We start from the raw sequence: 144,179 nt of genomic DNA, 5'->3' as shown, positions 1-144,179 counted from the left end.
GCGAGAGAGAAGTAATGACTATAAGGCAATCTATTCACTCTCCCAAGGTTTAATGAGCAGCAAAGAAATTCCAATGAAGCCAACATATTTATTTCACTTCTATATAAACTAAAACATTCCCTTTTTATGTTCAAGCAGTAGAATGATTGCTTGAAGACATGCTCAGACCTGTTTTTGCAATTTTGTTTTTAATACGCTATACATTTTTTTCCCCACCACACTTTTGTCTGTTGGGTATCTGCAGCATATTCTCTTAGTAATCCTGGAAATATTTTAATAGGATGTTGAGGACAATGGCATACTGAGGGTTTATACACAGAGGTAAGGGTTTGACTGAGAAGCATTGTTGCCCCTGTGAATCAATGTGGAAGGACAATATGCAAGCTGCCATGGCTAGATTTTACTGTTCACTTATTTCAAATGCCAAAATGGTGTTTAATAAAAATGTACTTGTTTTAAAGTACAGTTTAAAGGCAGGTAACTTAGTAAATATTAAACACTGAAAATAAAGTCCCTGGATTGCCTAGTTAAATAATGAAAACAGAAGGAAAGCATTTATAATGATGATTATTATAATTATGATTATTATTTTCATGTTAGCAACATGTCATACATCTTATTTTTCTTACCCTGTGCACACAAACTCACTGCAAACATGATATGCACATATGCTGTAGTTGCAGCAATTATTAGTTATACTAAAGTATACAAACACAAAAAGCTAAATGAATAAATAAAAATGGTATACCATTATTGCAACCAAAACATTACATTGTCTTTGTTTGCTCTGTTTACAAGTTGTTGTTTTTTAGGTTTTGTTTTTTAATTCAATATATTTTTTTTGCATTGTGAGAGTGCCTTTAGAATATAATTTTCCCTTTTATCTTCCTACACACGATGACACATGCACACTTGTCGTACATTAAAACTGAAGTGTTTTTGAAAACACCATTGAACTTGCAGCTCTATTTTGCATGTGCAAAAGAGAACCCCTCTCAATAAATACTGAAAAGCCCTTACCCAGATTGGTAGGACAAAAGCGGAGTGCTTGATTTGCACATTGATGTAAACCAGAATGAGGCAGACTTTTCAACAGCACCTCTCCACAGTTCCCAGGATGGCCCATGTTCCCAAACAAATATCATATTCACTTTTGATTTGAAAATGAGAATATGTCCTCAAATCCTCAAAATCTTTACAGACATGTTCTCTTAAAGCAAATATGGCTTCTATTATTTGATCAGAAGGATAGAATCTCTGCAGGGAATGTGAGTAAAAGTGACATTTAAATGCCCAAGGATCTAGGCTGTGGGGGATTTTCCATACAGTATGAAGTCAATAACCCTGTATAAGAAATACGCCAGCGATACAAATTAAATATCCAAGTTGAAAAATATAGACTAATACACAACTGCAGAACTTCTAGTACAGAAATGTTAGGCACTATCCAAATAATGTTTTTCATCTGGATGTACATTGGTTATGTTACATTAGATTCTAGTGTGCGTTTCTATGCCAGAGCACATACATATGTGAATGGAATTTACTTTTCAAATAACATGGTTTAGAAAAATGAGTGAAGTCCAAACCAATTGCAATAACAAATGACACAATTATCTTCTCTGAAATAATATATTTTCCAAAGATTCTCACCATTTTCTTTCTTTTCAAGAGAGAAGTTGACTATGCTTAAAAGTTTGTTAGCACCAGTTCCCAGAGAGAGACAGTTTTTGTTCACAGCTGCTCTCCTCCCATTGTTCCAATTCCTTTCTTGTTATTTCTGGAAATGTCTATTAAAGATTACCTTCCTCACAAATGATTTTTTAATTTAGAAATACATTGGCAGTTAATGGTCCATTGCAACTAATTTCCCTTGCAAACTCTGGGGTTCTAACAACTGTACAAGCACATAATACATCCAGTTATGAACAACCTCAATTCCAGATGTTTTTTTTTTAAGGTCTGTATATTTGACCCCGAGAAATATAATTTATATACTGTAACTTTAGGTATCAGGTATTAGCCCTAAACTTTTAATTGCACAGATTCAAATTATTTTATTCAGAAAAACAGTTTTAAAGTACTTCCATAGAATAAATTTAACACGTGGACAAATTGTGACAGCTACCAACTCTACCATTCTTTTATCAACTTTACAAATTGCATGTGCTGGAAGAGTCCAGAAATTATAATTCCTTTCTATATAACATGTCTCACGATTCCATGTGGCACTGTTCTGCATTTTCAAGGTAATGTGTCTAGGAATAGTGTTAACATGTCTGATCTGTTTAAGCTTCAGTGTCTGGAAAATATCCAAATTAGGGATTGCTTTGAAGCCTCTTCAAGAAAACTCTACTGCATTCTGTGCAACATAATTTTTTTTCTTGCTTTCTTAAAAGGATTATAACTGTTATGACTTAAGTGAGAAACCTGTATTTGTGGTACCCATGTCATACAATCTTTAATTGTATCATTGTACATTGTATAGCATTTGAGCTTCAGTCAGAGTTGTGTTCACACTGGTATCAACAAGAAGTGGAGTTCTTGCAAGTTCCCATATCGCAAAACATCTTGCAGAATCCTGTCAAAAGGAAAATAATAATAATAGTATTTTCAAAGACTATCCAAAAATAATGTAAAATAAACAATCTGCACTGTTTTCATATTGATTCACTCTATCAATTTAAGCTTACCTATATACTGCTTAAATTATCATTTGTAAAGTGTATCCTGAGAGTTGAATGCCTATAAAGTTTTTAAATAAAACAACATATCAAAAAATGTGAAAAGGTTTATGAAATTGAACAATTAAAGTTTAGAAAGACCAAATATGTAGGATAGTTAGTTATAGGATAAGATATTAAATGTATATAGCTAGGCTCTCTAGAGGAATAGTGCTGTATCATGTTGAGGATGAGAAGCATTTGGTTTGGTTTAGCTCTCCTCCAGAAGTCTAAAAATATGTCTACCTATTTATGTATACTATGCAGCCTGCTTTTCTAACTTATGTCAGACAAGCTTCCTTACATAACAGCTGAGATATAATACTCTCACTCCACAGTAATCAAAGCTTTTTGAAGGGTTGCTAAATCAACAACAAGAACAAAACTCAAATAAGTCACTTTTGTTAGTACATTATGAGCAGAGCATTATGAAAATAATGCAAAACACGTTCCTAATTATAATGGGTTAAGAGGTGATGAATTCAGTTTTAAAAAAAGCAATGATAGAATCCCAAGCCTCATGACTCTCAAGAAAAATGAAAATAATAAAAGTAATAAAACAACTTTAATTGCATGTTTGGGATTACTGTTGACTAGCATTTTTCAAACCTTTCTGTCAGTAAGTGAGTTACAATATAAGTTTGGCAATTAAGAACACCTGTCATTCCATTAATTGCTCAATTAGCTCAAATCAGCATTAAAGATCATTGGATTACATAAATCCAAGCTCATGTTTAAAATGTAACTCACGGGGCATAATAATTAACACAGGTGTTTGTACATTCTCTTTGCTTACTTATTCATGTCTCCACAACATTTAAGAAGTTATATATACATATATGTAAAATAAACAAACATTTAAAAAAAACATAAATCTGCCACTGAGTACAGATTTGTATGAATCCAGGTTGTTTAATCCCAGCTGTGAGCCTATATTGTTAATATGTGTATTTTTATGTTAGGGGGCAGAATGGACAACTGTGGGCCCTGATCGGAAAAATATAACAAATATGAATATTAATGAGATGTTTTGTTTGTAGTTTGCTTTTAGCGGGTGGGTCAACGTTTTGATTTAATATATCCCTAAATCAAGAGCAACTGTGACAGCATTTGCAGGTTGTCTTCTTGCAAGTATTTTTTTCATTTAATGCCCCGTTTCCACTGGCAGACACATCCAGGTTTTCTGGATGCTTAACAATCTGGTGCCAGACTTAGTCGTAAGTGTCTGGCACGCCCACTAAGGAAATATTTTGTCTTCAGAATGGCAAATGTGTGCTTGACTTGTAGACAGACAGGGAAGAGAAATGCATCAGATACACATCAGCTATATTATGTCGGAAGATAGAATCTCTAGTGCCGTGTGGGATCACAAATAAATTAAAGTTGTATTGTGAGTACAGTTCAAAAACAATTTTGCTTACAGTTAATATCTGAGTGTATTAAAAACTTGCTTAACACGGATTTAACAGGACCCCCATGCAGTGCCATGATAAGTTTTTTAAAAACTGAAGGACAATAATGGGATAACTAGCAGCCAATATTATTAATATTTTATGAACAACTGGATGGTGTTGTCCTGCGAATGGTGTGCAGGTCTGTTGTACAACAGCCCCTCAGAGACCATCAGTGTGAAGGTGAACACAATTTAGTTAACGTGTTCCCATTTACAATTTAAATGAATGAATAAATAAATACAGCAGATCTGGGTTTCCCTCTGAAACATTAAGGACTGGTTTAATAAATGCGTTAATTTTTTTCAACTCAAATTCCAAAAACGCTATGACTGAAAAGTGCACATTTTAGTTAAATTATAACCTGCTATATTGTAGGCCTAGTTGCTGTTACTGAATGATTAATCGTGAACCCGTGTGTATTTTGTTTCAACTGTAACTTGCCCTGGTTAAGGGCGTCTGCAAAGTAAATTTAAAATAATATGGTAAAAAGTGTCGTTTGCAGTTACGAATCTGTAGTAAGAGTAATAAGTTAAGGGAGTCAAGTTTTGCCGTTTAAAAGGTATATCTACTAGCACATATTGTGATGATGATTATAATAATAATAATAATAATAATAATAATAATAATAATAATAATAATAATAATGATAATAAATAGCAAATATTAATTTTTATTGTTGCACATGGAAAAGCTTTCTTACGGTAATGCTTGTCTGAATAAAATTTTATCTATACATGTTTAGCTCTTCCTAATATCTCTTAACAGAAACGTGTTATTATGCTGTCTCCAATCATGTAAAGCAGAAAGAATAAAATAGCTACAAAAGTTCTTTCCACGTCAGGCTCTATTGCTCGTAGTGTTGTTTTCGGTCTTGTTTATAAAACGTTTTACCAAATATTCTGGAAATGTGTCCAGCCCGGCACGGACACTTAAGCTAGTGGAAACAGGGCATAATACTGCTAGAACGTGACCACTCCCACAGAATTGTTGGGCGAGAATCTCATTTGGCACTGCAGATCTTTTTAGATTTGATACCATAAATATGTAGCAGCTCATGATCCAGTTGTAATTCATGGAAAATGTGAACTGTATAAGATAGCAGTGTAATCATACTTTTGTTTGAACATGCAGCAACATGAATCTAAGTTGAAATGTTGAGCTCTGTCTAATGATTTTACACTACTATTTGTGATCTGAATAAAATGCATAGGTACATTTTATAAGGTCAGGCCCAATGTCCTTTGTATGTGCACCAGCATGTAAGTCCAAACTTAATTATATATTAAATTAGTCATTTAGAACACAGAGCTAGATCAAAGATTAGAATTTTATCTCATTACAAAACCAACACACTTATTTTTTCACAACTGAAGCATTTTAAATAAAAATACTTATTTTAATAATAAAGGAAGTAGGAAGTATTCTCTTAGTTTCACTGATGCAAAGGATGTTTGTCTGCTCCCTGCTTTCAAAACGAATGATGTCATTGCGCCACAGTGTATGACAGAACTTGAGCCAGTCAAACATTTACAATGCCAGGATCAAATACTACCGATGCATGTAATCTGGATCTGTACCATCTCCCTGAGAGCTACATTTGATCCGATCGCTGAGTGTTTACCCTGCCATTTCTGAACAGGATCAAATGCTACCAATGCAATTGATCAGTGAAGATTCCAAATAATTGAGAGAGATGCATGGTCAATCAAATGGAATTTATTACGAGCAGCTGCACGGAAGAGTTGTTTGAGAGGCAATCTCAAGAACAGCCATAGAGAAATTACAAAGTACAGGCACTTTTATGCAGACCAGACAGGAGAGAAAGATAACAGGCCCACATGTCTGTCCCATGATGAGTGGAAGCTCGGTGTCTGCCTGACAACTGCTCAGGAAGACCAATAGACGGTTAACCTGGGGAAAAATTAAGGCATACGTAATGTTTATTATAGGGGGGGTTTGTACGATGTATCAAGCCCAAATTGCTGGTGAAAACTGGTTCTTATCAGACCCTGTTCTTCTAGGTATTTAGGTACTATAGCACAGTACTGAGCACAGTAAGACCGTGAAACAGTGACCTTGTTTACACAGACATACAGGGCAACACATGCAGTTCTTCAATCAGGATCAGAAATAACAGTGTAAATGTGCCCTTTTGTTACCTCATTAACATCAGTTCAAAACTGATCAACAGTCCTCATCAATATGCAGTGTAAAACTTAATTTACCTGACATTTTAAAATTCCATACGACAATAATAGTGCTGTAATAATAAGTGTTATCATACTTTGTTCTTGCAATTTCTTTCTAATTCAAACAGATTGGAAGCTTGACATATGTTATTAATTTCTGCCTCAGCAATTTCACTTGATGTTTCAACATGCTTTAAATGCTGGATGATAAGGTATTTTTTTTACAGAGAGCAAATGTAGTATTAGTAATAAAACGTGCCCTAAAGGTGAGGAGGCCTACAAGTGTGTATGTTCTTCTAGATTTTAGAGGTCATGATGTTCTTCTGTAAAATCAGCTTAGAGAAGGAGACCTATCTGGAAGTCACAGCCTTAAGTTGTGTGTGTGTGATTTGCTTTGGTATCTAAAAATGGGGCTTACATTAAAAGCATTTCAACAGGTTTTCAAAACCTGCTTCCGGAGCAGCACAGACGTATGCCTCTGGCAGTCAGAAAAACTAAATAAAAAATAAAATCTGCAACTGAGCAACAGTAAGAGTTGGTGCAAAGCAGTTTAAGTGAATAAAATATAACATGTTTGGATGAATGTAGGCTAGTTTTAAAGATTTAGTTCTTTGCATTTTTGTCTGTCTAGAGAGAAAATGCTTATGTTTGTATTTTAGTTCCTTCCTTACGGAAGTGTATTGCTGCCATACGAAAAAATAAAAATAAAAAAATACCAGTTTTCCACAGTTTTTTTGGTGCGTGTTGTTGCCACGAAAGGTAGTCCAAGACCATTTGTAATTCTTATGGGTAATCTCGTGATACAACAGAACTGGATAGGAAGGATAGAAACTTAATAAACTAACATATTACTTTTGTGAGACATTCTGACACACTCCTTCAGGATCCAGTATGTGAAGAAGGCGTTTGGTGGCTTGAGTTTCCACAAAGCCTCAAAGTGCCTCATTTTATACCCATGTAGCTTCCCATGTTTACCTATTTATGCCATCACAAACAATGCTACTTCAAGTAAAGCGGACATATTTTTCTATTAAAACCCTTTTGAATGTTCTCATACTGAGCACAGTTCCATTTACATGACTCAAACATTGTAATATATCTTTATGCTTAAGACCAAGGTTAAAGTAAAAGTGGACAATGTCTGACACACTTGCAATTCCTATTTAGCTAGTGAAGCAGGGCTCATATGGTATATGAGCACGTTACAAGTGACTTAACCACTCATCAAAAAAGTCAGTACAGTACACTCTACTGTGCTGGAGTGGCGTACTGCAGTTCTTGTGATGTGCGGGATACACTCGAATCCCAAGCAGGGAATTCTGGCTACACTTCCTATTAGCATTTTGTCTGGTACATTAGTATATTTTGTGGCAACATTTTGTTTTTGTTTCATGACACAACACAATGAAATATATCAGTTATTTTAACTAAAGAGATGCATTTTTAGAACAATTCGCAGGAGCAATATAGTTGTATTGTGAGGTTACCCATAAGAACTACAAATGGCCTTGGACAGCCCCCCACAAAAATAAATAAATAAATAAATCAATAAATCAATAAATAATGACTTGGCAGCAACACTTCCAAAAATACTTTTTTTTTGGGTTGCAAAATAATACACTTCTGTACTAATACCAATATTAACTTAAATGCTTTATTTGTGCTCTTTGAACCAACATTAATTTAGATGCTGGACATCACATTGCAATAGTATCATTTTCTTTTTCAGTGCACAGAGACCATATGCTGGTTAATTGTGTATATTTATGTGTATATGTATGTATGTATGGGTATACAAAACAGCATCAATTCTTCTAGGTACACTTGCACACAGTTTTTGAAGGAACTCGGCAGGTAGGTTGACCCAAACATCTTGGAGAACTAACCACAGTTCTTCTGTGGATTTAGGCAGCCTCAATTGCTTCTCTCTCTTCATGTAATCCCAGACAGACGCAATGATTTTGAGATCAGGGCTCTGTGGGGGCCATACCATCACTTCCAGGACTCCTTGTTCTTCTTTACGCGGAAGATAGTTCTTAATGACTTTTGCTGTATGTTTGGGGTCGTTGTCATGCTGCAGAATAAATGTGGGGCCAATCAGATGCCTCCCTGATGGTATTGCATGATGGAAAAGTATCTGCCTGTACGTCTCAGCATTGAGGAGACCATTAATTCTGACCAAATCCCCAACTCCATTTGCAGAAATGCAGCCCCAAACTTGCAAGGATCCTCCACCATGCTTCACTGTTGCCTGCAGACACTCATTCGTGTACCGCTCTCCAGCCCTTCGGCAAACAAATTGCATTCTGCTAAATACAGCCAAATATTTCAAATTTTGACTCATCAGTCCTGAGCACCTGCTGCCATTTTTCTGCTCCCCAGTTCCTGTGTTTTCATGCATAGTTGAGTCGCTTGGCCTTGTTTCCATGTCGGAGGTATGGCTTTTTGGCCGCAAGTCTTCCATGAAGGCCACTACTGACCAAACTTCTCCGGACAGTAGATGGGTGTACCAGGGTCCGACTGTTTTCTACCAGTTCTGAGCTGATGGCACTGATGGACATCTTCCGATTCTGAAGGGAAGTAAACATGATGTGTCTTTCATTTGCTGCAGTAAGTTTCCTTGGCCAACCACTGTGTCTATGGTCTTCAACGTTGCCCGTTTCTTTGTGCTTCTTCAAAAGAGCGTGGACAGCAAATCTGGAAACGCCTGTCTGCCTTGACATTTCTGCCTGGTAGAGACCTTGCTGATGCAGTGTAACTACCTTGTGTCTTGTTGCTGTACTCAGTCTTGCCATGGTGTATGACTTTTGACAGTAAACTGTCTTCAGCAACCTTACCTTGTTAGCTGAGTTTGGCTGTTCCTCACCCAGTTTTATTCCTCATACACAGCTGTTTCTGTTTCAGTTAATGATTGTGTTTCAACCTACATATTGAATTGATGATCATTAGCACCTGTTTGCTGTAATTGTTTAATCATACACCTGATTATATGCCTACAAAATCCCTGACTTTGTGCAAGTGTACCTAGAAAAATTGATGCTGTTTTGAAGGCAAAGGGTGGTCACACCAAATATGGATTTGATGTAGATGTTTCTTCTGTTCACTCATTTTGCATTTAGTTAATTGATAAATATAATCTATTAACATGTCTATTTTTGAAAGCATTCTTACTTAAAATCATTTTTTCACACCTGCCTAAAACTATATATATACACACACAGTTAGGTCCATACATATTTGGACAAGGACACAATTTTCATCATTTTGGCTCTGTACGCCACCACAATGGATTTGAAAGGAAACAATCAAGCTGTGCTTTAAGTGTAGACTTTCATCTTTGATTTGAGGGTAGTTACATCCAAATTAGGTGAACGGTGTAAGAATTAAATCAATTTTTAATGTCCCCCCAACACCCCCCGCCAATTTTAGGGGCTCAAAAGTACTTGGACAAACTAACATAATCATGAATTACATTGTGAGTTTCCTTTGCAGTCAATGACTTCCTGAAGTCTGGAACCCATAGACATCACTAGATGCTGGGTTTCTTCCCTGGTGATGCTCTGTGAGGCCTGTACTGCAGCTGTCTTTAGTTCCTGCTTGTTCTTGGGGCAATTCAGGTGACTGACTTAGCCATTGCAGAACATTCCACTTCTTCACCTTAAAAAGTCATGGGTTGCTTTTGCAGTATGCTTCGGGTCATTGTCCATCTGCACTGTGAAGCGCCGTCCAATGAGTTTTGAAGCATTTGGCATCTGAGCAGATAATATAGCCCTAAACAGTTCAGAATTCATCCTGCTGCTTTTGTCAGCAGTCACATCATCAGTAAATACAAGGGAACCAGTTCCCTTGGCAGCCATACATGCCATACATACAGCCTTTACTTCATTACACAGATAGCTTAACTGACATACTTTGTTCACAATTTCTTCTACCCAACACTCTCTCCAGTCACTTTATATTTCTCCCATGCAGCTCTGACCTGTTACAACCCCCTTCCCTCATGACTCCCAGCCCCCAATCACCACTCTCTGGTTGTACCACACCCAGGGAAAGAATCATAGAGAACTCTAATTAACCCTTAAAATATTCCCCACAACAATGCCAACCCAGTCTCAACACACAATAGAACCACACACATTACACTAAAGTCGCCAACTGGCCTGCCCACCTTCCATACACACTCTTAACACCACCCCCCATGTTGCCCTAATGCGTGTACACACACAATTATGTACAGGTTCTGCCTGGCAACACAGCAGTCCAATAGAAAAGCTAGGATCACTAATATATATATATATATATATATATATATATATATATATATATATATATATATATATATACACTCACCTAAAGGATTATTAGGAACACCTGTTCAATTTCTCATTAATGCAATTATCTAACCAACCAATCACATGGCAGTTGCTTCAATGCATTTAGGGGTGTGGTCCTGGTCAAGAAAATCTCCTGAACTCCAAACTGAATGTCTGAATGGGAAAGAAAGGTGATTTAAGCAATTTTGAGCTTGGCATGGTTGTTGGTGCCAGACGGGCCGGTCTGAGTATTTCACAATCTGCTCAGTTACTGGGATTTTCACGCACAACCATTTCTATGGTTTACAAAGAATGGTGTGAAAAGGGAAAAACATCCAGTATGCGGCAGTCCTGTGGGCGAAAATGCCTTGTTGATGCTAGAGGTCAGAGGAGAATGGGCCGACTGATTCAAGCTGATAGAAGAGCAACTTTGACTGAAATAACCACTCGTTACAACTGAGGTATGCAGCAAAGAATTTGTGAAGCCACAACACATACAACCTTGAGGCGGATGGGCTACAACAGCAGAAGACCCCACCGGGTACCACTCATCTCCTCTACAAATGGGAAAAAGAGGCTACAATTTGCACAAGCTCAGCAAAATTGGACAGTTGAAGACTGGAAAAATGTTGCCTGGTCTGATGAGTCTCGATTTCTGTTGAGACATTCAGATGGTAGAGTCAGAATTTGGCGTAAACAGAATGAGAACATGGATCCATCATGCCTTGTTACCACTGTGCAGGCTGGTGGTGGTGGTGTAATGGTGTGGGGGATGTTTTCTTGGCACACTTTAGGCCCCTTAGTGCCAATTGGGCATCGTTTAAATGCCACGGCCTACCTGAGCATTGTTTCTGACCATGTCCATCCCTTTATGACCACCATGTACCCATCCTCTGATGGCTAATTCCAGCAGGATAATGCACCATGTCACAAAGGTCGAATCATTTCAAATTGGTTTCTTGAACATGACAATGAGTTCACTGTACTAAACTGGCCCCCACAGTCACCAGATCTCAACCCAATAGAGCATCTTTGGGATGTGGTGGAACGGGAGCTTCGTGCCCTGGATGTGCATCCCACAAATCTCCATCAGCTGCAAGATGCTATCCTATCAATATGGGCCAACATTTCTAAAGAATGCTTTCAGCACCTTGTTGAATCAATGCCACGTAGAATTAAGGCAGTTCTGAAGGCAAAAGGGGGTCAAACACAGTATTAGTATGGTGTTCCTAATAATCCTTTAGGTGAGTGTATATATATATATATATATATATATATATATATATATATATATATATATATATATATATATATATTCTATTTCTATTAAAAAGAGAAGCTAACATATATAAAATGGCAAAATAATATGTGTAGGGTATTGTTGTCATGCTTATCAACTCAGTAAGCTCCTAATCATGTTATTTCAAATACACCCTATATCTTGACAGCCTAGTGGTTGAAAAACCACCCCTGGGACTATACAATACTTTTGATTTCTCCCACCATGAACTTGATTATATTCTGTAATTCTGTCTAAACTCTACTTACAATCTCCACACTCTCTACTGTCTATCTCCTCAAATCAATAAGACTGGCTTATTAGATCACATTACTATATTATGGAGGCTGGCTCCTGATAAAACTTGCAATCAAAAGTGTCTGTGCCAACTGTCTAGAAAGCATATCAATACTAGACTTTGATTACAACATGCAAAATTAAGCATCACTATGAAGTCTGTCTGTGCTCTCCCTGTTGCTGAGCTATTTAGACATGTACTGCTGTGCAAGAATGATTATTATCTGATGTTTGCAATTTCAAATGGATCTTGGTAATATGTACAGATTTATATGTTTGTGAAAGATGTTGGATATTCATATAAAATGCGTGCATTATTTTATGTATTTATTTTCCCAAGTAAAATAAGAGCATCATAAGAAGGGGCATTTAGTCAGATCAGACACGACTCCTTATCATCCTTTGTGTATTTCATTTTGCACATTTCATAACTCAGCTGTGAAAGTCCTTGTCTTTGGCAAAACAAATCTTTGAGCTGTATGATCTGCAATTCTCCAATATGCTTTTTGTCTAGCCAGATGGTGGCTCCTTCTTATTATTTCATCAGATACCCCTTCATTATAATACATAAGGGATAATTAACTGTAAAATTGCATTATATCCGCATGCAATGTTCTAAATGCACTAAAAGATTAGTCATGAATACTTATTCAATGGTTCAGAGAACATAAAGAAAATAAAATGAAGGATTTCAACTGGAAAATAACAACAAACTAACTCCTTAGTTTTGTGCAGGTTTCCTCTTGTTTGAAATATAGTTGCTTAGTTGATTCTGTGCTGTTTAAGTGTTCAAATTTAAACGTGTTCCATCTGCATGAGCAACCAACAGCTCAGACAGACATGCACTAATAGATAAAAGTATCAATCTAGACGCAGTGATAAATGGTATGAACGTTGTTTAAAACAGCTGTTTGATAGAGTCAGAGTACCGAATGACTACATGGACACAGTGAATGCCCTCTATTAAGGAGTGATGCAGTTTTACACAGTACAGTCAAATTTAGTATAAGTAACAGGATTCAAGCTGTTCCTGTTAGAATTCAAGTTTAACTAACACTTTTTTGGGGTGTTCAGCTGCTGCACTTTCTATTACATTAATGAAATGCAAGTAATAATAAGATAACATTACAGTACAATAAAAAAACAGCTTATACAGAACATACAATTATTTTAAGAATAGTTTTACTAATTTTGCAAATACTGTGCCTGATAGTATCTATGTGTTAAGAGAGCTGTCATATTTTATGCAGTGCCATACATTCTCACAAATTTCTTTACTTTAGTAATCAAGATCAAACTGTGCTGTACTTAATCATAATCCATACTCAGGCATCGTTATATTGTCAAAATAAAGATATATTATTTAATTATTTTAAATAAATATTGCTGTTCTTAAGATTCATGTACATGTGCAGAAAAGCACACATTTTCAGATCATCTTACCATCCTTCAGCAATAACTGAAATAACTGTTGGTGATCATGATGCAATACTTTTAACTCATTCCATGCCTAATTCTTCTTCTTCCTCACCTTCTTCCATAACATATATTACTTTTTTAATTTACCTGAGCAGGGAATAGGTAACCTATTGTTGGCATACTGTTAAATATCAATATGAAATCTGAACTCAATCAAGGTGACTTGACTGAATAATAACACGGCTCCAGTTATTTCAGGAGATATCAGAGTGGTTCACAGAAAGCATGTGGCATTTACCCTCTTCTCAACCTCAGCTGAGGGGCTTATAGTATATCTGCATCTTAAACACATGTGTCCCTCACCTTTCATCCAAAGCACTTGAGAGAAATCTTTAATGATTTAAGTTTTGATCATTTTGCCTAGCGTATCTCTCTGTGCCTTTCATCGGATTCAGAATATATCTCTAGAATATAGGATATAACTTTAACTAACATAGATAGTATTGTATAATTTAATCTCAAAAGAGGCCTCAATTAGTTTCCTTTGATAAAATATATCACTACTGGGAGGGGTACAACATTTAAATAATGAAATATTTTGACTGACTTAACCTATCCTCAGACGAATAGCTGGATCTAAGAAACTGGCACAAGGAATTAAGAAGCATTAATGACCAATGTCAGGCATCCTCTACCTATTACATCTGATTTGAGACAAATACAAATAACACTCAGAAGTGTGAAAATTCTCACTGGCATAGTTTTTAATATCCCCACCTACTGCCTGTATAACATTAGCACATGCAACATTTTCGCATTGCAACACCCACTAATTGGCAGACACCAATAGCTGCCCACTCCTAAAATTGCATTCATCTTAATTTTTGTATCCATTGTAACAAAATAGTCACAGATACAGACTTGACATTTCATCTGAGTTAGAGATTTTTAAATGTGGGAACAAAACACAATTTTCAATTAACTATAACTGAAAGGAGCCGGCCCGTTATATATCTGGTAAATAATTGAAAACCAACAACACAGATACAATTCAAGTTTTTATTTCATAGGAAATAAAAGTCTTTCTTCTGCTTTGAATTCAAATTTCCCTACGCCTCCTTACCCATAAGAAACCATAATTACATGCTCAGGTAATTGCAGATGTTTAAAAAGCAATGATTTTATGGCTCCACCAAGTGTCTAATAAAGGGAAGATCTGGACAGAATTCAGCAAAGTCTGTATCAGGAGATGCACCAGCTTAAGAAAAATAAATTCAAATCTAGCAAGAAATATTTTAAATATAATTATACACTTATTTGTCAGTCTATTGCATTTAGACAGTATTTATTACTTTGAAAAGTATGGGTACAAATTCAATTGTCTTATGTACTCTCTTTTGTATTGTGATCAGTGATCTACATGGCCAGCAGTTGTGAAGCCCCTCTTACAGTGCTGTGCTGCCTGGAGGCTGATGTAGTGCCTTCTTATTTGTGTAACTTTTTTTTAGATTTCATTGACATCATTTCAAGATGTGATAAATCTTCACATCTAAACATAAAAAGATGCAGACCTCTTATGTGTTAATACTTTCTGCGTCAAATAGCAGTTATGCTCATGTAAGTCTCCCTGGATGATAATATAATAATAATAATGATGTTGATGATGATTTGCAGTTAGACATATTTAAATATTCTAATACATAAATGATCTTGAATTGCTTTAAAATGACTTTTGTAGGTCTTCTAAATAATACACTATAGATATACTGTAGAGCACTCATAACAGAAAGGTGTTTCATACAATAACTGCATTGTTAAGCTCAAGGTTGCCTGGTACTCTTTTAAGAGAAAACATGAGGACAACCCACAGATAAGGTATTATTACACTCTCACCTATTTAGATGCAGCAAAAGTGGAAGGCTTTTAGCCAAGGCAGTCCATCAATAAAGGTCCGTGGGATACGTGGTTTATTGAGTTCTGTTCCAGTTATTTTTCGTATTTTTCTATCTGCTGCAAAAGCCAGGCCTTTTGTAACAGCTAGGCTTCCCTACTGATTTTGAAATCCATTCAGGCTTTTACATTTTGTGTTTAAGAACTTTCACACTGTCTGGGATCTTTTCATCCAGAACTGTAGTTCACTGTCAAAATCTAGTATATTAAAGATTAAAAGCAGCTATAAAATAAGAAAACACATGCAAGAAAAATCTAATTGCAACATTTTTGTAAGAGCCTTTCCAGTTCCCTTGGTAGGAGAATTGCTCTACCTTTACCACTATAGTAAATGTTTTGTGAATATTTCCAACAGACACCACATGCAGTCTGCAAACTTGTATTAAACTGATATCTGCAGCACATATCATCCAATTGCATGCATACCTCTTCCAAAACTAGATAATGACTGTATTAAACATTGTGTGTGTGCGTGTAAGTATATAATATAGTCTTAGATCAAAGGTTCAGAATCTAGTTTTTTTCAAATGGCATTTTGTTTCACACATCTTGAAAGTGATCTAATAGGATGTAAAGGCTGTTGTAAATCACAATTCAGGAAGTGTTTCATGTCATACACATTTCAAGGTGTGTATGACATCCTTGAGTTTTTCCCTGTTTTATTTTATTCCATAAGAGAAATCAAGTTGTAAAGAAATTCTTAAACAGAGCTTTAGGGGAAAAGATGTTCTGAATATTAGAAGAAATAGCATCACATTGTCAAAACTGGTCTTTCCAAAACAGCAGAAAATGTGTCATCTTAATGTGACCTGGATTGACACTATAGACTGACAATAAAGCTAAATTAGTTATGATGACTAGTATTACCTACCGAGTGCGAAGTCTTCTGGAGAAAAAGTCTTCCAACATGATCATTGAGCCCCTGGTAATTGCAATTTGGAGTCTGAAGAAATCCAGTACATACCATTTATTAACTAGACAGCTTGAAATAATTTAAATGAAACCTACATGATGTGAGTGTGCAAATGTCATAGTGTATGTATTAAGTCAACCATAGCTTGTATCAACTGATATAACTTACATATTAGTTATGTATTTATGTTTATTTATATTTGATGTTATTGCAGAGACAAGGGCAGACAATTATTCTTATTCTTTTCACCTCCAAAGCCCAACTGAAAAAGTAAAATATGTGTATTTTATGTGAAATCATTGTTAGCTGGGTAGCTGTAATGATATTGTACAGTCCCCCAAATATGCTGGAAACAATGAAAAAAGCTATAGATTTTTAAAAATATATATGATAAAGTAAATAGTTATGTGTTATGTGGCAATCCCAAGGCCAAACACATTTCAAGTATTTTGATGACTAAAGATCTCATCACAGATAGTTCTTTCAAAGAATTGCTTTCTCCCATCAATCCAAAGGAATCCAAGTAACCAGGAAGGTTGACTCTCACTTACAGTCGTTTGCAGGAAACAGTATTTAAATGGTACAATAACATACCTTTTTTTTCCCTCCATAATACATTTTTTTGGTCTTTAGAATAAGGTATCGTGATTCCTCATGAATGAATATATGAATACCACAGGATAAACACATGAATATGTCATGCACTTCATCTGAGTTCTTATGTTAATCACATGTATAACGGGGTTAGGGTAATTCTGGGTTCATGTGCTCAACATCAGATGATGTTCATGATGTATTGATGTTTAAATCCTATGGTATTCATATATTAATTAAAGAGGAATCACAGTAACTTATTGTAAAGTGTTAAAAAAAAAAATCTGGAACCTTGCACTTTATAATTGATTGACTTAGTAAAACATCTTAGTAATCCTGTTAAACATAAGAGATAATCTTTCCTTCACTGCTCATCTATTGTACAGGATGCCAGGTGTTGCAGAAAAGGGGAGTTATGCAGTGCACTGTGCACCGATTACATATTTTGGACAATATCTTACTTTGTGTATTAATGGATTTTTATGGTACTGGCAAAATGATGATGCACCATTTAATACAGCAAACAATTTAACAGCACATCACGGGCACTAACAAAGGAAAATAGTTTTGACTGGTTCAATGTCCTGATCACAATTCAGAGATTAACTATACAGCCGGAACAGCAGAGACTGACTCCTTTTGCTGCACTAGAAACTGTTCTGCAGTACAGTTGTACTCTTTCCATCTATCAAAGGGAATGCAATGATCATTAAGACCAAGCGTGGGCCTCCAGTCTATTACATACAGTGTGAAGACTGTCTTTTGTATATTTTGAGTCGTCCCATTATAGTAGTACAGTATAGTGTAATAGCAATCTCTCTTTCTCTCTCCTATAATAGATATAATTTGGTCAATTCCAACTTTTGTAAAAGTAGTATAAACTACATTTGGCTGGTTTGAAGACTACAGCTTGGAATCATTTGTTGCAAACAAATGCCTTCCACTCTCATTTCAACAGCTTTCACATTCTGGCATAATGCAGTGCCATGCAAAATACATGAATAAAAAATGCAAATGTATTAAACCAATATCATTTTTTTTTAAGTTAACAATATTTAGTCACTGCATGTTACAAAAAATACATAATGCCTTTACTGTTAACAAACCTATAGGCTCTAAAACCATTTAATAATTAAGTATTTTCAAGTAATTGTTTACTTAAATTCAGCAATTTATAACCCCATGTTTGCTTTTTTTCCCATTCTTTTTTTAAGACCCGCCGGCTGAAAAATATAAGAAATAGGAACTTATTTGTAATGTGCTATGCAAATTTCTGAAGGCTGTTCTTGGAGAATATACTTTAAATGCTAAACAAAAGCTGCTGATAAGTAAGTAAACAAACAAAAATCTATGAACAATAGTGAGTTGTGCTCATTTTATTTATTTATTTATTTTGCTTCCTTTACATATGATTTAAAATACTGTTGAAAAATGAAATCCTAATTGCTGTGGGATGTGTATATTTGAGTACTATATTAAAATATATTTTAAAAGGAGACACAATTACACAATTTGCTACTCTCTCTCCTTCCACTTTCATACTCTCATGTAATACAAATGGAAATACCACCCCATTACTCACATCATAATATTTATAATTCACTCACTCCAATACCACCAAACCCTCACCCACCCCATATGTCAACATCTATTAGGCTGTGTCTCTAAGACAGCTATGTAACAAACTACTATTTCACTGCTGTTTAGAGGAAAAATTATGGTTATAACTTCAGTTTGGTTCTTTTCCCACACCAGTAATAAATCATAGTAGATAATTACCAAAAACTTTGTTTTTAGAAAAAACTCAAAAGAACATCCATAGTTCAATATTGTTGAACAAGAGCATAGAGATCCAAGAAAAGCAAGCATCCAAAATGGCGGAACAGAATTATATGAGGGCTTCCACTTGATTTATGGAAATGCTGTACCATGTACCACAAGAAAGACGTTCACTTTCAGAGCAGCAGGGGGCAATGTGAATAATTTTGTAGTAGACTCAGTACATTACCTGAGGGAAGATGAGAACTGTCATCCAGGGATTGAGAGCTTACTCAGGTTGGGAGATATTAAGTTATCTTTAAGCAGATTCGTCACACATCCTGCTTTCATGAACTACCTTTCATTTCATTACATTATATTTTTCATGACAGTATCAATGGCTAGGTCTGTATTACATTTCTCCCTCCATGGACAGAAGCTGTGAAAGGATTTTAAAAGAATACTGTGTCTGTAGGTCAACCTGTATTTCGTAGCGTATGCATTACTTTTAATTTATATGTGTCAATTCACCCTATACCCTTATCCTTACCCTCCTTTAAATATTTTTCACCGGAATATTTAAATTAAGAGTACAAGTTCCTCATCAGTTAAATTTTCTACCACTGCACAGCATAGTGTGCTAGTGCAATTCAATTGTACAATGTATTTCAGAAATATAACACAGGGGCACTGTATACACTGTACACTCTTAAAGAGAGGGTCTTTTTCTTTTCATTTCCAGTCCATAAACCGGCTTTCTGTATAAAAGAATAAGTAATTTAATTATCTCGGCAGCTAACTACCAGCAGTGAGTTAGGTGTTTGAAGCCAATTTGTGTGGCATTATATATCCATGCATGTAGTGTATGAAAGCTAACCGGGATTGGAGATTCTGAGGGGACAAAAGAGCAAAGGCAGAGTCGAAGGGCCCAATTTTTAGTCGTAATTATGTCCGCACCGCAGCACAATGAGCCTGTGGATTTAGTGCTCTTTCTTTTAAATCGCGCTCCATGCCCACTCAGACAATAAATTAATGTCCTACTTTCAGGTTGCTTTAATAATATTGGCTAATATGTTTAAAGGAAAGATCTTGAAATTCAAATAAGATGAAGATGGAATGAAAGCGTCAGTGGCCCATGGAGAGTTTATCATGCTTCTATGGCACAGACAGCAGAGCAAGTGTATAGATTTGATAAGCATTCAGGTTTAGATCTTAGCAGGGAGCTTCAGGTAGGTTTAAAGAATACTGTTTATTAGCTGCCAGTAATGCCCTTTTCTTCCTTTGTGGTTTACTGATCATGATCAAAAGTAGGAGATGAAACAAGGATGTGGGCCATCAAATAAATAAATAAATACATTAACAAAGCTTTTTTTATGTTTAAAAGAAAACACTCAGATGCCTCAGATTTACAAATAGACAATCTGTAAATCTTCAGCCCCGTGAAGTACTATATTTATGTATGTTTCCTGGAAACCAGCAATAAAAAAATATATTACCCCACTTGCACTATGATAATATATAAAATATAATATCACATCACTGTAACAGTGATATAATATTATATTTTGAATTGCTATGTTTAATGAAAATTGAATTTGTAATGTTTGATGCCTTAATACTGTATAACTGTATTTTTGCACTTTGTTTTGCACTTATGTTGTATATCGCCCTGGATAAGGGCATCTGCCAAGAAATAATAATAATAATAATAATAATAATAATAATAATAATAATAATAATAATAAATATGACCAGCCTTGTTTATTCCAGAAACATAATATGAGTTGTCTACAGAAGGCATATAGGTGCTTACCCATTCGTATTTGTTTGTTTGTTTTATGTAGGATGGAACCCAGGTTCCCAGGTGACCCTGGTCACACTGTTGGAGCAATTCAAAGAATGGCCTCTCACGATGAGTCCCACTTATCACATGATTTCTACAGAAGTGTCCCATAACTCCCTGCTGCTCATCTGTGCTGTGAAGCTACAATCCCACACACCGTAGTACCTCACTTTATCTACACAACCCTATAGCTGCGTTGCATAAGAAGAGTCTATTAACCTATACACATATTGTACTTATAGCAGATACCAGTCCAGAGTACACAACTGTATCTCTTACTTACGCCTGCTCTTTGTTTCAGGCTTTTGAATAAAAACACTTGTTTTCCTCAGGTCTGCACAAATGCTCAACTTCATAATTTTTCTTGTAAATAATTGAAAATAGGTGTCAGCTTTCTGTTCGACATTGAAATTATGTATAATATAAAAAAGCTGAATTGCTGAATTCGAACAGAGCACACAGGTAGTAAATTTGCAGCTGACAAGCTCCTTCTGTTTCACTTTGTTCTGCCAAGTGGGTGAGGGCCACAACACTAGCTATTATATCTTTTGTTAGACGGAAGGGCAGCAGCCTTGCTATTTCTCTCCAGTGTCTTTTTTAATGCCAGGGTCACAGAAAGTCATCTGTAATCTCCTGTAGTTATGGAGGAGGCATGTATGTGGCTGGTTAAAAAAAATGGACTAGGACTCTGGGGACCAGGCAGTAGAAAAAAGTAGCTGCAAGACAATAATTGCTGCCAGACTAGTAGGTGAAAGGGAAAATGACAATCTGAAATGGCAAATTGATTTTTGCTCTGCATGAAGCCTGGCTCATGCAGGCTGAGAAAAAAAAATACTGATTAAAACTGTAGAAAGCGATTTGGTGTTAAGTCGAGCAGGGTGGCATAAGTAATGGTAAATGACTGTTCAAATTGATAGTATGCATTCCAGTGCTCTCTGAAGAAAATATTGCAGAAGAATTTGCTGAAAACATGTAAAATCAAAAGCACATCAAGCAAACAAGCAAACTGTATATGTATATACAGTGGCTATAGAAAGTCTATACCCCCTTGAATAGTTTTTTTTCACATTTTGCCGTGTCAGTGCCTAATTTCAATGAGGATTTGTTTTTTCTAGTTATCTGTACACCAGACTCCATACTGTTAAGGGGGAAACATATTTTTATTGTGAAAATAAAAATATATAATATATAATTGTTAATACTTGGTGGAAGCACCTTTGGCAGCAATTACAGCTTTGATTCTGTTGGGATCTCTACCAACTTTGAACATCTAGATTTGGCAATATTTGACCATTATTCGTTAGGAAACTGTTCAAGCTCTGTCAAGTCCCTTGGCAGGCATTGATGAACAGCAATATTCAAATCACGCCACACATTTTCGATTGGATTTAGATCAGGGCTCTGACAGGGCCACTCAAGGACATTTACTTTTTTCCCTTAACCACTCCAGTGTAGTTTTGGCTGTGTGCTTCAGGTCATTGTCATGCTGAAATTTGAACTTCTATCCAAGTAGCAGGTTTTCCTCAAGGACTTTTCTATAATTTTCTCTATTCATTTTCACTTCTGTCCTGACAGTGCCCAAGTCCCTTTTGATGAGAGACTTCCCCATAACATGATGTTGCTACCACCATGCTTCACAGTAGAGATTTTGCTCTTTGGGTTTGTGGAGTGCTTGTTGTCCCATGCACACTTTGACCAGTCTTGGCCATACAAGCCGGTAGCTTTAGTAGAGTTGCCATTGATAGTCTCTCTGATCAGTCTCCTTGCTCAGTAATTTAGTTTGGAGTGGTGGCTTGATCTAGGCAGGGTCTTCCACTTCTTAATAATAATGTTGACCGTACTCCAAGGGATATTAATATTTTTGTATCCCCAGCCCCTGATTTGTGCATTTCAACAACTCTGTCCCTACAATTTAACACAGGTGGAGGCCACATAACTTGCTGTATGATTTTTAAGATGATTGCTTACACCTGAGCTAGTTCCGAAATGCAATTACAAGGAGGGTGGACACTTATCCATCCAAGTAATTTTAGTTTTTATTTTTAATACAATTTCTCCACATTTCTAGAATTTTTTTTTTTTCACTTGGAAGGGGGTGTAGATTTTCTCTAACTACTGTATATATACATACAGTTTCTTTCAAAAGCATTCAGACCCTTTCACATGTTGTTGCTTTAAAGCTTGCAGTCAAGACAAGTCACGTCTAAAACTGTGTGAGGTCCCAGGTGATGGAAAATTGACTTGTTACTAAAAATGTAATAACAGTCCAGACCTGTTCACTCAGGTATCTTAGAGAGCAGCCATGAAGTATGTAGAAAGATAACAGACAGCAGAGTTCAGTTGCAAACAAAATGTCTTTACTGCATTTGCAGTTGCCAAAGTTCTCAAGTTCAAGACAGCATTCTTGACAAAAATAGGCATTCCACAATTCATGGCAATGAAATAAAAAAATAAATATAAAAAATACAAACAACAAAAACTATCAGTAGAGAGGAGAACTGAACAGTTAAAACTGTATACAGCAATATGAAGTGGCTACACAAACTGTCAGCAGTCCTTTGACAAGTTCAAAGGCAGTCTTGCAGTGTGCAGAGCTTTTATCCTCTGTCCACAGAAATGGACACTTCCATCCCCCCTGCACGGGTAAAAAAATATTTAAAGAAAAACATTAAAGCAGACATTTAATAGACAATTATACTCAAGCAATTATAGTAAAACCATTTATTCATACTGATTTGGTTACGTGTTTATTAAAACATTTTCTTGAATAACGCTATTCCCCCTTCTCATGCAATGCGCTTGCGCCATTCACAACAGGAAACTGTGCGGCGGACTTGTCTATATTGTAGTAATAACTCCTCCTCAAGCCTATGGAGTGGACTGAACATAATTTACAAAGAAACAAAATCTCTGATCGGAGTCCAGTGGCAAACGCCAATCTGAAACAAAGACAATGTAAATATGTGTATTTACCCAGACACTTAATCCCTTTTATATGTGTGAAGCTTATAAAGAAATGTCAATTTACAAAGTGATGATGTTTGTAAAATTGAAAATACATAAGCTATCTGTATAGGTGATAAAATGGATAATGGGCGCTAAATGTTAAATATGAAGGATCTTGAGTTTTTATACAAGGGTTGGCGGCTCAAGTCCATTTATCACAAACTGTTGTATTGTAATCTCATAAGCGTTGCACAGGGCAAAGTCATATTTGTCATAAATACTTTAAAAAAGGTGAAGCTTATGTTGAGAACACTTATGCCCACTGTGAAATATGGCTGGGGATCTATTTTCGTTTGGTGTACATTTGCATCTACATGTCCTGGAGCCCTTTTAAGATAGAGGGAATCATGTATCAAGACATTTTGGCCAAATACCTGGTTCCCTGTACCATAATATGATAGAATATTTGTGGTTCGAACTCAAGAAGGCAGTTCACAAATGGAAGTGCCAGAACCTCATAGAACACTGCAGAAGTGTCTTGTGAATGTAATTCATGCCAGAGGGGGATTTACAAAGATGTGAATAAATGTGACCCTAGAATATATATTTAAAAACATAACTCAAATTTAAAGTATTAGAAATATGTTAAGAAGTTCATCATTCTGGCACAATGGTATACATAGGATGTGGGATTGTGGAGCACAAAGTGTCAAATCTGTTGACACAAATAAACGAGGGAAGATGTCCCAGAGGTGAATCCCAAGAGTTTAATAGTTTCATAACAGCATGTTTAATGTCACCATTATCTCACCAGCAACCAATTGCTTTACATTGTAAAATTTATCACTGCAGAATTATATTGTACTTTGTCATCTGGGGACACCGTAACACTATATTACACCCCTGTTTAATGTAAATTTTTACTAAAGGATTTACAAGGTAGCATTCTGCAGAAAAGATTAAAATACAGTCTGTCTGCCATAGAAATTCATTTTAAAGGCTTAGAAAGTAAGATGCAAACTTATTTGCCTTGCCTAATGTGTCAGGTACCATTTGCATTGTTGGATCATTCTGAAACACCATGCTATTCAAAGCCGTGCTTACAAATAAAGAAACATGTTAATGTTTAATTTTGTATAGGCTTTCAAGTCAGAATTCACTAACCTTGATCACTAAGTCACATAATTGCTCTTTCTGATTTTAACAGGGAATTGAACATAATATCAACTTAATATGCAATGTCTTGAACACATTTTTTTATGCATTCTTTTCTAATGATGATAATACCTGTAATTAGAAAGATTATGCTCTAATTGCAGGTGTCTTAATTGCCATATAGTGTGTGTGTGTGTGTATATATATATATATATGTATTCAAACACACAGATAAAAAAAGCCATACAAATACACCTGTTTAAAGATTAAAAAGACAGCTCACTTCCATTGATTTTAAAAGTTTACTTTCAATTTTTTTTTTTACTTTTTAGCTGATCTTTTCATTTTGGAAAATAAGTTAAAGACTAGGTTTTCATAGGTTATCTTTTTCACCACTGATTTTGAAAGGAAATGCAGGAAGGTGTAAGGAGCAATAAAGTAAGTATGCTGAATGTGAGCCTCTTGCATTCGTCTTGTCTTTTAGCTGTTTTATCAAGACTGATTCGTTTTTTAGGGATTGTAATTCAGATGTAGCATTTTTACCTCGCAGACTTCATAGATTTTAAATATCTATATATTTTTATGATGACATTTAAGTTTTAGACAAATACGACAATCTTTAAAACATTTCACATTTTAGCGGGATGTTTCATTTTCTGATGGCAGCCCCATTTCTCTTTTTTTTATTGCATTTAACTGACTTGTCAAATTGCAGATTAACGTCAGAAATATATTTAGAAGAAAAACAGTGGGAGACATTTGCTAATGAGCTAATTAATATTTATGACAGGATTAGAATTTTACAATTAACATTTTAAACATTTAACAGTTTATTTTATTCCCGCTTTCACACTTGAATAGTTTATGATCTGTCTCCTTCTGGGTCTTGGTTGCATAGGTTTATAGTCCTGACAATAAGGGCAAAGCCTTAGAGAGCGAACAGGGAGCTACAATTGAAATTAGTTACGTTCCAGGCAGAATTGATTTACAGTCCCATGACACTTAGTAACATTGTAACAGTTGAATAATCTGAAAAAATGTCTAATCACCTTAGAATCTTCAGGCAAATCCTAATTGCAATTCTTGTTTATAATATAGCTATCTTGATTAAAGCTACCCTTTGTAATTAAAAATGCAATTGAATAATTGGTAATCTATTCAAAATGGTATGCAGAAGAAACATAGATAGATATACAGATAGATAGATTTGTATTTATTTATTTTTTAGTTTAATTGTGGTCTGTGGTTTTACTGTTTCCCCATAAATATCTCTTGTTACACAAAGGTGTTTGCAATAAAAGGTTTTAGCAATTAGCTGTGAGTTTGTCACAGTCTACGAACTTGGATTAATGACAAATGCTAATATGCACTTTATATAACATTTTTATTTGGATCACTGTACGGTTATATTGATTTCATTTATTTTTAATACAAGACACAATTAAGTAGGAGACCACTGTTTTCTCTTGCTGATCCAGTTTAGCTTCCCATTTATCCAGCTGTACCTACAAAAAATAATAATAATAATCTAACAGTACAATATGACAGTCCCATACCTTGTTTGAGTGGTTTGCCCCAGCCTCTCCTTTTAAAATAAAACAAAACAACATCTGCAATAAGCAAATGCATTCTGTGCTCAGTCCTTTGAATGTGTACTGTGCCTTTCCATTTCCAGGGAGTTTAATTATGTGCCAAATGTAATTTATCTGACAGACAATTTCTTTGACTTTTTTTTTGTAGAAACCGCAGCTTCTCGAATGTCATACACTGCAGAAGAAATTGCTGTGTCTTAAGGTGACGAACCTTCAACTCCCAAAAGGAAGAGCGAGGTGAAATGATTTCTTTTTTAATATCAGAGATTATGTCTCAAAATTCTTCAGTGATCTTACCTAGGCCTGTAGGGCTTTTTTTACTATTACTACTTAAGTCTCCTCTTCCAGAGATGCCAGTTACTGTATTTGTTGATGCTTCGTTTAAAGCCCACAGTGATTTCCAGTGAGTTTTTAGCCCTGGAGAACGGCAAGTGATGACAGCGCTGCTGGCATTATAGTGACGAGGTGCATTAAAAAGATATACCTCTGCCTCATGACCTACTGCACCATGTGGCAATGGTTGATCCCAATAGGACACTTTAACTAGAAATAAGAATGAATCCTGTACACACTGGTTAAGGATTTTACTCCTTCTCTGAGAACTGGACCACTTTTTAACAAAATTCCTTTTGTTTCTTCAAGATATTCTCAACAGTATGATTAATAAAATACTGTATAAACAAGATTAGTGAACGTAGGTTTGTCCTGAAAAATATGTATGTCCCTACTTTGAGAGCATTGCCATAGCATTATTATTATTATTATTATTATTATTAGTAGTAGTAGTAGTAGTAGTAGTATTATTATTATTATTATTATTATTATTATTATTATTATTATTATTATTATTATTATTAGTATTATTACATGGTGCAGGAAACCACTAGCCACTAGAAATTGTAAGTAATTAGATCATAACATTTCCATTCAGTACAATGTTTAAATAGTACTAGACAACCACAAAGCCTGGATGTCTTCAAGGTAGAGCACAGAAGAAAAGATTTAAATGCATGCCTTGAACAGCACTGCCCTGAACCCAGCATGTGACCTTTACCTTTCTGAAGCACTCTCGCTTCCATCAGCTTCCCATTCACACTTTTCAATCTTCTTTATAGTTTAGCTTCTCTGAGATCAAACTATAGAAACAGAGCACTACATTGGTTTTCTGTCAGTTGCTTCTTTGGTTGGCTTTTAGGATTACAGTTAAGTTGTGAAAGCCTGTACTTGCTCATTGAAAACCAGTGGACAAAGGATGGGCCTGGAGTGCAATGTGGGGCCAGCCACTCACTTCTGAAAAGGATTCAAAGCCATGAGTCATAATCGCCTATGAGCACTGGCACGGAGATGCTTTTCCTTATGAATAGGCATTTCTGTTCATTTGGCTAATGGCTGCATTACAATTGTTATATAGGTATGTGTTAATAGAACAAGACAGTAAATAGGGGGAACATACTTCACAGCATTAAGAGGAATAACAGTGGTGCAAAAAATAGTATGGGTAGCAATAAAAGATAAAGAATATGGTGGCTTGCAGTACATTGAATTTAGATTTTTAATTATGCAGTTAAACAAAGAGTCAAGTAGTGTAGTGCTGGTGGTACATGTGTATATTTCTCAAAGCAGGGAAAAAGATGTCAGAATATACAGGTGTGGTATGACCAGGGTCCAGCTTGAGCCAGTGCTTGATGGAAGGTTTCCATTAATTCAAGGGCAAATAGAAACCCACCATGAAGAATCAGTTTTGTAATTCGCAACCAGGATTCAGAATTTAGATTTCATTCTGGCCAACACAAGTTTGAAGAGTGTGGATTTAATGCCCAAATTAATTGTCGGTCATCTTTACTCAAATTGTGAGAAGGAGATTGCATATGTTTGACCTGTCCAAAATTAGCACTTTCCCAGAGCAACACTTCCACAGCCTTTTTGCTTTCTGCATTTCATAGTGCCCATCTTTCAACATCGCTTGCCTCATTATTCCTCATTCGTAGCAACAGGATGAAGAAATAAAAAGAGATCTGAAAATAGTCAGAAGAATGAGCTTCACACTTAATCCGAAAGCAATTTAATGTTTAGCAGGCATATAAACTAATGAGTCATCGGACTCTATGCATAATTGCACATAAATCTCACTGGAAAGATAAGTACAGAAGCCTTTGCATCACAGTGTGACCCTCCATTTGAATGTCTTGTTTAGACAAAGGATAATCATATTTAACAGCACCATATTGACAACTTGATACTATATTCAATCTACATATAATCAGTTTCATAGTCTAAAGCAAAATAAATGCTTTAAAGTTTGCGAGGGATTACTAATGAGCTTCATGGTACGTAAGTGAAGGATATCAGTAATTTCCCTACTTAAAATAATGTTTGTGCACCATACCAGCCCCTCCTGCCTGCACACCCCATTATATGTAAAACACAACTTACAGTGGGAAACCTGACATTATCCTTGTATGCATAGTTTTTTGTTTTTTGTTTTTTTATTTAATGTTATTTTGCTCATGTTTGTCTTTTCCACAAGTTCATGGCACACCTGAAATGAGAGTTTTACAATGGTAAGTTTTAATTAGGGCCACTTAAAATACTTAACAAGGGATTTGGATGATGGTAGGAAAGATCATATTCATACATGTAGATTGATTAATTTTTAATAATGTAGTAAAATATTGCCTTAATTAAGGATTACAATTATACTTATATTGTGGCCCTGGCTAGGGTTAGGGTTAGAGTCCCCAGTAAACTTTTTCATTAGGGTTTAGGGTTGGTTTCCTACTGACTTAACTAAATTGGGTGTAAAGGTAGACTTATCTTGTACTTTTGGTGTTGGCAATGTTGAAGTTCAGACTCTTGTTTGGTCTTAAAATGAGGCAGGGAACCAGCTGATGCAATACAATGGGTAATAGTGAAATAATTTCAGGTCTCATTGTGTAATATATATATATATATATATATATATATTAGGGCTGGGAATCGATTAAAAATATTAACTAATTAATCGCACAATTTACTGTGATTAATCGCAATTAATCACATTTTTTCACCAAGCTTGTAATCATCAAAATTTAAACGTAGAATCACCTAATTAAAATAATCAACACAAAGGAAGTCTATTTCAAATAATATTTTTAATGACATCTTGTGAACGGTAAACAGACTCTCCTCAGAACTACAGAGTAGTCATTCCCATCAAATATATTGAATGCAGCAACATTATAAACAAAGTGTTTAACTGCAAATTGAATATTAAAACCAACAAGGTTATCAAAAAGACTGGATTAGCTTAGAATGTAAGCCAATATGCCAAAATAAAAACTTTCTTTATAAGCACCAACAATATCCAACACAACAAAATGTTAAAGTGCCAGTTGAATTTCAAAAAGGTACATAAGTCTTTGCAATATGAATAACAAAAGGAGAATGTTGAAGGTTTTTTTTCACCCCAAGATTTTATCTACTCTTTTACATTAAGCCAGCAACTGAGACAGGCCAGTCGGTTTACAATATCAGGGGACAAAGCAGCTCTCTTTTTCTGGACATTGTGTCATTAAAGTCATTAAAACAGGCAAAAAGAGTGCTGTGTCAATTGCGTAATTTTTTGGTAATGCGTTAAACATTTCAAATTAATCGCAAAGATTAATGCTTTAATTCCCCCAGCCCTAATATATACATACATATATATATATATATATATATATATATATATATATATATATACAGTGAGGGAAAAAAGTATTTGATCCCCTGCTGATTTTGTACGTTTGCCCACTGACAAGGAAATGATCAGTCTATAATTTTAATGGTAGGTGTATTTTAACAGTGAGAGACAGAATAACAACAAACAAATCCAGAAAAACGCATTTCAAAAAAGTTATAAATTGATTTGCATGTTAATGAGGGAAATAAGTATTTGACCCCTTCGACTTAGTACTTGGTGGCAAAACCCTTGTTGGCAATCACAGAGGTCAGACGTTTCTTGTAGTTGGCCACCAGGTTTGCACACATCTCAGGAGGGATTTTGTCCCACTCCTCTTTGCAGATCCTCTCCAAGTCATTAAGGTTTCGAGGCTGACATTTGGCAACTCGAACCTTCAGCTCCCTCCACAGATTTTCTATGGGATTAAGGTCTGGAGACTGGCTAGGACACTCCAGGACCTTAATGTGCTTCTTCTTGAGCCACTCCTTTGTTGCCTTGGCTGTGTGTTTTGGGTCATTGTCATGCTGGAATACCCATCCACGACCCATTTTCAATGCCCTGCTGAGGGAAGGAGGTTCTCACCCAAGATTTGATGGTACATGGCCCCGTCCATCGTCCCTTTGATGCGGTGCAGTTGTCCTGTCCCCTTAGCAGAAAAACACCCCCAAAGCATAATGTTTCCACCTCCATGTTTGACGGTGGGGGATGGTGTTCTTGGGGTCATTCCTCCTCCTCCAAACACGGCGAGTTGAGTTGATGCCAAAGAGCTCGATCTTGGTCTCATCTGACCACAACACTTTCACCCAGTTCTCCTCTGAATCATTCAGATGTTCATTGGCAAACTTCAGACAGGCCTGCACATGTGCTTTCTTGAGCAGGGGGACCTTGCGGGCGCTGCAGGATTTCAGTCCTTCACGGCATAGTGTGTTACCAATTGTTTTCTTGGTGACTATGGTCCCAGCTGCCTTGAGATCATTAACAAGATCCTCCCGTGTAGTTCTGGGCTGATTCCTTACCGTTCTCATGATCATTGAATCTCCACGAGGTGAGATCTTGCATGGAGCCCCAGACCGAGGGAGACTAACAGTTATTTTGTGTTTTTTCCATTTGTGAATAATCGCACCAACTGTTGTCACCTTCTCACCAAGCTGCTTGGCCATGGTCTTGTAGCCTACAATCTTGTCCCTGACATCCTTGGACAGCTCTTTGGCCTTGGCCATGGTGGAGATTTTGGAATCTGATTGATTGATTGCTTCTGTGGACAGGTGTCTTTTATACAGGTAATGAGCTGAGATTAGGAGCACTCCCTTTAAGAGAGTGATCCTAATCTCAGTTTGTTACCTGTATAAAAGACACCTGGGAGCCAGAAATGTTGCTGATTGATAGGGGATCAAATACTTATTTCCCTCATTAACATGCAAATCAATTTATAACTTTTTTGAAATGCGTTTTTCTGGATTGGTATGTTGTTATTCTGTCTCTCACTGTTAAAATACACCTACCATTAAAATTATACACTGATCATTTCTTTGTCAGTGGGCAAACGTACAAAATCAGCAGGGGATCAAATACTTTTTTCCCTCACTGTATATATATATATATATATATATATATATATATATATTTAATTCCATGGCTCCCTTGTTGTGAAACAGTCCTCTAAAGGATGGTCAGATATTTTGTTTGTTACAACTAGAGTAAAGTAATGCTTAATATATTTTGCATTCTTTCCCTGTTTTCTGTTCAGTGTCTGAAAGTACTGACACTCTCATAATTCCCTTAATTGATATTAATAACTGTTTTCTGGAAAAGTAGAGGTGGCCATTTATAATAACTCCAAAGATGGTAATTACACAGTTTCTCAAAGCAACACAAAACACAAATCCAAGAAAGCTTTTTGTTGTTTTAACAGGAAGGAGACTGAAAGAATCACTTCCTTTGTTCCTCACACAGTGTAGCATCATTGCAGGTTTCTCAATAAGAAACATAAAGGAGGCTTTTTATGAGGGTCTGCAAAGGAGGGAAGGATGCTAAAACATAAAATTAAAAATGGTGTAGATGGAGATGATACTATTGCAGGATAAATACTGTTAATATTACGGGCTTTTTATAAGGGTAAATATGACAAGGTGAGCTCTGGTCATAAACGCGGTGTCTTTTCGATTATCTTCTTGGAGCATCGTCTTAGGTCTGTGTGTGCTAGGATTCAGAGACTGGAATTAGAGAACTACAGAACGGAAGCGGAAAGGCAAATTGCCTGTTTCTCAAGCCACAGTTATAGTAAAGGCAGCAAATCCCCACATGTAATGGTTGTATGAAGCCAAAAAAATAATGTTAAGGGAAAGGGTAATGAACATAAGATGGAAAGTCTTTAGATGTGGCAAGAAGAGGTCACAAGGCAGTCTCACTTGAAATTGAACAATCATCTGGGACTTTCCTGTGTGGAAACAGGTTCAGCACTATTAACTGTTTAGAATTATCCACAACATCAGAAGCACAGTTGAGTACTTTTTTCCCTCTTATTATTCACTCTGAATATCCACAGCAGCCACAGCTGTGAAGTATACAATCCGTATATTTCAATTTTAAAGTGTGTCAATTGCTGAGCCAGTGGCTTATAGAACAGTATTTGGTTTACCATTTTGGTTTCCTCACAAAATCTGTATTTTCAGTTCCACACAAAAAATGTTTTTGTTTTGTTTTGTCACAGATTGCATAAAAATGGCAGCAGAAGACATTTCTGTTTTTTCTTTTTTTGTTGTTGTTTATTTGTCCCAGGGGCAAGGTCAACTGAGGGATGGCACAATATATTTTTATTCATTAAGTCCATATATTTCTAGCTTTCAGGACAAGCAGAATGGAAGTAACTTGCTATCAGTTGTTTACTTCAACTTCATCTTCACTTAACCATCTTGACATGGTGTTATACATTATCCAAGACCTTTCAATAATGTAAACTGACATCTGTAGGTTCCTCAACTCAATACAATTTTGTTTTGTCAGTCAGTAGTATATACTCTTTTATTAGTCTTTTCCCTGCTTACCAAGTCTGCAGCTTCGAACTGTCACTGGCACTTAAGATTCAACCCTAGATCCACAGCAGTGCACTGCTTTTCTGTGGTTGTTCTGAACTGGAAGCTCCAATAAGTGTTACACATTTTGATTCTGTATCTTCGTTTACAAAATAGTTAGCATTACTCTTGCAAAAGGCTCCTCGTTGAGACACATGTTCATAATTCTGTCAGTGATGCCCTTTGTACTTCAAACCTGCAGAAGCTTTGGGGTAAATTTTTAAACTGATTACAGTAAGGCTTTTTGCAAAGTTCCTAGGAAAATTTCCCCAAGATCATTATACTGCATAGGAATGTTTTCTTTTAATAGTTTACCTACAAGGGGTTCTTATTATTACAATTATTTCTGTATTCACTGCAGGCTATGCCAGAAGTGATTTTTCTTTAAACAGCATGTTTTTTTTATAATTAAGAAGGTACCCTGGAGCTGTTGTTGACCTATTCCTACAAGTTCTGAGCCTGGATTTCTAGAATCAAAGAGAAGATTTCCCACCTAAGATTTTAATAATGCCCTCTCCCCCTCTGGTGAGTGTTACTGCTGGTAATGCCTGGAAAAGTTTAGAACTGTTTTCTTTGTAGATTTTGTTTTGTTTGATGAGCACAAGTGGAAGGAGGAAGGGAGTGGAATTCAATTTAAATTAACTCAGTTGAGCCTTGAGCCACAACCAGGAAGAAAAAAAATAAAAAACGATGCTTACTTTCATGAATTCAGTAATATCTTTCCTGCAGTACCAAACAAATGGGTATACCTCTTAAGGCTTCTGTCAGTTGGTGTCAGTGTGCGACTAATAGTAGTGCTGATTGCTTCAGATACAAAGAAGATATGATCAATAAAGTACTGAAGGGAGAAAAACACCCACAGTAGCTTCAGTATATATTTGGCTCAGAGACCTGACATAACTTTATAGCAACTAGTTGTTCCCTTCACAAGCTAAGCACATGATTGGTAAAAAAATAAAAAATAAATACAGATACAGAAAAAGATACAGGTTATATAATGTCTCAGTCTGGCAACCACCGTGAAAAAACAGGAAGACTGATAGAAATAATACATTTGAAAGGAGGTAAGTAGTTGGCCATTGGAAACTTTGTTAGGGAACTCAAAAGCTTTGGAAATTTCACTGATGATATTTCAATAGACTGGACATGTTATGCTTTAAAGAAACAAGTGGTGAGTATTTTCTTTAATTGAAGTCAAAACAGTTCTTAGATAAGTGTGATGCTAAATTCTGTTTACTCAATTGTGTGAGAAGAGGTAAAAAGGAAAACGCAGACTAAAGAGTCAAATTTAATTTCATTTCCTTTGTCACTTTTTCCTAAAACTATCTTTTTAGACTGTACCTATTCCATGCTGTTGATTCATTCACACATTTGTTGGACTATGTAATGTTTCTGCCAAAATTAGAAAAAAATGACCACCAACTGCATAATGAACCAGACAGCCAAAAATAACAGATGTCTCTCATCATGCTGGATCAATAGGGAGCTGACAATGTGTTGCAGATGGTATAATCGTCTACACACAATGGGAACTGTTTTTAAACCACACAATGTAAGCAAAGATCTATCAAAACCAATGGTTGTCTACTGGCATTATCCAAACAAAAGCAGAGAATAGTATGCAGACTAAAGTTGTGTCAGACATATGAATATGGGTAGAAAATTGTTTAGCAATGTTAATCTGTTGGTGATATCTGCAGTAATTACATAAGGCCTTCAGAGTGATTCCAGAGTTTAACATAACATTTCTAACACCAACAATGCTTTTGACTACTGAAGGTCATTGGGTCCTTGATGGAACATCTGATTGGAGGATACATTCAAAGGTTGGCCTTTTGGGTGAGTTCTGCATTAGAATTAATCTCCTACTGTCTAGAACTGGACAACATGTGAGCTTGGTCCCTCAGTTTGTATGATACAATTACAATGCTGTGTTCTGGAATAATGATTGTTCATGAATTAAGTAATTACAACATAAGTTGAGACAAATGTGGAAGCAGAAGCATCCCTATTCAAAGCCATCGTTAAAATTCAGGAGTAATCAAAGCTGATTGCAGAATGAAGATCTGGGGCACCTCCCATGCGCCTGCTCAGTGCAATGTTGCCGACGTAAGACAAGATGACGTAAGATGGGGGATGACTGTACAATCAATTTGCAGTAATGCAAGATTACACTACTACTATGTTTTATGGACAAAATTGTATATAGTTTGAAATGTTATATCTCAAACTGAATCGTTTTCTTAACTTTCACTGAATTTAAAATATATTTATATTACTATAAAGGATATATAAAACCAGTCTTCAATACAGTAACTCTACTTCATAGTGTATTTTAGAACCCCTTTTGTTCATTTTTGAGTATTTCATATGTAATAATTGTCTGCAGTAAATGTGCAATATTGACATATTGAAGTATAATTGGAGGGGTTACAGAAAATGGCCTAAAAATTGAAAGCCAATAGACCGAGGCTCTGGATGTATAGAAAGACCCGAACCCCTGTCATTTCCTCTGCATTGCTAGATTCAGTATTCTAAAGTTGTAGTACAACAATTAGCAATTCTATTGCCTTTTTTAGCACTTGACTGTGTTTGTTGTGTGCCATTAGTTGCTGGGTAACACCTGTCAATGATTGCAAGGCCCTGAATTTTCCTCAGCTCAGGAGAGTATAACAGTGATTGATGACAGGTCAGCTGGAAATGGCCTGCCGGATTTTCAATTCTTCCATGGGGAAATTGCTCATTTCTTAGAAGTCTATTTCCATTTTTGCAACAAGACAGCATGCTAAGTTTATATATTACTCTGTGCCGAAGAGCAGAATTGTGATGAATGGTGCCACACATAGGAGAGGAAAAATATTAATTTCTTTGAGTTTTGTATGTACTTGTTTTAGTCATGGAACCTTGTTACTGTGTAATGTCAATTAAGTGAGTGTGAGTTTTTGTTTTTTTAACAGATAAAATATAATAATAACATGACATTTCTGTTTTGCTTCACCAGTGATCCCTATTGTAATACATGCTGACCAGTTGTTGTTTTTTTCACTATATGTGCCATCGTAGATAATATATACAGTATATTCAATCAAAGAATATATATTTTTTAACTGCTACCACCTACATGTAAAAGGATGTAGCACGTGCAAACTTAAAAGAGTGAGTTCGATAGTTGGTTGTTCAGTTAGGTAAAGCTTGGACTAAACATAAGGTGAGGGTTCAAAATGTATTCTGACTAGGGTTTGGATTTGGGCAGGGCTAGCGTTAGTTCACTTTTATTAGTGTGAGAGTTACATTTCGACTGGGATTTTGCAGCTCTGAATGTTGTAGTTTCTTTTCAATCTAAAAGATCTGGCAGAATGAGAGACATGGGTTATGCCTCACAAAAAGGTCAGGCATTAGAATGTGCATTAGATTTAGAGTTTGTATTGAAGTGAGAAGGGGGCAGGAATAATGCTAGAGCTTCTGCTAGAGTTACTTTCTAATTTTCTTCTGTATTTATGAAAATCGAAGACAGGATTGGTGGACAGTATCTACAGTATGTGCAGTTGTGATTGCTATGATGTGGAGGGGTTTGTTTTCAGTAAAATGACAGTTGAATATACCCTGCCATGCATTTTCTTCTGAGATATCTTCAAGAAAATCTGTTTCTTTCTTTCTTCCTAAGTTATAGTACACTGAGATTTCCCAGTAGCTTCATAATTTTGACCGCCAGCATGTATATAAACATATATATTTACTTATTAAGTGATAATATTCTACCAGCTGCAATGGGTGTTAACATTGTCTCAGCATTACGAAAATAATATTATTACAATTTCAAATTACACAAGTATAAAATCAACCAAGAAAAGCATCTGGCATCATCAAGCTGCACACCAAGCAGTCATTAGGCATTCATAAAAGCTTTTATCACTCTAGGTGCAACCTTGGGACTAAAGCCTACAACATTGCAGAAAGAAAAAAAAATGATGATGATTAGGTGAGACATCTGGAAAAGTAACAAGAAAACATCTGCTAATGGGTATAAAAAATTGCATAAGATTGATTTTTGGGAAAAAAATAGGGAAGAAAAAAAAAGAATCATAATCAAGGAATTAATTAAGCCCTGTGGTTAGTGTTAGTACTATGTGATGACTATTAAGCATTTGTAACTTTATGAACAAACTGCTTTTGAAGCATTCAGCAAGTTAAATAATTTTTACCCTTGCTGCTGCACTTAAGATTCTCAAACAAGTACACCATTAAAAGCTACTTAGCCAGGAAAAAGCTTTTAAAAAATGCATGCTATTTATTCTTCACATTGGTCTAGCAATCTGTTTAAAGAACCTTCATTAAAACAGCTTTGATCAGCAAACTGAAAAATATATTTTAATATAATGTCCTCAACTAAATAAAACAAGATGGCACTTTATCCAAAATTGTATTTGTGTTAAACATTGGAATACACTGCTTTGACACTAAATATATACATTTATATGATATCAGTAGTAGTGGCTATAAAGTTGTTCCTTACTCTAAGACCGAGTACCCTGGTGGAAGTGACCAATTTTAGCCTCAAATCCCGTCTCACAACGTTAGCTTCCCACACACCAACGTGAAAAATGTGGAGGAACATTATCATTTCAGGACAGATATCGTTTGATCTTCTCAATTTAGAATATCTGTAATGGTTAATCCTTAAGGCTCCAAAAACTGGGATACATTTTTTTTATTATTATTTATATTCAAAACCCAGAAAGGCATAATGTTTCCCCTTTAGTGCGCTTTGTAAATAGCTCTTCTTAATTTCACTTGAAACGGTAGGCTTAAACAACAGAGAATATAACAGGGCTACTTATGCTTTTGGCTGTATTCCATGCTTCACAAGAAAGTACTGAGGGAGAAATGTTGAGCAATTTCCATAAAATGTTAACGTTACGAGCCTTACTGGGAATATTAAACATATTTAATTTTATATCAGGCACAATTGTTAACTTGCTGAGGCTTGTGTCCCTCCAAGTACCAAATGGATTTCTGACACATCTGCCAACAGCTTTTATGTTTATTTCCAGAACTAGGATAACATGTTAATTATCACATTACCCATTGTTTCCAATGCAATCATGAAACCTACATTGGCAAAAACTGTTTTATAATTCAAAATGTTTATGTATCTAATTTTATTTTCACAAATTGCAGATTCCTCCAAAGAACACTAACTGCTCCAGGTAGATGAAGCCTGAGTTAAAATATAATTTAGAAAAAAAATTAATCTACTTGCATTGTTTACCACAGGGATGCATAAAGCTGCTGAAGACTGCAATAATACTGTAAATGTACAATTACATTGTTGTGCTGCTTTTGGTAGAATAGACACATCTTTAGATACATAAAACAGATAATTTTCTTTTTTTTATTGTATTGTACTCTTAATATAATAGACTTCTTTCCAACATATGCTCCATCAGCATTCTTAAAAAAATATTCATGAACTTCTAACTTTTCTTAATTGTGTTTTTCTTAACTTCAACTATTGAGCTTCCAGACAGTCCCCAGTCCATACAAACAGAACATGCCCACACATTTTACAGTTGGCAGGAAACAAAGGGTATTGTAACCCGAGAGTGAAGACATACAGAAGTAATGAGTACACACTCCTACACATAACTTGCCACCAAAACTAATTTGTATTTATGTGAAACAGATCAAATTAGATAGAGATACGATGCACAATATATCTGGTAGATTTCAGCTCCAATATATACATATATTGTGGCACCATGGTGAGTTGGACCTGATGACGGGGATCTCGGGGGGACTTAAGAAACACAGAGGCTGAGGTTTAATTAAAGTGTGCCATACTCAAAATAAAGAGACATAAAGAAAATATAAACAAAACAAAACCTTACCTCCTCTCAGGACAAACCTAACCACTCATAAACAGGCCCCTAGTCTACACATATAACTAATAATAACACAACACAAGACAAACGGCAACCATAAAATGTCCATGATCCATAATCTTGGTCAAAGTTCATAAAACAAATCCTGTTACTGATTATTACTATAATCCTTTCTCTTCAATTCTCTTCTCCCTCACTTTTACTAACCACTCACCACTCCCAGGCTCTCTTCCTGCCTCTTCACAACAGGAAGTGGATCACTTTCCTGTTTTATCAAGGAGGGGGCCAGTGTTTCAGTGTTTTGAATATGCTAGCTTTCCTATCAATAGTCAAGTATATTTACATTCAGGTGCACTGCAAATACAGTGTCTAGATGGGCATATTTTTCAGCAATGCATTGCAAAAGTGAAATGTAAGAGTAAGTAATTATTTAAATAATGAGCATGAAGAGTGTAATTGACCTGTTTAATCCCTTAAAGCAGTTTATATTCTGAAATGATTTTAATGAATTTCATACAGCTACAACAAAGTGTGGAGTTTTAAATGAATGTTTTAATTGTGGAACACACACATATATAGAATGATAATTTACAGAAATCCAAAAAAAGCTTTTTAAGTAATAATAATTATGATCTATATTATTATTACTAATAGTATTAAACAGCAATTGCAAAAGCACCTAGAGTACAGACAGCTAAGTACTATGCTTACTCTGCCTGACATAAAACAGACTGCAGCCTTGACAATTTGGTAACTTTTGTCCTGCAGTTCATGTATAGCATGATGTTGTGGCATATCTCATCAAAAGCTTTTATGTACTGGTACAATTTGAGGCATAAATCAGAAGTGAGACAGTGGTAACTCACACACCATACAGTGAACACACTGCTTTCCTCCAACTAACATAGAGAGTAAGTTATTAATGCTGACAGAACAAGGGCCCAAAACTGCATTCCCACTGATTATGTCAAGAGATCTTATCATTTCTGGGTCTGGTGAGGCCACAGTGTTTGTCACCTAAAGAAATAAACATCAACATTAATTTACCTGATGAAGGAATTAGTTCTGATTCTCAACAGTACCTTAACTCAGCACCGTAGAGTCCCCTTGAAAGGATAATTTTCCTCTTGGCAACTTTTCAACAAAATCATGATTATCAGATTAAACTCTGTGTTGATACTGAAAGATAACTGTCTTTTTCTTTCACTGATAAAATTAAATTATCTGTGCATTATATGCCTTAGTAAACTGCAGCGACAAAATGAGTTATAAATTCACTAGAAATAATAGCATTATGACAGCCAGTGAGTTTTGGAACTGTGTTTGTAAGTTGCTCTGCACAGCTGTTCAAAGTTAAAAAAAAAAACTGAAACCGGAGATTTGTATTGCATTCGTCAAGGAGTTAACTAGAGATTTACGCCCAAAGAGTATTATTCACCACTTCATGTCACATTGCAAATTAAGTTACTGTTGATATGTGTGTATAATATATATATATATATATATATATATATATATATATATAGTGCCTTGCAAATTCAGACAAATTAAGTCCCTAAACATAAGTATTTACAAGTTGCCACAGACAGACACAGGAGAATACAGGTGGAGCCAGGTGCAGCCACTTAGGTGTGAATTGGTGACAGCTAGACAAAAGCTACTTAATGCAGCTGTTGAGACCAAGAGGTAAACAGAAATATTTACAAGTTGCCACAGACAGACACAGGAGAGTACAGGTGAGAGGCAGCCATCTTGTTGTTTGACTAGTTTCAGACCAGTCTTAGCATTGCTCATTTTGTTTTAAGTTTGCCTTAATTTAAGTTAGCATTGTCTGTAGTTTGCCTAAATTGAAGTCAATTCAGTTCAGCTGCTGAGTTGATGAAAGTAAGCAGGTTGTAGAAGGGAGATTTTGTCTAGGACTAGCAGGAATTCTGTTCCAGGTGGAGCCAGTTAGGTGTGAATTGGAGGTAGGTAGACAAAAGCTACTTAAAGCAGCTGTTGAGAAAGAGCTGCACTGTTTCTCGGTCACAAAAAGTTAAGCAGTTGATCAGGGAACCAAGAGACTGAAAAAAAACTGTAACATTTAGAAGCATGTGGCCACTACAGTGTCAGGTTTGCAGAATGATTGCCTTCCTGGATTAACTCATCCAAGAAGATTTCATTTGTGAACACTGTTGGCATGTTGAAATCCTAGAGATCAAGGTCTGTGATCATGAGGCTCAGCTTGTTGATCTGCGCTGTATTAGTGATATAGAAGAATTGGTCAATCAGCCCATTAGAGAGATGGTGTGCATGCCAAAGCCTAGGAGAGTTGAGACCTCAGAGCAGGACAGCATAGAGAACTGCTGGGTTACAGTAGGTCGTAACTGCAGAAAAGGGCACGCACAACCCTTAGAGACATCCCAAGAGCTAGAAATGCCCAATAGGTTCCAACTACTGGACATCGAGTTGGACAGTGACAGCTCAGAGGGTGATGGGAGGGCAGTTGAACACCAGAGCACCATGGTGCCCACTCCCCCCCAGAAGAGGGAGGTAGTTATAGTAGGAGACTCAATTCGCAGATCACACAGTGTGTTCTAGTGATAAGGAGATTCACATGGTATCTTGCCTGCCTGGTGCTCAGGTTGCAGATCTCCCTAAACTAGTAGATGGGCTACTGGCCAAGCCGGGGGGAATCCACTGGTCATGGTCCACATTGGAGCCAATGACATTGGAAAAGGTAGGGCAGAGGTTTGACAAATTTAAAGAGTTATGAACAAAACTAAAAAACATAACCTCCACGGTAGTTTTCTCCTAAATACTTCCGGTACCATGTGCATGACCAGGGAGACATGCAGAGATTAGAAAGTTTAACATGTGGTTGAAATCTTGGTGTAGGAAAGAGGGTTTTAGGTTTATGGAGCATTGGTCTTTCTTCTGGGATAAATGGGACCTGTACAAACCGGATGGTCTACATCTAAACAGAAGGGGGGCTAATGCATTGGGAGAGCGCATGTGTAGAATAATTGAGAATCTTTTAAACTAGGGACCAGGGGGGCAGGGAGTTCTGACAATGGGAGATGTTCCACTAAGGAAAGAAAACCAAAGGAAACTACTAGTAGGAAAATCCTGAAATGTTTGTACCTCAATGCCAGGAGTATAAGGAACAAAATGTTACACCTAGAAGCCACAGTGCTGGCGTGTGACAGAAACATGGCTTACAGAAAATGATGGGGATGAATACAAGTTGAAAGGATACACACAGTTTAGGAGGGACAGGCAAAATCGAATCGGTGGTGGGGTAGTATTATATGTCAATAATGACATTGAGGCAGAAGAACTCAAATTAGATCCTAGTTAACAAACAGAATTTTTGTGGGTTAAACATTTGAACAAATGATCCGGAGGATTAGTGGTAGGAGTGTGTTACAGACCACCCAACTGAGATATTCAGAAAGATGTTGCATCGTACTATGTAATCAGGACTGCATGTAGCAAGGATGTGGCTGTTATAATAGGGGATTTCAATTTCCCAAACATAGACTGGGAAAGCCCAGTTGGGACTACAGAAGCAGAAATATAAATGGTTGAGATGGTAAATGACTGCTTTCTAACTCAGTTTGTCAGGCAACCAACCAGAGAGCAATGTTTGCATTGATTTGATATTTTCAAATGACCAAGATAGGGTCAGAGGGACACTAGTTAGAGAACCAATGGCAAACTGTGATCACAATATGGTTAGCTTTGAGGCATTCTTTAAAAAAACAAGGACCAAGTCAAAACAATGGTGTACAATTTTAGAAAAGCAAACCTTGAAGGTATGAGGTGGCTTAATAATTAATATTTTATTTAAAACTTGAATGAAAACGGAATTACAGTAAATGTCAATACAAACTACAAATATATGTGTGTGTGTGTATGTGTGCGTGCATGCGCATTTCCCATTTTAAATCAACCACATTAGTTCTGATGCACATCCTATTGATTTCCTTCACCTTACTGAATGGAGTATTGCTCTCTGTTTTAGCTATACTGTATTGCAGTTAAGTAATTGGATATAGGAACTAAAACCACAACTGTCCCTTCTGAGACAATTGAAATATCCATCTTACAATATGCTTTGATACATTTATAAATTAATCTGTACTGCATAGTTATTCTTTATAGATGTACATAGGCAGTATACACCACTTTTCTTGAAAAACATAATTGCAAGAAATAAAAAACTTAATGTTATAATTTGAAGTAAACAGCATAAAAAATATAATGACTACAGTCATGTTGTCTTTGAAATATTTGAATGTACCTTGGGTATAGATATTTGTAGTCTGTGATTGCCAATGAAACTGGCATTATTATTATTATTTGCTTTTTGTTCCCACTATTAATTAAAATCAAACGGAATAGAAAAGGTACTTTGCATTTATGATGTCAAATGTCTTCTATATTTACGCTTCATAGGTGATTTGAAATCTTTCAAAATGCGCTTTTCATGGAGGGAAATAAGAATCCCAATTGTATCATAGCTGAATAATTTAAGTGCTTTAATAAGCACTGGGATTTGTGATGCCTGTAGGATTTCTTGGAGCAAGGGAGCAAGATTCAATAAACTGTTATGTGCCTTTAACTTTTTCATCCTCGATCATTAAGAAGAATTAAGCAATTAAAAAGTTCATACTTATAAAAGAATTTCACAAGCTATGGAATTTAGAAATTACATGAATATCTTACCATTCTTTAGGTTTTTTACCCAAAACACTTTAATTGCAATTTAAGTAAAAACAGATGTGCAATATGTTTGTTTCTCTCTGTGTGTGTGTATGTATATATATATATATATATATATATATACAATCAGTGGTTGAAATGGAAATTTAGAACTGAGAAAGAATAGTGTTACTCATTTTATATTTTAACTTAGCTTACCTTATTTTAAATATATATAATTTGTCAAAGTGCAGCATACGTATTTTTGTATTGTTGTATACCGGCCTATTTTGACCACTGTATAACCTACATGGCCAAAAGTATGTGGACACCTGCTTGGCAAACATCTCATTCCGAAAACATAGGTATTAATATAGAGTTGGTCCCCCCTTTGCTGATATAACAGCCTCCACTCTTCTGGGAAGACTTTCCATTAAATGTTGGAATATTGCTGTGGGGATTTGCTTCCATTCACCCACAAGAGCATTAGTGAGGTCGGGCACTGCTGTTGGGTGATCAGGCCTGGCTCACAGTCGGTGTTCCAATTCAACCCAAAGGTGTTCAGTGGGGTTGAGGTCAGGGCTCTGTGCAGGCCAGTCAAGTTCTTCCTCACTGATCTCAACACACCATTTCTGTATGGACCTTCCTTTGTGCTGAAACAGGATAGGTCCTTCCCCACACCACTGCCACAAAGTTGGAAGCACAAAATCATCTAAAATGTCATTGTATAGTGTAGCATTAAGATTAAGCATTAAGGGGAAATAGACCTAGTCCACTATTCCTCCTCTACTAAACTTTACAATTGGCACTGTGCATTCGGGCAGGTAGCATTCTCCTGGCATCCACCAAACCCAGATTTGTCTGTCAGACTGCCAGATGGTGAAGCGTGATTCATCACTTCAGAGAACGTGTTTCCACTGCTGCAGAGTACAATGGCGACGAGCTTTACACCCCTCCAGCCGACACTTGGCATTGCACATGGTGATCTTAGGCTTGCATGTGGCTGCTCGGCCATGGAAACCCATTTCATGAAGCTCCTCATGCAACGTCAGCACAAGAACTGTTCTTCCAGATTGGAACTCGGTAGTGATTGTTGTAACTGAGGACAGACAATTTTTATGCGCTATACGCTTCAGCACTCGGTGGTCCAATATATGAGAGAGAGAGGGCATTGATTTTGATTTTATTTCAAAGTATACATAAGACTTCTATTAGTGGTAGGGTTGTGTGTATTACTAGGTCAATTCAGACATGGGTGCAGTTGCGTTCAGTTTTTGGTTTTGGCTATTTTTGGTTTTCCATTATAAGGACTAATAATGAAGTAGGTATCTTATTGCTATAGTTCAAACCTGTATACTCTCAGGTCTTTCAATTTAGCACTGCAATGCAGTATTACAGTTCAGGAGAAAAGATTCTGGTGGTTCATGAACAATAGCATTTGAGAAACATGGAATATTGAAAACATTAACTGAGCTGTTTTAGTATACTCAGCATGGAGTGCCTACACCAGCAATGGTCTCTTGTGCTTTCTTCAATACTAGGCTCAGAGGTTTTCAAATCACCCGTGTATGCATCAAAATTATATCTACCTTATATGTGTTGGTGGAATTGCATTTTATTGATCAAGCTTTTGTCTGGTGACTGGATATCCCTGTAAAAAAATCACATTATATAGTGGATTTACCTATATAAATATTTTAATAAAAATGTAATAAAAAACAGCCATTCTTTTTTTAGTCTGGCTTTCAAAACTTGATCCCCTCCTGAGAATGTTATCGATGTCTCTGGGATGATAGCTTGTGTGGTGTAACATACTAATGGTATCCTTACTTACATTGCTAAGAATTATTTGTTTTAGATAGATAAATAGTGAATGGAGCCAAATATGTGTCCTGACTTAACATGTAATACCACCTAATGCTCAATGAAAAATGCAATTTGTAGCTAAAATCACAAAATATTAGATGATACTATTAAATTGTGTAATACAGGGTACTAGAAATAACTAATCCCAACATACAATAAATAAAGACATACATACATACATACATACATACATACATACATACATACATACATATGTAATCTATATATTTTTAAAATACATATTCTGGTTGGTATCTATGGAGATATCTATAGACCTGAAGATTCCTGTCTTCTGCCTGCACTAATTTCTGTCAGCTAGAACAGTGTTTCCCATAAGAAAAATCTAACTCAACAAAACTACCCAAACACATGAAGGAAAATACATGAGTAAATTGGCCTGTTCAGCCTGAGCACTCTGTGTAGCACAACATCTTTTGGGGGTTTGAGTCCTGTAAAATGTAAAATTTTATTTAAAAAAAATAATGCGAAAATTACATTTTAATGACAAAACTAAAGTAAAGAATGTATTAATAATAAAATAATAATAATAATAATAATAATAATAATAATAATAATAATACTATTATTATTATTATTATTATTAATATTATTATTTAATGGTTTATTAAATAGGTCCCAGCTATTCCACAAAATAGGATTGACATAACTAAGGAAAACCTGAACCTGTATATTTATTACAACATACCACCAACAGTCACTAAGTGCATCGATGCAAGAAATCTTCGAGTGGTCAATCTCAGCACTATGTTCACGGTATATTTCAAGCAACAACCAAGAAAACCCTGTCTGGTAATTCAGAAAATGATGATGAGTATGATGACAGTGAGAAGAGTAATACCAAAGATAAGTGGCTTGTGGAAAAAAGTTTTAACTTATGTATTTAGTAGTAAGTGTATATATATATATATATATATATATATATATATATATATATATATATATATATATATATATATATATATATATATATATAACAGTTTCAAACTGTGGGTGGTTCCCAGACACAGAAACAGCACACTGTGGTAAAACAGGATCTGCTCTTTAATTTAAAGTACTGCTCTTACACTGTCTTAACAAAGACTATTGACTGAGACCCAGGACACAGACAGAGGGGAAGGCAAGACGGCTGTCTCAGACTCCTCCTGTGAAATCCAGGGCAGGACACACAAAGGTGAACACAGGAGGGAGCAGGGGACACAGGACACAACATTAACCTATCACCCTCACACTATTTACAATGGTGCTCCCCTCCCCATTCATATATTATATTAGTAATGTTATCTTTTTTATTCGTTTCAGAACTATTTTGTATTATATAGTGTGATAAAACATAAATTCCGGAACTACCCATTAGGAGAAACCCTGAGCTACAATATATATATATATAATTATAAGAATGTACATTATTATACCATTTAAATGCTTTCAAGCACTTAAACATATTTAACTTAAAGATCCTTTTTTGTTTACTGGTTTTTACAAATGGAAATGGAAAAGAATGAAAATGATATTCAAAATAATCAGTTATGAAAGAAGAGAGGAGAAAGGACAGAGGTGAAAGGACACACAAGAGAGAGGAAGGATTACATTAAGATGTCTTTATTTCCTTTTGAATTAGGGGAAATTATGGAAGGGAGGGCAAACTGACCTTGTCAACACAGGAAAGGAAGGGTTGCCATGTTTTATACATTTTTGCAGTGAATAATCCCCAGTGCATTTATTTATTCTTAATTTTCCAAAAGAGTACATCGGATCCCTAATATATGATATGTGATATATATATATATATATATATATATATATATATATATATATATATATATGGACAATATAACATTCATTTTAGAAATAACGTCCTTAGCACCAATTTTGAATTCTAGAAATTGAGCTTCAAAAAGAATCTGCAGATCTGAGATGGATCGATTTTTTGGGACAGTTGTCTAAATAATGTTATTATTTGTATAATAATATATAAATGTTTAAGAGCCATAACACACTTTCTATACCATAGTCTAAGAGCAGAATTTATTTCTTAAGTTAGGGTGGGAAAACACGATACAAAACAAGTGTTCAAAATTTCCATAAAATGTGCTATATCTTTCTTGCTATTATTTTAGAACAACAGACTAGGGTATAAATCCTTTCACAAGGTATTTGTCCCCTCTCCAGGTTTATACATAGAGAACAGCTATGGCTTTTGATTTCAGATCTGCCTGGACAGTTTCCACAAACCTTGCTGTGCATCAGCAAACTGTTGTCTTTAAAGTGGCACACTTAAGGAGTGAACCGGCATGAAGGGGCCATTTAAAAACACAAAACTAGCAGGAAGAGGAAGCTTTCCTGCCAGTAATGTAACATCAACATAGCTTGACTGCTGTTACATGCAATTAATGATTCTAACTCCCAGCTCATTTATATTAATTATGGTACTACAGAGCAAGTTGTCAAATACACAAGCAGGATCAACCTTTACAAAATGCATGCATTTCCTTATGGTATGTTATGTGTTTGTTTGATAGATGTAGACTGGAGGTATACATGTATACAGATAATCACATTTCTCAATTAAAATGAAAGGAGATTAATTACACCAATGTTAAATTGTATTCAAATTTCTTTGGGATGTTACAGTCAAAAGAACATGTTTGGTAGAGTATTTACACCATTTCGATATAGCTTTATTCAGTTATTAATTTAGGTCCATAAATATTGTTCATTTAACCGTACTTAGTTATGAAATATATATGTTCAGAGCTTATTTTTAACACTGATTTAGCCTGGAGAAATATGAAAAGATTTTAGTGTATTGAACTGAGGTGTGTAATATATTTTTATTACACCAAATATTATAGTTGACTACCAGAATGAGTGACATAATTATATATATATATATAGAAAAAAATCACACCATATACGGTTAGCAATAAATCATTTCTCTGCTTTTTCTGCCCTGTTACCCTCTCCCTGATAATCTCATTTTCTCTACATTGTTCTACTGCACTGGTTTTGCAAACAAATACAGGGACAATCAAAAATGTACAGTTTTATAAGAAATGCAGAGCCTTTTTTCAATCTTGCTGGTAAATGAGATTGGCCCAAACTGAAGCCTTCAAAGGCAAAGCAATTTATTGCACGGAGTTTCTTTCTTTTCTTTTTTTTAAAGTAATGCACCAGTATAAATTAGCACCTGAGCCCTCCAAAGAGTGTAAACAAGGTTTAGGTTATTTTGAAATCATAATACATCTGTCTGTATTGTTTCATTTAATTGTGAAACTTGAAGGTCTATTTAATTTATAGGACAGGAAAGCTGGGTAACTCAGCTGTCTTCTAAAAACCAATCTATTTGGACATCCTTGTATGTAAAAATGTGTTGTATCTTTTATAAGAAGAGGTTTGTAATTCCATACCACTTCAGATGGTGTATTCCATGTCTCAAAAGAAGCGAGTAGGATTTGTTTTCACAATTGTATAGACAGTGTAATCCTTCACCTTTGTATCTTTTCAATAAGATGCAATTCTAAGTAGAGAGATATTATATTGTAACAGGTTTAAAAGAAAACCAACAACCTGTCCATAACATCACCCTGATTGTACTAATTACAGACTTAGGAAAATCTCATGCAAGATTGTGTAGAATGCAATGCTGTCGTGTTAATGCATAGCATCATGATAAATACTAAACACATTGTACTTCATTTACAATGCATCAGTGGTACTTAGAATGAGCAGAATGAGCTAAGAATAGTAAATGTATTAATCTTTGCATTTAAATCTTAAATTGTAATAGTTATAGATCATTACAATTTCAATATTTAGCAATTTATTTACACAAAAAAGCACTGATGCTAGTTGCCGTGTCTCCCAAACCATGCAGAGGCAGGCTGTGGAGAAAAGGGTCACTGTTCTGAGTTATTAATGGCTTACATTTTTCTTCTCTTTTTTATACTGTCAATGTGGACTACTGTACATTTGAATTGTTCAAAAGTACTTTGACATTAAAAGCTTCCATTAAAGCCTGATTTAACGCTTTAAAAGTCCATCGGAAGTGGTGAGTTCAGAGTGTATGCTAACCTGCATGACTCAAGTGTGGAATTGTTGATGCCTTTTTGATGTTGCTGTATTAATATGTAGAGACACACATAGCAGCTTTGTAGAAACCTCACTACAAGGAATAAGTTATAATCAGTAAACTACCCTTCTTTATCCTTATTTATTTTTTAAAACATCTACCTTGCATCACCAAAAAGCAAACAGGGAAACATAATTTATAAAATTAATCCAGAAATAAATGTCCAGAGGACTTTAAAGAAATTGTTTTATTTTACATCATTAAATAAAATGTTACGCAAGGGTCCCCTTACCAGGAAATGTAAATTACAAAAATACCTCTGTAATAGAATGCAGGGATATTGTGTTAACAGAAGTATTTTGCATTATTGAGTGTTTAATATTGGTGGGAGTTTAACATTGCTTGAACTAATAGAGTTGGAGTTGCAATTGCTCCCGTGGGGCCAGTTGCAGTAATCATGAAGTGAAGTAGGCGAAACAGCAATCATTCTTTTGAGATGCAGCATGTAGGAATTTATGAGTAATTAGAGTTTGTACTTAAGGTACAATACACTGTAAAATACCCCCCAGATTCCTTTCAGTCTTAATCAACTATTGTTTTCAGGTATTTAAAATAAAAATTAAACAAAAACTTGATGCATAACAAAATATACATTACTGAAACATTATTGGTGTGGGGTTATTTAGTAAATTCCTGAACAGGGAATTATATCTCTTGTCAAGGGATAGTTCACATATTGCTTAAAAATAATGACTTTCCTATTTACAGCATTAGCTTAATGGATGAATTTACTGGTGGATGTCAGATGGCAATGCTGATATAGTTGTCAATCTCGATTTCTATATAAACAGAGGAAACAAATGCGTCAACATAATAAAAATGTCAACAAAATATCAGAATCCAACAGGATCTACGTCATTCACTTACAAAACAAAAATAAGAGGGGAAATAGATTATGTTTTTCATATTTACATAAAATGAGAACTGGGGATAGCATCTCCTCAGCTTCCCTTTTCAATGTCAATACAAGTGTCATTTTCAGGAAAACACCCTTGATGTTAATATGTTAATATAAGTTGCCATAATATTCTTGTGGTTCTTTAATTTTTGTTCTTTTTTTTTCTCTCTGTTATTTTCTTAGTTAACATTGTACAATGAATAAATCACAGCATCTTCCTTTTGAACTAAATACACTGCTTAGTTGTTGTTGTCAATAATAATAATAATAATAATATTCTGTGCAGTCACATTTCTTGTCTTAGGCTAAGGAAATGGAAGAGTAAAATTACTTACATACTACATATTACAAATAAACTTTGAGAACTTACAAACTATAACTTTCCAGTGAAATCTGAGTTGTTCTGCTGTTTTATGTTTCATTAGCACTGTTTAGGATATTCCCTTGGTTGGACAATCTGACACTTGCATGGATGGTGATTGCAAAAATCATCTTAAACTAACTCTAATTTAATCTTCAATCAGATTTGCCCTAAACAGAGGAAGTGTGTTTATTGTAATTGTATGAATCGGTAAATGCTGTACATACATATATAAATAATATGTACAACATAAATAATCTCTTAATCAATAAAGTATGAAGCAGGAAGTTAACCTTGAGAACTATAAGCCCTTTCTGGCAGAATGAGCTGCACACAATGTGGAGCATGGCCTATTTGCAATCTATCTTTAATAGATACTATGAATTCCTAGTGAAAGTGAAAAACAAAATATGTTTCAAGATTGATAATCATTTGCCAGGTGCAGTTTTAAATACGAAATGCAATTCAAAAATAAATATGGCATACACACACAGACACACACACACCTCTTTACAACTGCTCCAGAATCAGGCCAAAAGCTTCATGAATCATTAATCAAATATTCATTTATGTATTATTGCAAACCCAGTCATTCCATCTTTTACTCATGTGCCAAACAATGACAGGTCAGTGTGCTTGCTGCAATGCAGATTACAAAAGAATAATGCAAGGATGAGCAGAGAAAGATCAAGCCTGTGATAGATCACAAGGCCATCTGTCATACAGGGATGCTAAGGGCTGCATCCCAACTTTATTATTATTATTAGTATTATTTATTTATTTATTTATTTATTTATTTTATGTATTTATTTTTTAGCAGACGCCCTTATCCAGGGCGACTTACAAACTTCTTTGACATCCTTTATATATACACATATATAATTATTATTTTACTTTATTTTATTCATAGAGTGTTCATTTTGCAGATGGGAGTTTTAATTCTCAGTTCTCTTTTTCCTATGTAAAATAACAACTGATTGTGTACTGTGAAGAATTGAAATTGTTCTTTTAAAATACACAGCTTACAGTAATTGTTTCTTCTGACTGTTTCATTTGCCTTTTATCTGTATTTTTCTTTTATTTACCATTGCATTACATACACTTCACGAAATAGGAATAGCTGGCATACACAATTTATGATTGCCTTTTGTACACAATAGATGCTGATGTTATAAACATCTGTTAAATGATGCTACCTTTCTAGATTTCACAAACTGTTTAATAGGAATAAATTATACATCTGTTACAGTTTTAGTATACAGAGATATTCAATTAAAATTCAATATATTCAATTGCTACACCCTACCCACCCAAAAACACACGCTCATTTTGTTTTTGATGTAGAAGGGCTATAGTTAAGAAATTCTGTCCTGAAGACATATACTGTAACGGTCGATGGCATTGTTGGTTCATCCACCTATGTAGAAATATCATGAATAACTATAGTGAAAAAAATCTAGTTTGATGTAATTATATGGGCTCATTGAAAGGTTGTGAAATGTCATGGAGGTTCACTGGTTCCTGATGTGTTATTAATTAGGGAAAAAGAACAATGTCTATGTCCTGATTCGAATTATGTTGCATTTGATATAGCATTCAAAAAGGCTCTGTAAATTTGTCAGTTTTTCACATCTCCCAACCCCCCCATGTGTTCTAATTTACATTTCTTTCATGGGAGATACTTGAAAAAAACTAATTTCCTTTCTTTTCTTCAGCATTATAGCATTTGGGGCTATCAGAGGGAACTATTATTGTATGTGTGTGTGTGTGGGTTTCATATCCTGCATGGCATAATTTATTCAGATGTTAAAAAGGTTTAATTCTGCTCTTCTTTTGTCTCTCCTTTTATGAAGACACTGCAGCAGGATTATAATAGTATAAACATGTAGTTTTTGTGTATGTCCAAAGGCTGTAGTATATGCCGTAATGCACAGTTGAGTACCTATAAATCAGCTGAGCTAAACCTTAAAGAGGCTTGTCCATTACTAATGAGAATTCTCTTCATAACATTTCAATCGTGGTTCATCTTGGAAGTCTATTTTCATTTTTTTTTCTGGCACAGCAAAGCCACAGATCTATTTTCTAGGTGTCTTGTGTCTTCGGTCATGTATATTCAGAGAATAAACGGTGGTGCTTGGAGGTAGAATCTGACCACATCTCTTCAATGCTCCAGTGCCTCAGCACATAGCAGGCAATTCAATGACATGCTTGTGGAACCTGGAGCCTGACCACAGTCATACTTTGTCAATGTTTTAAGGTATCATGCTGAGACCATTGGACTGAAAGTGATGTATTGCGGGTTATCACTTCACTTCTGTGGTATAATTTATTATCCTGTCAGCTAAGGTTTAATGTTTTATTCATTTCACAATCATTTAACTAAATGCACCGATTATTTTAAAATGTAATGCTTGTAAATTTAGTATGGACATATATTTTGAAAGTAATGATTATTCATACTAGCCTCGGCCCGAAGCTTTGGTTGTTAATGCTTTTGAAGATGAAAAGGGTGTTGTCAATAAAGTTCTGAATCCAACGGAAGAAAAAAAAACAAAAATGGTATTTGTGTACTGATTGCTTTCATTTGTTTCTTTTTCTTGAACATTCATATATCCTGGGTGGCAATAAACAATTAAACTGTTGTCTTATGGCAAGTAATACTGACTTCCATTTGAAAATAAATGATGAAAAAACACCACTGTGCTTGATTGCAGAATTAATATTCAGAAGATGTATCATCAGTATTCAAACTTGTATACTGAAATGCAAGTGGGGTCATTAGCATTTTTAATGTTTATATAAGACATATGTTTTGCTGAACCGTTAAATGAGAAATATTTATTTTTCTTCCAGGGATATTGCAGACTGTTTGGGGAATTTAGGGACTCTGAAAACAGGAATGAACTATTCTTTTCCAATTAGCCTTTTTTTTTCCAGTGTCTGCTTAGAGTTACAATGCTGATAGCACTATGTGTTTGTTCAACTGTTATTTAAACAATGGAAAGATGTTACGTTGGCTGCAGAGGATAGCTCCACCATAATTATTTCATTAACACAATAAATTGTTTGAGTTTCTGTATAACTGAGATTATATGTTTTCCAAAGCATTATTTATTGTAGATATTTTTTCTTTCATTTGTGTCACATGTTAATGTGAAAGCAGACAAATAATCAGTCTATTTGTCATTTTATCCATCAGTAGAAAGATATACGATTTATATTGAAACCATTAATGAACTGCTACAGAGTCTGATTTTTTTTCCTTTTGTTGTGAGTTTCAAGGTTAGTGTGCAGTGATGTATTTCAAATACCATCTTGTTACTTAAAAGTCCCTGTCCTCCAGTCTCAAGGGAGAACTGTGGGTTTTATCCTGAGCTACCGGTCCTATTTCTTCTTAACCCAGAGCTTTTTGAGATATTTCCTTTTAGAGACCTCTGGCATCATTCATATCCATTGATGAATAAACTATTCAGGCATATTGTTTCTTTACAGTACAGATCTGTAGAAGTCAATCTCACAGCCTGCCATTATTAGTAATGACTAATTTAACACATGCAGTGAGATTAAAATATATTTTATAATGTACATCTTCAGTAGAAATCATCATCATCAATTATTATCATGGTAATCATAATCAAGCTTTCGAAAGATTCAATTTTGATCGCCAGCTGATGCCCCGCCATATTCATCTGGTCAGAAATCAATGAAATACAGATTGTGAAGTCAGATTTATCACATAATACCTGATCACTAGGTGTGATAAATAAATTGGGTAATATATAGTAATTGAAAAACAATAGTTTTTAATGAAAATTAGGCTGTGTGTAAATGAATGTATATTTTCATATTTATTGATTTAAAACTGATGAAAGCAGTTTTATTTATTTAAAACAATATTTTTAAATTTAATGGAAAGATGTTCAGGAAGGGATCAATTACAAACTTGTTGTTTGATACCAGGTTTTTTGCTGTTCTGATGTAGTTCTACCTGCCCATTTTAGGAACCCCCTACTCAGCTGTCGACATCCCGTGATGTGTTTCCCGTGGGATGGAGTTGTCCGGTTTACTCTGCATGAGAGTGTCCGTCAGCTCAAACTGAACCAAAGGCTGCACTGTTGGTTTCCCAGGAGGATTATTGAATCCAACTACTGTAGTCTCCAGGAGTACAGATATACATATCAGTGCAACAAGTGATGGCATGAAAGCTTTCCTTGACCTCCAACTGTGATTCTGAAAGTGCTGGGAAAGAAAGTAATATCAAACGTGCTTCAAAATTAGAGTGCCGATATTCAGACCTTATTGGTAATGGCACCGCATGTGGTCTTGAGCAGGAGACCATGGTGGGTCAGAAGTGGACTGCCTCGATTCCCCGCTGGGGTCCTTTAATTGAGGTGCAGAGAATGTACAAAGGTCAATGTGTTGTTACAAAAAGCCAGCTTACTTTTAATTCAATTTCAAAACATCCCCCCCACATACTGTATGTGAACTGAATAGTCCATTATCCTACCAGATCAATGATGGCATATCACATAGAGGGAACGCCAAAGAATAAGGCAGTGACCAACATAAGTGTTATGAGGCCAGTAATGATGAAATAATACAGTGTTTAAGCACATAGAACCTGAGTACAAAATAAACACTTCCATCCAGTCACACAATGGTACGTCGTTACATACATTTAAAAACTGTGTTCATATGTATTTCTGTAGGTGCATTCATAGTAAGTTTGTATTTAAGTGTTGAAAAGCAATGCAAATTATAATGAAACCATTCTATTCTATGAATAAGTATTGTACTAACTTGGACTTACAGATACATTCAAGGTTTTTATATATTTTTAAAATTTCATTTTTTTTTATAAAATCAGATACTTTGCATGCATTTGATGGAGCAATCCACTTTTGTGTAATTTATTCAGCAATCCGGTAGTGGTTATTTTTTTTTAAGTATTTACTAAACATTAATCAATAGTGTTTCAAGATTACACTACTATAAGTTATGCATAAGCATTAATTCAAGGATAATTAAACATAAAATACTGAAACTGGAAGCTGGAAAAACTTAACCAAGGAAACAATTTTCATATTTTTAGTAATTCACTTGAAGTTATTTTGTAGCAATTCTTAATTTCCTCAGGGTATAACATTCAGTGAGCTTTTCTTCTTTTTCTCTCTTTCTTTTTAGTTCTACTTTAGAGAGTGGCAAATCTGTTGAGGTTGCTCAGTAAGCCAGTAAATGATGAAAGTTTAAAGACTTCAGTTTTGTTGTTTTGTTATTTAGTAATGCATTTGTTGTATTTTTGTTTGGTTTAAGGCTCTGAAGTTGTTTTTCAATTTTTTTTTGTTGTTTTTCCCCAGCTCTTACTTAATGTACTATAACAGTCAAACGAACTGTAAACTGATCATTCTTTTATTATGCCGAACACTAATTTATCTAATATTTTCTAGCGATTCATGACAGATGTTAGGTGCACTCTGGGAATTACCACATAATCCACTGACTTTGGGGAAAATAGTGGAAAAAGTCAAGGGAAGGAAAATGTTTTAATTTTTTGTTTGTTTGTTTGTTTGTTTTTCTTCTCTAAATAAAGCTCGTGGAATAATGATTTAAGCAGACCTCTTACTGATCTAACTTGGCACAGAAATACCTTGTTTTAGATTATACAGTGATGTTTTGAAACTAGGTAAATTAGAATAGTATTTCTACAGTCTAAGCTGAAATAAAGTATACTACAGTCCAAATGTTTCTAAAGTTGTACAAGCACATCACAGAGGAAGGCTCAGAATAGTCTCTTCAGTGTCTCTAGTCAGTACCCTAGTTAAGCTATGAGAGCATTGTGACCACTTGTGCATAATAAGAAACTCTTTGTGGCAGTTGTTTTATACTACTTTAAGCAGATCTTAGTGAACAGTGATAACAAACACATCTGTTGTCCATATCTGAATGTAAAAAAATAGGATAATAGGAAAATCTGGCAACTGTGATTCCCATTTGGCTCAATTAGGTCTGAAAATGAAACCATCAGTTGCAGAACCCTTTGTTAAAGCCAGCCTGTAGGCATTGCTCAATCTAAAATGGGAATAATCAAAGTCAATAATTAGTTGGCTAAAAGAGAGAAGCCACGGCGTTCATTTCATTTGGCTTACTAACGCAATAACATATTCAACATAGTTTATATACCCTCTAGAAAAATCCTGTCACTATCTTGCTTTGGCATTAACCTTGTACTTTGGGGACCTCTGTTCATATGCATCACAGCCTCCAACAACCACAATTCAATATTCACGAGTGGTGTGTGTGGATGTGTGTATTGGATGGGTTTTAATAGTGGAGTGTGCACCATGGTCTTGATTGATTTATTTTCCTTTGCCATTGTCCTTTGGATTTAGGGATAAGGAGAAATGGAAATTTGGCTCCTTGTCAATGCTGCTCAGCTCACAGAAGGGATCAGGGTAGATTTGGCAGCCTGTAGAGAGGCCGGCAGATGTGACGGGCAAACCCAGAGCAGCACTGAAATCCACTAGAGTGCTTCTGTGGGGAGAAAGTGCGCCTCGACACGGTCATGGCTTTAAATCCCAGCTCTGACTTGTCAGCTTGGGATAGAGACGTCTTCTGGTGATGAGGTGATGTACTGGGTCTTAATAAATCATAGCGGGATTGTGTGTGTGCGTGAGTGTGGGTGAGTGTGAGTGTGGGTGGGTGGGGGGTCATTCTGCTGCTAAGGAAATCCCTGAAGGTAGCAGGACTAATGATGAAAATGATGGTATGTCCTTTAGTATGAGCCAAGGGGGTTTGGCTGCAGATCACGAAGTGGCCTTGGCAGACCCAAAAGCCCTTGGCTGGCCCTAGACTGAGAATCCATTTATGAATATGTAAATGGGGTACACAACATACATAACTAAGGATGCATTATAGATAGGAGACAATAATGATCTGAGAAAAGTAGAGTAAACTAATTCAAATCCACAGGGATTAGCTTTTACTTTTTTTATTTTTTTTAGGCTTCGTTCTTGATCAGGAGGTGATGGGTTCAGAAGGATTTCTATACAAATATGTCTGTAGCATACCAATACAGTAAACTTCCGTAATACAAACATTTATGTTTCAGACAAGTCTGCTGTATGTGCTTAAATACATACCGATATATAGAAATATAGGAAATAATCTTATGTTTCCCATTCATGCCAAAAAATATGAATTTCATATATGTCTGAAGAGAATATGTTTGCATATTTAATAGCCATTATCCATATGTGAAGCTCAGTGTCAGTGGAATTCCTTTTCAATAATGGATTAAGATGTATTTTTGCTTGATGATGTGGAATGGACTGACATTGACGGGGAACTGAACTGTAGGTGTTTGCATTAAAAAAAATGCACAGCGTGTTTGCTCTGAAGTCAAATAACCAACCCTCTTCCTTTTGGGGGGATTTTGCCAGAGGCTATATGATGGACTTGTCCCTCTCTGTCAAGATAACTCTGTCTAAAGGTTTCTATTCAATGACAATGACATATTTTTTTCTTCTTCAATGAGTTCATAGAAAGGCCACCTGTGCATGGACCACGCCATCAGTGAGATGAAATAATCCCAAACTCACTTGCCAGAAAAAGGTCTTCAACAAAGCCATACTATATTTGCCTTCAGAATGAACACATTTCAAGCTTGGTTCCTGTCAATTTAACTTTAATAAAGACAGTACAGTGTTCTGTAATAATCCATAAAGAAAAGAATGACCAGGACTTTGAATGCATTCCTATAATTTTCCTTTTGCACCTTTGTGTCTTTTAGTTTAAGTTTTATTCTTCAACATCATCTTAATATTATTATGTTAGTCATTACATATTTTGAATAATGCCATTACAGTATGATTCCTTGTTAAAGTATCTGCCAATTTATTAATGTATTTTTTAAATTGTCAAATACTTGTGAAGTCTTAATAATGGCATTTTTTTTTTGTAGCCACTAGATTAATCGTATCACTCTTTGATGGAAACAGGCAACTTGACAACTGAACAATATAAAGTCACTTCCTGTTTGTGGTTTATAATTAGATTGTTTAAAGTAGGTTATGTTCTTTGATAATATTCAAATTAGTGAAAAAATATTTATATATTTATTTTTTATGTTGTTTGAACTGGGTTTTTTTTGTCTGTTCTTCATTACCATACGGAATGATTATTTTAAAATGTGAAAACAAACGCAAATGAATACACAAAGGGATCTTCACTGAATCAACACTGTAGTATTCTAAAGGTTTAAATGTGAAAATTATTTGCAGAGATTACAATATTTCAAGGGGCCCTTGCAATCGCACGCAGAAATAAAAATACATTAAATGTCTTTGGCTTTCTCAACATTGCATTCTTGTAACAATCCTCGTAAAGTAAGAAATGTTGTTTGCTTTAAAAGACCTTTTAAAGGCTCAGTGCGCTTGTTTCAACCTTTTAAGTTATTGTTGTGGGACTGTATGGCTGTCATGTTATCTGTTTATTTCATTGTAACTCTGTTTCTGCAGTCGACAAAGTGCCCTGTAAACAAGATGCAGAATCCCAGTGGGCCACCCTGTTTAACATGTTCAACGGAAAAGAAGTACAAAACAGAATTTCATTTGACAGACTCTTCTATTGCATTCAGCTGAAATCTACAGCATCTGATGTTATAGTTTTATAATGATACAGACATAATTCGTGTGGATGTATTTTTTATTTTTTCAGGGAAAACCTCACAAATGTACAAAATGCCAGTTGTCTATTAATTAGACATATGCATAATACACCTCAGTGTTAGGTATTGATATCTGTTTTGTTCATTTCAAAATGGTCAGATTCTCTACCCTAATTATAAAATCGTTCAGTCAGATATCACACGTCATGAACATGCTGCTTTTCAATTACATCTATTTTGAAACATATTATGTTCCATATTTGATCCATGTTGATACTGTTGCTACTGCTACTACTACTACTATTACTACTACTATTAGTTCCAATAGTTGATTATACATTTGTTATCCTTTCCACTATTTTCTATATAGGAGACAAATTTCAGCATTATTATTTTTTTTGTTTAATCCTTTTTCTCCTACTAATGAAATGTTTACTATTGTGATTTCCATTTTCTTGAGTAAGTTATTGCCTTTGGAAGAAAATTGGTGAATGTCTATTACAATTACATGACCAAGCAGTATTTCAGTCCAGCAGCAATCCAGAGAAAGTAGCAGTTTATATATATATATATATATATATATATATATATATATATATATATATATGAACAACTGTACTGAACGCACTGTGTAAAATAGCATTTAAATAAATGTAGGTTACACAGTAAGGCTTATATATATATATATATATATATATATATATATATATATATATATATATATATATATATATATATATATATAAGCCTTACTGTGTAACCTACATTTATTTAACTGCTTTTTTACACAGTGCTTTCAGTACAGTTGTTCATCTAACAAGCACTTTGGCTTTTTGCTTTCCTGTAACATCTCAGGTCATTATTGCTGTGTCATCAATTTAAGGATGTGGACAATAATCACAGACCAAAGCATTTGTTCTTGTTATTTTGCAGAGCATTAAAAAGAAGAGTGATACAGCCATCAACCTTTCAATGTAAAATAATAATAATAATAAAAATAATAAAATCAATTTTTAAATATGTAAAGGAAATGTAACAGTGTATTTTTTACCAACCCAATCATTTCATCCTTAGCTTTTTATGTTATCCCACATCAACTGAACTGATGTAAAGTATAATACACTAATCTGGCATCAGCCAGTGAGTTATGATAAAAAGAAAGAAAATGGAAAATACTCCAGCTTAAGCACATTAAATCAAAATCACGGACAAGGAGAGTGAGAGGGAAAAAAACATAACACCTGCAGGACTGATAAAGGCCATTCTTTCAGCAAAATCACATGAGCAAGGCATTTTAACCTGCTTAAATGCATTCAAGATGGATTTTAGTGGCATCACTATGTTAGTGTCTGACAATGCAGATTACATGAAAAGGCTTAAAATTACACTCTAAGAAGTTTTTTGTCAAATTCAGTACACTTCACTTGTAAAGGCTATATCTAAGTCATGTCTGTTTGATAAAGGATGTCTGTTGAAACTGCAACTCTGTCTGACTTCAATGCACTGTAATGGACTTGTGGATTTCATACAATTTATGTAACTGTACAACTCCTCTGCCAGGGCTTACTTTTAGTAGCATTATAGCTTATGATGAACTCTTAACGTTGTTTGTGTGTCCGTCGGTCTAATTGGACTATCTTCAAATGCAGGTAACTCTGGTTGTTTTTATAGATGATGCTAAAGATACATAGATAATGAATCGATTTATTATATGTATTTAATTGTGGATTAAATATTGATTTAGTTTTGTTCATTAAAATAAGTTTGCTAAGTTATAATATTTCTACAGCTCTGGCTTCCCCGCAACCCTCACCAGGATAAGCGATTTTGAAAATGGATGGATGGATGGATGGATGGAATAATATTTCTACATGTCTTAGCCCAATGTCTCATGTCTCAAGCTGATACTGGTACAGATAGGTTCAGGCATGTTCCACAAAGCTTTTCGATTTAGTTAGATTAGAATATGTACATTACAACATTACATCTCTATGATTATATATATTTTTTTATTAATAGAAGTATATTATTAGAACTGACTACATGTACCAGTCTATTACAGTTATGTATTTTCTATATTCAGATATGACTGATGCTGTTTTGTTGTACTTTAGGAATCTGTACTTTTTTTTTTTTTTTAATATAACGGTTGATCGGTTGATATACTAAGATAGAAAGTAAAAGCAGTACGTCTGACATTAGTTAATTTTGCTTTTGTGAGTAATAAATAATGTAGTCTTCCAAAACTAGGCATGACAGCATGACATTGGAGTTTCGTATTCCCCAGAATCGTAGCATCCATAAAGACATTGTGCAGCACTCTTTGAGATTATTTTGATTGTGAAGAAGATAGAAGCAAGTATGTTCTTCTGCAGTCAGTTAAGATCAAAATTATTTTAGTTATTTGAATTTATTTTCAGTCACTCACAATTTCAAAATTCGATTGTCTTGGAGGACTAAAAGCAAGTTATGCAACATTACCCCCAAAAGCTTGAATATACACTATGTGATGAACAGTAACTCTTAGCTTATACCAGTGATGAATAACAAAGCCTTAAGCTGTTGGATGTATCCAAGCACATCTGCTCAATAACACATCAGTAAGACTTGACTCCAGTTGCTGGGCTATATGAGTCATGTTTCCAGGAACAGACAAAAAAGAAATAAACAAGGACAAAACAACTCCTTGCCAAACAATTGTATCAGTCAAATAATGGATGACTTGCGAAAGATCATCTATTTAATGCATTTGGACTTCCTAAGATTATTTGATGGATTGATAATGTACCTTAAATATATAGTGAGTGAAATAATCTAAAGGAACCAAACACAATTAAAGGAATAGAACATTGAGAAACAGTAGTATTGTTAATCTCTCAGAGCATTCACACATATTTCACAAGCCGTCAAATGTTGACGTTTTTGTCATGTTGGGTACCTATGGTATATTAAGTACAATAGTGATAGAGTTCTGGAGCCTGTCAACAACCTTCATTCGTTTCCATGTAGTATAAAATATGTTAGGATTTCTGTTATGCTGATAGTATTTGATTAGAATGCTTAGTTTTACTTTTAAATTCAAGCTAACACAGATATGTGTTTGGAAAATAGAGAATGTTTGTCTGTTCTGTGTGTTCAGAAGAGGTTCAGGGAAAATAGCTGCAGCTTGCTGTTTGTTTGACACCAAAGGTCAGTATCCTGTTTCTCCTTAAAGAAGTCTCCCCGGGTCTTTAAAATGTAGACACAACCTTTGCCTGACCTTGCCATACACAGAAACGTCATTTAAAGACACCTCGCCATGGCGTTTGCCACAACAAAATCAAGCTGTGACCTTTTGTCACAAGCACATAGACAAACCATTTCTGTCCTTTCCGTGTGGCGTTGGATATTGTCATGCACGTGTTAAGCAAGTGTAAATGTTAATTATGTAGGGGAGTCAGAGCAACTACACGAAGGGGAAAAAAATATGTAAATACCAACTCCTAAGGGAAGATAGTCTTTTGAACCATTGATTCATGGAGGTGGCTTATGCACATTCAAATTCACCAATTTATTCTGTGTGTATTTTACTTTAAAACAGGGTGGGGGGGGGCGCTTGTCTCTGACTCTTGACTTTATCCTGCTTGTATTAATGCTAGAAACTCATTATGTCTAACTTAAAAAGACTCGGGTCGATTTCAGTCAGTTTGAAATAGTTAAGTGTGTAAACTCCCTGTGTCGGTTGATTCCTTGGGGGAAGCATATTGATTTTAGAGCGTTGGCTTGCAAACTTAATATTTTCTTTAGTCAGTACTAGCCTTTCCCATGTTACCCTTGCCTTTTCTTGTTTTGTGTTGTTGTTGTTTTTTTTTGTTGGTGAATTATCTCTGACCTATGATATTATCTGACTAGTGTCTGCTGACATCTGCTATGTGTCCACTTTCCTTACAATTCAGTTGGGTTTTAGGAAAATTGATTCTGAAGTAATATGGCCTAATTTTCACACAGCCAACATCGGTGGCTGAATGATAATGGCATCTCTCTGTCGTAATGTCACAGGAAATGTAATGGCTTTCGGGAAGGAAATATATAAAATACAGGTTCTCTGGCCTCTGGGCATTGTGATCCATGGCTTCATTCTAATTAACAGATAAGTTTTTCCTCTTGCAGCTCTACATCAGCGGTCTGACAGGTGCCAGGGAGCTATTGACAGAGTTTATTGTGTGTGTCGATGTCCACAGTATAGAGAGAAGCAGTGTGTTTAACCCATGTCTAAGTGACTGAGGTCATTATCAGCTAAGTCTGCAGTGCAATCAATAGAAACCACGTAAAAGAGGCCACCTGAACAGAAGAAAGTATTTTTTTCTTCTTCTTTTTTGTTTTAAATGAGGAAAACTGTAACTGAATATAGTTGGAGGGGGTGGGAGGGTGGGTCTTGGTACTTTAACATTTAATCAATATGGTCCAAGCCATGCTATCTGTTTAGCTATTTAGAGGCCAACAAGGAATGCCAACATCCTTCTAAAATGTGACACACAAAAGTCAATAGTTTTGCTTCTTAGTAGCCTGGTCACAGATTGATTACACCTGACTGGGGTTCTATACGTGCTGTTTATAAGCACTAAGGATGCTGAGAGTGTTCAACCACACATTAAGGAGATTCTAAACCAAACCTCTGAGACCATGGAATTGGGATACTCATAATTGCATATTATCTTAAACTACTTTTAAAAATATATTTGTATACATATGTATTTATTTGGTTATAGATGTATTAGTAGTAGTAGTTGTGGTAGTAGTAGTATTGTCCAAAGAGAAGAATTTAATTACAACACAAGTTTCATACGTGAATGTGGATTGGGATCCTAGCAACAGTGTCTAATTACACATTATTAGCTATTTAAGAAAAGAGGCATGTGTTAAAGGATTAATTACTTTGTTTTCCATATACAACAACTTTAGCATATTGCTGTGGCCTAGTTATCAGCTGTGCAGCTGGTGACATTCAGGAACTCTTGTATTTGATATTTTCTGAGAGAATGCACAAATCTCATGCTTAATATATACAAGTATTCAGTTCATTATATTTGAATTCTGAAGCTGTAAATAAATAACACAGAGCACGCACAATGATATCGCTGTATTTTTATTGAACGAGAAGGCTTACTGCATTTCAAAAGATCTAGATAATACTAATCTAACTATATATTTTTAGTTCGGTTTAGCTTGAAGAAATATAAGGGTTGAGGTTATCAATGACAGGGAAGGCATTTCGATTTATAATTGTTTTTTTGTTTTGTTTTTTACCACTTTTCTGTTTCAAATATATATATGTGTGTGGTTTCCCTAAAAAATACATTGCCTAGAAAACGCAAAAACCATATGCATGTTATATACATATATTTGCATACATGCATACATACACACATACATTAATGACGAAGTCCTTAAAACAATTCAAACATCCCTTAAATATCTTTTAATAAATTGCAAATCATTAAAATGACAAAATTAGATTTAAAAACATAAATTAGATTACAAAATATTGCATACATCTAACAGCAAGCTTGACATTTTACTTCATTCTTCTCAAAAGGAAAGAAAAACATCCATCACCATTTCAATCTTTGCAAGATTGACACACTCTCCACTTCCAGTTAGGGTGGTCATATAACTAAAATACTCATTACTGAACAGAATAAATGCTACAGAGGCAATACACTGCCCTCTTGTGTGTGAATATATGGCACTACACAGTTCACTGCATGTATTAAACCTTGTTTTGTATCCTACTGTATAAAGAACCATAAACCTGAATTTAAATTCAACAGCAAGCATGTTTTCATTCAGATGTCACATAACTTGATATCATAATGTGATAAATGTCCAAAATGTTTGTATGATAATGACTGAGGTTAAAAAGTCAAGGAAAAGAAAGGAAATAACACTGATAAGAATGTGATAATAATACACAAGGACAAAGTCAAATTCATCACTAAAGCTGCACCAGCAAGTTGATTCCAAGATGCAACAGCAAGTAATAGCAAGATGATGAACAATATAAAAAGTCTGTTACATAGATTTATGGAAAACACATGTGCAATATGTTAATCTGTGACCAGAAGAAAAAAAAAATGATGCCGTACATCTCTATCAATGTAAAATTCAGCATCCTTCACTTACATCTCTTGCATCATATCTCTCTTAATCAGTTTTCAAAGTAATGTGACATTGATGCTCTAAATCAAAATCTTATCATCAGCTAGCACACGGTTTTAGTGAGATTGTTATTGCTGTGGTGCCCTCTTCCTTCTGTATCAAGATATTTACATGAATAGTATTAGGGAAGAAACAGATAAATTGATGGAACATATATAATGTTATATTCCTGTATGCCTGTATGTTTAGTATTACATGAGCAGCGCACCGTATATATGCCGACTTTTTAAACTGCTGTAACAAGAAAAAAAAAGGAAAGAATGAATGGAAGACAGAAAAACTATTCCCTCAGTATTTTGTTGCACTCAGTAATTTTAATAAGCAGTAAATGAATCTCCTGTGAGCAACTACAAAGTCAAGTTTAATATGCAGATTAAGGGTGGTGATATTCAGGTCCTGCGTTGTTTAACTCATTAAAAACAGACCCCAATGACTTTTAACTTCAGAGGTTCATCTCGTTATCTTTAATTGTTCAGGGACAAATGACAAAGCGAGAGGTTTTTAATAATTATTAGTAAAGCAAGCCTCAAGACAACTACAAAAACAGCTGCTGAAGGTACAAGTACTGAAATCAGTACTGTAAAAGAAAAAAAAAAGAAATTAAGTAATGAAGGCTTTATTATCAAAATGAAGATTTCATAATTTGTTTTGTAAAAACTCTGTTCCTACTGAACTACTCCAGTAACAGTGAACCTGTTGTAGTGGCGCAGGCAGTCATTTATATTTAATCAATCAGTTTGATGTATTGTTAGAGAGTTTGTGGGGGTAGGATCGATCAGTTCTGACTTCCCACAATGCCATACTCCTTCACAATTGCGGCTAAAACAGTTGGTGGCAACAGGAGGGGCCCTATCAAAAGGTCACAGAATCTAAGAAAAACAGCAGGCAGCACCTTTAAAGGTCTGTCTGAAATAAGGTGACTGAAAATCATGTAAAGGGTCTTTATTTATAAACTATAGACAGAAAACTTACAAATGCTTTTGTCTATTTTGTATAAAACATATTAAAAGTGGTATAATAAAGCGTCTAAGGATAAATATGACCCAAAAAAGCAGGGATGTTAGGCGATTCTGAACACTTTCACCCCATGAGTTTGCAGAATGTCTGTTATACATTATACAGCTCAGTTTTACTTTGGGACTTGTAGAACAGCATACTAACTGTCCACTTCATTAATGTCATGATATTTATGTACTGAGTTAAATATCACTCAGTTAAAGAAACTGACACACACAAAGTGAAAGTAGAAACGTAACAAAAAATCATTAATTAACAGTTTTAATTAATCACCCGTGAATGGCATCAGTAATTATGACTGAATATACAAAAATAGCAACCTAACATATTCACTTCAAAGGATACAAATATAGATGTCGGTAAGATTACTGGTAAGTTTTCTACAAGTCTCCCTAGTTACAGTGTATTTACATCTGTAGTTACTCATAAGAACAGTGTGATTATGCATTATTACAATGTACTTAATCTGTAAAAATGATTAACAGTATATACCAGACACAATTGTCTGGTAACGATGCCCATTGCAGGCTACCTTTGGAGCTATACCAGGCATGGCCCACTTTTTACACATTAAGTTAATTGTAATAATGCATAATGATGCTGTACTTATGAGTAACTACAAATGTAGTTACTGAGTACCTACAATGTAAATACACTGTAACTAGGGAGACATTGTAAAGTGATACCGATTTTACTTGTGAATTTAAATATTTGAAATTCCATCTCCACACCCCATGTCTAATTATCTTATGTGCCTTTATACTGATTTGCCTTCAACATCTCCTTTCTGTACAATCCAACAATTTAAACACTATAGATGTTATTTTCAGTCCATTCTTGTTCAAGGTGATCCCCTTCTGCCTTGTTGCTCTAGGTGAATGTAACAGAAATCTGTCATCTGCTACTACATGTTCAATGACACATTGCATGCATGTATTGCATTTAGTGATTCCCATCCCTACATAGATAAGAGGGTAAATAAGTCAGGTTTATCTGGCAATATTTACCACAGTGTTGAACAAACAGTATGTTTCTTTCTATATATTTGCCAACTAAAAACAAATATGAAGTCTGGCCTTGACAGGTTAGGGGTAATGTGTCCCCTGTAGATCCAAGGGCTGTTTGTTTCTATAGAGGGAAACAGAAAAAAATCACAAAAACCTTAGCTCTGCCCAACAGCTGGTTTCCATCCCCTGGGATGTCGATTTCTGCATGATAAGCTGTCCCCTGGAGGGATGTTCTGACACAACCTTTCTTGCCCACCATTCCTGGAAACCATTTCCCAGTCAACCTTGCTGTTTGCATTCTCTACAGTATTCCACATTGCCCCTGGATATTTAAGAGTTTCTTTTCCTGCTGGGGTCTTCCCAAGAACCTGCTGCAGGAACAAAGTGAACTAAGCAGCTATAGGCATCCTTCCCTTGATGGACAAAGAGCTGACAGCCCTGTCACATTTTTGAAGCTTGACTTGTTTTAAGTCAGCCAGGAAACTGCACTCTGTCAGTCTAGCGGCAAAGCTAAGTAGCAAAGAGTAAATTAACCTGCTGCATTGCATGGGCATCGCCATTAACATTTTGCTAATTGTTTTAACTGCACATTGATTAAGAAACCCAACAGCTGGTTTTACAGATAACCCTAAGGCACCTTCAGCACATCAATCCATTTTGTCTTTTTTCTTTTTTTTGGAGGAGCGATGATGGTAAGAGTGAGGTGGGGCTGTAAGAAAAGAAACTAGAGGATGTTTAGAATTACTAGTCAGTAAATCAATAAAGGTCAGAAAAATAGTCTTCACTGGTGTCATAAACCTCTCATTGTAGGCCTTACCATTTGTCATATTGTAGAGTGTGAGGACCATAGCTGTTCTGATGATCCCAGCATTCCTGCTGTCATCCTATCATACCTTATTTACAGAGAAAAAAAAATGGAAGAGAAAAGATGGGACAAAAGTGGCTTTTACAGTCTCTGCATCTCCTACTGATAGTTGGTCTTTAAGGAAAATGGATTTTCAAATTGCCTTCTTCCTGAGCAGCGTAGCATAAGGGAATTCACAGTTCCGTCATTTTTGGTAGACTTGTAGGTTGCAAAGAATGGCTATCCAATTAAAGACTCCTAAATGGCCCCTGGTGAGATCACCCAGCCTTAATACACAAGCTTTAATCAGTCAGTGAACTGACGTGTAGGAAGTACAAGTATTGCACACAAGGCAGTGAAACATTTCTTATGTTTACACAAGCTGTTCAAAATTATGAATTATCCCTCAAACATAAGAAAGTGAAACATGAAATCTCATTTATACCCTCATTTTACACAAACACACACAACAACAATCATATTCTTAAACCTGTGTAAATCCTCTGCTAGATGAAGGCCTTTCCAAGATTCTTACATGAACATGTATCTTTGTCTATCTTCATCCATTTTGCTGAAATGCTGAAAACATTTAATATATATATATATATATACAGTGAGGGGAAAAAGTATTTGATCCCCTGCTGATTTTGTACGTTTGCCCACTGACAAAGAAATGATCAGTCTATAATTTTAATGGTAGGTGTATTTTAACAGTGAGAGAGAATAACAAAAAAATCCAGAAAAATGCATTTCAAAAAAGTTATAAATTGATTTGCTTGTTAATGAGGGAAATAAGTATTTGACCCCTTCGACTTAGTACTTGGTGGCAAAACCCTTGTTGGCAATCACAGAGGTCAGACATTTCTTGTAGTTGGCCACCAGGTTTGCACACATCTCAGGAGGGATTTTGTCCCACTCCTCTTTGCAGATCCTCTCCAAGTCATTAAGGTTTCGAGGCTGACGTTTGGCAACTCGAACCTTCAGCTCCCTCCACAGATTTTCTATGGGATTAAGGTCTGGAGACTGGCTAGGCCACTCCAGGACCTTAATGTGCTTCTTCTTGAGCCACTCCTTTGTTGCCTTGGCTGTGTGTCTTGGGTCATTGTCATGCTGGAATACCCATCCACGACCCATTTTCAATGCCCTGGCTGAGGGAAGGAGGTTCTCACCCAAGATTTGACGGAACATGGCCCCGTCCATCGTCCCTTTGATGCGGTGCAGTTGTCCTGTCCCCTTAGCAGAAAAACACCCCCAAAGCATAATGTTTCCACCTCCATGTTTGACGGTGGGGATGGTGTTCTTGGGGTCATTCCTCCTCCACCAAACATGGTGAGTTGAGTTGATGCCAAAGAGCTCGATTTTGGTCTCATCTGACCACAACACTTTCACCCAGTTCTCCTCTGAATCATTCAGATGTTCATTGGCAAACTTCAGACGGGCCTGTACATGTGCTTTCTTGAGCAGGGGGACCTTGCGGGCGCTGCAGGATTTCAGTCCTTCACGGCGTAGTGTGTTACCAATTGTTTTCTTGGTGACTATGGTCCCAGCTGCCTTGAGATCATTAACAAGATCCTCCCATGTAGTTCTGGGCTGATTTCTCACCATTCTCATGATCATTGAAACTCCACGAGGTGAGATCTTGGATGGAGCCCCAGACCGAGGGAGACTGACAGTTATTTTGTGTTTCTTCCATTTGCGAATAATCGCACCAACTGTTGTCACCTTCTCACCAAGCTGCTGGCGATGGTCTTGTAGCCCATTCCAGCCTTGTGTAGGTCTACAATCTTGTCCCTGACATCCTTGGACAGCTCTTTGGTCTTGGCCATGGTGGAGAGTTTGGAATCTGATTGATTGATTGCTCTGTGGACAGGTGTCTTTTATACAGGTAACAAGCTGAGATTAGGAGCACTCCCTTTAAGAGAGTGCTCCTAATCTCAGCTCGTTACCTGTATAAAAGACACCTGGGAGCCAGAAATCTTGCTGATTGATAGGGGATCAAATACTTATTTCCCTCATTAACATGCAAATCAATTTATAACTTTTTTGAAATGCGTTTTTCTGGATTTTTTTGTTGTTATTCTGTCTCTCACTGTTAAAATACACCTACCATTAAAATTATAGACTGATCATTTCTTTGTCAGTGGGCAAACGTACAAAATCAGCAGGGGATCAAATACTTTTTTCCCTCACTGTATATATATATATATATATATATATATATATATATATATATATATATATCTCATTAGACACACTGTCTTCCCACACTGCCTCATTCCACTTCCAATTGTGTCTCTCCCTATGCCCCCATCACCCTCTCCCTTCATCTTCTACAAGTCAATTACTCCCATAGGTGTCCGACTGCCCGGGCTCGCTCTTTCGCCTTTGCAACCTTAAGAAGCTAGAATGAGGTTCCTGTGAACTACTACACCTCCTGAAGATGCATCTCTTTAGATTGTAACACATTGTATGCTAGTGGTTTTTAAACCATGTAAGTCACCTTGGATGAAGGCGTCTACTAAATAACTTTATAATAATATTAATGCCACATGTCTTGACAATGAAATAATGAATCTAACAACAACAAAATAAAAGCAGCGCCCAACAGGCAGAGGATGGTGATAATGTACAATTTGATAGGCGTGTTTATTCAAAATAATTACAATAGATTAAATAGATGTATTGATATAAGAGTAGATTAAAATCTTGATAAACTCGGATGAGAATAGTATCTCCCTAGCAGCATAATAAAGATTAAAACACACTGTAATTCATTTTGGTACATTTTGTCAATTCAATTTATTTCAGCATTAAGCGTTTATCACCACATAAAGACTCAAGTTCTTAAGAACAAGAAAGACAAAAACAACAAAGAAGAGGAAAAAAAAAAAATCATTCGACAAACCATCAAATGGAAGTGGGGGAAAGGAATATCAAAGACTAAGTGTTATAGCTGCTGCAGCAATTCTTTCTGTAGTACTTTCATCAAATGTGTGCATAGGGAAATCTGTATCGTTTTCATATTCTGAACAAACACTCACTATATAATCTTGTTCCTAAATGAGCCCAGTTGTGTGCCTCCTGCTTACCTTATTATGAAATGGTTTCTCTTCTGTGAATAAGCACCTCTGACAACTGTAACAGCTTGTATCAAGGTGTTGACCTCAGTCACACAGTCCCCTGCATGCTTTCATTCTTTCCTCTGTCTCACCAGCCAAGCTATCATGAGCTGATCCAAAGCACCTGATAACAATGTCTTTTATCAGTGGGTTACGAGCACAAAGGGGCCTTCACAATGATCAAGTGCTGTAACAGGGCTGATGATTCTACTGCTGCCTAGTTTTATCCTCATAAAATGGCCACAGGTAAAACATGCTTCGACTGAAAGATAGGAGCGTTCAATATTGCATTATTTGAACTTATGAGATTTTTATATCCCCAGTAGAATAATGTATTTTGTTTAGTAGCAGCACATCTTTAGACTGGCATAATGTCTTACAAGTTAAGTGTGGTTGTCTATGCTGTCATGCAATAATTTCCATTGTCAGGTGATTCTAGTGGTGGTCATGAATTAATCTCATATTCTGCCAAATAGTTTAATTCTTTGTTTTGTTCTTTCAGTTTTTTTTCTACTTTAACAGTAAAATTGTAGAGATGGAAGAAACTAACAAAAAACAGCTTAATTCTTTGCATGCACTACCAAGATTTCCTTGTATACATATTCCATTCACACACTGGTTTTCCATAAAACCTTTCTCCCATGCATGGATCAGCTTTCTGAATCTTTAGCTGATATTACCATACAACAGCATGAGCCCACTGTCATTACCTAGCTCTCTGTAATGATGTTCACCGTAGCAATGCAACAAATCCCGCCTCAGCTGATCCAAAACAGATGATGCCAAACTCTCTCTCTGTGCTTGATCTGCACGAAATTGAGGTTTACATTTAGAGTGCACCGAAAAAAAAAGCGAAATTCTCTGCGAAAAAAAGGACAGAAGGCAATCAGATAATACACTGGAAAGAGCAGTCCTCCAGAAAACAGAGTAGTAATGAGTCTAAAACAGATCATTCTGCTTTTAATTAATAGACCTGGTTAAACTCCTGACATAACAAAATGCAAAGCATTCACATTAAAAGAGAGTAAGCCAAAAGCTTAATAGTGCAGATAACCTTTCTCTTCAGCGGCGGCTGACCCTGCTGTAGAAGAGAAATTTGCCATGCCGTCAACACTGCTGATGAGGTGCCTTTGACATAAATTAAAGCTAAGCAATAAATTGGAATCCCAGAGCAGCAGAGGGATTGACAATGAATGAAAACTGCCTTGTACTCTGGGATTCAGACTAACACCAAATCAAGATTCCTCATAATCTCTTTTCTTAGCAGATGTCACTGTACTTATTCACTGACCTTAATTGGATAGGTCTAAATAACATTTTTGACGGTCGTATTGGCCGTGTTGGCTCTTGTGCATTGGGGGGGTGACGCTGCAGTGAAATAATAAGCACTTTAAAGCAACAGAATAGCCTGAGTCACATTGTTTGTTAATGTTTGTTTTGATTTGAAAAAGGAAACAAATATATATTACATGTAAATATTCTTACTTAATATAATCAAATTTAAGGATTATGAATACTGCTACTACTTCTTCTGTACCCTTGTGATGTCATATTTTCATTATCATTATAATTAGTAGTAGTAATTGTACTAGAAGTGGTTACAGTAGCTGCAACAGTCAGCAGTAGTATAACCAAATGATAGTACTGGCAACTAATAAGAACAATTTGTAAATATGATGTATTTATTCTCAGGTTATTAAAGGTGTCTGCTTTATTTGTTTTCAGTTTGCTCTGCTGCATAGCTTGTGATGCCCGTCAACACTTGCATCTCAATTTGGTGACAGTTGTTGCATGTAATAATAGCAGGTAGTGTTGTTGTGCCGCCTCTGTGCTTTGATATTCTGTTTACTGAAGACTGTATAAAATTGAGTGTGAAACAGGCTGTCAGTGTCATAAATGAGTATTGTTCCAATAGCTGTCTCTGTCACGATTATGATAGTTCAGAAGCGGAGAACTCTGCAAATAGCAAACACAAGGAAGCTGCGATTGTTTCCAAGTCATGTGGGCCTTTTTTGTAGTTTACCTGCAGAGTTATGTGGAACTGTCACATGCCAGATCATTTGCAGTGATTGAAGATACTGCATAAAAATAGCTTGTCTATGGAGTATTATGAAATTTATCCTGTCATTTTAAAGGTACTATTAACATAAAACATTGCTTAGATTTATGATTTTTTAATCTAATGCTGAAGTTTTCACTAAATGAGGATACTATTTTTTTTTCTGTTAAACTGCGTTAACTCACAGAATTTGGCCTAGTTTTTCAAATGATTGCATGTTCGTATTACTTTCTGTCTCAAACTAAAATACCCTGTGGAATAAATGTAACTTGATTGTAAGCAGCAATGTAATATAATGTCATTAATACATTTATTATTTCTGATGTACTGTTTCCCACTTTATGAAAGTATTGGTCATAAACCATTATCAAAGTGATCTGCTTTCATTTTTCTTGGCAAGCCAGACAGTATCTGTCCTGTTTCATAACAATGTCCAGTAGTACCTTGCTTCCTCAAAGTGACACTTTTGCTTGAATGGCAATAGCGTTATCATCCTGACCTTGTTTTTAACTTGTTTCCCGTGGTTATTTGGAATTCATCTATGCCCTTTGTTTAGGAGAGTGCAATGTATTAGCCTAGATGCATACTGAAAGCTCAAATCTCACTCAATGCTGAAAGCTTTTGCAATATACTATCTTTTGTCCTTCAGCTTAAAAGGACAACTAATCTCCACACAGTACATTTTCTTAAGTAGCCTGGTAATTTTAACATAATTTATGTATTTGGAAATTTTAAGTTCTCATTTTATGTACTACCATTTATTTTGTTATTTTGTCATAAAACCATTTTACACAAAAAAAGGAAACAAATGAATCAGTGCCTACCATCTTGTTTTAAACATGTTATTAGAAATGTTATCCTTTGATATACTTGTATTTTATTTGCCTGCCTTGCCTTTCTTGGCACTTTACTTTATTAGACATTATCAAAACTAATAAACATAAAGGCAGTTAGGTGCATAGGTGGTTCATACTCACATAACAAAAATCCCCCTTGTAAAAGTAAAACCTAACCTGACAAGAAATAAAAAATCCACAAAAAAGAGAGACGCTTTTAATCACAGTAGCACAAACATTCATGTGATTTGGAGGTTTGAGTTTTCTCTACGAGATCTATCTTTTTTGTTTCCATGGATATTTCTTAAAATGTATTTGATTGAAAGCTTTGAGATTTAAAAATCTGAACTGATGAAGTAATCATTTTGAATGAAGTACAGACATAACTCAGCTGTCGTGGAGCAGTTTGTTTTCAAGCACAGTGCACCCTCTGGTGGAAATAAAATTGGTATTTTATAGGCAGTCACTATAGGCAGAATGTTTTATTGTACTTAATATGCATTTCGTATGCTGTAAGTTTCAACATAAAATCTATTTTTTACTATTCTTGTCTACAATCCAGTTGTTTCGTCCGACACAATGCTTTATGCGCAAAAGTGAATGGGCAATTGACCAGTGTATTACTGATACAATATCATACATAAACATGGTGTATTCATATTGTCTGCTGTATAATATTGGTGAACCGTATCCACCTTGTGCTTGCACATCTGTGTAAAATATTTTAACCTCTTTGAAACCAATGAATCTCTGAGGCAATAAGGTTGCTAAGAAATCAAGTACATATCAGTGCTCTGTAATACACAGCAGGAATTAGACTTGCTCTTGGTTTTAAATTGATTAATTTAAAAGTGTCAAAAGGAAGGTCTTTGGACTGCCTCGGGCCCTCAAGGTGATACATTATGACAATTTAAGTCATGAAATTCTGTCGAGCAACCTTGGAATAAAGAGCTATCGCAGTTTAAAAGTCATGCACGAGGAGCACTATAGAATACCATGCTGTTATTCTACCAATGTTAGCAGTCCAAGGTCAAACCATGTTGAGTTTTGTAGCAATCGAGTCTATTGGGAAAAATAATGTAAACAATTTTTTCACTTAAAAGCAAAAAGATCTGAATGTGCTACTCAAGGGAAGATAGCTGAATATTATTACAAACATGAAAATCTATAATATTCATAGACAAGAGGGGGAAGAATTAATGAGTTAGAAAATGACTATATTGGAAGGACACCATTCAAAACTGGCTTTTTTAAATGATGCATCTTAAAACAAGTAGGAGATATTATGATTATTTGGGAAATGAATAAATACAAGAAGCATCACAATATAGTGTACATCTTTCCAGTTGCTTTGTAAACTGCATGCTTTAGAATTAACAACATTTAAATACTCACATTGAAGCACACATACAATAGTAGAGCATAGTATTGGAATGGACAGAGTCCTTGGATAGTAAACGCCTTCTGGTACACTGAAGGAATTGCCAACTGTTAAACGCCTTCACTCAAGGCTCATTTTGGGCTTCATAATCTATAGTTATTTGAATCTTGGCTGTCATAGCCGCCTGTGATTATAATTCTCCAAGGGCCAGTGCACAACTGGCCGAGTGATGTGTTAAAATCAGCCAGGGTTTCCTTGACTTGCCACATAACATTGACCTATTTGGCTAGCTATGGTGGCCTATAGTGTAACCTACAGCGTTATCAGTGGGAGCCGTACTTGTCCTCCCCACTTAACTCTGCCATTTACACTGAAGTCTCCCAGTGTACATAGCTGCGCAATGCATGATTGGGAGGACACATTCCCATCTTGTCTCCTATGCTGACAGGGTTGTAGTGATGAGCTGTGTTGAATACCAATTGTGATTCAAACTGTATAATAAATAAGTGCATAAGAGGCCATCTCAGAGGGAGAACTAATCAAACTGCAGCCAACATTTTACTGTGTGCAGTCCTAAAGTCCGCATGCATGTAACCCAACATTATACATTTATCTGTGTGAGTGCCCTCGGTGTTCGTGTGATTCTCAAACAGTTCCACTGGGAATCTTTAACCATGCCAGTCTGCAATCAAACACTAGTTTCAAAATCAAGTCAAATAAAAGTGCTTCACTTTTGCACTGATATAACAGGAAAGTAAACTCCTCATTACCAAATCAGAAAAAAACAATAATTCAGTGGAAGATAGATGCTTAGAGCGATTTGTTTTTTGTTTGTGTTATCCATGTGTTAATACTCAAACTTTTGGACAAAGTGCCTGACAATCTGTAAGTGGTTCAATAATGCTACTTGGAACTATTCTGTGGCCTTGATATCATCTTAGGCAGGTGAAGCCTCAGGTCATTGTTTTTCTGGAAGATTATACAATAAATCCACATATATAAAATCCACAGTGAAGTGAATGGTGCATTTTATTCACTTATCGATGCTTGAGTATCTCCAGCTATTTCAATCAAGTCAAGAACGTTCTCCTCCCTAAATAATTTGACTGTCCCCTATGATGTAAGTAGCTCTTTGTTACAATAATAAAGCTACACTTTTACATATCCACTCCAGCTGACAGTAACATGTATATCCTGCTTGCAAGGTGATATTTTATTGGCACGAAATCCCTGTATTCTCATTTAATACTCAATGTCTCTCAATTAGGGAGCCTTACAGCTGATGACATTTTCAAAGTCAGTTTTGGTAGGGGGGGCACCAGTCACTTCTATCTGCTGCATTGAGAAGATTAGTTAGAAGCAAAGGTGAAGCTGTCAGCTTTTATACAGGCTACATATATCATCTTCTCCCTTATTCGGAAATTACGTTTTCTCATTAGATGGGAAAACAAGTTTTAATTTTGCTCGTTCCTATAGATAACATCTGGTGCTCACAAAGATAGTTTCAGCTTTATTATTTAGCTTCCCTAATTAGTGACATATAACTGTATAATTGGTATTTGCTGCAATACATTAATTATGTTTGTTCATTGTGGTTCAAATGCCTTTTAACATGTTACATCTTATTTTATAGTAATATGTACATCCAAACTACAATGTAATTATGTATTTACGTCATCATATCAACCAATTTTTGTTGGCTTATTTGAAACATGTTTAAACAGATTAATTGCATATAGTTTGATTTTATATCACTTGTTTCTGCATTTATCTATCAGAAAGAGAATGTATTGCTTATAGTATTCAATTTAAATTGTAGTACAGAAAATAGAAACATATATTGCTGGCCAGATCAATTCAGTTGACTTTGCTTCCCCAAGGAAGGATTATAGTTTGTTGTATATACCATTACAGATGATACATTGCAGTGCAGACTTTTATCAATCATATACTGTATTTAGTGGGCCTTATATTCTAAAGCTCCTTTGAGTTCAGAAATCCATGTAACAATATAGCAACAACAATTGATTCATTCACACACCATACTCTGAAACCTATTTAAAAAATGTTTGTGGCTTCAGGTATCTTTATTTATAATATAACTGCATTTTAACCATAATAATACTGTTTTATTTTACATTACAATAAAAACATTCATACACATTTTTATACTTGTGATTAAAATTTTTAAAAATCAATTCTTAAAATCACTTAAATTTTTTTAAATCTTTGTGATTTAACAAAAACAAAATACTAAACTTCAAATAAACAAGTGCACAAAACAACAAAACAAACGTGATTAAAGCAAACTGCTACCAACATAAAAGTCATATACATTGAAAATAACTGAAAATGCACTGGACAAAATAAAGAAACAATTAAAAAACAATTAAAAAGGTAAAAATAAAAAACAAACCAAAACGGTCCAATGCATTTAAAATTAAATCCAAAACGGTCAATGTATTTGACAACAGAATAAAACAAAAATAAACCAAAAAAACCCCTAAACAATTAGTGTTTTAAAAACAAATAAATCTTTAAAAACAGTTAAAATTCATTTTTAAAAGTCATTTTAAAAGACAATCATTCATAAAATAGTTAAAAGATCTTGGACTCGGGCTCCAGCAGGGGGAACTGACCGTCCCCGGAGGTGGGTCCCATCATGGGATCCTGAGCTCCCCCAGATCTTGTATATGCCAGTTCCTAAAGGTTTCCTCCTTGCCCTTCTGATGGACCTCCAGATTGACATAGTCCCTCACGAGTACCATGCCCCTCCGCGCGATGACGATCGGGTCCAGCTCCTGCTTATTGAATAGACAGATATTCCGTCCCTCCCACAGGGCCTGCTTCACTGCGCAGACGACACGCCACCAGCACCTCAGGGTGGAAGATGTTAATCCCCTGGCTGGACCATATAAGATCTGCTGGGCGGTCGCCAGCGCAGGAACGGCAAACCTGTGGAGGAACGGAGAAAACAGGAGCCAGACCCTGTAGGCGGAGGGGCAATCTCTAAAGATGTGAGCCTCCGTCTCCTTCCCCAGGCAACGCTTATAGGGGCAGATGTCATAAGGGGCTAGGCCCCTTCTGTGCATGAACACTCGGGTGGGGAGACACCGACTCACAGCCATCCAGGAGACATCTTTCTGCGTATTTGTGAGGCAAACGTGCGTAGCGTTAGCCCAGATAAACCGGCAGGTTTCGGGAGGGAAATCTTCTATCCGGCTGGTCTCCTGGGTAGATCTCATCTGGCTACAGATGGTCTTATAATCCCAGGAGGCCAGCACAACTTCATGGAGGCCTACTTCGAGCCCAAAGGCTCGGAGCGCCCTGTAGAACGGCGGGGGATCCCACGAGTGCGGCCTGGTGTTGTCCATGGCGCAGAGGCCGAATGGTCTCAGGCTGCTGGCAAAGTAGAAGCGGTTCATAAAACTCACTTTCTTGCCAGCAGCCTGGATGTTCTTGACCACGTAGGCCAGCCCCTGCGCCTTTATCAGCCGCACAACGTCCGGGACCCCCCTGCCTCCATCCAGGGTACCCTTCACCATTTGCACTCTCTTCAGCCTCTCCATTTTGCTCCCCCAGACAAACCGAAATATAATCCTGGTCACTAGTTTTGCGACGACCTTGTCTGGGGGGAAGATCATTCCTACGTAGAGGAGTATCGGGAAGAGGATGGCCTTTATGACCAGCACCTTACCGGCCATCGTCAAGGTCCTTGTGCTCCAGCCGTGGATCTTTCTTTGGACTTTAGATAAAGCCTCCTCCCAGCTCCGGGTGCCCGTGTTGGTCCCGTCGATCGTGATCCCCAGAACCTTGATGGACGGCTTCACAGGGAACACGGTCGGTGGGCCCCGCCCGACAGGCCATGCTCTGGAGAGGTAGACCTCGCTCTTGGCCCTATTGACAGCGGCCCCCGTCGCCCTGCAGAAGCCATCCAGCAGTTCCTCAACCCTGGCCATGGACGGCGCATCCGTGCAGACCACGGCCACGTCGTCCATATAGGCCAGGGCTTTTAACCATAATAAGTAAAACATTTCTGCACATTACATCTTAATTAAATCACTTGGCTATGCATTGTATTATGTACTGTCATTTTTACATAAACAAAACAAAATGTGCCAGTGGTTTATGGTTGTTTTTCACAAATGTACAGGACAGAGATATATAAATAAGGGCAGATGGGAAAAGTTGATTTGGAAAGTCCTTAAGGTGTCTACAATAAATTACTATTATGTTTTCCCAAAAAATGTCACTGGACATTTAGAATTACAAAGCCTAGGGGGGGGGGTATTTTTCTACCTGGCAGAGCAGTACATTAGACACTCTTGATCTGTTTGTTTTTGTTGTTTCTTCTTTTAATCCCTGCTCAGTGCCAAAAACGGCGAAATATTTAAATGTACCAAATTTCTCAACACTCAGAAATACCCCAGGGACCAGTGAAGTGTGCTCAGTATAACACAAATCATTCTAAAGATTGAGTTTCCAGACAAGAGGTTAACACTACCTATCAAGCTTACAATATTGGGAGGTTTTAAGAGTCAGTGTTTCTGGAGAATTTCTAGCATACCAGAAACCCAATTCTGTCATACAAAATTCTCTCAGACTTGTAAATCACCCTCTAATCATAACACAAAGGCGGACAGAGCAGCTGTCTCTCGCTTTGATATGATAATCTAAAGATCTAGCCCAGTTAAAACTGTCATCAAAAGTGCAATGGGTGAGGTATCTCTACTGTAGTACAAGAACAAGTGTAACTGAGAGTAAATATGCCCTGGTCAAGTGTACTGAACTCTCGATCCTGCTCATACACAACCTCTATCTATGAATGTTGAAGCACCCAACTTCTGTCCAATTCATCTGTACTTTAGGCATTGCGTAGGAAGATAGACAGGATAGAGATAGAGTTTTGAAATGTTTGGCCAGTGTTCTCTTTTAAATGCCTGTTTGGTAAAAATAATATTGCTACTGCTGCCATGTCACATATTACAATGAGACAGCAAACATGCACCAGACTCATTTGGCTTCCAGCAAAAGGGAATACCTCTCTTCTTTATTGGCATCAAAGCAATACATAATTATCTGAGACATGGTGATTAGAAAACCTGAGGCTGATTTTAAACAGTATATAAATCACCTATTGTGTTATTTTCACGACGGACAACGTGACAAATAAGAACGCATGACAAAAGTCTTCTCACACCTTGAGAAAATATGGGAAAATATGACTGATTCCCCTGCACAGTTTTCGAGAAGTGTTTTAACACATTTTAGGACCATGATTACAGAAGCTGCTGCACCAAAGCCACACTATTTTAAAATCCTAATCATGATACATAATTAAATAAAATGACACACTTCAGTATGCTTGGACTAAGTCAAGTGTTTGTATGGGTGATGTAGTATACAGGTGACACAGAGGGGCAATAAAAATAGAGCCACTTCAAGCTCAGGGAGCCAATTATTAACACTGATACTCTTGGCTAATGTAAAGCAATTACACACTGTTCCACATGCAATGACATGAGGTATAATTGTGTAAAACATGAACAAAAATATTACTTGAGCCCCAGAAGAAAAATGATATCACTTTCCTAGCAACCCATTTTAAATCCCCCAAAATGACTACAGAAGTATATTTCTCTTCATAATTCATAATGACATTAATGCTGCTCTGGGGGTAATTTAAGCTTTCATTAAGTATCTTCTGTCTCGAGTGTTGCACATGTTAGATCAAGTGGTATAAACAGATTACTACTTATTAGTAATTGTTAAACCGTGTTAGTTATTGTGAAGTCATGTAAGTCGCCTTGGATAAAGACATCTGCTAAATAACGTAATAATTATAATTCTCTTTAGGATAGCTTGGAAAAAACGAGCAAGACTGGGTTATGTGGACCTTGAAATATTATTTTATTATAAAACTTTAAAAAATATTTAAATATTACCCTTACATTGTGCTATTTTACATCATTAAGACACTATCATCCATATTTTGTGGTACCGCATGTTTCTCTCCAATATATCCTAGACATGAGGAGCATATGGACAAATTAATAAATTAGTTTTTTTTTGTTTGTTTGTTTGTTTTGCTTTTCTCTTTACAATCAACAAGGGGATATAAAACAATATACAAAACATAATTATTTCACAATCACACAGTGTACAAAATATGAAGAAGAATTAAGGAAAAATAAGAAAGGCTGTCATTGTGTCTGTTTCCAATCATCAACAAACAACAAAGATAATAACTTTAATTTGGCTGAAGAAGGAAAAGCAGCTATCTTTAAAGTCTTGCTGTCAGACTACACTTCTCAGCTTGCTCCTCTTGCTTTCCCAAAAAATGTTAAAAACAGCCATGGTCAGCCAGGAAAATAAGCTGTGATATTTTGTGGAATAGGAGGTGCATGAGTGTTAGACAATGACAGTTGGACACAGACTGGCCTGTACTGTACTAGGCTTGGAATGTCCTCCTAGTCATCTTTCACCCATATCTGTCTCCTTTCCAAAATTGAGTGTAGAAAGAAATTGAATACCCATATTGGGTCATTATTTAGTGTGGACATCCAGGCTTCTTTCGTATACCAAACTGTATTCAAGATGCTGTCTTGAGCCAAAAACCATTTGTGAAGTTGGTGTTAGGCTGTTATAGCCTCTAGGTTAAGTTCTGTTAATTTCCTGTTCCTTTATTTCTCTGGCATTTATCTGCTGTTCAGTACAGATTGCCGAGGTATCTTCTTTGCAATTAGTTACTGATAATTAATGTTGAGAACCTTACAGCCTACATTACACAAGCACAAAAAAATTAATCAATTGAGGGGGAAACTGACTTAGTTCAATAATAATAAAAATAATAATGTGTGTGTTCCATTTTAAAATCTGTTCTAGGGTCCTGAGGAAAGCAGGTCCCACCAACAGTGATGTGTAAAGTGAGTCGTTATTTGGTTTGATTGAGTACCGGTCATTCTGAGGTGTCAGAAAGCAAAACTACAAACTTTGCATCCTTATAGGATGGGCTTTGAAAAATCATTTCAGGCTGGTTTGCCTCACCATGACAGATTCCCTCTTGTTAGTTCTTATTGAGGCCAAATATTGATCAGATCAGGTGTGCTGGTATTAGAAAAAAAACACGGTCTCTTTATATCTGATGTCTCCATAGTACAGTGATGCTTAGTCATGTGCAAACATACATGCAGGTATTTACTTTCACAAACAATTGATAAATAAATTAATGGCAAAACTGGGGAACTATACAATGTTTTTTGATTCTTGGAAAAAAATAAAAGGGAAATTACACTAGATTCATGCATGTAATATACAGTGAAACTCTATAAGCGAAACCTAAAATGTCTGTTTGTTACTGTCCCCAGCTATGATGGATGACAGTACTTTTTTAGCAGAGCATGTATCTGAGCTAAGAAAATAATCTGTGAAAAGGACCATACATTATTGCAAGAGACAAAGTGCCACTGTTTTGCATAAAAACAGCTTCTAATTATGTCTCGTTGCAAGCTTACAGTTAAATGTATATAAATCATTAAGAATGTTTTTTTTTCTGCTTTGTTTCATAACGTCCCTTGTTAGTTACAATACAAGAACCAGAGATAAAATGAAATAAGTGATCCAAGTAAGTGCAATTATACTTAGCAACCAACCATATTTAAAAAGCTGAACTGGAAAAAAAAAAAAATGTTAAAACGTGTTGAAGTGTGTCAAAAAATATAATTAAAAACAGCTCTTTCTTTCTCTGCTCCTCAAACTGTAGTTATACGCATCCAGTACTGTAGTGAAATAGCAATCCAGCAGAAGCTATGTCTTCTATAAATAGTTTCTAAGCAGAATGTACCTGCTACATGTTTACACTGTTTAAATGCAATCAAAAAAAATAATAATGCATGACTTTACCACATGAAAATGTGTAATTCAAAAATATATTTACAATTATGATGGATCCTACCACACATTGTCCCACACTGTATTTCCTGTTACGTTATAAGGAATATCGTAGTTGATGTTCATTACAACAAAAAGTGAGGAAGAAAATAATAACGCTTACACATTTTTCAGAATATAGCATTTAAGCCTACATTTTGTCCATAACAGCGGAAGCAGTCATTTCTTGTCTCTTTCCTACTTTCCAGTTCTCAAGTACTCCAGGACAAAGTATGTGCTTCAGTTTAGCATACGCCACGTCTCCCAAAGGGACGCGGCGCCTCCACACCTTCTCCAGCGTGTTCGCACTCACTGTGCAAAAGATTGCGCTTCTCTTTTCCAATCCAACAGTACATAAAAGCTAATCTATAAAACTGTATTGCTGGTTACAGTGAATCAAATGCCACTGACTACCGCTTCTTGTTCTTGTTGGAACATGACTTGCAGCATTGCTGTCCATAGAACTTGTGATTGCAGACACCGTGCTGAGGAACCAAGTGACACCAGCTGAAGTAGTCAACGCAAGATATTTCATCTATAAACAAAACAAAAAAACAATGAAAACTTTCCTGTTTTTAAGAAATATTGCATTTTATAGTAGTTTGACCGGCCACAATATTCCAGCAGCAGTAGAAACAGTACTTCACGTAGCTTATGTATTCATTTTGCAGAACCTCTTTATAAAGTCCTTAACTAAGGTGAGGAGCACATGAATTACAAACACAAATCATCTTCCACAATTAATATCAACATCTAGGTAAAAATGCACTTCCCAAAATATGTCTTATCGCAAGCATGCCTTTAGGAAAACAATACTGGGGGAAAAAACGTACTTTTGTGTGTTGGTGCAGGGCAGAAGAGGGTGTTGCAGGCCCTGGAGGTGAGGGGTCTCTGATGGGGCAGACACCCCGCAGCAGGCCTTCCTTGTCTGAGACACTGGATGCTGCGAGTCTGCACTCCTCCTCCACAGGAGACTGAGCACTACGTGGAAAAAACGGAGGCTTACACCACTTGCAGCGAGCGCCAGGAGAATACAATTCAAATCCCACAGATAGGCTGAGGTCTGTTTAAGCAGTTAACTGTAACTAGCAGCACAGTTTCAAAATATTCAATACAGAACATGAGAAGAAGCCAAAAAAAGAGCATAATGCCATACCTGTTGCCAAGGGGAAGAATACCATCCTGACACTACAACACTGGTTGTTCTCCCTGAAGGAGGTCTTGGCCCGGGGCAGGTCCCTTTGTTACAGGCCTGCTGCAGCTCAACGTTGGGCTTCTTTAGATTCCGACACCGCCGCGGAGGGAACTCTGTGTATGTGCCTTCAAGGCTTTTCTCACTGCATCTCAGTTCTCTCTTCTGTGTACCTAAGCCACAGGATGTTGAACACTGAAATACAGAAAAGTAGGACAAGCGAGAGTTTTCTGTGAGTCTGCTCATGTATCAAGTGAAGAAAAACACACACTAACAAAATGGCATTGGGATTGACAAGAAGGAAATTAAAAGTCTGTTTCTAACCAAAGAAGGTAAACACACTGTTCATTCACAGCTTCAGTGTGCTGATGTCAAATGTTCAATTCAGACATACAATCTGCTTCAATGTGCTTAGATGTTGTTGACTGTTAAACTGCTTTTTCGCTCTTCTTTTTGAGTGTCGACTAGTTATCTGTGTGTGCATTTCTGTAGCCGTACCTCACTCCACACTGATGTCACCCACTGCAGCCTGTCATTTTTGGGGCACCGCCGGAGAACACAGGTCTCTTGAGATTTGGGCTTTTGATGTAGCTTGCACATACTATCTGCCAGGATGACGGGCTTGGCTGACGGATCGGTGCTTCTACAGTAGACACTGCGCTTCTTCAGACCTCTCCCACAAGTCTTGGAACACTATAAAAAAACAAAGACACATTTCCCCTCAACTCCTTTTGAACTAAGAAGGCCTTGTAGATTAAAAAAACACTCAACACTATGTTCGTCAGCATCCACTAGCATTTACCAAACTTGTCAGTTTGTCTCATTGAGTCTGCTTTTTTGTCAAATGGAATATGTTGTTTCTCTGTTTCTCATCCTGTTGCAAAGCTGCATTTCTAAGTCATTCCCAAGTAACGTATTTTCCATTTCCACTGGAAATGTAAGGTTTCAGGATCATACATGTTTTAATTCTTACCTTGTCTGTTCCTTGTCTGTTCATCTTTAATGGTAGTGAAATTACTAAAATAAGTAACACTTTACCTAAACTGAGTGTTTATGTATCTTCCTGTATTATCCCATGTATGCACACTAAATGTATTGCATAGGCCAACAGTCTACCCTTCGTAATGGCTAGCAGTGAGTTACACAGTTAGCTAGAGGTGCAGATGAAAACAATGGTTTAAAGTAATTGAAATCTTACAGTATTGTACATCAGACTGGCAGATAAAATAACTAAACTATCTTCTCAGATATGGGTTGTTTGTTTATTTTGGAAGAATTGTGGAAGAAATTGCTGCAGGTATTTACAATGTTTAACTAAAAGTACCCTATTTAAATTATATTTCAACTAGTGCTATACTAAAGATACACTAGTTTTTAATGGTTGTACGTTTGTACCGTCTTTATTTATTTTTTTTAAATCCAAAAACCTAATACACATCTGCCACTGGCTGGATAGCCAAGCATTAACACACAACTGTTATGTCATCATTCTTTTATTTTACAACATGTGTCTTTGGCTGCTGTGAGATGAACCATATAAACTATCCAAACAGATACTGCTGTCACCAGCGATGAAGACAAATAGCTCTGTCACACATTGGAGTGTCTCACAAAGCTCATACCCTGGGAGTTATGACATAAACCTCGAACTGAAGAATCACTATTCTAATAATATGTCAATGCAGAGGCCCTGTACTATAAAATTAATATAGCAGTAATGTTCTGTGCAGTGCAATAACTTCACACATTTCTCAGCAGTCGTATTACCTTTATGCTCTCACCAGTTCACATGTGTGACAGGTTGCTATTTTTGGAAAGATGGAATGGGAGAAGCTTGGGTGCTAGATAGCAGAACCTGTTTTTAATGTACGGGTCTTACAAAGTATATACTGCAGACTGTAAATTAATCAATCATTCCTGAACTTCAGTTTAGCATTGTTTATTGCTTCTCTGCCCTGTTCCATTGTTAGTTTTTTGAGAAGCAGTAAACATACATTTAAAGTTGTAGATGTAGGTAAAAAAACAAAAAACAGTGTGGAGCTTGAAATTTAACTCGCAGCCTGCAGATGGCAGTCCAGTCCCTCAGCCTATTTCTTACCTGTGTCCAGGCTGCTGTGCTCCACTCGGGCTGGCAGGCTTGGATGTTACAGGGCTCTATCTGCGCTGGGGTCACCACGGGGCACAGAGAATGCACCACTAACTCTTCTCGTTGGTAGGTGACTTTACGGAGACACCTGATTGGCCTAGTCTTCTGTCCAGTGCCACAGGTCCTGCTGCATTCACCCCATTCCCCTGTGGACCAGCTGAACAGAGAAATTATTATTACTCTCAGTCTGCGTGTGACACATTTGCCCTTTTGAATTTTGAATTTCAAAAGAGTTTTCCTCTATCCCCCCAAGATGTTTGAAGCCCTATAGTTCTTTAGAAACTGTGAAGACTCTTCTGCTTTACTGGTTTCTGCATTCCTTTCTTTCCATGTATTACATTCTCTGTTGGTTCATTCTCGGTTCATGACCTGTGAGCTGCACATGATTCTGTGTTCTTGAGGAAATTTTTTAAAAAATATTGAAAGAGTATAGAACAGGGGTGCCAAAGGTCTGGACTTTGAGGCTGCATTTCTTGTGGTTTGTGCCCTTGATGCAAATGTAGCCAATAAGGGGAAAAAAAGTAAAACCTTCCAACGTGTAGAAACTATTCTTATAAACGTCAAACCCGTTTTTCTTCCATTATCCACAGCAAAATGAGTGTTTCTTTCAGTGCACTCACACTTCACAATGTATGACAGAACACATAATTCACTTTAATTTTAATGCCAGAACAATATAGTCTGTATTATTTCTCAAATCACTTTGAGAGAAGAGGAAGAAAAAAAAAAAAAAAAACACTTCAGAAGCACTTGGCCCTACTTTTTTTTAACAAATGATTTGTAAGTTCAGTTCTGAAATAGGTACACGGTTCATTTGTAAGACATTGTGATTGGCAGATCAACATGTTCCTGTTTTAACAAGACAGGACAGCTTTTCATTTGCACACAGGTGAATAGACTCACTTACTGCACAACATTATCAGAGCATGCTTGGTCACAGTTTTATTCACAACATGCTGAGCACGATTTCACAATCATTTTAAATTATAAATTGTCTTAAATATTTTCAATGGTAAGCTTCTGTGGCCTGTCGTCAGTTCATCTATCTCAAAATATAAATAAATCATCACTGAAAGCAGAATGATTAATTGAAGTAGCGTATTTTAAGCCTGGACACTCCACCCTCTTTCCTTTCCCTCAAGCAGTGTTTCTATGAAAACCAAGGGCTGCTTTGATAACTGAAGCTGCTGCCTCATCCAAACCAACGTGTACAAAATCCCAAGAGTTCAAGGAAGTTTGCTTTTTACATTTCAGTGCAATTAAGGTGCAATCTAAGCAATGTGCATGGACTTTATCTACAGTATTATTATTATTAGTATTAGTAGTAGTATTATTAGTAGTAATAATATTGCTATCATTAGTGTATGATTAAATACAGGGTACTCCCCAGCAGTCAAAGATACACCACTACCTATAATGCAACACCAACATTATTAGATTTATATCTTGCTTGAGTTTGACTATTTCACTTAAATTTTTTTCAGATGGTGTACACACCTAAAGAATCAAGCAGACATGGAAACAAAATCTAATAATACACATTTCAATTTTGTGGACAGCCACTCAACATTAAAGATAGCTGTGGCATTTGGTATCTGAGAGTCACTTGGCTCAAGATTAAAGCTACCCTAAAATAGAGTTTTTTGGGGCTGAAAGATTATCGTAAATTAGTATTCAGACAATAATGTGGCTATGTGTGCAGACATCAGAAACTGCTGAAGCAGAGTATAGCAGTGTCCCGTGGCACTTTTCAAATGGATTACTACCTCCCTCTCTCGCTGCCCTTCTCAGGACCTGCAGTGTAACTGACTATTTGAATTTAATAGCCTTTAAATCATTTTACAAATTTGAGTGAAATGCAAAACTGCAATTTGGGAGAAATAGGGTTATGTGAATCATATTGAATGGACAGTTACATAGACCAACTGAGCCAATGCAGGGAAGACAATGTTTTTTTTTAATTTTTTCTACATGGTATAAAAAATAAAAACATATAATTGGAGAAGCGAGAAAACTGTCAGGCTTCACTGAAAAACAAATTATACCATACAGTGAGGGAAAAAAGTATTTGATCCCCTGCTGATTTTATACATTTGCCCACTGACAAATAAATTATCATTCTATAATTTTAATGGTAGGTGTATTTTAACAGTGAGAGACAGAATAACAGCAAAAAAATCCAGAAAAACGCGTTTCAAAAAAGTTATAAATTGATTTGCATGTTAATGAGGGAAATAAGTATTTGATCCCCTATCAATCAGCAAGCTTTCTGGCTCCCAGGTGTCTTTTATACAGGTAAGGAGCTGAGATTAGGAGCACTCTCTTAAAGGGAGTGCTCCTAATCTCAGCTCGTTACCTGTATAAAAGACACCTGTCCACAGAAGCAATCAATCAATCAGATTCCAAACTCTCCACCATGGCCAAGACCAAAGAGCTGTCCAAGGATGTCAGGGACAAGATTGTAGACCTACACAAGGCTGGAATGGGCTACAAGACCATCGCCAAGCAGCTTGGTGAGAAGGTGACAACAGTTGGTGCGATTATTCACAAATGGAAGAAACACAAAATAACTGTCAGTCTCCCTTGGTCTGGGGCTCCATGCAAGATCTCACCTCATGGAGTTTCAATGATCATGAGAACGGTGAGGAATCAGCCCAGAACTACACGGGAGGATCTTGTTAATGATTTCAAGGCAGCTGGGACCATAGTCACCAAGAAAACAATTGGTAACACACTACACCGTGAAGGACTGAAATCCTGCAGCGCCCGCAAGATCGCCCTGCTCAAGAAAGCACATGTACAGGCCTGTCTGAAGTTTGCCAACATCTGAATGATTCAGAGGAGAACTGGGTGAAAGTGTTGTGGTCAGATGAGACCAAAATCAAGCTCTTTGGCATCAACTCAACTCGCCACGTTTGGAGGAGGAGGAATGACCCCAAGAACACCATCCCCACCGTCAAACATGGAGGTGGAAACATTATGCTTTGGGGGTGTTTTTCTGCTAAGGGGACAGGACAACTGCACCGCATCAAAGGGACGATGGACGGGGCCATGTTCCGTCAAATCTTGGGTGAGAACCTCCTTCCCTCAGCCAGGGCATTGAAAATGGGTCGTGGATGGGTATTCCAGCATGACAATAACCCAAAACACACAGCCAAGGCAACAAAGGAGTGGCTCAAGAAGAAGCACATTAAGGTCCTGGAGTGGCCTAGCCAGTCTCCAGACCTTAATCCCATAGAAAATCTGTGGAGGGAGCTGAAGGTTCGAGTTGCCAAACGTCAGCCTCGAAACCTTAATGACTTGGAGATGATCTGCAAAGAGGAGTGGGACAAAATCCCTCCTGAGATGTGTGCAAACCTGGTGGCCAACTACAAGAAACGTCTGACCTCTGTGATTGCCAACAAGGGTTTTGCCACCAAGTACTAAGTCGAAGGGGTCAAATACTTATTTCCCTCATTAATATGCAAGTCAATTTATAACTTTTTTGAAATGCGTTTTTCTGGATTTTTTTGTTGTTATTCTGTCTCTCACTGTTAAAATACACCTACCATTAAAATTATAGACTGATCATTTCTTTGTCAGTGGGCAAACATACAAAATCAGCAGGGGATCAAATACTTTTTTCCCCTCACTGTAAGTGCTATACCTCCCAATAACATTGGGAATATTTAAAGACATACAACTGAAAGAAGTATTTATAGAATATTTAAATATCAGATTGGCTTCTTCCTTTTATTGTGTAAAGAAAACTGAAATCTGAACTTTGTTTTAAATATATCCAATATATATTCACTAGACTTTGTAATTATTCAATGTTAAATGTAAGTGTTAAAACTGATCGCTTTACACCAAATTAATATTAGCTGGATATTAGTACCATAATAATACCATATTATATAAACCAGTATTAATAATAGATTAATATTCCTTCAATAACAATCAGCTACATCTTTCTGATTCTACAAAGTCCTGTGAATCACACTCTGCAACACTATAGCTACAGCAGTATGTTTTAAAATAAATGTTGACACATTTCAGGATCAAGTCTCTGTATATTAGTGCAGTTTGTGCTGCTCCTCACTGGATTCACAGCTTCAGACAAAGGGTCATGTAAGTGACTATACACATGCAATGAGATTAAGTACATTTCAGACTCATAGCAGAGAACCACGGGCAACTGCAAAACCATTTAAACATTTTCATATATCTCTGAGATGACATTTTCAAGTTGCAGTTACAGTTTGCATTTTCCTCGGGTTTTTGATCTCCAATGGTCCACGATACACAGAAGCCCGTGGCTCTTGCAAGGGAAAGATCACAGTGTCTGGCCAGAGCACAGCTCCAGATTCCTGGCTGGCTAGACTGATCTGGCCTCTAGGGGATTTAGGCTCTTTCACTATAATAAAACATGGATAGACCTGTCAGCACTATAGATATTTGCTGGAAAGATAAGCAAAGGGCTTTTTTTCTTTCTTGGGTTTGCAGCTCAGCATTTTGTGAGTGTTTTAAAGATGTTTCCTTTCCCCAAACTGTTTTCCTTTTATTATCCTTAAATGCAAACACAAAATATCCGATACACATAAACTATGGTCTTCGAAGAGGCCATATACAGTATAATACATTTTTAGTTCTGTGCTCATTTATATAACATTAATTGTTTACCAGACTAAACTGTTTTGTTGCACATAGCCTTTGGTTTTACAGAGGAAGAATATTTCACTATATGAGTGGATGTATTATTGATAAGTAATTATTAAAAGTTAGTCTGTAGTATACATAGAAGAATGCTGTTCATGCTTCTTTGTGTCATATCGAAAATAAATGCATTTCTCAGTTAGTAGTATTTCTAGATTCAGTTGAACGTTATGTCGTCTTGGTGTGTGTAACGCTTTTATAAAAATAAGTAGATGTTCTTCCAGCATGAATGTTAAAACCATTAATTAATTTAATTTGATGAAAGCATTGGCTTTCATATAACACAACATACAGATGTGATGTATTTATATCTATACATAGTTCATAAAGTACATATGATTACAGAATATTAGAGTAGTTTTGGGGATTGAGAAAAGGGCCACAATAAGTAACTTAACTGCAGATATGGTTTATTAAAACACATTATTTAAGTAACCCATTGCTACTTCTTGACTTGTCAGGTGTTATATAGAGTAAATAAAAATACGAATCTTTGATAAAGTCATATGGAGTTGATTTCCCATTCACTTCCAGTTTCTCACAAGTAACCATGGAAATGCAAGCAGACACAACAGAAAGGGGTTGAAAGAGAGACGACTCCAAAGAGAAAGCAATTTGTCGGCCTTCTGTCAGCATTGTGGGCTTAGAATACATGACGCTTACTCTTCAGCTATTTATTTGAAGCTATAGTATTTATTCAATAAATCATGAAGTAATCCTTGAGGAATCAAATTAATTGCTTTCAGGCCACAACTAACCATAAATTGCTGTTGTTGGTACTTATTCATTAAACCTTTTAACTTTGGTGTCTTTGGTGTTTTGCCTGTCTTAGCTCGACTGCTCCACATTACTTGTTCACAAACTGCAGTCAATTTGTCGATGTTTGACAAATCCCTGCTGGACTCCTCTGCACAAATTCTGGTTTGCTGGTGACCAGAAATAGTCTGGAAGCCTCTTCAATGTTTAATGGTTTATCCCAAGTTATCCCAAGCTAACTAAAAACTCATTGCAGCTTTATGATATAGTTGCTCCTGTTTTTTTGTTTGTTTGTTTCTCTTATTGATTTTTTTAAAACCAGACCAGCCTTTTCCAGAATAAGAATGGCAGGGAAAATCCACAACACCACATGAAAGCCTCTGCTCTTGATCAAGTTTTCCTTCAATTGTTCGTCTTGTTAGTGAGCCTTATCAATACTATGCAGAGGCTACCAACACAATGGGTTAGTGGTGAAGTTGGTTCTTCAGCACTGGGGGAGTTGTGGTTTGAGTACCAGCCAGCTTTCACTCATCTCAGACCCTCTGATTCTCTGCAGTCAATACGAAGGCAGGCTGGCTGATGTCTGGAGGCTATGGTAATCCTGTTTGGTTAGGAAAAAAGCCTATAGCCGAGACCAGAGTTATCCACTGAGTCTCTGAGGTCTCTTTGGAGAGAACTTTGTCCCTGCCCACAGCAAAGTGCCCACAGAAGCAAAGTGCAAATGAAATCCAGCAGCACTGCAAGGAAACAACAGATAAAGAAACAAAACACAATAGCCTGAGATAACCTCGAGGCTTCCTGTTTTTTTTCTTTTATTTACACAGTGAGCTTTCAAACAGAATAGCTTCATTATATAGTTTTGAACGATGGAGTATAAGACAAGGATACAGGTTTAAGTGTACATCATCTCTGAGGATGGAAGTTCATGTATGTGTACTGTAATAAATGTGAATTGCATTCCTTGGCCTTTGTGATATAGCAGTTTCACTTCAGCCTGGAGAAGGGGATCAAAATCTTTCACTGGAAGTCTTGATATTATCTGTAGCTATTAGGGGAGCTCAACATTCCTGTGGCTGAAATTGAGCTGGAAGGTGCGGAGGAATAAAATAAGAAAATATTTTGATTCTAAATGAATCTTTTTTAAATTCCAATATGAATTTTCTTCATTGCTTTCAATCACTTACAAGTGGTATGATATAAAGTAATAACCACACCTGTGTGAATACTGAGGTAAAATAGAGAATACTTCCTGAAAGACGTGACAGTCATATCGCAGTGTATAATTCTGTCATTTTAAAGCAAAACGTCACATTATTGCATTGTGTTATGGCTTGCTCTGCAAATGAAATGAAGAATTATATTAACTTACTAGGCAGGGCAAGGCTTGGTGTTGCAAATGCTTGATCCAATCAAAGGCTTTGTCTGGGGATTGCAGAATGAAAAGTTGACTTGGGTGCGATGATCTTGTAAACACAAGGGTTTTGTTGAAATTCGACCTAAGAAAGGATATTCATTTCTTCATATAATGCAGATTAAAAACAAACAAACTATAAAGCTTGATCTTCAGTGAGAGAAAGTATCTGTTTTATAATATACATCAGAAGTTCTAGCAAGTGGTGTAAATGTAATTACTGTATGTGTCACTGTCAGAAAAACTGAAAACTCTCACATCCTCTCTTCATTTGATGCAATTCTGTTTAATCCTTTAGGTTTTAGTCAATGACCTCGAATTTAGTACCTACAGTACACAACATTTAGATTGCATAATGGTCTACACCATGAGGGAATTTCACTGAAGAATCTCACAAAAGAAAAGCATGAAATAAAACAGACTCAGGGTAGAAGACTTTGGACATTTCATTGCAGGGTTACTGTTCCTCAGTAAAAAGAATCAATGGAAGATGGAACTTTTTGATAATGTCTCTAAAAGAAGCATGCATTGCTCTTTCAGGCCCCACAAGGGTGCTTTGAGGAGCTCAGGCCCTGTAGCTGAATTTTTCACAGACAAAGCTTTCTCTTTGTGCTTTTGGGGACGTTACTCACCTCCAGCACACGAGGCGGAGCAATCTGATCTGACGGCCACCCAGGTGTAATTGTGATTCTTTATGGTGGTCTTGCTGTCATTTAGGTTCTTGGGCAGCGTGTATTCCCAAGCGATGCCAGGGTTCTTGCCTTGCAAAAGGATCTGAAAGAGGTTAGTGAAGAAAGAAACCATAAAACAGGTCTTCTTGTCAGCAGTCTGCAGCTTCTATCAGCAGGGTGTGATCATTATTTCAAGACTTAATCTGCTTTCTTTGAAAAGTGTCGGGGAATCACCACTGTAGGCCCAAGTCTCTGTAACTGACATTGTAAAAGACTATCAGATTAAAAGTTAGCTGAAATGTAACTCAAGAGTCACATTCATTATTCAATAAATATCCCAAGTTAGGATGAGGTATATTGGGAATGCTGAAATGCATGAGTCAAATTAGATGTCTGTGATGGATGGGCAATAGTAGGTTTACTGTAATTTTACTGAGAGGCTGCACAGTGCTAAGGTGTAGTCAATGTAGAGGAAATGCTTTGTCCACACTTCAGCTGTCAGTCCTAGTGCTCTTCAGGTGAGCTTTAGCTTACAAGTACCATAGTCACATGCTTTTCTTTGAATAAAATAGACTGATGTTTGTTCTACAATATGTCATGAATTTGGGGGCATTGTATTACATTTTGATTGTTATATAACAAATTAATGGATGCCACAGTTCTCAAGAGCATCACTGTAAATACAGTTGAAAGAAATACAAACAAAAAAATCAGGAAGTGAACATCGTGGAACTCAAAACAATAAAAAGCAAAATACGTTAAATAATGGCTCAACAAATTCATGAAAGTATATTTATTAATAACTTTTAACACACAGGCACAGTCTGGTAATCTATGATTTGTATTCACGAACATCAATGACTTGATTCCTCTTTAAACAGACAGAGCAGTTTAAAGTATATATATTAACACTGGAAATGTTTTATTTAATATAATCTTGCTGTTGTCGAAGGTTGATTAAGTTGATTCTGTATTCATTTAATTAACTATACATTTGACACACTCCTCTCATTGAAAACAGCATGTTTTCAAATCCAAAGAGTGCTTACAGACTCAGTTCAAGAAGATGTAACTGAATGTAATGGGAGGGGGTCTAGATTATCCCCTCAGCAGTCACAAAAGATGGGGGGAATTAATATTGCTAAAGAACTCTATTTACTATGAGATTAAAAGGTTAAGGCACTTTTAATCTTCTTAAATAGTGATATCCATTATTGATACAAATGCATCAAAGTCTGTTAGTTGCGGTTCCAGTAATTACATCTCAAATATTTGTACTCTAAATAAGTATTTACTGTATCTCAGTTACACAATTGGATGTCTACTGTGAAAAGAGAAACTCAGGTCCTGAAAGTACAGTTCTGCTTAACACACATGGATTCATAGCTGTGAAATAGTACATATTCTCAGATAAAAGTCTTTACATTCATGTTATGATGATTTTTGTTTTTGAATTTTTATAATTATTTTAAATAAAATGTGGTTTCCATTATATCATCAGTTGTTCTTTTTGTAATCGGTAAATATATTCTTAAATCCATCAAAATATGAATATAATTCATGTGTAACGCTAACAATATAAGTAATCTGAAGTTCATATTCCAATAACAATAAAATACACACAAGTGTAATAGGAACCAGAAATAATAATAATGTATGTCATACAGTCTTTGCAATAACAATTAAAGATTGTTAGACTAACTCCTGCATCCTAATCTACTGAGCTGGACACATTCCACAGGTTAAAGTCAAACAAAAATCCAATCCAAATGTACAGCTGGCAAAGAGCACCATGAACATTTCCAGATCCTTCAGCAAAAGTGTTTAACGTCTGCCTTGAACACACCAACCACCTGACTTTAGACACAAAACTCAGGCAGTCCTGACCGCAGGCCTACAGCTGTAAAATGTACAGCTTCTTAAGTTGCAATAACTGCTGCAGTTGGAACCTGACAGATATTCCCAAAGTTAAAGACCACATAGCTTTAGCTTAGGGTGCAAATGTTAAAACAATGGCTGAATATAATTCTCCTGAGTGAAAAACTCCCCTTTTCACTCTAATTATCCTTTCAAATAAAGACAATAAATTCAACTAAGCAGCTGTGGCTCTGATACCTGGCAGTTAAGACAAATCTTAGGTGCTGTTTTAACCCAATCAAATGCAAGTGAAAAAATGTGCATATACTGAATAATCTGTATTGTATTTCAAATTTGACCCAGGGTTTACCGGCCACACTGTTTTCTGTATTATTTTAGTCTAGGTCCTAAGAATTATTTTCAGTCATATTAAAACTAATATCCACCAGCATTTTTGATATTATTAAAACTATTCCTAAAAAATATAATATAGTTGAGAAAGTTTAGTATAGTTTGTAATCCAAGATGTAGCCTATTTTAAGAGGTCAATTCAACCCCCGGTTATGTGAAAAAGGGAGTACTACCCAAAGGTTGCAAGGTCACTTGGGAGTTCAGAATTGTGGCAAAGAGGACGTAATAGTCCATGCAGGGCTTTATATATGAACAGGAAACAGGAAGGGCTCTTTGATTGACACGTGGACTGGCCTATAGGCAGCTTTCGTAGACAAATGTTTCATATAAGGTACCATGGTAACTGGCTTAACTCATCCCCCTTTGGGTAGTGTTCTCACATTGAAAGATACACATTTCCAAATTCTTAAATTTGGAAATTACAGAATTATTTTTTGATGACCCTGTATATACTATACACAGGGTCATCAAAAATAACTCAGATTTACAAATATATACAATATATATATATTCATTTTTTGTTTTAATTGGAAGTTTTCAAAACCTTGAATTTCAGTACATTACTGAATAGTCACTAATAGAGAACTAACAAAATATATTTTATTGGGGAATGAACTTAAAGATTTAACTACTTGTTTTTACAAGATATGTACATACTAACTCAGAATACTTAACCCAGTGTAATGAAGCCAATATCACCCCAAATGCCTGGCAGGCACCTGAAAGCTGTGAAAACTTTGTTTCAGAAATTATCATAAAGTCTCAGCTTTCAATAAAAACAGCTTTCAATGTCTTGAAGCACCAATCCAATTACCCCACAAAAAAATGACAAATGACATTCCGGGGATTTCATTCTGACATTTTAACTGTATTTATAGGAAAAATCATGTCTTCTCTTCAGTAGAAGGTCAGACATTGCTACAGGGATTTCTGACATTAACTTGTAAATTATTGTGTTTTATGGCATTATGGCATTAAGTAGAATGCATAACTTACCTGTGTTTCTCTTACCTGCCTTACTTCACTCATTTATCTAGAAACATTTGCTAAGGAATTCTAACAACAATGGCCTTCCCTTACAAGGTCACTGTTGACAATGCAATTGTCACATGTAGATAATTAAATGATTACATTTTGTGTATTGATTTAAAGTTGCTATAATATGAAACCCTTCGGTGTCTTATTCTAAATGAATGATGATTTCATATGCATGATTAATATAGAATGCAATCTGTGTATATATATATATATATATATATATATATATATATACACACACTTATGGTACATTTGATCCAAATATAATTTAGATTTTTTGTATATATATCTTTTTTTTTATTTTTATAAACAAGCCAAAACAATAATCTGTATAACTACATCCAGGTGCCACAACAGCCTTAATCTACTGTACATGTCATACACAATATGAAGTTACACGTCACAGGGCATCTCACTTGAATAGTTTATGCTGCCTATCAAAGACTCTACTGTTTAATGACTGTGTTGCACTGGTACACTATAGTATATGCCAACCTCTAAAGTGTATTTATTTTCCTGACATAACCAGCGTTGATTAAATACTCACCCTGTTGAAACCCTTGAATGATGAAAGAAAGTCTGATGTAGCAAGACTGGACTACAATGAATCCTGAATAGTAGCATTACTCCATACAATTCTTCATGGGCTTTTAATCTAACTGAGAGCTATAGCATTTTGCCAAGGCTGTCACTGTTAATTCAGTAACGGACATCAGTGCTGGAATAAACAGAGGAAATCTTACTTCAAAGACCAGTGTCTCATTAGTTGGACCCGCCGCATAGAGGCTTTCCGGACGGTTAAAGGAGCGTTGATAGTCAAACGTGGTCCCGGCAAACTGGAACTTTCCTGGCCAATCAACTGTCCAATCTCCTGTCAGATAGTATTTCTTCTCCATATTGCGGGCTGCCAGATAGCTGGTGGAGATTTCAATCTCATGCACCCAGATGCTGCGGGCTCCTGCTGGAATTGTGACTACAGGATAATATTCTGTGTTCAAAACAAAAAGAAAAAACATGTTATTTAATAAGTGACTTAAGATCCTGGAGGCTATCTCACCATCTCTAAATAAAGTTCTTACTGTTGTGGCATATGAGTCTGAAAGATCCAAATTTGTGGGTTTAAAACTTTCTTTTGCGACTTGTTTTGTCTCTTGTTTTCCTTCTGAAGTAAAAATTATTTATATAGAGGCATATTTTAAAATGTACAAATAACAAGTTTGTTAGTTTTTATATTCAATTCTCTTTTTGCCAATTTGACTCTAAATCCTACCCTAACAATATTGCTGTGCATACATACCTGACAATTCTGAACCCAAAAAGTGAAATGTTATTTTTCTGTGATTCCTTATACTGTATCTATTCTGTAAAGCACGTTTGTTCTTTTACAAATGAAGGGCCTTAGGAAATACCTTCCCTTGTTTCATTATATACATACAATATAACTGGAAGCATGTGTGTCTGGAATAAGAGGTAAAGGGATTGATCCCCAAGAAAGGTTTCTCTTGGCTTACAGACATCAGTATGAAATGAGCTCTGTTCAAAAGACCAGAACTCGAGTGGCATCTGCTACTGAATTCACTTGGCCTTGTCATGTTATAACAACTCTATAAAACTATTGCCAGAATTTACCAGCCCAGCTGTTCTGGTTCTGGCATGCTGGTGATTTGCAAAAATGTCCCATATAATATCAATTAACTTCCTAAGCACGTACCGAGTGACTGAGGTGATTGTGTTTTTCTTTTGATCAACTGGTCTTTGAGTGATTTAATGTACCAATACTGTCATGAAAAGAAGCGACAGACATACATCTCTGGAACACAAATTCTAAACCATGGGATTATTTTATAATTGGCATCCCCACATTCCAATTCCTGCTCCTCCCCCTGTGGTGAAATAGAGTAGGTAGGAAGATGCTAAACTGAATGAGGCAGGACATCAAATGTGAATACAAATTGATACATTAGGTATTGTTTTCCAAGCAATACTGATAGGGGGGAGGTGTTCCTCTAGGGCTGAATTTGTCTCTGATATTAAACATTTCTTATCTCTTTAAGAATGTATGAGAGCTCATACTGTGAATAGATGATTTAATACATGTAGCTGCTGCTTAATAATTAATGCATGCCTAAATCCTAAAAAGCTTCAGTACAGTATCTCACATACCATTTGCTCTGTGCTGCTGGACATACTGTCCCTTAAAGAAGTTGCAGGTAGAGTTATCCCCTTTACAGATGCCACAGGCATCCGGAGCTGATCCGGAACCCAGAACCTGGTCACATCCAACTGGCTAAAAAAAGCACATAAAATATAGACAATGAGCTTCTGTGTGTGAACTCCACAGGATCATGTCAAAATGAAAACCTGCAGGATTATAATCATACTTACGAGTTTTAGATTAATGTATATATATATATATATATATATATATATATATATAGTGTATATATACACCGATCAGCCATAACATTATGACCACCTGACTAATATTCTGTAGGTCCCCCTTTTGCGGCCAAAACAGCCCTGACCCGTCGAGGCATGGACTCCACTAGACCTCTGAAGGTATGCTGTGGTATCTGGCACCAAGACGTTAGCACCAGATCCTTTAAGTCCTGTAAGTTGTGAGGTGGGTCACTGTGAAGCGCTTTTCCACCGACATGGTGCCGGTGCTGGAGCCGGAGCCGGTGCTTGGCCTGGGAACCAGCTGATCTTTTTGTGAACCGGCCCGCTTTTCCACTGGTTTTGGAACCGAACACTGACATCACTGGATGTGGGCGTTCCCAAGCACAGAGTAGAAGTGGAGAAACACACGGCAATAATAATCGCACCGAGGCGACTGCGTCTCTGAAACCCTATTTAACCATCAACATTAAACTCATTCAGCGTCTACACACAGCACAGATACACTGTAAAAAACAAATAAAAAAACACGAAATCACATGTAGACAAGCAGAAACGAAAATACAACTATACAAATATGCTAAGATAACTCAGCCTTTTATTTTTATTTATTTTTATTGATGCATTAAGGGAGTTAACATGCATTCATCACCGCGCACACAGTTCACATTTTCTTTCATTTTGTGGCATATTTTTATTTTTATTCTTGTTTAAAAAACAATCACTATAGGCTAGCCTATTGATTATGGATGTGGCAGATCAATAAACTGTCGGACAATCTCAGGTGATGTTAATGGTTTGATGGGAAATTGTGCTTAAGTCTGGGATGATGGTCCCAAATCACTGTTGCATTGTCCCTGTTGCCAGACACGCATCAATGCTCTTATGTTCAGAAAGTCGCCCTGGATAAGAGTGTCTGCTAACAAATACACAATTAATAATAATAATAATAATAATAATAATAATAATAATAATAATAATACATTGTCAACACTGCTGGAGTGTGATCACTCACAAAGCGCATCACTGTAACAGATCTTATTGTGTATTTGATCTTCTCTTACTGTAGAATATGTATGTTTTCTGTAATTCGCCCTGTGCTAAGAAAATGAATGTATTCATAAATTATGAATCATGTGCAAACCAACCCGGGACACATGACTCGTAGGGACACTGGATTCGGCGTAACACCAGACCCAGTTAATGACCAGTTCATTAACAAACAACATTTCTGTCCAATCTATATCGTCGCATTAACTCTCCATCATCATAATATCGCTGTAACACGTCTTTGCTTTCACGGAAGCTGCGCTCAGTCGTCTTTCATTGCTGCCATTTGCCAACTCCTAACTAGTTAGTTGACCTGGTGAAACCATATTGTTACTGTAGTGTCTCTCTGACAGACCGCTGTTTGCTGCAGATTTCGCTCATTTTTAATCAAAACTCTCCTCACTGCTCGTGTCTCTGCTGGCATTTTAAACATGGCGGCTGCACTCCAGCAAATAACTTTTGGTGGAGACGTCTTTAACCTGCCCTCGGCCCCTGACGTCACTGGTTCTTTGGTTCCAGACCAGCACGTTTTTGGTGCCAGAAAAAGTGGCTCTGTGCCGGCACGGAGCCAGTTCTTTTGCGGTAGAAAAGCAAGGAACGGTTCCAAATTAGGCACCAGCTCCCAACTGGCACCTGCTCCTTGTCGGTGGAAAAGCGCTATGTGTGTTCTGACACCTTTCTATCAGAACCAGCATTAACTTTTTTAGCAATTTGAGCTACAGTAGCTCGTCTGTTGGATCGGACCACACGGGCCAGCCTTCGCTCCCCACGTGCATCAATGAGCCTTGGCCACCCATGACCCTGTCGCCGGTTCACCGCTTTTCCTTCCTTGGACCACTTTTGATAGGTACTGACCACTGCAGACTGGGAACACCCCACAAGAGCTGCAGTTTTGGAGATGCTCTGACCCAGTGGTCTAGCCATCACAATTTGGCCCTTGTCAAAGTCGCTCAGATCCTTACGCTTGCCCATTTTTCCTGCTTCGAACACATCAACTTTGAGGACAAAATGTTCACTTTCTGCCTAATATATTCCACCCACTGACAGGTGCCATGATAACGAGATTATCAGTGTTATTCACTTCACCAGTCAGTGGTCATAATGTTATGGCTGATTGGTATATATATAGTTGTGCAGTATTACTATGAGTCAAATGTTTTCCATTCTATAAAAACTAGTACAATATCAGAATATAAAGTATTATTATTAATTTCATAGCTGATCCCTTCATCAAGACTTTGTTACGTGGTTTACTTCCAACAATGCAGAACAAATACAGATCTACAAAATAAAACACCAGTGTCTTGCATTTTAACTCCCTGCAACGCAGATCTCAATAAAGTACACACCGTACACAGCCTACATGTTGGTGGTGATAGCCCAGCAATCCTCCTTCAAGAGTAATCAACACTGTCACATAACATGGCTCTCTCCATGTGGCTTGTGCTGCAAAATACTGTACCTCACACATTCCATCAATGCACACATCCCTCTTGTGATCAGAACAGGAGGTCCCATCCTTCACTTTACTTGACATGGCAAAGAAGAAGTCAAAGTCCTCTGCAATGCAGTACAGTTTGCAGATGTCTTCCTCTATAAAAATAAATACAGACATTACTAAAAAGGTACCTTTTTGTCTTACAGTACAAGCTTCTGTTTCATGTAGGAAAAGTAAAGTAACAGTTTTGCTTTGAAGAAGGGGTTTCCAAACAGACTGCTGATGTTCTTCTGTGGTTGGTAATTGCTTTATTAACAGTCCCTCCAGATTTATTGATAAGGCTTGGGATCCCCAAAAAATATTTATTTGTCTAGGGGACAGCTGCAATAGCTACATTTGTTTAGCAGGGGTGCAGATTATGTATGTCAATTTAAGTTTAATCAGTGCTTGGATAAATGTTTTAAAAATGGTTGTAGTGCCTGAAATTAATCAGGAGAGGAGACTACTCTTAAATTAATTGTATGAGGCTTTCTATACAAATATTGATAGCCTTGATCCATTTCAAACAGCTGGCCAATAGAAACAAACAATAACCAGCACTTAAAATGGTAAACAAGTTGTAAGCTCAGAAATGACATTAATTATACTACAAACTATGTGTGTCTTTTTTCTTTTTTCAGGTGCATATGTCAGGATTCAATTTCATGTCATTCATTACCTCCGGGCTTTATTTTTGCTTTCAAAACGATGTGCAGCAATGTTTTCAATTTATATATATATATACACTCACCTAAAGGATTATTAGGAACACCATACTAATACTGTGTTTGACCCCCTTTCGCCTTCAGAACTGCCTTAATTCTACGTGGCATTGATTCAACAAGGTGCTGAAAGCATTCTTTAGAAATGTTGGCCCATATTGATAGGATAGCATCTTGCAGTTGATGGAGATTTGTGGGATGCACATCCAGGGCACGAAGCTCCCGTTCCACCACATCCCAAAGATGCTCTATTGGGTTGAGATCTGGTGACTGTGGGGGCCAGTTTAGTACAGTGAACTCATTGTCATGTTCAAGAAACCAATTTGAAATGATTCGACCTTTGTGACATGGTGCATTATCCTGCTGGAAGTAGCCATCAGAGGATGGGTACATGGTGGTCATAAAGGGATGGACATGGTCAGAAACAATGCTCAGGTAGGCCGTGGCATTTAAACGATGCCCAATTGGCACTAAGGGGCCTAAAGTGTGCCAAGAAAACATCCCCCACACCATTACACCACCACCACCAGCCTGCACAGTGGTAACAAGGCATGTTGGATCCATGTTCTCATTCTGTTTACGCCAGATTCTGACTCTACCATCTGAATGTCGAGAACAGAAATCGAGACTCATCAGACCAGGCAGCATTTTTCCAGTCTTCAACTGTCCAATTTTGGTGAGCTTGTGCAAATTGTAGCCTCTTTTTCCTATTTGAAGTGGAGATGAGTGGTACCCGGTGGGGTCTTCTGCTGTTGTAGCCCATCCGCCTCAAGGTTGTACGTGTTGTGGCTTCACAAATGCTTTGCTGCATACCTCGGTTGTAATGAGTGGTTATTTCAGTCAAAGTTGCTCTTCTATCAGCTTGAATCAGTCGGCCCATTCTCCTCTGACCTCTAGCATCAACAAGGCATTTTCGCCCACAGGACTGCCGCATACTGGATGTTTTTCCCTTTTCACACCATTCTTTGTAAACCCTAGAAATGGTTGTGCGTGAAAATCCCAGTAACTGAGCAGATTGTGAAATACTCAGACCGGCCCGTCTGGCACCAACAACCATGCCACGCTCAAAATTGCTTAAATCACCTTTCTTTCCCATTCAGACATTCAGTTTGGAGTTCAGGAGATTGTCTTGACCAGGACCACACCCCTAAATGCATTGAAGCAACTGCCATGTGATTGGTTGGTTAGATAATTGCATTAATGAGAAATTGAACAGGTGTTCCTAATAATCCTTTAGGTGAGTGTATATATATATATATATATATATATAATTTTTTTTTTTTCCATAAAGTAAGCACTAAACTCTGTGGAGAATGGCATATTATCTGACAGGCTATTACAGCTATCAGTGAGTCTATAAAAATGGGAATGCACTGTAAATTATCCAGAAAGTATTCTATGAGCTAAACAAAAAAGAGCATATATGAAGGTCATGTTTTAATGAACATGGGTCTAAGTATATCTAAAATCCTGTTTTATCAAATCTTTGATTTTAAATACATTTTTTGTATGATTAATGAAACAGTTAAGTAGTTTTTTGATAGTTTTCCCTTCTGTTTCCTTGTTTGTTTGTTCTCAGGTGTAATTTAAAGCAACAGTCTCAATTAAACATCAGTAGTTACTTACACATCACTGTTACCATATTCTGCATTAAGAACACCAATTTATAGTTTGTGTGTGTATATATATATATATATATATATATATATATATATATATATATATATATATATAATACACAATATGTTCTCAATGTTTACATAAGTCCAGAGTACAGGAACCCGGCCTGAGATTATTTTATGAAAGACTTGTAATAAATCTAAAATTAAACCAGGGATATGCTTACTGGGACAACCTTATTGGCATTTAGTTTGATTTAAAGTGCATACATACATTTGAACAATGAATGTAAAGTTAAGTAAACTAAATAAGATTTAATACAACATTTCACCTCCTAAAGTGTATGAGTTCTATAATTGCACAACATAGAAACATAGAAAAATGTAGGGCAGCAAGGGGACACAAATGCAAGACCCAAACACAAAGTTAATGTAAATGAGGTCAAAATTAAAATCTTTTACTCTTATTGTCTTGTCAGAAATGTATAAAATTAAGATCCTTTGAGAGCATCCCAGACTCACCGAATGTATGGTGATGCTTCAGCACTTTCTTGATTGCTTTGGGTCCCAGAGCAATCAAGAAAGTTCTGAAGCATCACCATACGTTCTGTCTCTCTCTACCCAAGCTTCACAGACTGCAAATGCAGTCATGCACAGCTTGGGTTTCAGGGGAGAAAGGTGGGATGCTTGCCCAGCCAGTCCACTCTGTGTTTTGCCTTTGTGAAACATCTTCGCATCTGGCTTCTGCTTGAATTTGCATTAAAGAGCCCTATATTCTCTGAATATGTTATAACTGTACAAATAAAGTATTGACTGAAAATTTTGGTAATTCTGTTAATTTTGTTACCTTAAGTGTAACAGAAGCGTATAAAATATGGTCTGAGTAATGCATATCATCACATTTCCACTGTTTTCTATGTGATAATGTTCCCCGAGTTGCGCGATTCTTGCCTACGCAGTTTGCCAGGAAAGCAACTCTCGTGTATCTCAAGGGATTACCGTGCTTACAGTTTTGGCTTGTGTACATTTTGGAGTAAGAGGCAAAGTTATCAAGCGTCTGAGCTGAAAAAACTAAGACAGAAAATCCTGTTTTTTTTAATCCGATCTAGGTACTTAAGTGAGCAGTTACTTAGGGGTAAGTGTCTTAACCTCCTGAAGCCTCATTTTGCCCTCAGGTAACACTGAATCTGTGCTATGCTAGGATGCAGAACACACACATGCATACATATTAAGATGGGTTTTCATCTTATATGTTGAACTTTTGGATTTCAGATCATTTAAAAACAGTCATAAAAAAACATAAAATAATTTGTAACTAATGCATTTTCATGAATGTATGTAAGCATTTCTCTATATCACTGTGTTTGCTTCAAATTAGATAAGAGGAAAGCAAGAAAATCAGTCTAGCCCCAAGGCTTACTAATGACCTATAAACTCTCTTGCAAGCTGCTACATGTTTTTTAAGTACTTTTAGCATAGTTTGTCTCCCTAGGATTTCACTGTATTAGACATTAAATTAGACATGAATTTTAAAATAAGGCTTCAATTTGAAGTACTGTTTGAAAGGACTAATCCCGATAGCTACTGACAAACACAGTTCAATGTTAAAACACAAAGATAATAAACATTAATACATAAACAATAATGAAGCATCACATTTTTAATTTTCTTATTCCATTATTTTTACTGCCTTTTCCCCCCTCCCCCTATTTTATGTTTTTCATACAATGTGGCATTTCAGAATTGCCTTTTCCTCTGGGAAAGAGGGGCTTGAAGTCGTGGCAATTATGTTATGTTGACATCTGCTTTCTGCAGTAAAAAAAAAAAAAAACATCTTTACTGTACCTTCCACTTTTGTGTAGGGCTTCCATTTGTAGTACCAGCCCCTGAAGGGTTTACTGTTGTATTCGGCACACTGCTGTGCCCGGAAGTCTACACTGTTGGGCTGGCATGCGTTGGTATTACACAGCTGGTATAAACGACTGGAACCTTGGCAGAACTTCCCACTGTACTGTGGCCTAGGGGTAAAGCAAGTCTTGTTAGTATTTAACACATATGCATTTAAAAGACACAAAAAATTATATGCAGATGTGACTGTGTGTCCTATTTCTCATTATTTGATCAACTCTTGAAGGAAAAAGTTTAAGGCATACCCCCACTGTATAGCCTCAAAGTAAATACCTTTGGACAGAGTTCTGTACACTGGAAACAAGCCAACCTTCCCAGCAGGCACTGGTTTATATATAACATCTTCCAAACACTGTGTAAAGGATCAGCACTTTTCGTACTTCTAAAGCAGTTCAATTTTTTATTTAAAGGGTGGCATAACAGTCAGTCTTTTATTAAGGATACCACCCAAACCCTGACGCTAATAGGTTGTTAGCATTTTGCCGTTCCCTGCAGTGGACAAAGACCTGGAGCAGGATCACAGTCTGATCCAATTACTGATTATACATGTAGACATCTGGGCCCATATGTTAGAGTACTTACTGCAAGGCCTCTGTGGAGGTACACCTCTCATTCATTGAGAATCCGCTCTCTGTTTGCTTATTCCAAATTTAACTGAGCAGCATGGAACCATAAAGGCAGTTATGTTAGGGCTGTTCAGCTGCTCACACCCACCACCATCATTTGAGATGACAAATGAGGAAATGCACAACTAACTGTTCTCCCTAGATTTTCATACTGGGTCAACATCATTTCAAGGTAACTTACCTCCTACGCACTAAACCAGTGATTTGAAACATGCAACCTTACCCAACCTAGTTATCTTAAAACCACTCAATCCAATGGCACCTACAGTAGCTCTATAATCAAACTAAACGTAACAAAGGAGACTTTTGCTCAGCCAGGGTTTCATTACAAGAAGTCTATTTCTGTCCATTTCAGTATGTTTGGGTAGTTTCCATATATATTACTGCCACATATAATAGGCATTAATGATGCTTAATCGGTCAGTAGAGAAATATTCAAGAGGAAATGTCTGGGAAAATTTCCTGATTAAATAACATGTACCTACTTTATGAATATTGTTTTAAGTATTATCTTTTGGCAATGGTAGCAGTTTGTTGTATTCTTAAGAGGATCACAAATGTCTTCCTTGACAAAATTAATGCAGTATACAGTATGGCAGAGCACATAAGTTTGGTTTAATGTAGAAAACACTTATAAAAAGTAACATATGCTAATTCAGTAAAAAACTATTTATCATTTCCATCACCTGCTGGGATTTACTTGCCATGAGTAAGATATCTTTATGCTGTTATTGTTATAGCGAGCTCTACTGTTTGAATGCTTCTTTCCTAAAAGGTTCTGTCAATATTTCCCCAAGGAAGGATAAATATGATTAATTTGACAGCTATGACTGGTTACTCACATCAGAAGAAAAAATCTATATAGTAAATCTTTGAAAAGAAATAGATTTTTGTTGGCTTTTTTCAGATAATCTAATATATACACATATATACACATATACATTACATTTTTGGATGAAGGATAATTCACATCTCATCCCCAGGCTGATTCTGAAACTGATGGTCTTTCCCTGCAGGTTATATACGGAGCTGTTACACAACAAGATGACAGAGTATAGCTCTGCAAGGGAACCACTCAAATTAATCTATTATATCTGAGTGATACTGGTAATGTTTTCTGGTACTTTCAGTATTTCTGAGGAAGATGTAGTGTGTATCATTGGAACATGGCAGTCAAAAGTATACATATAGAGAAAGAAAGGGGAGGGAAAGAAAGATAGACAGAGAGAGATGCATGGAGAGATACAAAGATAGATAGACCGACATCTCATTTTACAATATTAGATTCCCTGCATGCTTCCTGAACACATTGATATTATACAGCCCCACTATAACACGTCATTCTTATTTTTTTGTGTATATTATTATTATCATCCTAATTCAGTGTTTTACTCTGGAAGCTGTTTCAAAGAAAGAAAAAAAATACAGTGTACAGAACTGTAGTGTAACCATTTGTGTTCATCCATTTTAAATGTTCTTAGGAAGTAGTTTTCATAACAGCACTCTGAACAGTGAAGACTTTGAAGATTAGTACCAGAATCATCTTTCTCCCACTAATCAGAAGAGCAAATGGATGAGGCTGAAATCTCCCATTACCTTCTGGCAAGATGACGAAAACTGTAAATTTGTGACATCAATATAGTTTTTGGTGAATCTACTACAAAGATACATTTAATGTATAAAGACACTCTATAAGGGATGAAATGACACACATATACATTCCTTAAGATGTTTTGTGGGGTATGTATATCTTGTTTTTGCATTGTATGTCCTTGAACATAAAACAGTACAATTAAGCAATCAGATAGATTTAAAAACAGATGTCAATGTAATGCAAAAACAAGAAACAAAAACTGTATTGTGTATGTTTTTTCAATTATTCAGCAGAGAGAAAGTCATTGTGTTGTATTAGTTTACCTAGGATCATGAAACTAAGACCAGAATTTTCCAGAAAGCCATCTTGTTTAAGATAGACCACATAGTGAGTCCCCAGAGCTTGATGTTAAAGTTTTTCCAGCTTTGTTTAAACTTCAAGATGAAGCCACAGCCGTCAAGATATTTCCCAGTCACCCTAGGACTGCTGTTGTGAAATACGCCAAGACAGCTTCATTGGCCAAGTAGAGCGAAAGACACTTTGTTTGTATGGATGGTCCTCTCTCCTTTGGGACCTGCAGAAAGCACTGCGTAATAATCCATTTCAGATTCCAGAGTAAAATCCCTCCTTTCAACCTGTGATACTGAGACGGAAGCATCTGGATATACTGTACATTGTGCTCTTCAGCTATATGTATTTGTTTGTTTTCTTCTAGTTAACTATATTATTGAAAATGCTGCATGTATTTAATTAAAATGATTGCAGTTTAGTAGCCTATGTAGAATTTTCTGGAAGATTATACTGATCTTCATTTATGCTTTATATATATATATATATATATATATATATATATATACACTCACCTAAAGGATTATTAGGAACACCATACTAATACTGTGTTTGACCCCCTTTCGCCTTCAGAACTGCCTTAATTCTACGTGGCATTGATTCAACAAGGTGCTGAAAGCATTCTTTAGAAATGTTGGCCCATATTGATAGGATAGCATCTTGCAGTTGATGGAGATTTGTGGGATGCACATCCAGGGCACGAAGCTCCCGTTCCACCACATCCCAAAGATGCTCTATTGGGTTGAGATCTGGTGACTGTGGGGGCCAGTTTAGTACAGTGAACTCATTGTCATGTTCAAGAAACCAATTTGAAATGATTCGACCTTTGTGACATGGTGCATTATCCTGCTGGAAGTAGCCATCAGAGGATGGGTACATGGTGGTCATAAAGGGATGGACATGGTCAGAAACAATGCTCAGGTAGGCCGTGGCATTTAAACGATGCCCAATTGGCACTAAGGGGCCTAAAGTGTGCCAAGAAAACATCCCCCACACCATTACACCACCACCACCAGCCTGCACAGTGGTAACAAGGCATGATGGATCCATGTTCTCATTCTGTTTACGCCAAATTCTGACTCTACCATCTGAATGTCTCAACAGAAATCGAGACTCATCAGACCAGGCAACATTTTTCCAGTCTTCAACTGTCCAATTTTGGTGAGCTTGTGCAAATTGTAGCCTCTTTTTCCTATTTGTAGTGGAGATGAGTGGTACCCGGTGGGGTCTTCTGCTGTTGTAGCCCATCCGCCTCAAGGTTGAACGTGTTGTGGCTATACAAATGCTTTGCTGCATACCTCGGTTGTAACGAGTGGTTATTTCAGTCAAAGTTGCTCTTCTATCAGCTTGAATCAGTCGGCCCATTCTCCTCTGACCTCTAGCATCAACAAGGCATTTTCGCCTACAGGACTGCCGCATACTGGATGTTTTTCCCTTTTCACACCATTCTTTGTAAACCCTAGAAATGGTTGTGCGTGAAAATCCCAGTAACTGAGCAGATTGTGAAATACTCAGACTGGCCCGTCTGGCACCAACAACCATGCCACGCTCAAAGTTGCTTAAATCACCTTTCTTTCCCATTCAGCCATTCAGTTTGGAGTTCAGGAGATTGTCTTGACCAGGACCACACCCCTAAATGCATTGAAGCAACTGCCATGTGATTGGTTGGTTAGATAATTGCATTAATGAGAAATTGAACAGGTGTTCCTAATAATCCTTTAGGTGAGTGTATATATATGCAGTGGGGGAAAAAATATTTGATCCCCTGCTGATTTTGTACGTTTGCCCACTGACAAATAAATGATCAGTCTATCATTTTAATGGTAGGTGTATTTTAACAGTGAGAGAAGGTGTATTTTAACAGTGAGAGACAGAATAACAACCAAAAAATCCAGAAAAACGCATTTCAAAAAAGTTATACATTGATTTGCATCTTAATGATGGAAATAAGTATTTGACCCCTTCGACTTAGTGCTTGGTGGCAAAACCCTTGTTGGCAGTCACAGAGGTCAGACGTTTCTTGTAGTTGGCCACCAGGTTTGCACACATCTCAGGAGGGATTTTGTCCCACTCCTCTTTGCAGATCCTCTCCAAGTCATTAAGGTTTCGAGGCTGACGTTTGGCAACTCGAACCTTCAGCTCCCTCCACAGATTTTCTATGGGATTAAGGTCTGGAGACTGGCTAGGCCTCTCCAGGACCTTAATGTGCTTCTTCTTGAGCCACTCCTTTGTTGCCTTGGCTGTGTGTTTTGGGTCATTGTCATGCTGGAATATCCATCCACGACCCATTTTCAATGCCCTGGCTGAGGGAAGGAGGTTCTCACCTAAGATTTGACGGTACATGGCCCTGTCCATCGTCCCTTTGATGCGGTGCAGTTGTCCTGTCCCCTTAGCAGAAAAACACCCCCAAAGCATAATGTCTCCACCTCCATGTTTGACGGTGGGGATGGTGTTCTTGGGGTCATTCCTCCTCCTCCAAACATGGCGAGTTGAGTTGATGCCAAAGAGCTCGATTTTGGTCTCATCTGACCACAACACTTTCACCCAGTTCTCCTCTGAATCATTCAAATGTTCATTGGCAAACTTCAGACTGGCCTGTACATGTGCTTTCTTGAGCAGGGGGGCCTTGCGTGCGCTGCAGGATTTCAGTCCTTCACGGCATAGTGTGTTACCAATTGTTGTCTTGGTGACTATGGTCCCAGCTGCCTTGAGATCATTAACAAGATCCTCCCGTGTAGTTCTGGGCTGATTCCTCACCGTTCTCATGATCATTGAAACTCCACGAGGTGAGATCTTGCATGGAGCCCCAGACCGAGGGAGACTGACAGTTATTTTGTGTTTCTTCCATTTGCGAATAATCGCACCAACTGTTGTCACCTTCTCACCAAGCTGCTTGGCGATGGTCTTGTAGCCCATTCCAGCCTTGTGTAGGTCTACAATCTTGTCCCTGACATCCTTAGACAGCTCTTTGGTCTTGGCCATGGTGGAGAGTTTGGAATCTGATTGATTGATTGCTTCTGTGGATAGGTGTCTTTTATACAGGTAACGAGCTGAGATTAGGACCATTCCCTTTAAGAGAATGCTCCTAATCTCAGCTCGTTACCTGTATAAAAGACACCTGGGAGCCAGAAATCTTGCTGATTGACAGGGGATCAAATACTTATTTCCCTCATTAACATGCAAATCAATTTATAACTTTTTTGAAATGCATTTTTCTGGATTTTTTTGCTGTTGTTCTGTCTCTCACTGTTAAAATACACCTACCATTAAAATTATAGACTGATAATTTCTTTGTCAGTGGGCAAACGTACAAAATCAGCAGGGGATCAAATACTTTTTTCCCTCACTGTATATATATATCTGCATCATATTTTATCAGCCTCAGACTGGACTTACATTTTATACTTTTGTAATAAGATATTGGCAAATGACTATCAATCGACAGTTGAATGTCAACATCCATTGATTATATTGGGGGGGTACAATGTATTTTTATTGTATACAGTCTCCTTAATTTGTGTATACTGTACATTGTAAATTTGGTTTATATTGTATATTGTGTTGTGTAACAGATGTGTAATTGTGTGATGTGTAAATCAGATATTTAGGAAAATTGTCATACTGCTATGTTGCTTGGAACTGCACCCAAGATTTTCACCCACTGTTGCACTTGTGTATATGGTTGAGTGACAATAAAGGAATCGTATCGTATCGTAGAGCTGTTTGACTGTGTCCTCAGCTCTATGTCCTTTTTTCACCCTTTTCACATACTGCCAAAACACTGCTCCCTCAGTTTTGACTAATTAAAATGATTTGATTTATTAAAATTATGGGAAAGAAAATGCTTGTTTCAGGGAAGAGTCTGAACTCTGTATGTTTTTTTATAGTTAGTTTTGTATTTTGTATTTTTAGTAGAAGCACAATTTGTATTATCATTCCCGTTCTTGGGCATTGAATCATTACTAGCACAGTCAGAATAATGCAAATTACCCCAGAGCTGAGACATTACCCTTCAAACATTATGTAGAATAATAATAAGGAGTGGGAGCAATCTTATAATGAAGAATGAGTCTGCTGAACAGGTTTTCGTTGGCCAGAGAGGGATTTATCTAATGTGCTGCTGAGTCAGTGACAGATGATACCATTTTAATAGACCAACAAAATTACTTTTAGTGCACTAATTCACAGTTTTTGACACACCTACCTTTAAATGGTTTGGGAGGCTTGCCATATTTACCTGAGTAAAACTAATTGTTTACAGTAACAATTATTTTTCATGTACGCTGTATGTGGCCCTGTCATTAAAATGTATGAGGAACTAAAGAATAATACAATGTATTTGCCAAATCTTCATGTATGTATCTTTTCACTCCATAAATATTTTTTAACATACTCATACTGTACTCATAAGGTATAAACTTACTTTGGACTGTCGCAAAGCCTCTCTCGATATGTGACACCTACTCCACATGTCCGAGAGCAGTCAGACCACTCAGACCACGCTGACCACTGTCCATGGACGGCCTGTGGTCCATTATCTCCATACCTCACACACTGCCCACTCCGACACCACTGGCCAGCAAACACAGAGAGTTAAACACAAATTAGTATCAGTTAGATTCCAGTTTGGTGTGATTGTCCCATCGGGATGGCTATGACATGTTAAAATACAAATGCATACTTTAACAGACATGTTTAAAATAGTTTCCTTCTATGTCACTGTGATACTATCTGCCCACACTACCCCTGTCTGCCACCAGAGGTCATAATCCCCTGAGTTTTAATCAGTCACTCTACATTGCTTTACACTCCGTGCACCCGCTCTTCACTCTCTGCTCTCATCCATCAATCACCTCAGCCAGAGTTACCTGCTTGACTATTTAAACCCCCTGGTCACTTCCTTCTACGCTGTGTCTTGTATTCCCTTGGTTTCATTTCAAAGCACTACTTCTTTTGTCTTCCTGGTACTGATCTCTTCTTCGTCTCTACGACCACAGTCTCCTGGATTTTCTGTATTGTCTCATTCGCCCGGTGATTGACCTACCGCCTGCCTTATCGACTCCGAGTACTGGTCTGTCCCTATTGCCCTGTTTACCGGCCCACGACCCTCGCCTGTTCCTGGACTCCTCTGACGCTCTGCACCTGGGTTCCTTCTGTCAAGGCAGACGCCCTGTCCCGACAGTTCGATCAACTTTCAGTTCCCATCTCGACTGATCCCATCCTGTCTCCCTCCTGCATTGTGGCTCCCTTCAGAGGGGATATTATGTCACCGATTCGAGAAGCCCAAAACACTTATCCAGCTCCGACTGCCTGTCCTGTCTGGCACACTTATGTACCCACTGCACTCTGACCTCAATCGTTACGCTCCATTCCTCTCCCGCTTCAGGACATCCAGGGGTGCAACGTACCATCTCCATTGTACAGAGACAGTTCTAGTGACCTTCCATGTCCGAGGAAATCACCCACTACGTTGCAGCCTGCCCAGCTTGTGCACAAGTGAAGACACCACATCAACTCCTGGCAGGCTTACTGGTGCCTCTCCCCGTCCCTCTCAGGCCATGGTCTCACGTCTCCATTGATTTTATCACGGATCTCCCCAAGTCATAACACCACCATCCTCATGACAGTGGACCTATTTTCCAAGGCGTGCAGACTGATTCCCCTGAAGGGCATTCCTTCCGCCCTCAAGTTCCTTTTTACACCCGTCTTTCGTGTTTACAGAATGCCGGAGGATATACTGTATGATCGAGGTCCGCAGTTTACATCACGAGTATGGACAGCATTCATGAAAGCCCTCAACATAAACATCAGCCTTACCTCCGGTTACCACCCACAGTCGGACGGTCAGACTGAATCAGGAGATTGGCTGTTTTTTGTGGTCGTACTGCAGCACATCCAAATCTGAGTGGAGCTGGTTCCTGCCGTGGGCTGAATATGCACAAAACTCCCTCATCAGCTCCCTCCTTCCACAGGTCTCACCCCCTTTCAGTGCATCCTCTGTTTCCCTGTTCTGACGAGCGCTCCGAGGTGCCGGCAGTGGACGTTCAGGTGCAGTGATGAGGTTTGGCAGACAGCCCATGTCCGTCTTCAGCAAGCCATCAGATGTCACTGTGCGCAAGCTAATTGCCGCCGACGGCTGGCACCTCAATACCTTCCTGGACAAAAGGTACGGTTGTTCACGAGGGACATCCGTCTCAGGTTTCCCTGCAGAAAGCTCAGCCCTCGCTTCATTGGATCCTTCACCATCCTCAGCCAAATAAACATACTTGCGCACCGCTTGCAACTGCCTTCCCAATACAGGATATCGCCCACCATTCACGTCTCCCCGTTGAAGCTAGTGCTGTCCAATCCCGCTCAGTCCGTGGCTCCGGCTCCTGTGCCTACTCCTCCTCCTCCTCCCTTGGACCCTGTCAATGGTCTGGCATATATCGTTTGCTCCCTGCTTCAGTCTCGGCAGAATTCAGTACCTGGTGCACTGGGAAGGATATGGTCTTGGGTGCCGTTGGCTGATATCCTGGACCCTTCCTTGATCAGCGATTTTCACCGGGATCATCCCTCTGCTCCGGCCCCCCGTCCTCGGGGAAGTCCTCAACGCCGAGTGTCTGTTGCGTCAGGAGCCTTGCCTGGGAGGGGGCGTCTGTGACACTATCTGCTCACACTACCCCTGTCTGCCACCAGAGGTCATAATCCCCTGAGTTTTAATCAGTCACTCTACATTGCTTTACATTCCATGCACCCGCTCTTCACTCTCTGCTCTCATCCATCAATCACCTCAGCCACAGTTACCTGCTTGACTATTTAAACCCCCTGGTCACTTCCTTCTACGTTGTGTCTTGTATTCCCTTGGTTTCAGTTCAAAGCACTACTTCTTTTCTCTTCCTGGTACTGATCTCTTCTTCGTCTCTACGACCATCGTCTCCTGGATTTTCTGGATTGTCTCGTTTGCCCTGTGATTGACCTACCGCCTGCCTTATCGACTCTGAGTACTGGACTGTCCCTATTGCCCTGTTTACACTCTGCACCTGGGTTCCTTCCTTTGGCCACCAGTACGTGACAGTGACACTCAAAGGACTATGATAGCAAAATTACTATTTACTCACCATGTTCTGTCCACAATTTGTTCCTTCTGCAGCGGGCATGAACTTAGTTTCACACCTATGCCCTATTCTGTTGCACCAAAGGGATTTACAGATGTCCTGAAAGGCAAAAACATTGATGTTTTAAGCTCATGGTGCACACTTCGAACACCAGAAGTCCAAACAGTACTGTGCAAAAGTTTTAGGCAGGTGTGAAAAAATGCTTTAAAGTAAGAATGATTTCAAAAATAGACATGCTAATAGATTATATTTATCAATTAACTTAATGCAAAGTGAGTGAACAGAAGAAAAATCTATATCAAATCAATATTTGGTGTGACCACCCTTTGCTTTCAAAACAGCATCAATTCTTCTAGGAACACTTGCACAGTTTTTGAAGGAACACGGCAGGTAGGTTGGCCCAAACATCTTGGAGAACTAACCACAGTTCTTCAGTGGATTTAGGCAGCCTCAGATACTTCTATCTCTTGTCTCATGTAATCCCAGACAAACTCGATGATGTTGAGACCATTAATTCTGACCAAATCCCCAACTCCATTAGCAGAAATGCAGCCCCAAACTTGCAAGGATCCTCCACCATGCTTCACTGTTGCCTGCAGACACTCATTCGTGTACCACTTTCCAGCCCTTCGGTGAACAAACTGCCTTCTGCTACAGCCAAATATTTCAAATTTTGACTTGTCAGTCCAGAGCACCTGCTGTCATTTTTCTGCACCCCAGTTCCTGTGTTTTCGTGCATAGTTAAGTCGCTTGGCCTTGTTTCCACATTGGAGGTATGGCTTTTTGCCCGCAAGTCATCCATGAAGGCCACTTCTGACCAGACTTCTACAGACAGTAGATGGGTGTACCAGGGTCCCACTGTTTTCTGCCAATTCTGAGCTGATGGCACTGCTGGACATCTTCCGATTGCAAAGGGAAGTAAGCAAGATGTGTCTTTCATCTGCTGCAGTAAGTTTCCTTGGCCGACCACTGCGTCTATGGTCCTCAACGTTGCCCGTTTTTTGTGCTTCTTCAAAAGAGCTTGGACAGCACATCTGGAAACCCCTGCCTGCCTTGAAATCTCTGCCTGGGAGAGACCTTGCTGATGCAGTATAACTAGCTTGTGTCTTGTTGCTGTGCTCAGTCTTGCCATGGTGTATTACTTTTGACAGTAAACTGTCTTCAGCAACCTCACCTGAGTTTGGCTGTTCCTCACCCAGTTTTATTCCTCATACACAGCTGTTTTTGTTTCAGTTAATGATTGTGTTTCAACCTACATATTGGATTGATGATCATTAGCACCTGTTTGGTATAATTGTTTAATCATACACCTGACTATATGCCTACAAAATCCCTGACTTTGTGCAAGTGTACCTAGAAGAATTGATGCTGTTTTGAAGGCAAAGGGTGGTCACACCAAATAGGATTTGATGAAGATTTTTCTTCTGTTCACTCATTTTGCATTTAGTTAATTGATAAATATAATCTATTAGCATGTCTATTTTTGAAAGCATTCTTACTTTAAAGCATTTTTTCACACCTGCCTAAAACGTTTGCACAATACTGTATATATACACATACACACACCTCATTATGCTTGAAACCAATTAACCATAATAATCTATGTTTAATAATCTAAAAAAAAAAAAGCTTCCAGCAATGCAATAGATTTATGAACCCAATTGCATCTGGCAAACAAACAAAGTTCTGAGAGCTGGTCCCACTGAGTGTTAATCTAAAGGTAGAGAGTCTGTTTGGTTTGTGCAACGAGTCCATAAGAATACATGGCTAATTAGCCCTCTTCAACATGCACTGTGTAGTCTGAATCCCAACATAAACTGCTGCTGTGAGATAGCCGAAATCCCTTTAATTAAGATGTTGAGCCAGTCATGTTGTAGCTTAACCCACAAAGGATAAGGCTTCACGTTTAGAGACAAAAGGATCGAAGTATACAAAAGGACTATGCTATACAATAAGGCTAATCCTGAATTTGGAACTGCTAGACTTTTTTATTTTATTTCCCAAGCTTCGGTTCTTTTCAGTCTAATCAGTATTCATAGAGGATCTGCATGTCAATAAAAGCAAAAATAGGTGTGCAAGCGTCACCGCCTACTGTACTTTCATTTTTTTAATTTTGTTCTGCCTCTCACTATCAAGCACCTCTTCTTAGAGATGTAAGCTGATAACCCTGAGGGAAAATGCTATCTAAAATGTAACTGATGTTCAGTGATTCTGCTGCAAAAGGGTTCATTAAATTATTCAAGCAGGTACCTTTACAAAGTCCAGATTGCAGAGTTTTGCCTTTGAGCCAAACTGCCACTTGCACTGTGTGTCAGCATCATACAACTGGCCAGGGAGCTTGTCAGGGTATTTATACTGTCCAATTTTTTTCGGCTCATCAACCAGACATGAAGCTTGAGCTGTACTGTGAAAAACATACTGCATATTTAAGAGAGAAATATACTCACTTCAATACCACAGAAAAGTATTTTTTTACTTTTACTGAAAATCAAAATCTTGATTACTTTGTAAATCATGATATGGACTTCTGAAAGGGATCAAAGTATTTGGATTAGACAGCCAACGTGTATTTAAGCTTGCAAAGCATTTAATATGGGCTCAATTGTTAATGGATAGGACATACCTAAGAAACTTGCTAAGATACTGCCGACTACAAGACGACCAAGAAAATACTCCATTGTTTCCAGCCAGAGTTGGAGACATGATGTTTCCCTCAGTCTTCTTACATGGGTTTCCCTCTCCGTCATGGATCATACCGAAACTAGAACATACAGGAATACAATCCTAACTTTAATACTGTCGGAAGCATGTGCTACAGGAACGGATAGATTATTCCTGTCAAGTATCTCATTCTGGAGAATTACATATTGTTAGGATGCAGTGTAAGATAGCATTTATGTATTAGTATTTGTTCTAATAAGGCATGGAAGGAGATAGTGTAGATGAACGTCCCTTGAAGTGCAGCAAGGGATATGCCCTTCAGCTTAATCATGGTACAATATAATGTAAACTTGTGGTTGTGGGTTTTGACATGCCTACAGAATTCTGAAATGATTAATAGGTTTTGGCTTGTAACTGTTTTGCTAATAAAGTATATACAACTGGAACCATTTACATTAATTTGACCAAAAAGATGAAACCTTTGAAATCACAGCATAATTCACACATAAAATACAAACAAATATATGTAAATACACGTTTTCTTTTTTAGTATTATCATCTACAATGCTTTCTTTTTGGTAATTTCATCTTCAGTAATCAAATGATTAGTTTAATTACACATTTTTGTATGCATTACTTGCTAAGTCCAGTTATTGTTGAGAAAATGCCAAATGAAAAAATCTAACTTCTCGTATATATTTAACTGCTCCTCTTATCTCGATAGCAACGTGTAAATACAAATAAAATAACTGCCCGTGGCTGGGATTATAGGCTGCAAATATTTTTCTTGAGAAGATTAAGTCATTCATGTCAGAAGATGCCTGTTTTTCTACATCATATTCGTCTGTTCCAAGCAGCTCCTCTCACATGCCAGCTAACCAATAGGTCATGAACACAGGGCTTTCTTTTTGTCAATAGATTATTTATACATCACAACTGTCTATCTCGATTAGAGTTAAGCATTCACTCTCAAAACTCCTATTCCAAAAATCCTTAATAAAAAGAAAAATCCTTAAAAAAAAAAGATCATAGAGATATTCTAGATTGCCGTACCAAGAATCATGTGAAAAGGATAACATCTAGCACAACCCGCAGTATTTTTATGTTTTTTTTATAGAACAGTTATATAATTCAATAATGTAAAATCACCACTTCAGGTACCACATAGAGCAACCAGTTAAGAACTTAATGTACATACTTGTGCCCTGATTCATGTGCAATGGTAAAAGCCAACCCAAGTCCTGTGTCTTCATTTATTGTACAACTTCGGTATTTGCTGCACATCCCACTTATTGGTGCAAAACCTTGACGTAAGAACAAAGAGAAGAAAGTACCTAGGTAGTTAGCAAACATGAAAAGGCGGAAGTGCAATACACATTTAAACAGAGCAGAGGTGACCTGGCTTCACTTGCCAAGATGCAACATGATCTCTGACCTCCTACATAAATATGAGTATAGCCATCCATAACAAAATAAGCTCCTGACCACAATATTGTGTATATTGAAATCTATACATACAAATATATAACAATACAATATTAAAAAACATATGGTTCAAACTAATATCTTGTTTCTTACCCAGTGTGTCACAGGGCTCATTCTTCCAAGAGCAGATATCTAGTCCAGTGAGAAGAATCGCATGGTCATGACGTTTCCCATGCTTTCCAATCAGACCAGATTGCCACTGGCAAAAACTATTCAATGACTGGTCAGCATGGTGGTTTATTGCTAACCCCACCTACACATTTAGAAGGAAACACAGTATTGGCATTAAAGAAAATAGAAGCATTTATAGGATATAAAGTACCGATGCAGACAGAGTGCACAAAAGGATCAGTTTTCTTTTTGCTTAAGGACTTATTGAAATCTCTTTAATACAGTCTAAAGAAGTAATTCTTCCATTCTGAATACTCTCTTACAAATAGCTCCTCTGATCCCGATAATCTTCCAAATATTACTATGCATAATTATTTTTGTATGTATTTATTTAAAAGGCACTTACTGGATCTTGTTCCAGGAGAAGAAGGCTCACAACCACAATGTTAATGTCGGTTCCAATGGTGCCATCTTTGAAAAGGCTAGATACCTACAGAAAAGATCAATGTGTTTTTCCCCATACTGAAAACACTCTTTCAGCTCTGTCTAATAGCACATCATTAAAAATGATCATATTTGTTATTGACATATCAAACAGAACTCTGCCTATCCAACAGCACCATGATACAGGCAGCCTTGCTCAACTCAAGTCCATGAAGGCTAGAACATTTTTAATCTACTTGACCTAATTATATAATTGCTCTAATTATCCACTTAACTGAACAATTTCCCCCCTATTTTCCCAGCAGGTACACATTGACAATCCTATAAAGCCTGTCTAACTGTATCTGATAAAGGCTATCGGCACACCACCGTAGATTAAAGCATGAGACATGCAAGAATAGCCCACCATGTTCATGATTGTCAGGACGTATGTAGTCACGTTATCTTTGCCGTGCTTTTCCAGCATTTTCCGATCAGCCACCACCAGGGTTTCCACATTGAGTCCCTCCAGCTTGCTGGGGCTGATAGGGGAGCGTTTGGACCTGCCTTGCTGCTCATACTCATCATCACCAAAGTGGATATCCTCTGGAGGAAGCTTAGGAGTGTCTGTAGAAAGACGAAAGATAGGTGGGCTAGGGAAAACGTTTCAGAAAAAAAAAAAAAAGATTTCCGGAATCATCCCAGATAACGGTGAAGGGGCTGTTGAAATATTCACGGTTATTCACTGGATGCAGTGCTTCCTTTGGGACCTGACAGTTTCCTATCCTTTCAAAAATAAGATCGCCCAGCCAGAACAGGGTCATTTGATTATCAGAAAGCCAACATTTCTGTAATTTATTAAAAATTCTTCTTTTAAAATACTTCAACCAACATTCATCATCCTTAGAACTATAAAACCATCTAACAATATAACTGTATAGAAGCAATTATGAAAACTTAAGAATCACGCCAGCACTGCTCATTTCCTAAATAACACATTGGCAGCAGACTTAGCACACTTATCACAAAGTCTTAAATTGAATGTGTTACTCAGTATTAAAATAAAAGATAAAATAAAAAGCAGTTACAAAGCAAAGTTCCCTTACATACATTTCTTGCGCCGTCCGCAGAAGTGCTGCCTCTGGTGTTTCCCATGTCGGTAGTCTCTCCTGTGCGCATGGTAGTGGTGATGGTAGGGGTTGGTAAGTGGGTTGTGTATGTCCCTGCGGTGTACTCTGTGTTCAGCTGAGCGTTTGTACAGAACGTGCGGGTGATGCCCCGTGACGGCCGTGTAGTTGTGTTGCGCTGCCAAGTACTGAGGTAATGGCTTAATGAAGAATTCATCGTCCCGTGTCCTTATCAACCCTGACTAGTAAACAGAAAAAGATTACAAAGATTGCAAAAAGTAACAGCAACACTCACCACATGTGGAACCGGATCAGTCATTTACTGTGAGGGTTACAATGAAAAATATCAGTATTTACTAACAGAACGGCTGTTAAAGATGTTCTTTTGGGGGCTACATATCCAAATTGTGGCCGGAATGAATCTGAACCTCATCGATGGCAGATTACAGTCAGTACTTTGATGGAAGTTTATTTTGCTAACCACAGATTTGTATCAACAACCAAATAAAAACCTATTAGAATATTAGGGTTACATTTTGTGATGGTTAGGAGAATTGATGTTTTCATTGAAATCATGCCTGTATTTTCTATTATTAATATTAAAAAAAACTCATCATTCTTATGAACTCATACACAATCTGACTGCATTTTATAGCTACAATGGTATTAAATAATGCCTAAAAAATTGAGCATGACAATTCCAAAGCTTTGGATGCATCAGCTGAAAAAGAGCAATTAAATTCTGAAATACAGCTCCAGAAAGTAGTTTAAGACCCTTTACTAATAAAAAACAAAGGCTTATAGTTAATCTACATATTCTTTATATAGAAATTGTTTGTCTTAAACATTTCCATTGCAAACATGGCAAGGGGGACTTGGACGAAAAAAAAGGATTCTGAAACTCAGCTGCCTATAAAAACACATTATTCCTTATAGTTATTAATCATCCAACATTACAACATGTTATCTGAGCATCTACTAAAATGACTGTATCGATTTGATTAGCAAATACAGCAAATGCAGCTGTATCTGCTTATGCTTGCAAATTATAAAAGGTTTCCATGTGTAAAACCCCATCTCAGGGGAACTGTATCTGAGATAATTTAAACCATGCTGACTGAAATGATCCAATATTGTTTTTTGTCAGTCTAAGAACCTGCCACTAATGTACACAGAGTTTCTAATCCCTAAAGTAATTCTTGTGTTTTTCTAGCTTAAAAATATCAACATCAGAAAGGCCAAGTCAAGAGTTCCACTCAGTTGTGATAAATGAAGATCGAGGCCAGAAGTCACAGAGCAGAATAAATTGTACTGCATCTGAATTGATACACAGGGGGTCAATGCCATAGTAAGAATTACAATACAGAATCCAAGTTTTCTGTTGTGTTTTGTTTTTTGCCAGGAAATAATTATAAACCGATGATACTGTGTTGTGGCAGCAAGGCAGTATTAATTAAAGGTGCCATGAGTCATTGTATAAACCACACGTTCTTTTGTTTGTTTGTTCTCACAAGCAACATTGAATTTGCTGAATACTGCATATATTTTGATCCACAATTCATTTTTAATCATGCAAGAGCCTTATATACTACTTAACTTCATCATTTCTAAAATGCCATGTCAACTGATCATAACTACCCTTTGGTTTTACTTGAATTGTCTGATATATATCACACATTTCACCATGATTTTAATAATTAACTATCCTTATCAAATTAACTGAATATGTAAAGGTATAGTTAATGTATTAAAGCAAACTCATTCTAATCTAGATATAGGAATGTAGACCTAATTGTACATTCACCTCATTGCAGACATGAGTTCGTGACAGACTGTAGAAACACCAAATGTAAATCCATTTAACTGTGGGTAAATATTAATCGTTAAATGTACCTTCACCTGATGTTAAACAAAAGAAAGTAAAACTATTAGCCTATTACGTTAACATTTATGAATGAATAAAAAGCCAGTTTAACTAAACATTTCATCCAATCCATTCAGAATTTAGAACTGAAGCATTTAATCAAGTTTTGCTTTATAAACTGGCAGGATGTTACAGTTCTGGAAGCAATAAACTTACATTTTTGTTTAGCCTCAGTACTATGTCATATTATAACAGTAAGTGACAATAGTTCATTCATCTAACTCGGCTACTGTACCAGTGTCATAAATACCCATTCTATGGCAGGCGTCATTCCAAAATTATATGTATTGTATGTTATATATGTAATGTATGTTATGCTGTTTTAAAGGTTTGATCTGGAGCACAGTAACTAGTATTTTAATCATGGTTGCTGGCATTCCTGCCAAGTATGTATTAAAGAAATGACAGTAGTGCAACGCAACAAGATTTTACATGCTTTCAAAAGCAAATCTTGGCTAATTAACAAAGGGGAGCCGAAACTAAGAGAATGTATTGAATTTTGTTCCTTGATTTAAGATTAATGGAAAGACTCACTGCTGGAAAGACAAGTTGTATTTATTTTAAAGAACCAAAAAGCACTTCAGCTTCAGATAAGTAATGCATTTACTTATGAGCCAGCAACTGCACTTCTATTTAACTTAGGTTAAAAGATAATTATGAACTTATATACTTCTGAATACATATGCCAGCCAAAACTCACACTTAAGTACAGTAAATATTATTGAAACACTGATGAAACACTTCTAATATGAGAGAGAAACCAACCTGTATAAATTATCTTTAAAATATGACTGAGTGTTGACGTTATACGCTATATTACACTGACAACATTATGAAAAAGAGAATACAAAAAATAAGAAAATGCCCCAAACCAAAACATTTCAGTAAAAATTATACTGAATAAATCACTCAGCCTTTATTGTATACAGCATCTTTTCACAAGGACAATCATTTCTCATTTATGAGCGTAGGCCTACTCATGAGTCTGTGTTGGAAACCACAGAGAATCTTGCAGAACATTTCACAGTGCATTTGTGATTGAACTGACCCTAATCTGCCTCAGACAAACAGTCGCAGTCGTGATTCATTCATTCCTCCAGTCCATCTGTGTGTCTGCTCCCAATTCTAGTCTCACCGCATTGCAGGTGGCAAAGTAAACAGACAAAAGACAGAAGGAATAGCAGAGGGCACTTCCTTTTGATCTGCTGTGGCCTCCTGCCACCACAGGCACCACTGCCTTCAGAAATGTATCATAAGAAAAGAGGCCACCAAAATTGTCAGCACCATGGAATAATTAATGTGGATTTGAAGAGTTACAGGTTTATATTTGTAGCTGAAGAATGCAATTTATCAATATACACTACTGAGCTTAATTAAGTACTGTACAGCATTTATTGTTATAATCTGCTCTGTTTTCAACACAAATAAATTAAACTCAGCAACAAGTCGTTACTCAGTCAAGTCTAATAAACCCTCTCCAATGTTGAACAAGGTCTTCCATCTTTGTCCTGAATATTACACTTCTCATTTAAATGAATTGCTCAGAATGATGTTATCAGAAGCAAATCTCGAGTGATGAAAAGCAGGCAAGAGACTCTTAACAGCACTCTTGTAGTTCAAATGACATGCCTCTGAGAAAGCACTTCAGAGTGACCTCAAGACAAAACCTCAGGAAGCTAAAACAACAACCAAACACTGATGGCAGAAACATGATGTTAAAAACTTGAAGGGACCAGCAGTTGCTCCTTGAGAACGATCATAATCAAAATCGCAGACATGAGTTAAAGAGGAAGTCGTGACAGACTGTAAAAACACCAAATGTCTAATGTAAAATCATTTAACTGTGGGTAAATATTCATCATTAAGATAAATAAATGAAGTGCAATGGATCGGGGAAACGCTTTCCATAAATCAGCTTCATCACAAAAAACATACTCATTTATTTTTCTACAGAACATAGTCTAAAAGCAAAACATTTTCTCAGAGAACTCCAAGCTGGATAACAGATAATGCACTTTCATTCATTTGGTAACTGTAAACCTTTGAAATGTAATACCTTCGTAGCAATAACATCCTCTAGATCAGTTTGTAGCGAGTTTCCTAAATGTAATTTCTATAAAGATGTGTTTATATATAGAAGCTTTAGTGGAAACATCTTGGAGGACTTCATCCAGCAATGGATCGATATATGGTGATGGTGATGGTGATATATGCTACATATGATATGAGGCAAAAAACGATAATGCATATTAGGTGAAAGACAGCATGACATTTGGTAATAAGCATGAAACAGCACTGACTTTTTCTTAAGTTGTTTTGAACCTGGTAAATCATATTACGAGTCTACTGCTAACATTACCTATAAATTTGACATACTGTGTAATTATCAAGGCAAATCATAGGGAAAACTTTCTTTTTTTTACAATAAATATCTGTCCATGACAGCAGCACCCTATGATTATCATAATTTAATTAAAGAGAAGAGCTTCCTTCAGTAATTCCACAAGAAAAGCCTTTCTATAGACTACAAATGAATCCGTCCTTGCTCATGTCACTTTGCATCGGCTGGGATTGATGCCTGCATGTGGTTTCACAATGTGATGTTCTCATGTAATTTTTCCTTATGTGGTTCAATTTCTTTTAGATCTGTAGCTCATTCCCAACTTTTCTAAGAAAATCAATTATTTATAAACTCATGCTGAGAAGGTATAATTCAATTCAACAGCCAGTTATTAAGCACTAACTGTGGGTATTTATTATTGGATTTCTTTGACATGCTGCCTCATTTTGTCCTATTTAACACGTATTTTCCAGTTTTTAAATACATAAATATTCGGGAATGTTAATATCTTAACAACAATAAATATAAAATATAAAAAAACAAAACAATGAAACATTAAATTAATCCAAAGCTAGTCTCATTATCATGTATATTGAGGTAGTAATGGTGTTACCTCAAAGTCAATTGTTTATGTGATATACAGTATCAGCTACTAATTAATGAGAGCAAAATCAGCTCCAAAAAGCTATCAAATTGAGAAGCAGGCAAGAGGGACACTAAACCATTAGCTATCTAAGCTACTGGTTCAAAACCTTCCTCGTTTAATGCTATAAGCCAATTAGCCTCGATCTTATTAGCATCTTCCTCTAGTAGAATGGCACAGTCAATACAGCAACTGTTCATTAACCACTGACATTAACCAACATCCTGAAGGAACTAAGGCCACAAGCAGCCAGTTGTTAACACATTACTGTGTTCCTGAGCTCAATTATCACACATGTATTCCATTTGTATCAGAGACATACCAAACTTTACTATAAAATATATAACTAAGTTTCACAGCAGTTAGCAGATGTAGGTGTGTTTGTTTGCTAATCGTAGGAAATCGAATCCATCTGTGGTGATGTGGCTTTATTTGGATGTGTGAGAAGCCAGAGAATTATAACAAAACAAACAAAATATTAATCAAACCTGACCCAATAAATATCCCAGCAACACTGCTGTATTTTGTTTCCAAATAATCAATTAAGATGGTACATTAGATCAGTGTAGACTAATTTCTATATTAGAACACTAATGAGCATTATATCATGTCTTCATACACAATCAACTCTTATAGTATTTAATAGAGTCCAAAATAAGGGCAAAATAATTGTCTAAAATGTGATTATTGCACCTCACTCATGTTTAGAGGGAACAGCTGACAGATATCAGACTATTTCAGTGGCACTGACAATCTGTTTTTGGGGTTTCCATCTCTACGTAAGCTGAATGACATCATGAGACATGAGATATACAATGACATGAAATATAGCTCTGGAAAAAATTAAGAGACCACTGCAAAATTTTCAGTTTCTCTGGTTTTAATATTTATAGGTATGTGTTTGGGTAAAATGAACATTTTTGTTTTATTCTATAAACTACTGACAACATTTCTCCCAAATTCCAAATAAAAATATGAATGGAATGGAATGGCTGCCATACATGTAGAGATGCTGATTTAAGAAAAAAAATGCAGTGGTCTCTTAATTTTTCAAGAGCTATATTTGATTACTGCAAATGTATCAGCTGAAACTGTTTTCGTATTTCTTTCATCACTTAAAAGTCTCCTTTTTTACTTTGTTATGGGGTCGAATCAAATGTTTTCCAATCTCAATGAGAAATAGTGCAGTACAGACAGAGGTCGATTCCAGGTCCACTATATGGCAGGCAAAATACAATTTTTTTTTTCTTTTTTTTAATGAAAGACCTTTAACAAGGCTACATTCAAAGTTAGGTACTAGGTAGTTCGACATGTTTTGCAAACTCAAAGACCACATCCCTCTCTTATCCTTTTAGTCTGCAATTTCTTGATGGCCTTACTTTGTATTTGATGTACCCTCTAGTTATCTCTGTAAATGTATGCTATAAGAGGTTCATAGATTAGAAGGTAATGTTTAAAATTATCTGTTGCATGATTTTTCCCTCCTAAAGCCCTTGGTCTTATACAGCAATAAGACCTACACTAAGCTTTATTCAAACCTCCAAAATAATAGGAGGTATAACATTAGTCATCCACAGTAAATGTAGTCATATTCTAAAATTAGAGCCCCGGTTTTCTACTGACACACTGTATGTCTATTTTAATACAAACAATCCAGGCAAATCCCATATACCTCTCCCATGTGTGGATTTCACTTCTAAGGACGGTAATAATTGCTGATTAAAATCAAATTCCAATCATAAATCTCCCACTAATCTCCTTCTTAAAGTGTGGATCTAGATTGGAATTCTACCTTCTGGCATCGGTACAGAAATCCAGCAGAGCTCTTCCTGAAGCGTAAAAGGCATTTGTCTTTTTTGCATAAACCAGGTGCATAAAAGCTGTCTTTATCCAAAATAAAACCATGCTAAATTTAATGTCAAAGAATAAAACAATTATCGTACATAAAGTTGACCAACTAGCTACTAATGTGTCCAACTGCCCTCACTTGTTCACAAAGATCATAACAGAAAATGCCACACATGCATTTAAAGTATATCTCAGCTGTCAACTGGTCTGCAAATACAAATGTTGTCAGTTAAAATAGATGTATTTGAAGATAATGATGCTGATGGTTATCAACATTACACGTAAAATACAACTAAATTAAATAAAACAACCCAGGAAAGCTGTAATGCACTAGAAACAAGACCACCCTTAGATACATCTAGACAAAAGGATGATGGTAAATAATTGAAGATGAGGCAAGATATTGTGAGACAGTTTTGATTTGTTTAAAAAAAAAAAGGTGTGATAAATAGAACGTATAGAATTGAGTATTATGTTCTGAATATCATAAATAAATAAATTAAATACATAACATTACATTAGTAATTAACATTAGTTTATTGTTGTTGAAATGGTGTAACTGCCATCTGACTGTGGTGTTATATTCCATTTTAGCAAGTGTTTATCTGCCTTTGAGGCCAAGAAGGAACCTGTAAGACCTAACCCTAACCCTGTTACTATAATGAAACTGATTTGAAAAGCTTTATGACACTAATACAAAAAATATTCTCTTGCACTGGACTATAACAAGACTGAAGAAAATCGTTTTGCTCTTGGGCGCAATATCTATGCACATATAATATGTTTTAATACATATATATTAGAAGCTCAAGTTGAATTCAATACAGGACAGCTGCTGAGAAGAATGAAACCAAGATATGATGAGAGAGGTTGCATCTGGTTCAGCTGCTGACCTATGATTACAGGAAGACTGTTCTCTGACCTGATCGTGTTGTTAAAGCTACTTGATCGTGTTCTTTTACAGTTGCTGTCCGGGCTGCAATCATCACACCTGCCAATTTTGCATGAAATCCTAAGATACACTAATAGCTTGCCTTTGCTGGTGGTAAGTACCTTCTGAGCAACCATAGGTACCTAGGCCAGCCCACGAGGCTGCTGTGCTTCACTATGGCTGGCATGATTTAGGTGTAATATTTGAAGTGCCACCCTTAATGATAAATTGTGTTTCCAGCTGTTGGTATTAAATGGGTGAGGTGCACTCCAACAATAGGTGGGAAGCAGGAAATCATACAAGGCCGCGCCAATTAGGAAATTGTAACCATTTCCAGCATCATGACACTCCCTAACGCCAAGCCCAGCAGAGTAGGCAGAGCTGGAAAATATTTCTAAATTTGATAATATACTACACCTAGTGCACACACTGAAAAGAGATAAACTCAAATGAATGTGACATATTGAAATAGTGGAGGGGGGGTGGGGGGGGGGATTTTCTTTTAGAGAATTTAAATGTACGCTGACAAGATATAAATATGAAAAGCTTAGTGCTTTCAGCAGTTTCTCACATTTGGTACTATATCACTGCCACCGCAAACTCTTGGGAATTACCTTCAGCACTCATCCTTTATTTATAGCAGGTTTGGACTCCATGTAATGTGTTGTGAATTATAAAAAGAAAGAAAGGTATTGTACTATAAATGCTGGAGAAAGTGATTCTGGTTTCTGACTCAAAGGCTCAAAAGATTTCCTACAAGCAACAATGTCTGTGCCCATCACTTGTACAGCCCAGTACCGCAATGGTAGATATATCTTTTGTTTGTTTGGCTTCTTTGTGTACGTAAGACCTACTAATTTATTTTAAAGAAGTTATTGTATACAGAGCCGACATGGAACCTAGCTATAAAAGTGTATTCTGGTTAGAGTTTTGCAGTCCAGGTGGTCAGCTTGAGTTTAAGCCTTGAGGCTCCACAGCTGTGAAAAGCAGGAAACCAAAGTTGTTGGGCATAGCCACTGGCGACACCACTGCATGTTTACCGAGGCCACAAGACTAAGCACTGCAGCACTACACCAGATTATAGGTTGCCAGCTTACTCCTTAGGACTGCTCATTGCCAGAGAGAAAGAAACTAAAAACATTTTAAAAGTCCCATTTATTATCTATTGCATTTTAAACATACACCACTCTGCATTGTATTTTCACTATATATTGAAAGTTACTAGTATTCAGTATCTGCTTCAAGTATTATTCACATAAGGAAGTAATGTGGGCAGTACACACCCTCTTCTGAGCTACAGAAACCTAATTTACTGCATCGTAAATGACAGAGTTGAAAATGGTATCTTGCTAAGCCTCTCGACTGAGTTACTTCTTAACCTCATAATGTTTAGACTGACATATATATAGGTCCACAAGGCAAACCCCACATGTTCAGACATGGTTTTCATCCAGCAATATCACACATCAGTATAAAAGTTTGTTAAAAAATCTGTGTCCGGCTTTTAAATAAAATGTGTTTGCAGCAGATTTAATGATTAACTTTTCTGTTACTAAAAAAAGACATGAAATGGAAAACGTGATCCAAAGTATATACATAAGTATGTTTTCAGTACATTAAAATGCATAAGATACAGTTACAGGATACAGTAGTCAGAAAATCAGTCATGTCGTTGCTACTTTGGCACTGAATATGGGTAGAATTAAATTTATCTCTGCAAAACAAATACGCTATTCTGTTCTACATTCCTTTTCCATATATATACTCCCTTAGAATGGATAGAGCCAGATTGCACAAGAGTAAGAATTCATGTCTGCATTGCAGGAAAGTGCCTGAAGTCTGAAAACAGGTTGTTTGTCACCTTCCCTACTGAAATAGGAATTGCAACTGTTTTAGAAGTGGATTCCACACTTTACAATAACAGCAGCAACAAACAACCTCCAAAAGCTGAGTAAACAAATCTTGCTTGGGCAGCTGAATGCCAAAAGTTCACCCCTTGAGAAGGTGCAATCCACACCTCAGCCTTCTGCTCATATAGAGGACGGTCACAAACTGCCTTGAGAAAAGGAATGCAAGACACAATTCCTCATAAATACAATTTCATACACCATGAGATGGCTTCAGAAAGCACATATTGTCCAAAATAAATAAATGAGGATAGAGCCCATGAAATTGATCAATAATTGTAAATAATGGGCCAACCTAATATCAATGTGGATTCCTTTCTACCCATACAAGGTCAGTATTTAAAGTTTCTTGTGATTGAATATGTATTTTATGACATATGCATTGCAGTTAGATGTATAATGGTCTGTATAATGGAAACATACTAGAAAGTAAACCATAATGCTAATTACAAACTATCTTTCTTCCCTTTCTTCTTTTCCCTCTCATTTTACCTATTGAATATCCAACACATTTGTATTATATGTCTCTCACAAATATGGTTTGCGAGTTGGCAGCACTCGGCCTTCGGGGAGGATCTTCATGTGTGAAGTGGCAATGGAGGCAGGCCATGGCCAACACTGGTTCTCATAAGAGAGAGGCTGCTACTTTATTGAGGACCCTCATCTAAATCACTCGGACCTATGTTCAAGTATAAAGAGTGAGAAAAGGGCATGAAAGGAGTGGAGCAGGGAACACACATAAAAACCCATTGGTGTCTCGTCCATTATTGAGATTCAGCAGACACAAGAATTTAAATAATATGGCAGTAACCTTGTAGTGGTAACTATAAACTTGCTGAGGGCTTGGGAAAGGTCATGGGTGTATTTGCCATGACTGGACATGCTGGTCCTTGCACAGAGATCTCAAAAGGGCAACTGAAACGGTTCAACTTTTAACAATGCTTGGTAACCTGCGAGGCTAAAGATCTCTAGTCTAATGTGAGAATGAATGATGTATAAACTGAAGATTCATTCTGTGAGTAAGCAACATTTCTGTCGCTGTAATACAATCTTTAGAAAGTGAGACCATATCTGCAACCTGCTTTTGCATGCATAACTGCTTGTCTTTCACAAATACCACCCAGCGTCCTTCTTAGTCTTATGTCCGAGCACTGTGACCTAGAGATTATCCAGTCTCCATGCTGATGCATCTGAGCTTTATAAGAAGGTAACTGTTAATGATAAATTTGTAGAATCACTGTGGAGTTGTAAATTATTGGATTGCTCTCCCATCCTGAATAAGAGACTCTCTTTGACCTCAGAGTTTGGGGAATAATTATTGATGACCCTCTAAAACTCCCATACGTATGACTGAAATGTAGCAATAGGTGACAAATACTATCATTTTTATTATTGTTTTTTGTTAACTGGATTTTTTCCTGAAGTTTGCTTTTAGACGAGAACTGGGAAAGCACGTGTGCTTAATTAATATTGCAGAACGCACTGTAACATAGCATAGGAAATTTAGCTGATCATTGAGTTAATGATTAAATCCTCTCTGATTCTTACACTGAGGTATCAATACTCAGCAGTTAAGAAGATTGGACTCTATCGAGGGCTCTTCAAATCTTCTCCAGCTCAATGTGTAAATGGTATAAACTTAGCACAAACAATTGCCTCTGAGTGCAGACTACAAACACAAACGGCCTCAACAAAAAAAGCGCTTTGAATTCTGAATTAACATTCTTCAAGCACAAGAACGTCCAATAGAAAGAACCTGCCCGTTATTCTCAAGTTTCCTAGCAAAAGAGGCGGCAAAGGATCAAGCGGACAAATAAGTCCTCATTTGTACTTAATCCAAAGCTACTTGTGAATAAAGATGGCAAGTAGGGTTAAACTGGTCAGGGCTAGGGAGTGTTTATTTTACTTATTTATTTTTTGAGGCGTGGGTTAGTCCATATAAGTGACATTGTGCATAATCCAGCCACCCCTTTTATCCTCTTTCCCTTCATATTTAAAATATAGTGTGTGTGCATTGAACACAGCAGACAACTGAATCTCAACTGAGTTCTCTAGGTCATCAAAAAAAAAAAAAAAAAAAAAAGATCAAAGAGCCCTTCCAGTCTATTCAAATGCAATTGCTCCCAAATCACATTGTGATGTTCTGTAGTTTTAAAGAATGGGTCACTGCTGTTTTATTGTGGAGAAGCTACCACTAATGAAAGGGACAATAAAAAGATTAGTGCTGCCAACCATGCAGGAGAAACATCACTTTTGGTTTAATTGCAGTGAACAAGGCAGATAGGGAAGCAGGGCAAACAAGGGACAAAAGAACAGGGTGCAAAGAAGGAGATAGAGGCTATTGACAAGGTATACTTTATCACAGTATAATGTCCTAGGTGGGCATGTTACCTTAATGGATGAGAAGCCAAGCTCAAGCCCAGGAATCATTACATGGAACTGTGTATCCTGTTCCTGCTCACACCAGTGGGTTCTCACAATTTGACACAGAGTGATAGAGCACTGTCTTAGGACATCGCAACTCAGGAAGTCTTTGTATGGATTAAGGTGTAGGATTGTGCTCCTGTGACTTTAGCCTGCAGTGGCATAAGCGTCCAATGGGACAAGTGACAAGTGACAAAATGCAACAGACACCGACAGAGGTCTACCAGGATATAAGTAAATAAAACACGGTTGTTTGTGGGAATTCATTCTGTGGCTGAGTTTCTTTCTTTCTGACACACAGGAACACGTGACATTCATATTTTGAAAAACACAAGGACTAGATGATGCCTCTTGAATGGGGGTATCCGTGTTTTGACAGTGAGTGAGAGTGTATGCACACATAGTAACTGTAAATGCATGCTGTGTTGCAAAGATCTGTATTTCTTTCAGTCCGTGCATCTAACCACTCTAGTCTATTTGGCTGCTGGTAATAAATCCACTGAAAATCCACTCTTAGGGAGAGATTGTTAGTGTCTCATGTGAATGGGACAGCAATGGTAGCAAACTTAGATTCCACTTACCAGGCCTGAACATGTTGATATGGCTGCTGATGAAGCACTGTGATTCCTTATAAATCCCTGATAGAAACAGCCGCTGAAAGTGGGCTCTTGCAGTGTGGTGATACCTTCTTTGCTGAGCGTCTGTACAGTAAAACCATCTGCTAACACATTGGAGGACCTTAAATCTAAGTACATCTCTGTTCCAAAAGCTGACAGCTGGTAGTGTACTGAGTCCTGCTCAGGCTGCAATGATCTCCTCTTTCTGTTGCTCTCCACTATATTGTGTGATAGGTAACGTCCCATGGAGTCAACTTCTATTGGTATCACAAACACATAATCTGGAAAATACATAAATAAACACATAAATACATACATGCACAACAGTAAAGGTGTTATAGGTACAAACAATAATTGAGCATCTTTACAGTGTGTTAAACGTTTTCTGTATCAATAATATTATTGTCCATTGCAGTTATAGCTTTATACATCCAATGTTAAATAAATCAGTTCCAGATTGCATGTGATACACAAGTTAAAAACAACTCATACCTGGAGCACTGTAGACTGTGTATAAAGAAGAAAAAGAACTGGAAATCTGAAACAGTGTAGGTAGAAATGTAATGAGATGATAAATGTCCCATACCTCTTTGATGAACTTCTTCGCACAAGCCTCCCTCCCTGCTCACAGATATGTGAGCAAAATACAACAGGAATAAACTACATTTTGAAATTAAGAACTTTCTTTTCTCTTTTTTTCTGTCGTTGATAAATCAGTGTGTGTCAGCTGGCCATAACTAAGGCTGGTTGCCAGCGGGAGCCAGCTACTGCTGTTATACACAGGATCCGGAGGAGGGGGTGTGCAGGATACCATATGCCTAGTTTACCTGGCGGAGCAGTTTTTGGAATTTAAAATACATTTTTTTGAATAATGCATTACACAATGAATGCATACTATTTGATGTAATATTCTGAGCTACACCATGAATAAACAATTATTATTATTACTGTTATTATTATTATTATCAAGTATAGTATATTTGCTTTATACACTTGGCATGTCCGACCACACGTTTAAAATGTTGCAATACTCGCGTTACTTGCATACCTATTCTGCACTTTTATATCTGATGCTGCACAGTAAATTGGCAGGAAAACAAGTGGAAGTACTAACCATGGTTCAGTCCACTGGTATCACTGCTTAAAGTAGATGAGACATAAAAGGAGCAACAAATCTGCAAGGTCTGCAAAATAGCAAACAGTGAATGATCAAACATACAATGTAACAGTTCTTAACGAAGATTATGCGAAAAAAATATATAATATATATTATTGCACATATAGCATAGACAGTTATAGTTATACTTTACAAAAATAAGAATCGGGAAGGAATTGATCACCTGCCTTCATTATATTCCCAAACCACAGGGTTGACAAAAACTTCACTGAACTGCAGCTGACTAACGGGATAGGTAAGGTCCATATCAAAAGGAAAAGGCAATCCATTGTGGCATGCATGCACCTCTTCTGTTACCTTCGCAATGAAAAACGTAAAAATAACCCTCGACAGCGCTCAATGCAAAGTCTGGACATTTTACTGGATTTGGCCTTTCGTTCCCCTTACTTGAAGTCCATAGAATCCATTGCATTTCATTGCAAGAGAAGTGCTATGATACCGAGGGCTGCAGCAGGTTTGCTCAGCTGCTGCTGCACAGTGACAGAGGGCTCTCGCTCACTCAGTACCGCAGCAGTAGCCGCTGCGGGAGACGAGCAGCGCGACCAATCAGCGCCGAGCATCCGCAGCGAGGTGTAGCGCAGAGAAAGCGGTCGCATCCGTTTAGCGCAGATGTCCGCAGTTCTGCGCAGGTCTGCAGAATCCCACCGCTCCCATTGGTGGAGCATCGCAGATCCTCGGAAACATACGCTACGGGAAAGCGACCAGTCTTCCAAAAAAACATTGACAGTAGTGGAGCTTGCAGATTTAGGAAGGAGTGTTGAGAACCTGAGACACATGCGACTGTGTGCACTTAAAACAGACAGCGTTAAAATATTCCAAGCAGTATTAGATTATTTTAAAATAACGACTATAACCGGTTCATGTGACATAAAGTGCCTCAAGTGCAATACTGAGTTGAGTATGCATGTGGATTCGAATGGCGTGTTCTTTGATCTTTATAAATAATGCATTCGAGTGTGCTTTGTTGCTTTGATTTGTTAACTTTAAGATTGAGGAAATGGAGACGTTTTAGCAGGTTTTAAGTAGAAATCGCAGACACACAGTCACACACACATAGATAAGCACACAATGACCACATGAACTCTCCCAGATTGTGTCAGCGACTGCCAGGTGAAATGTCCGGAAGGTAAATGTTTGAAAGATCATCTATCGCAAAACTACTGAGTACACCATCTTCTTTATTATAGCTTGGGGCTCCAGTCACAACCTGGATACAAGGAAGCTGTTATTTCCCTGTCTTGCAGCACCTGTTTGTAAGCTAAGCAGCACTACAAAGAGTATCACCTGAACAATGGCTCCAGTGCATCTCTCCACACTTAACTGTTTCTCCTCTCCCAATTATGTTTTAATTCAAAGTGATGAAAGCTGTGAAATACATAGAATCAAGCACTTCTTTCAGTAATTTAAGGACGATATTTGCATATAACTATGATCTGCAATTGATATTATCAATAATGTAATTGCCAATACTGTATTATATTCCATCTATAAAATCAAGCATGCCTTAGAGAAGTTATCATCAAATCTGTTTATTGAAAGAAAGCTGCCTCACATTTTGTGTTTACAGTCATTTTAGGACTTGGTGTCATTTTAAGCTTTTGGCATTCATCAGGTTCAATTTTATTAAAGTTCAAGCATCTTACATTGTTTAGTTTTTCAAGATAAAGAAATTACCTCATGAAACTCCATGACACCCTGGTAGTAGATTAAAGTGTCCAAAGCAATTACATAGAATATTTTAAAGTTTTAAATCAGATTAGATGTTTTACGTAACTAACTGTGCCCCATACAGATATCACTTTTGTGAAGAGAGTTTTCCACCTAGCTCCAGCTTGTGTTGGTTCTGACTCACTATGCCCACACAGTGACGGCAGGTTTCGGATTGACGCATATTGATTTCCCCATGAAATGCAAAAATTGGAGTTCAGCTTTATGCTTTTTCTTCTATGTGGTTATTTACCAGATGGTCCTTGTTTACAAATATTGTTTTCATCTTTTCTCTGAAGCAATCTCCTAATTAAGGAGGGTGGAACAGCTGCAGTTCTGTTGTAACTTCCCCGAAAGGCCTCCTGTATGCTTGACAGAAAGGAATATTATGCTGACAAATGATTTCATCTAAGCCTAGCATCTTCATCAAGTAGCCAAGAAAGTAAACTCAGCATTCAACTACCTTCAATTGTTCAAATGACTGCTGTTATCTGAATGAAATGTACAGTATTGGTGTGACTGCAAATGTTTTCATTTTTGTAGGCTCTTTATCACCTTATTGGCCTTACTGTTTTGAAAGTAACCAAAACAAAGATTTTGACACTGCTCAGGAATGTTTTAAAAAACTATAACGGTGTCTGAGATATATTGCTGCAGTGGCCTACCTATGTCAAGTTAATCTTTAAAGCAAGTGAATGTGTAATTATATGTCAACAGTTGGTTAAAATGTACCTTCACCCACTTTTCAACGTTTCAAGTTTACCGACTTGAATAACTCTTCAAAAACATTCAGGCAATCTGCTCTTGTAGTGCTTTGTGATGCAAAGTCCAGGCCTGGAGTGCCTACTAAGAAATCATCTCAATATGCATGTATTTATACAAAGCAGCTATAGATGGCCGTTAATCCAGCTACGATTTGCATTACAAATACTTAATTTGATTCTTTATGGATTATACGTAATTTCTGTTGTTCACAAACAATTTCCATGTAATTTTTTGGACTGCACATATATTTAATCTGAACTTGTAATGACACTATTGGTTTTGTGTTACCAAATTCCAAAGCACTAAGGTTAATCTTTTTAAAGGAAATTCGGTAAATATTTCAGAAAACTTAATTTACACGTATTTACGTACTTAGCGTACTTACAGTATCTGCTCTTCATTATATTTAAATTGTATTTTAATATGTACATTTTAGTATTTCCTATTTTGGGTTCTGGGGTTCAGATGTTTGATGTATTACTTTGTAATGTCTACAACTTCTAAAACAAATCTGAAATTTGCTTTATTTAAAAACAAATATCTTCATACATCATTCAGCATTATACCATATATGATTTGCCATTCAAACATTGTTGAAATTAAACCTGCATTTAGTGTCCAATGACTGCAATGCAAATTCTTATATAGTAAGAAAAATGCCATGTGTCAGATGCACTTCCACTGCATTTTGAAAGATGTGCTGTGAGCTATGCTTACATAGAGATTAAAATAAAAGGAATGACAAACAAGATTTTAAAGATAAAGAGCATGTGTCAGCACCATTGTCCATCAAATTGATACTGGTTATGTATAGTACTGTAGTTATAGCTGGTTAGGTTTGTTTAGTTTGTATAGTGATATTGAGCAAACATTCAATCTGTTATATCCAAGAGGAACTGAGGTCAACTCACCATGAACATTTTTTTTTCTTTTCCTGAAATATTACTTTGTTGTTGTACATAATTTGCTTGTTTTGTTTGTTTGTTTTCCTTAATTTGTGTGCTGTGGTAGTGATCTTCCTGAGGCATTAGATCTGTTGCCAGTTTTGACTCATGGCTCCCTGTATCTGTAACTAATTTATGGTTGGTTGTTTCCTTGTAATTTTATTACAAGTTGTATCTATAAGGTCTTGGTCAGGGATTTTTGCTGTTTTCTGCAATTTTTCTGTAGATTATTTTGGGCATCCAGACTGAGACATGTGTTCAGTGGTTGCCACAGTGGCATGCTTTGCTTTGTCTGTCACTCAGGATCCATATGACTTCTTGATCTCTGTATTAAAAATATTGCATGGAAATTGTTCTCATCACAATGCTTCTGAAAACAGAAACATGTCCATGGTGAAGGGTATGCTTATTTCACACTGCTGCCGTTTTTGTTTTTTGTTTTTAGTTTTTTTCCAGTTCATTGATTCAGCAAGGCGTTCCTCAGCTCTGTCCCTTAACAACTACAGTCCAAGGGGTTTTAACTGGTCTCTTTAAATTATTATTTTTGAATTTAGCAGATGCTTTTAATTCAGAGCAAATTAGAGCCTTTAGGACGAACTATGCATCAAGTGCTTACGCAGAGACATTTAGAGTAGGATTTGATCTTACTTTTCATCTGAAGGACAGAACACAAGGAGGTTAGCTTTCTTCTTTAAAATAACACACAATGAGCCAGTGGGAATATTCATGTTTGAACTAAGAACCGCCCACTAACAAATTCTTTACCTTAACATCTAGACCACCTATTCCGTTTATGGCTGTGGGAAAAGTTTAACTTGGTTGAATTAAGTGAATAATTAGTTTCATTATATAATTAAGAGCTCAGGTTGAAGATAATTGATTTAGTAAGTGTTCTGTACTAACACAGTCAACTCACAAATTCATTCAGACCCTTGATTAAGTGTAACAATAATAGAATTTTGCAAAAAATACAGGTGAATGACTATCAATATTGTAGGTATCAAAAGCATACCGGTCAAACATACCAACGTATATTTCTACATCCAAAATGGTCAGATTTATTGATATCTCAGCAATCCATTTATTTTGTTTTTCCAAATACTTCCAAATAGTTGTCATATTTGGCCACAAAACGTAGTCCCTATTGACTTGAAAGTAATTTAGCTGCTTTTTGTCTGATTCAAGCCTCTTTGTTTCATACATGAAGACTAGCAGCATATTTGCCCCCCAGGAAATGTAAGATTATGTTGAGAATGTGATACCAATATGAAGCATGGAGGCAGATCTGTTTTGGTTAAGGAAAATAAAATCTATAAGAAAGGACTGCCACTGCATTTAAAAATGACAAATCTGTGCTTCGGAGGGGTCTTTTAACATAGTTAGTGAGTAGAGAACAGGCTTATTATTATGGCTATCCTGCTTAAAATAACATCCATATTCTTGATTTGTTTAAGAAATCTGTATCATAAGAACTATGGGAAAGCAATATACATTAACAACCACTTGTTAAAGGTTAATACTATGCAGAACCTCTGTGAATATACCAATTATTTCTGTGGTTTTCGTATTTATTCAGCCTAAATAAGAAAATCTGTTTTTGGAATAGAACAAATCTTTATATATGTATAGATGTTATCAATTAATGAAAATGCATATTTATTTGGGATTATGTGACAGTATTTCTGATATAATCTCAGGTCATAATCCATGACAGTGAGATCACTTGTGCTACTGTGCCAAGTTTCAAGAGTTTGAGATTAGAACCTTTTGAGTTTTTTGATATTTAGGATTGCTTGCATACATTGGACAGTAATAGTCCTGCACATGTAATTCCATTAATTGCTTCCTAAGTGGATGACAAAAACATAACCCTTCAACCTTGTAGCTTCACAGACTTCATTTATCTCTTCAATTGTAACAGTAAAATGTCACACCTGAGGAACAAAAATAATTCCAGTTGTTACTAGAGTTTCAACGTGTAAGTTCTGAACATTTTTCTGAAATCAAGTCAAAATTAAATGAATGATTCTTTAACATGTAATATATTGTTGTGCCATTTGTTCATTGCTTGAAATGCAGACTGGAGTGTTGAAATTTGTGAATATATAAAAATAAATGGAGACGCATGTGTTTCGTTAAGCCAAGGGTCTCCAACCTACCAGTATGGTTATCTACAGTTACCTAACTGAACCAATTACTGGCTTAGTCAAGATTAATGTGATCTTTATCCACTGATTGGAGACACCTTTAAGACTTGAGGGATTGGGTATATTCTGGACTAGAGTTGGAGACCTTGATTTTAAGGTATTAGATACCAATATATATTTATTGCTTTAATATATATATTTATAAAACTTGGGCTTTATAAGAAGAATTGTGATCAGTCATGTTGTTATTTACTATATGTTTCATACTGGGAATAAGTTGTTTGCGTCTAAATATTTAGCCTATATTCTGTAGTGATATTGGACAGTCTGCTTGCAATTTTCTACTGTTCTGGTTTTTGCAATGAGCTTAGAAATCTCTTTCATCAGTGCCTGTTGAAAGTCAAAGTTAACATGATAAGAATATTGATTGCACACTGCAAACAGTAATGAGACAGATTAGACTTTCTATGTATTGATGTATGTACTTCTTTCTGATTTTTTTTAACAAAGGATTATTGCATCTGTCTTTGTTTACATTTCAGTGATTTAAATTATTATTTACACATTAAATAAAATAATGATGATGACTGCCTTGGAACAAAAGCTCAGTAAATATGGCACAATTTTGCAATTATTAAGGGATTTCAAATGGGATGCCTGGAGATCAGGAAAGAAAAGAAGTAAAGGCACAGATGTGTATTAAATAGTGCCTTTGGATCTGATAAGGCTGTAGCTAATCACACACAATTTTCATCTTAATCCAGGATCAAATCCTCTTTCTAAGCATTGTGAAGCACCACAAAAGATGTGTTAATGCTCAGAATTCAAACTATACTGCAATATATTTTTGGTTAGTTTGTTAACGAAAATATTAATATTTCAACAGAATGGTTATGAAACTAGAACACTGGTCAAAATGTCCATATGTGCATAGCAGATATCATGGCAATAAAGTGAGTATAAGTTGCCTCTTTCATTTTAATGGAAATAATTATAAAAGATTGCATGCTTTAAATGTCATCACTCAAGCAAGATGTTAGAATAATAGGACAGCTGTCTTTGTTGAATCAACGCTTGTGGGTTAGACTTAAGATCCATTATCCATTATAAGTGTCAAAATTATTGGCACCCCTAAGGATTCTTATGCATCAAATCTAACAAAATTATATCTGCATTAACATTCTACTTTTTTAAGTACATCTCAGTCTTCAGGAACTTTGATGTGGCTTTCCATGACTGGTATAAAAATTTGGTAACATGCATGTAAAATCCATTTCTTATCCATCACCATGGGGAAAGGCAAATAACTCACAAATGAAAATGGACAAACAGTTGTTGACCTTCATAAATCAAACCTAAATATATAGGACTTACCACAATTAGGGCAATAATTTAGCACAATGTAGAAGATGGTTCAGGAGGCAAAGAAGAATCCAAGGGCCACAGTTGGAGAATTACAGAACTCAGCTGTGCCACCTCCATGTCAATAATCTATATGGAACCAACGAATGTAAGCGACTGGAGTTTGCTAAACTCAAACAGAGTGCTGTGGTCAGATGAGATAAAAATAGTTATTTGGCCACGTACACAAGCAGCGATTTTGGTGTATGCAGGAAATAACCTCTTACCTACTGTAAAATAGAGTGTTGGATCTTTGATTTTATGGGGCTGTATTGCTTCCGCTGGTCCTGGGGTCCCTTGTTAGGGTCAATGGTATCATGAACTCTGCCAAGAACCAGGACCTTTTAGCCTCCTTGGTTACCTGTGGATCTTCAAACAAGACAATGGCCACAAGTGCATATCAAAACCCATAAAGAAATGGTTAATTTTCCACAAAATAACATTCTGCAATGGCCATCTCAGTCTCCGGACTTGTATCCCTTTGAAA

General features: G+C 36.7%; 1 protein-coding gene across 1 annotated transcript; it reads right to left on the bottom strand.

The window, feature by feature from the left end:
* Positions 1–82,051: 82,051 nt before the first annotated feature.
* adamts18 (ADAM metallopeptidase with thrombospondin type 1 motif, 18) lies at positions 82,052–136,771 on the bottom strand. The gene is made up of 22 exons (XM_066713714.1): positions 136,666–136,771; positions 135,516–135,832; positions 122,900–123,158; positions 122,217–122,416; positions 121,773–121,856; positions 121,349–121,508; positions 120,969–121,074; positions 119,733–119,870; positions 119,360–119,513; positions 117,113–117,208; positions 114,436–114,584; positions 107,382–107,554; positions 103,181–103,311; positions 100,435–100,558; positions 99,015–99,259; positions 94,927–95,068; positions 94,253–94,379; positions 87,385–87,589; positions 85,785–85,979; positions 85,251–85,481; positions 84,928–85,075; positions 82,052–84,629 (listed from the first exon to the last, which is right to left on the bottom strand). Exons 1-22 carry the CDS (start codon positions 136,766–136,768, stop codon positions 84,505–84,507), a joined length of 3,612 nt encoding a protein of 1,203 aa, XP_066569811.1. The 5' UTR covers positions 136,769–136,771; the 3' UTR covers positions 82,052–84,504.
* Positions 136,772–144,179: the final 7,408 nt, after the last annotated feature.

Source organism: Amia ocellicauda, chromosome 9 (assembly GCF_036373705.1).
Source record: "Amia ocellicauda isolate fAmiCal2 chromosome 9, fAmiCal2.hap1, whole genome shotgun sequence".
NCBI lineage: Eukaryota > Metazoa > Chordata > Actinopteri > Amiiformes > Amiidae > Amia > Amia ocellicauda.
This window is presented reverse-complemented; position numbering and strand designations above follow the sequence as displayed.

Coding starts and splice junctions, on each gene's coding strand:
- adamts18 (XM_066713714.1), bottom strand. CDS start 136,768: ATGTTTGATCATTCACTGTTTGCTATTTTGCAGACCTTGCAGATTTGT. Junction 95,069..99,014: donor ATGAGACACTGGTCTTTGAA/GTAAGATTTCCT, acceptor AACCTCTTTCAG/ATCCTTTTGCAAGGCAAGAA. Junction 84,630..84,927: donor CCCTGCACCAACACACAAAA/GTACGTTTTTTC, acceptor TTTTGTTTATAG/ATGAAATATCTTGCGTTGAC.